This window comes from Mytilus galloprovincialis, chromosome 1 (assembly GCF_965363235.1).
Source record: "Mytilus galloprovincialis chromosome 1, xbMytGall1.hap1.1, whole genome shotgun sequence".
In the NCBI taxonomy this organism is placed as follows: domain Eukaryota; kingdom Metazoa; phylum Mollusca; class Bivalvia; order Mytilida; family Mytilidae; genus Mytilus; species Mytilus galloprovincialis.
Genome location: NC_134838.1, coordinates 47,991,409 through 48,135,587, shown reverse-complemented (window position 1 = coordinate 48,135,587; position 144,179 = coordinate 47,991,409). Strand labels below are relative to the sequence as shown.

At 32.9% G+C, this 144,179-nt stretch overlaps 4 protein-coding genes and 1 long non-coding RNA gene across 9 annotated transcripts; 3 read left to right on the top strand and 2 right to left on the bottom strand.

Annotated features, from left to right (window-relative positions):
* The first annotated feature begins 65,610 nt into the window (after positions 1-65,610).
* On the top strand, positions 65,611-94,429 carry LOC143076557 (uncharacterized). 2 transcript variants are annotated; one of them, XM_076252393.1, is made up of 3 exons: positions 65,611-66,379; positions 92,635-92,980; positions 93,459-94,429. In XM_076252393.1, exons 2-3 carry the CDS (start codon positions 92,845-92,847, stop codon positions 94,214-94,216), a joined length of 894 nt encoding a protein of 297 aa, XP_076108508.1. In that variant the 5' UTR covers positions 65,611-66,379; positions 92,635-92,844; the 3' UTR covers positions 94,217-94,429. The 2 variants fall into 2 exon arrangements, with proteins under 2 accessions (XP_076108508.1, XP_076108501.1); XM_076252386.1 differs by lacking the exon at positions 65,611-66,379 and adding an exon at positions 92,102-92,115 and having other exon boundaries at positions 92,644-92,980.
* LOC143076550 (uncharacterized) lies at positions 82,711-91,811 on the bottom strand. The gene is made up of 3 exons (XR_012978692.1): positions 91,651-91,811; positions 90,444-90,551; positions 82,711-82,869 (listed from the first exon to the last, which is right to left on the bottom strand). It is a non-coding gene; the product is annotated as an uncharacterized LOC143076550 (long non-coding RNA).
* Positions 94,430-100,013: 5,584 nt separating the features above from the next.
* LOC143076540 (THO complex subunit 7 homolog) lies at positions 100,014-113,084 on the bottom strand. The gene is made up of 8 exons (XM_076252370.1): positions 112,938-113,084; positions 110,811-110,931; positions 109,406-109,533; positions 107,379-107,465; positions 105,970-106,027; positions 103,850-103,916; positions 100,806-100,875; positions 100,014-100,348 (listed from the first exon to the last, which is right to left on the bottom strand). The coding sequence occupies exons 1-8, from the start codon at positions 112,969-112,971 to the stop codon at positions 100,302-100,304; spliced, it is 612 nt and encodes a 203-aa protein (XP_076108485.1). The 5' UTR covers positions 112,972-113,084; the 3' UTR covers positions 100,014-100,301.
* Positions 113,085-113,187: 103 nt separating this feature from the next.
* Positions 113,188-137,862, top strand: LOC143076505 (uncharacterized). Its single transcript, XM_076252329.1, has 11 exons — positions 113,188-113,322; positions 113,475-113,543; positions 114,664-114,768; positions 116,824-118,077; positions 118,441-118,520; positions 119,124-119,419; positions 119,818-119,956; positions 129,756-129,889; positions 130,222-131,080; positions 131,662-131,722; positions 133,964-137,862. The coding sequence occupies exons 1-11, from the start codon at positions 113,235-113,237 to the stop codon at positions 134,311-134,313; spliced, it is 3,435 nt and encodes a 1,144-aa protein (XP_076108444.1). The 5' UTR covers positions 113,188-113,234; the 3' UTR covers positions 134,314-137,862.
* Positions 121,294-127,706, top strand: LOC143076516 (uncharacterized). Of its 4 annotated transcripts, XM_076252358.1 has the most exons (4): positions 121,294-121,775; positions 123,313-123,397; positions 123,869-123,930; positions 124,611-127,706. In XM_076252358.1, exon 4 carries the CDS (start codon positions 124,625-124,627, stop codon positions 126,689-126,691), a length of 2,067 nt encoding a protein of 688 aa, XP_076108473.1. In that variant the 5' UTR covers positions 121,294-121,775; positions 123,313-123,397; positions 123,869-123,930; positions 124,611-124,624; the 3' UTR covers positions 126,692-127,706. The 4 variants fall into 4 exon arrangements, with proteins under 4 accessions (XP_076108473.1, XP_076108460.1, XP_076108468.1 ...); XM_076252345.1 differs by lacking the exon at positions 123,869-123,930; XM_076252353.1 differs by lacking the exon at positions 121,294-121,775 and having other exon boundaries at positions 123,038-123,397.
* Positions 137,863-144,179: the final 6,317 nt, after the last annotated feature.

The window sequence follows — 144,179 nt, the reverse complement described above, 5'->3', positions numbered from 1 at the left end:
CGAGTCCATTGTCAAAACAGTCTCGTGTCGTGGGCTTGTGTGTATTGTCAAACATCTTTGTTTATTAATCATGATTTATTGTAATCCAATCATGACGTTGATTTAATCATCTTCTAATTTGATAAATATAGTTCGTGTATTGCAATTATTTTATTTCAACTAAAAAATTATTTCATTTGAAAAATTAATGAAAAATAAACGGAATGAATTATTGCAAGAAAAACGAATCACAAAGAAACACGTTTTTTTCTCTCTTCTTTTCTGCCGTCTCTACTTTGCTTTTTTCCCTTCTTTCCTTCATTGTAAATTTATGAAGGATTTTATTGCGTTAATTTGTTAGATATTGAAAATAGTTAAGTCTTTTATGAGAGAGGGGATTTTGTTCGAAACATTACTTTCATCATTATTTTATGTCAAGTTCATTGATTTATTTATTTTTCAAACTTGAATATTAACCCCCAAAAAACACGTTCGAAATTTGAAGCCTGCTACAAAAATAAGGTGTACGCAATTTCTTATAAAATAGCCTGCTGCACTTAAAGATAAGGTGTACGCATTAATTTTTTTATAGAAAAGTTATGGATTTAAACCTCTTTTTTTTTGGTATTTTTGTTGGGGTTTTTTTTCAGTCGGGAAGAAAAAGGGCTGCAGTTATAATATATGGATACAGAACTATAGATAAACTAATGACAACAAATTCAGATTCTTTTTGAAAAATGTGTGTGGCTCTGAAAAGAACCGTTTTTTGAAGAAGTCTGGTGCTTTTCCTCTAGTCATACATCTCAATGTCTGCTGAAGAATCTTCTGAAATAATGTCGACAACTTCACCAAACAGTTCTTGTCTCAGTTCGGCTACGGATTCTGCTTTCTGGTGAGCGTAGTCGTAGTACATGTTGCGCATTCCATCAACAACTGCTATGCGTAGACGTAGCGAGTATCTGAAAGACTTGTTGTTGTCAGTCTTGGCTCTGTTGTACCTCTTTTGAAGAGCGTCTAAAGAGTAGTTCAATTGGACAATCTGTTCACAGGCTCTCTTGAATCGACGTTCACTCTCAACCAATTTGGTCCTCTTGTTGAGGTTTCTCATTTGTACTTTAGCTTTCATGATTAATAAAGAATATGTAGTAGTTGTTAGCACTATAAGAGTTGAAACAAGTTCTGATGATTCTTTGGAAAGGATTGGTTATATAGCTCTTCTAGTGACACCTGAAATTGAGAAACGTCAGGGTAATGACATCATAGAGTAATTAATTTGAGTTTCTAGTTTAGGCACGAGTCCATTGTCAAAACAGTCTCGTGTCGTGGGCTTGTGTGTATTGTCAAACATCTTTGTTTATTAATCATGATTTATTGTAATCCAATCATGAAGTTGATTAAATCATCTTATAATTTAATAAATATAGTTCGTGTATTGCAATTATTTTATTTCAACTAAAAAATTATTTCATTTGAAAAATTAATGAAAAATAAACGGAATGAATTATTGCAAGAAAAACGAATCACAAAGAAACACGTTTTTTTCTCTCTTCTTTTCTGCCGTCTCTACTTTGCTTTTTTCCCTTCTTTCCTTCATTGTAAATTTATGAAGGATTTTATTGCGTTAATTTGTTAGATATTGAAAATAGTTAAGTCTTTTATGAGAGAGGGGATTTTGTTCGAAACATTACTTTCATCATTATTTTATGTCAAGTTCATTGATTTATTTATTTTTCAAACTTGAAAATTAACCCCCAAAAAACACGTTCGAAATTTGAAGCCTGCTACAAAAATAAGGTGTACGCAATTTCTTATAAAATAGCCTGCTGCACTTAAAGATAAGGTGTACGCATTAATTTTTTTATAGAAAAGTTATGGATTTAAACCTCTTTTTTTTTTTGGTATTTTTGTTGGGGTTTTTTTTTTCAGTCGGGAAGAAAAAGGGCTGCAGTTATAATATATGGATACAGAACTATAGATAAACTAATGACAACAAATTCAGATTCTTTTTGAAAAATGTGTGTGGCTCTGAAAAGAACCGTTTTTTGAAGAAGTCTGGTGCTTTTCCTCTAGTCATACATCTCAATGTCTGCTGAAGAATCTTCTGAAATAATGTCGACAACTTCACCAAACAGTTCTTGTCTCAGTTCGGCTACGGATTCTGCTTTCTGGTGAGCGTAGTCGTAGTACATGTTGCGCATTCCATCAACAACTGCTATGCGTAGACGTAGCGAGTATCTGAAAGACTTGTTGTTGTCAGTCTTGGCTCTGTTGTACCTCTTTTGAAGAGCGTCTAAAGAGTAGTTCAATTGGACAATCTGTTCACAGGTTCTCTTGAATCGACGTTCACTCTCAACCAATTTGGTCCTCTTGTTGAGGTTTCTCATTTGTACTTTAGCTTTCATGATTAATAAAGAATATGTAGTAGTTGTTAGCACTATAAGAGTTGAAACAAGTTCTGATGATTCTTTGGAAAGGATTGGTTATATAGCTCTTCTAGTGACACCTGAAATTGAGAAACGTCAGGGTAATGACATCATAGAGTAATTAATTTGAGTTTCTAGTTTAGGCACGAGTCCATTGTCAAAACAGTCTCGTGTCGTGGGCTTGTGTGTATTGTCAAACATCTTTGTTTATTAATCATGATTTATTGTAATCCAATCATGAAGTTGATTAAATCATCTTATAATTTAATAAATATAGTTCGTGTATTGCAATTATTTTATTTCAACTAAAAAATTATTTCATTTGAAAAATTAATGAAAAATAAACGGAATGAATTATTGCAAGAAAAACGAATCACAAAGAAACACGTTTTTTTCTCTCTTCTTTTCTGCCGTCTCTACTTTGCTTTTTTCCCTTCTTTCCTTCATTGTAAATTTATGAAGGATTTTATTGCGTTAATTTGTTAGATATTGAAAATAGTTAAGTCTTTTATGAGAGAGGGGATTTTGTTCGAAACATTACTTTCATCATTATTTTATGTCAAGTTCATTGATTTATTTATTTTTCAAACTTGAATATTAACCCCCAAAAAACACGTTCGAAATTTGAAGCCTGCTACAAAAATAAGGTGTACGCAATTTCTTATAAAATAGCCTGCTGCACTTAAAGATAAGGTGTACGCATTAATTTTTTTATAGAAAAGTTATGGATTTAAACCTCTTTTTTTTTGGTATTTTTGTTGGGGTTTTTTTTCAGTCGGGAAGAAAAAGGGCTGCAGTTATAATATATGGATACAGAACTATAGATAAACTAATGACAACAAATTCAGATTCTTTTTGAAAAATGTGTGTGGCTCTGAAAAGAACCGTTTTTTGAAGAAGTCTGGTGCTTTTCCTCTAGTCATACATCTCAATGTCTGCTGAAGAATCTTCTGAAATAATGTCGACAACTTCACCAAACAGTTCTTGTCTCAGTTCGGCTACGGATTCTGCTTTCTGGTGAGCGTAGTCGTAGTACATGTTGCGCATTCCATCAACAACTGCTATGCGTAGTCGTAGTACATGTTGCGCATTCCATCAACAACTGCTATGCGTAGACGTAGCGAGTATCTGAAAGACTTGTTGTTGTCAGTCTTGGCTCTGTTGTACCTCTTTTGAAGAGCGTCTAAAGAGTAGTTCAATTGGACAATCTGTTCACAGGCTCTCTTGAATCGACGTTCACTCTCAACCAATTTGGTCCTCTTGTTGAGGTTTCTCATTTGTACTTTAGCTTTCATGATTAATAAAGAATATGTAGTAGTTGTTAGCACTATAAGAGTTGAAACAAGTTCTGATGATTCTTTGGAAAGGATTGGTTATATAGCTCTTCTAGTTCATTGTCAAAACAGTCTCGTGTCGTGGGCTTGTGTGTATTGTCAAACATCTTTGTTTATTAATCATGATTTATTGTAATCCAATCATGAAGTTGATTAAATCATCTTATAATTTAATAAATATAGTTCGTGTATTGCAATTATTTTATTTCAACTAAAAAATTATTTCATTTGAAAAATTAATGAAAAATAAACGGAATGAATTATTGCAAGAAAAACGAATCACAAAGAAACACGTTTTTTTCTCTCTTCTTTTCTGCCGTCTCTACTTTGCTTTTTTCCCTTCTTTCCTTCATTGTAAATTTATGAAGGATTTTATTGCGTTAATTTGTTAGATATTGAAAATAGTTAAGTCTTTTATGAGAGAGGGGATTTTGTTCGAAACATTACTTTCATCATTATTTTATGTCAAGTTCATTGATTTATTTATTTTTCAAACTTGAAAATTAACCCCCAAAAAACACGTTCGAAATTTGAAGCCTGCTACAAAAATAAGGTGTACGCAATTTCTTATAAAATAGCCTGCTGCACTTAAAGATAAGGTGTACGCATTAATTTTTTTATAGAAAAGTTATGGATTTAAACCTCTTTTTTTTTTTGGTATTTTTGTTGGGGTTTTTTTTTCAGTCGGGAAGAAAAAGGGCTGCAGTTATAATATATGGATACAGAACTATAGATAAACTAATGACAACAAATTCAGATTCTTTTTGAAAAATGTGTGTGGCTCTGAAAAGAACCGTTTTTTGAAGAAGTCTGGTGCTTTTCCTCTAGTCATACATCTCAATGTCTGCTGAAGAATCTTCTGAAATAATGTCGACAACTTCACCAAACAGTTCTTGTCTCAGTTCGGCTACGGATTCTGCTTTCTGGTGAGCGTAGTCGTAGTACATGTTGCGCATTCCATCAACAACTGCTATGCGTAGACGTAGCGAGTATCTGAAAGACTTGTTGTTGTCAGTCTTGGCTCTGTTGTACCTCTTTTGAAGAGCGTCTAAAGAGTAATTCAATTGGACAATCTGTTCACAGGTTCTCTTGAATCGACGTTCACTCTCAACCAATTTGGTCCTCTTGTTGAGGTTTCTCATTTGTACTTTAGCTTTCATGATTAATAAAGAATATGTAGTAGTTGTTAGCACTATAAGAGTTGAAACAAGTTCTGATGATTCTTTGGAAAGGATTGGTTATATAGCTCTTCTAGTGACACCTGAAATTGAGAAACGTCAGGGTAATGACATCATAGAGTAATTAATTTGAGTTTCTAGTTTAGGCACGAGTCCATTGTCAAAACAGTCTCGTGTCGTGGGCTTGTGTGTATTGTCAAACATCTTTGTTTATTAATCATGATTTATTGTAATCCAATCATGAAGTTGATTAAATCATCTTATAATTTAATAAATATAGTTCGTGTATTGCAATTATTTTATTTCAACTAAAAAATTATTTCATTTGAAAAATTAATGAAAAATAAACGGAATGAATTATTGCAAGAAAAACGAATCACAAAGAAACACGTTTTTTTCTCTCTTCTTTTCTGCCGTCTCTACTTTGCTTTTTTCCCTTCTTTCCTTCATTGTAAATTTATGAAGGATTTTATTGCGTTAATTTGTTAGATATTGAAAATAGTTAAGTCTTTTATGAGAGAGGGGATTTTGTTCGAAACATTACTTTCATCATTATTTTATGTCAAGTTCATTGATTTATTTATTTTTCAAACTTGAAAATTAACCCCCAAAAAACACGTTCGAAATTTGAAGCCTGCTACAAAAATAAGGTGTACGCAATTTCTTATAAAATAGCCTGCTGCACTTAAAGATAAGGTGTACGCATTAATTTTTTTATAGAAAAGTTATGGATTTAAACCTCTTTTTTTTTTTGGTATTTTTGTTGGGGTTTTTTTTTCAGTCGGGAAGAAAAAGGGCTGCAGTTATAATATATGGATACAGAACTATAGATAAACTAATGACAACAAATTCAGATTCTTTTTGAAAAATGTGTGTGGCTCTGAAAAGAACCGTTTTTTGAAGAAGTCTGGTGCTTTTCCTCTAGTCATACATCTCAATGTCTGCTGAAGAATCTTCTGAAATAATGTCGACAACTTCACCAAACAGTTCTTGTCTCAGTTCGGCTACGGATTCTGCTTTCTGGTGAGCGTAGTCGTAGTACATGTTGCGCATTCCATCAACAACTGCTATGCGTAGACGTAGCGAGTATCTGAAAGACTTGTTGTTGTCAGTCTTGGCTCTGTTGTACCTCTTTTGAAGAGCGTCTAAAGAGTAGTTCAATTGGACAATCTGTTCACAGGCTCTCTTGAATCGACGTTCACTCTCAACCAATTTGGTCCTCTTGTTGAGGTTTCTCATTTGTACTTTAGCTTTCATGATTAATAAAGAATATGTAGTAGTTGTTAGCACTATAAGAGTTGAAACAAGTTCTGATGATTCTTTGGAAAGGATTGGTTATATAGCTCTTCTAGTGACACCTGAAATTGAGAAACGTCAGGGTAATGACATCATAGAGTAATTAATTTGAGTTTCTAGTTTAGGCACGAGTCCATTATCAAAACAGTCTCGTGTCGTGGGCTTGTGTGTATTGTCAAACATCTTTGTTTATTAATCATGATTTATTGTAATCCAATCATGAAGTTGATTAAATCATCTTATAATTTAATAAATATAGTTCGTGTATTGCAATTATTTTATTTCAACTAAAAAATTATTTCATTTGAAAAATTAATGAAAAATAAACGGAATGAATTATTGCAAGAAAAACGAATCACAAAGAAACACGTTTTTTTCTCTCTTCTTTTCTGCCGTCTCTACTTTGCTTTTTTCCCTTCTTTCCTTCATTGTAAATTTATGAAGGATTTTATTGCGTTAATTTGTTAGATATTGAAAATAGTTAAGTCTTTTATGAGAGAGGGGATTTTGTTCGAAACATTACTTTCATCATTATTTTATGTCAAGTTCATTGATTTATTTATTTTTCAAACTTGAAAATTAACCCCCAAAAAACACGTTCGAAATTTGAAGCCTGCTACAAAAATAAGGTGTACGCAATTTCTTATAAAATAGCCTGCTGCACTTAAAGATAAGGTGTACGCATTAATTTTTTTATAGAAAAGTTATGGATTTAAACCTCTTTTTTTTTGGTATTTTTGTTGGGGTTTTTTTTTTTCAGTCGGGAAGAAAAAGGGCTGCAGTTATAATATATGGATACAGAACTATAGATAAACTAATGACAACAAATTCAGATTCTTTTTGAAAAATGTGTGTGGCTCTGAAAAGAACCGTTTTTTGAAGAAGTCTGGTGCTTTTCCTCTAGTCATACATCTCAATGTCTGCTGAAGAATCTTCTGAAATAATGTCGACAACTTCACCAAACAGTTCTTGTCTCAGTTCGGCTACGGATTCTGCTTTCTGGTGAGCGTAGTCGTAGTACATGTTGCGCATTCCATCAACAACTGCTATGCGTAGACGTAGCGAGTATCTGAAAGACTTGTTGTTGTCAGTCTTGGCTCTGTTGTACCTCTTTTGAAGAGCGTCTAAAGAGTAGTTCAATTGGACAATCTGTTCACAGGCTCTCTTGAATCGACGTTCACTCTCAACCAATTTGGTCCTCTTGTTGAGGTTTCTCATTTGTACTTTAGCTTTCATGATTAATAAAGAATATGTAGTAGTTGTTAGCACTATAAGAGTTGAAACAAGTTCTGATGATTCTTTGGAAAGGATTGGTTATATAGCTCTTCTAGTGACACCTGAAATTGAGAAACGTCAGGGTAATGACATCATAGAGTAATTAATTTGAGTTTCTAGTTTAGGCACGAGTCCATTGTCAAAACAGTCTCGTGTCGTGGGCTTGTGTGTATTGTCAAACATCTTTGTTTATTAATCATGATTTATTGTAATCCAATCATGAAGTTGATTAAATCATCTTATAATTTAATAAATATAGTTCGTGTATTGCAATTATTTTATTTCAACTAAAAAATTATTTCATTTGAAAAATTAATGAAAAATAAACGGAATGAATTATTGCAAGAAAAACGAATCACAAAGAAACACGTTTTTTTCTCTCTTCTTTTCTGCCGTCTCTATACTTTGCTTTTTTCCCTTCTTTCCTTCATTGTAAATTTATGAAGGATTTTATTGCGTTAATTTGTTAGATATTGAAAATAGTTAAGTCTTTTATGAGAGAGGGGATTTTGTTCGAAACATTACTTTCATCATTATTTTATGTCAAGTTCATTGATTTATTTATTTTTCAAACTTGAAAATTAACCCCCAAAAAACACGTTCGAAATTTGAAGCCTGCTACAAAAATAAGGTGTACGCAATTTCTTATAAAATAGCCTGCTGCACTTAAAGATAAGGTGTACGCATTAATTTTTTTATAGAAAAGTTATGGATTTAAACCTCTTTTTTTTTTTTGGTATTTTTGTTGGGGTTTTTTTTTCAGTCGGGAAGAAAAAGGGCTGCAGTTATAATATATGGATACAGACTATAGATAAACTAATGACAACAAATTCAGATTCTTTTTGAAAAATGTGTGTGGCTCTGAAAAGAACCGTTTTTTGAAGAAGTCTGGTGCTTTTCCTCTAGTCATACATCTCAATGTCTGCTGAAGAATCTTCTGAAATAGTGTCGACAACTTCACCAAACAGTTCTTGTCTCAGTTCGGCTACGGATTCTGCTTTCTGGTGAGCGTAGTCGTAGTACATGTTGCGCATTCCATCAACAACTGCTATGCGTAGACGTAGCGAGTATCTGAAAGACTTGTTGTTGTCAGTCTTGGCTCTGTTGTACCTCTTTTGAAGAGCGTCTAAAGAGTAGTTCAATTGGACAATCTGTTCACAGGCTCTCTTGAATCGACGTTCACTCTCAACCAATTTGGTCCTCTTGTTGAGGTTTCTCATTTGTACTTTAGCTTTCATGATTAATAAAGAATATGTAGTAGTTGTTAGCACCATAAGAGTTGAAACAAGTTCTGATGATTCTTTGGAAAGGATTGGTTATATAGCTCTTCTAGTGACACCTGAAATTGAGAAACGTCAGGGTAATGACATCATAGAGTAATTAATTTGAGTTTCTAGTTTAGGCACGAGTCCATTGTCAAAACAGTCTCGTGTCGTGGGCTTGTGTGTATTGTCAAACATCTTTGTTTATTAATCATGATTTATTGTAATCCAATCATGAAGTTGATTAAATCATCTTATAATTTAATAAATATAGTTCGTGTATTGCAATTATTTTATTTCAACTAAAAAATTATTTCATTTGAAAAATTAATGAAAAATAAACGGAATGAATTATTGCAAGAAAAACGAATCACAAAGAAACACGTTTTTTTCTCTCTTCTTTTCTGCCGTCTCTACTTTGCTTTTTTCCCTTCTTTCCTTCATTGTAAATTTATGAAGGATTTTATTGCGTTAATTTGTTAGATATTGAAAATAGTTAAGTCTTTTATGAGAGAGGGGATTTTGTTCGAAACATTACTTTCATCATTATTTTATGTCAAGTTCATTGATTTATTTATTTTTCAAACTTGAAAATTAACCCCCAAAAAACACGTTCGAAATTTGAAGCCTGCTACAAAAATAAGGTGTACGCAATTTCTTATAAAATAGCCTGCTGCACTTAAAGATAAGGTGTACGCATTAATTTTTTTATAGAAAAGTTATGGATTTAAACCTCTTTTTTTTTTTTGGTATTTTTGTTGGTTTTTTTTTTTCAGTCGGGAAGAAAAAGGGCTGCAGTTATAATATATGGATACAGAACTATAGATAAACTAATGACAACAAATTCAGATTCTTTTTGAAAAATGTGTGTGGCTCTGAAAAGAACCGTTTTTTGAAGAAGTCTGGTGCTTTTCCTCTAGTCATACATCTCAATGTCTGCTGAAGAATCTTCTGAAATAATGTCGACAACTTCACCAAACAGTTCTTGTCTCAGTTCGGCTACGGATTCTGCTTTCTGGTGAGCGTAGTCGTAGTACATGTTGCGCATTCCATCAACAACTGCTATGCGTAGACGTAGCGAGTATCTGAAAGACTTGTTGTTGTCAGTCTTGGCTCTGTTGTACCTCTTTTGAAGAGCGTCTAAAGAGTAGTTCAATTGGACAATCTGTTCACAGGCTCTCTTGAATCGACGTTCACTCTCAACCAATTTGGTCCTCTTGTTGAGGTTTCTCATTTGTACTTTAGCTTTCATGATTAATAAAGAATATGTAGTAGTTGTTAGCACTATAAGAGTTGAAACAAGTTCTGATGATTCTTTGGAAAGGATTGGTTATATAGCTCTTCTAGTGACACCTGAAATTGAGAAACGTCAGGGTAATGACATCATAGAGTAATTAATTTGAGTTTCTAGTTTAGGCACGAGTCCATTGTCAAAACAGTCTCGTGTCGTGGGCTTGTGTGTATTGTCAAACATCTTTGTTTATTAATCATGATTTATTGTAATCCAATCATGAAGTTGATTAAATCATCTTATAATTTAATAAATATAGTTCGTGTATTGCAATTATTTTATTTCAACTAAAAAATTATTTCATTTGAAAAATTAATGAAAAATAAACGGAATGAATTATTGCAAGAAAAACGAATCACAAAGAAACACGTTTTTTTCTCTCTTCTTTTCTGCCGTCTCTACTTTGCTTTTTTCCCTTCTTTCCTTCATTGTAAATTTATGAAGGATTTTATTGCGTTAATTTGTTAGATATTGAAAATAGTTAAGTCTTTTATGAGAGAGGGGATTTTGTTCGAAACATTACTTTCATCATTATTTTATGTCAAGTTCATTGATTTATTTATTTTTCAAACTTGAAAATTAACCCCCAAAAAACACGTTCGAAATTTGAAGCCTGCTACAAAAATAAGGTGTACGCAATTTCTTATAAAATAGCCTGCTGCACTTAAAGATAAGGTGTACGCATTAATTTTTTTATAGAAAAGTTATGGATTTAAACCTCTCTTTTTTTTTTGGTATTTTTGTTGGGGTTTTTTTTTCAGTCGGGAAGAAAAAGGGCTGCAGTTATAATATATGGATACAGAACTATAAATAAACTAATGACAACAAATTCAGATTCTTTTTGAAAAATGTGTGTGGCTCTGAAAAGAACCGTTTTTTGAAGAAGTCTGGTGCTTTTCCTCTAGTCATACATCTCAATGTCTGCTGAAGAATCTTCTGAAATAGTGTCGACAACTTCACCAAACAGTTCTTGTCTCAGTTCGGCTACGGATTCTGCTTTCTGGTGAGCGTAGTCGTAGTACATGTTGCGCATTCCATCAACAACTGCTATGCGTAGACGTAGCGAGTATCTGAAAGACTTGTTGTTGTCAGTCTTGGCTCTGTTGTACCTCTTTTGAAGAGCGTCTAAAGAGTAGTTCAATTGGACAATCTGTTCACAGGCTCTCTTGAATCGACGTTCACTCTCAACCAATTTGGTCCTCTTGTTGAGGTTTCTCATTTGTACTTTAGCTTTCATGATTAATAAAGAATATGTAGTAGTTGTTAGCACCATAAGAGTTGAAACAAGTTCTGATGATTCTTTGGAAAGGATTGGTTATATAGCTCTTCTAGTGACACCTGAAATTGAGAAACGTCAGGGTAATGACATCATAGAGTAATTAATTTGAGTTTCTAGTTTAGGCACGAGTCCATTGTCAAAACAGTCTCGTGTCGTGGGCTTGTGTGTATTGTCAAACATCTTTGTTTATTAATCATGATTTATTGTAATCCAATCATGAAGTTGATTAAATCATCTTATAATTTAATAAATATAGTTCGTGTATTGCAATTATTTTATTTCAACTAAAAAATTATTTCATTTGAAAAATTAATGAAAAATAAACGGAATGAATTATTGCAAGAAAAACGAATCACAAAGAAACACATTTTTTTCTCTCTTCTTTTCTGTCGTCTCTACTTTGCTTTTTTCCCTTCTTTCCTTCATTGTAAATTTATGAAGGATTTTATTGCGTTAATTTGTTAGATATTGAAAATAGTTAAGTCTTTTATGAGAGAGGGGATTTTGTTCGAAACATTACTTTCATCATTATTTTATGTCAAGTTCATTGATTTATTTATTTTTCAAACTTGAAAATTAACCCCCAAAAAACACGTTCGAAATTTGAAGCCTGCTACAAAAATAAGGTGTACGCAATTTCTTATAAAATAGCCTGCTGCACTTAAAGATAAGGTGTACGCATTAATTTTTTTATAGAAAAGTTATGGATTTAAACCTCTTTTTTTTTTGGTATTCTTGTTGGGGTTTTTTTTTCAGTCGGGAAGAAAAAGGGCTGCAGTTATAATATATGGATACAGAACTATAGATAAACTAATGACAACAAATTCAGATTCTTTTTGAAAAATGTGTGTGGCTCTGAAAAGAACCGTTTTTTGAAGAAGTCTGGTGCTTTTCCTCTAGTCATACATCTCAATGTCTGCTGAAGAATCTTCTGAAATAATGTCGACAACTTCACCAAACAGTTCTTGTCTCAGTTCGGCTACGGATTCTGCTTTCTGGTGAGCGTAGTCGTAGTACATGTTGCGCATTCCATCAACAACTGCTATGCGTAGACGTAGCGAGTATCTGAAAGACTTGTTGTTGTCAGTCTTGGCTCTGTTGTACCTCTTTTGAAGAGCGTCTAAAGAGTAGTTCAATTGGACAATCTGTTCACAGGCTCTCTTGAATCGACGTTCACTCTCAACCAATTTGGTCCTCTTGTTGAGGTTTCTCATTTGTACTTTAGCTTTCATGATTAATAAAGAATATGTAGTAGTTGTTAGCACTATCAGAGTTGAAACAAGTTCTGATGATTCTTTGGAAAGGATTGGTTATATAGCTCTTCTAGTGACACCTGAAATTGAGAAACGTCAGGGTAATGACATCATAGAGTAATTAATTTGAGTTTCTAGTTTAGGCACGAGTCCATTGTCAAAACAGTCTCGTGTCGTGGGCTTGTGTGTATTGTCAAACATCTTTGTTTATTAATCATGATTTATTGTAATCCAATCATGACGTTGATTAAATCATCTTCTAATTTGATAAATATAGTTCGTGTATTGCAATTATTTTATTTCAACTAAAAAATTATTTCATTTGAAAAATTAATGAAAAATAAACGGAATGAATTATTGCAAGAAAAACGAATCACAAAGAAACACGTTTTTTTCTCTCTTCTTTTCTGCCGTCTCTACTTTGCTTTTTTCCCTTCTTTCCTTCATTGTAAATTTATGAAGGATTTTATTGCGTTAATTTGTTAGATATTGAAAATAGTTAAGTCTTTTATGAGAGAGGGGATTTTGTTCGAAACATTACTTTCATCATTATTTTATGTCAAGTTCATTGATTTATTTATTTTTCAAACTTGAAAATTAACCCCCAAAAAACACGTTCGAAATTTGAAGCCTGCTACAAAAATAAGGTGTACGCAATTTCTTATAAAATAGCCTGCTGCACTTAAAGATAAGGTGTACGCATTAATTTTTTTATAGAAAAGTTATGGATTTAAACCTCTTTTTTTTTGGTATTTTTGTTGGGGTTTTTTTTTCAGTCGGGAAGAAAAAGGGCTGCAGTTATAATATATGGATACAGAACTATAGATAAACTAATGACAACAAATTCAGATTCTTTTTGAAAAATGTGTGTGGCTCTGAAAAGAACCGTTTTTTGAAGAAGTCTGGTGCTTTTCCTCTAGTCATACATCTCAATGTCTGCTGAAGAATCTTCTGAAATAATGTCGACAACTTCACCAAACAGTTCTTGTCTCAGTTCGGCTACGGATTCTGCTTTCTGGTGAGCGTAGTCGTAGTACATGTTGCGCATTCCATCAACAACTGCTATGCGTAGACGTAGCGAGTATCTGAAAGACTTGTTGTTGTCAGTCTTGGCTCTGTTGTACCTCTTTTGAAGAGCGTCTAAAGAGTAGTTCAATTGGACAATCTGTTCACAGGCTCTCTTGAATCGACGTTCACTCTCAACCAATTTGGTCCTCTTGTTGAGGTTTCTCATTTGTACTTTAGCTTTCATGATTAATAAAGAATATGTAGTAGTTGTTAGCACTATAAGAGTTGAAACAAGTTCTGATGATTCTTTGGAAAGGATTGGTTATATAGCTCTTCTAGTGACACCTGAAATTGAGAAACGTCAGGGTAATGACATCATAGAGTAATTAATTTGAGTTTCTAGTTTAGGCACGAGTCCATTGTCAAAACAGTCTCGTGTCGTGGGCTTGTGTGTATTGTCAAACATCTTTGTTTATTAATCATGATTTATTGTAATCCAATCATGAAGTTGATTAAATCATCTTATAATTTAATAAATATAGTTCGTGTATTGCAATTATTTTATTTCAACTAAAAAATTATTTCATTTGAAAAATTAATGAAAAATAAACGGAATGAATTATTGCAAGAAAAACGAATCACAAAGAAACACGTTTTTTTCTCTCTTCTTTTCTGTCGTCTCTACTTTGCTTTTTTCCCTTCTTTCCTTCATTGTAAATTTATGAAGGATTTTATTGCGTTAATTTGTTAGATATTGAAAATAGTTAAGTCTTTTATGAGAGAGGGGATTTTGTTCGAAACATTACTTTCATCATTATTTTATGTCAAGTTCATTGATTTATTTATTTTTCAAACTTGAAAATTAACCCCCAAAAAACACGTTCGAAATTTGAAGCCTGCTACAAAAATAAAGTGTACGCAATTTCTTATAAAATAGCCTGCTGCACTTAAAGATAAGGTGTACGCATTAATTTTTTTATAGAAAAGTTATGGATTTAAACCTCTTTTTTTTTTGGGTATTTTTGTTAGGGTTTTTTTTTCAGTCGGGAAGAAAAAGGGCTGCAGTTATAATATATGGATACAGAACTATAGATAAACTAATGACAACAAATTCAGATTCTTTTTGAAAAATGTGTGTGGCTCTGAAAAGAACCGTTTTTTGAAGAAGTCTGGTGCTTTTCCTCTAGTCATACATCTCAATGTCTGCTGAAGAATCTTCTGAAATAATGTCGACAACTTCACCAAACAGTTCTTGTCTCAGTTCGGCTACGGATTCTGCTTTCTGGTGAGCGTAGTCGTAGTACATGTTGCGCATTCCATCAACAACTGCTATGCGTAGACGTAGCGAGTATCTGAAAGACTTGTTGTTGTCAGTCTTGGCTCTGTTGTACCTCTTTTGAAGAGCGTCTAAAGAGTAGTTCAATTGGACAATCTGTTCACAGGCTCTCTTGAATCGACGTTCACTCTCAACCAATTTGGTCCTCTTGTTGAGGTTTCTCATTTGTACTTTAGCTTTCATGATTAATAAAGAATATGTAGTAGTTGTTAGCACTATAAGAGTTGAAACAAGTTCTGATGATTCTTTGGAAAGGATTGGTTATATAGCTCTTCTAGTGACACCTGAAATTGAGAAACGTCAGGGTAATGACATCATAGAGTAATTAATTTGAGTTTCTAGTTTAGGCACGAGTCCATTGTCAAAACAGTCTCGTGTCGTGGGCTTGTGTGTATTGTCAAACATCTTTGTTTATTAATCATGATTTATTGTAATCCAATCATGAAGTTGATTAAATCATCTTATAATTTAATAAATATAGTTCGTGTATTGCAATTATTTTATTTCAACTAAAAAATTATTTCATTTGAAAAATTAATGAAAAATAAACGGAATGAATTATTGCAAGAAAAACGAATCACAAAGAAACACGTTTTTTTCTCTCTTCTTTTCTGCCGTCTCTACTTTGCTTTTTTCCCTTCTTTCCTTCATTGTAAATTTATGAAGGATTTTATTGCGTTAATTTGTTAGATATTGAAAATAGTTAAGTCTTTTATGAGAGAGGGGATTTTGTTCGAAACATTACTTTCATCATTATTTTATGTCAAGTTCATTGATTTATTTATTTTTCAAACTTGAAAATTAACCCCCAAAAAACACGTTCGAAATTTGAAGCCTGCTACAAAAATAAAGTGTACGCAATTTCTTATAAAATAGCCTGCTGCACTTAAAGATAAGGTGTACGCATTAATTTTTTTATAGAAAAGTTATGGATTTAAACCTCTTTTTTTTTTGGGTATTTTTGTTAGGGTTTTTTTTTCAGTCGGGAAGAAAAAGGGCTGCAGTTATAATATATGGATACAGAACTATAGATAAACTAATGACAACAAATTCAGATTCTTTTTGAAAAATGTGTGTGGCTCTGAAAAGAACCGTTTTTTGAAGAAGTCTGGTGCTTTTCCTCTAGTCATACATCTCAATGTCTGCTGAAGAATCTTCTGAAATAATGTCGACAACTTCACCAAACAGTTCTTGTCTCAGTTCGGCTACGGATTCTGCTTTCTGGTGAGCGTAGTCGTAGTACATGTTGCGCATTCCATCAACAACTGCTATGCGTAGACGTAGCGAGTATCTGAAAGACTTGTTGTTGTCAGTCTTGGCTCTGTTGTACCTCTTTTGAAGAGCGTCTAAAGAGTAGTTCAATTGGACAATCTGTTCACAGGCTCTCTTGAATCGACGTTCACTCTCAACCAATTTGGTCCTCTTGTTGAGGTTTCTCATTTGTACTTTAGCTTTCATGATTAATAAAGAATATGTAGTAGTTGTTAGCACTATAAGAGTTGAAACAAGTTCTGATGATTCTTTGGAAAGGATTGGTTATATAGCTCTTCTAGTGACACCTGAAATTGAGAAACGTCAGGGTAATGACATCATAGAGTAATTAATTTGAGTTTCTAGTTTAGGCACGAGTCCATTGTCAAAACAGTCTCGTGTCGTGGGCTTGTGTGTATTGTCAAACATCTTTGTTTATTAATCATGATTTATTGTAATCCAATCATGAAGTTGATTAAATCATCTTATAATTTAATAAATATAGTTCGTGTATTGCAATTATTTTATTTCAACTAAAAAATTATTTCATTTGAAAAATTAATGAAAAATAAACGGAATGAATTATTGCAAGAAAAACGAATCACAAAGAAACACGTTTTTTTCTCTCTTCTTTTCTGCCGTCTCTACTTTGCTTTTTTCCCTTCTTTCCTTCATTGTAAATTTATGAAGGATTTTATTGCGTTAATTTGTTAGATATTGAAAATAGTTAAGTCTTTTATGAGAGAGGGGATTTTGTTCGAAACATTACTTTCATCATTATTTTATGTCAAGTTCATTGATTTATTTATTTTTCAAACTTGAAAATTAACCCCCAAAAAACACGTTCGAAATTTGAAGCCTGCTACAAAAATAAGGTGTACGCAATTTCTTATAAAATAGCCTGCTGCACTTAAAGATAAGGTGTACGCATTAATTTTTTTATAGAAAAGTTATGGATTTAAACCTCTTTTTTTTTTGGTATTTTTGTTAGGGTTTTTTTTTTCAGTCGGGAAGAAAAAGGGCTGCAGTTATAATATATGGATACAGAACTATAGATAAACTAATGACAACAAATTCAGATTCTTTTTGAAAAATGTGTGTGGCTCTGAAAAGAACCGTTTTTTGAAGAAGTCTGGTGCTTTTCCTCTAGTCATACATCTCAATGTCTGCTGAAGAATCTTCTGAAATAATGTCGACAACTTCACCAAACAGTTCTTGTCTCAGTTCGGCTACGGATTCTGCTTTCTGGTGAGCGTAGTCGTAGTACATGTTGCGCATTCCATCAACAACTGCTATGCGTAGACGTAGCGAGTATCTGAAAGACTTGTTGTTGTCAGTCTTGGCTCTGTTGTACCTCTTTTGAAGAGCGTCTAAAGAGTAGTTCAATTGGACAATCTGTTCACAGGCTCTCTTGAATCGACGTTCACTCTCAACCAATTTGGTCCTCTTGTTGAGGTTTCTCATTTGTACTTTAGCTTTCATGATTAATAAAGAATATGTAGTAGTTGTTAGCACTATAAGAGTTGAAACAAGTTCTGATGATTCAAATGGAAGTTTTTAACGACCTTGACTGGCTATACAGCCCTTGCACGGTCGGCCCTGGCTTGCGCCTTTTTGGGCATTAAATAATTTATATTTTTACCATGTGGTAATTTAAATAATTTATAATGATAAGAAAATTTAATAAAAGCAAAAAATTTAAAAAGCAAAATTTTAGATAAATAAATGAATGAAAAAAAGTAAAATATTTAAGATTAAGTAAATAATAAAATAATAAAAAAATAATAAAAGAATATAAAATTGAATATAATAAAATAATATAGAAATAATTTTGTATAAAAATAAAAATAAAATAAAACAAAATAAATAAATAATTATTAAACACGGAGCCACCGGAAGTAGGAACAGGAGGAAAGCTTGGCCAAGTAAACAGCAGTGAACGGCAGCAACGTTGTCCTGGTACACCAGCAGCCAAGTAAAGAGCGGATAATTTTGATATGCCAAATTGTGTATGTGAATTTATATGCCAAATATTATGTATAAACCACAATAAGCCTAAATTAGTGTATGTGAGTTTTGCAAAAATATTTAGTGGGATGTTTTGTATGTAATAGAAAAAAAAAAGAAAGGTAAAAATATAAATAAAATAAAATAAATAAAAAACCAAAGGGTGTATGTAAATTTTGACTGCTTTGTGCTAGCCTACCGTAGTTGCAGGACTTTAGAGTGCTAGTACACTGGAACACTTATCCGCAGGAAGACAGTGCCCCACGCTAATTAAAACTGGATTAGCGCAAACCAGATCTTGCGAAGTACCATTTTTTAAGTCTTAGATTTGACTAGCGGCTTAATGACATGAAAAATTTATATAATGACCAAAAGTAGAAACAAAAATAATTTGGGGTGCCGCGAATTTGGAAAAAAAAAAGCCAAAGGTTATCGTGCGTTCTTGTTTAGTTAGCACAATTTTAATAGTTTAATTAACTTATCCCTACATTCAGTTTATCTAATTTTAAATATGTTAAGTTATTTCAAAGGATTAATTTTTATTATTTTTTTATTTTTTAAAATCATATTAATTTGGATTTTATTTGTCTTAAGTATTGAATTTTTACTGCCGGTTATGGCCTGACTCCATTTTTGAGTCACTGACCGGATAACTCTTGCAGTTTGTTTTGCCCCTTTGATGATGCTGTGGTAAGTCGTCTTGAAGATTCATCTGTACTGCCGGTTATGGCCTGACTCCATTTCTGAGTCACTGACCCCGGATAACTCTTGCAGTGTAGCTGGTCTTCTTAACGATCATTTCTTTAGTACGTACTGTATTTGAAGTGATTTAGTTTTTGACTGCCGGTTACGGCCTGACTCCATTTTTGAGTCACTGACCTGGATAACTCTTGCAGTGTGTTTTGCCTATTTAATGATGTTGTGGTAAGTCGTCTTGAAGAGCCTTCTGTACTGCCGGTTATGGCCTGACTCCATTTCTGAGTCACTGACCCCGGATAACTCTTGCAGTGTAGCTGGTCTTCTTAACGATTTTTGCTTTAATACGTACTGTATTTGAAGTGAAGATTTTAGTTTTTGACTGCCGGTTACGGCCTGACTCCATTTTTGAGTCACTGACCCGGATAACTCTTGCAGTGTCTTTTAATTATTTTATTTCTATGATTGTTTTTTTTTTTATACATATATACTTATATAAATTTATGATAATCAATTTCTGTTAAATATTGTACCAAGCACGACCAGACATATTGTTGTTTGTCTTTAGGAGGATCTAGTAATATTTTGGTATTAATATTTTGTATTTGAACCTTGTCCAAGTTTGATTGCAAATTTTGTCTCGCTTGTGAATGATTAATACAGTTTACTAGTACGTGTTCTATATCCTCTTTTATGCCGCATGTATTGCATATTGGAGAGACATTGTGTATGTACTGGCCTAGTTGCCCAGGTAATAAAGTAGTGCCCAACCTAAGTCTAGTTATTGTTTTTGCATGAAATCGATTACCTTGATAAAAGTTGGGTTTTTTATTTACTGCAGTATTTATTGAACGACTCCATATGGAGCATGTGTTATCCCATCTAGCTTGCCACTTTTTCTTATATAATGCTGTTGCTATTGCAATGAATTCGTTTGCACTAAGACTTAAGTTAAGGTCAATCTTATCATTACTTAGTGCTAATTTAGCTAGTTTGTCAACCTGTTCATTACCTAGGATACCAACATGCGCTGGTATCCATTCTATGGTTACTTCTATATTTTTTTGTTTTAGACGACAAGCCAGTATTTGAATTGGTTCTAGAATATCGGGTCTACTTGATGCATTATTATTTATAGATTGGATTGCACTATATGAATCAGTTAGAATAACAACTTTTTGCCCTGGCTGTTGATTGGAGAATACCCACTTTAATGATTGATATATGGCCGTCATTTCTGTGGTGTAAACGGAAAGATTGTCTGACGTTCGTTTATAGCTTGCAATCAACTTTGATGGGATTAGAAAAGCATATCCAGTTTTACCCGAAGCTGGGTCTTTTGAGCCATCGGTGTAAATTTTTAAATGATTTTTATATGCATTGTCGATGTACTCTAACGCTTTAGTCTTAATGATATGCGGATTTTCTTTTTTACTGAGGCTGTTTTTTATGTTACTGGATGTTTTTGCTTGACCTATAATCCATGGAGGTGGATCTTGAATATTTTTAGTAACCATCTTTATTTTGTCTAGTTCGTTATCTTTAAGTAGATTTTGGACTCTGAATCCGTAAGGTATGTTATGGTCATTCCATTTATGATTATAAATTTGATATTCAATACAGTCATCTACTAATTGATTGGCTGGATTTGATGGATTTTGTTTAGTACGAGCATAATATTTAAGAGATAGGTGGTCCCTTCTTAATTGTAATGGCATTTCGCCAGATTCTGCTAGTATTGTTTCTAACGGGGTCGATTTATGGGCCCCTAACACTATGCGAAGAGCTTTAGCTTGTATTATATCTAATTTAGATTTTACAGTTATAGATGCTGAATTAAACGCTTGACATCCATAGTCAAGTACCGATCTAAGAAGAGATTTGTATAGCATGAGAAGAGAATCAGTACCCATGCCATAATTATTTGCTTGAACATACCTTAGAACGTTTAATATTGCTTTAGATCTTTCTTGTAAATAGTTTACGTGTTTATTCCATGTTAGCTTTCTATCAAATATGAGACCAAGAAACTTGACTTGATTCTGGAATTTGATTGGTTCGTTATCTAGCATTAGGTTAACTGAAAAAACATGACGATCTCCAAATATTACTCCTATCGTTTTGGTTTTAGATATCTTAAAACCCCATTTTTTAGACCATGCACTTATGTTATTAAGGGTTTCTTGCATTTTCTTTGTTAAATGTTTAATATTTCCACCTCGGTACCACATAGCACTGTCGTCAGCAAATTGTGACATTACTGCGGGTTTTTTTGCCAGACCTACTAGATCATTAATCATGATGTTAAATAATGTGGGACTGATGACACTACCTTGCGGGATACCATTGTTAAGATCATATTCGTCTGAGGATTCTTGATTTACTTTAACTTGAATTTTTCTATCTTGCAAAAAGTCTTTTATGAAGTTAAATAATCTCCCATTTATACCGTAATCTTTGCACTTTTTTAATAGACCAAAACGCCATACTAAGTCAAATGCCTTTTCAATATCGAGAAATATGGCTAGTAGAAATTGTTTACGAACTTTAGCTTTTTTAATGTCTGTCTCAAGTCGCAGTAAGTGGTCTAATGTGGAGCGACCTTCACGGAACCCACTTTGTGTTTCATTTATTATATTTTTCTCCGTTAGAAGATGTTTAAGTCTAACATTAACCATGCTTTCCATTAGTTTACAAAAATTTGATGTAAGAGAAATCGGTCTGTAGGATTTAGGGTCAGATTTATTTTTATAAGTTTTAGTATAGGGATTACATTTGCATGTTTCCAGCTGTGGGGAAGTTGACCAGTTACCCACACTTTATTTATTAATTGTAACATAATATCGATCATACTTTCAGGCATATGCTTGAACATTTCATATGTTATACGGTCATCACCGGGCGCAGTTGTCTTTTTAGTCTTAAGCACCTTATAAAGTTCGTTTTTGTTGAATGGTATATTAAATTTTGACCTATTATGTTGCTCATCATCATCCCTATTAATCGGATTTTCTATTTCGGTTTTTAATTTATGAGTTCTGAATTTGGGATCTAGGTTATTGTCACTGGATGCTTCTGCAAAAGTTCCGGCGAGCATGTTTGCTTTATCTACATTAGATACCGCTTGTTTGGTGTCATTAATAAGTGTAGGTAGGGTGGATGATTTTGCCCCTTTAAGACCTTTAACTGTGTTCCAAACTGTTTTTACGTTAGTTTTATAGTTTAGTTTGTCACAGAAATTTTGCCAGTAGTCAGTTTTTGCCTTATCTGTGACACGTTTAAACTCCTTGACTGCAGTTTTATATAATTCATGATTTTCTTCTGATTTTGATTTATCATATACCCTATGTTTATGACGCTTATTTTTTTTGGCATTTGTGCAATCATCGTTCCACCAGGGACAGTTTTTTCTTGTATGTATAGTACCACTGGTTTTTGGGATTGTTTCATCTGCGATTTTAGTCACCACTTCACAAAGATTTTGATTAAAGATTTCAATATCGTCATGTTTTATATTATCTATATTTATTTCGTTACAAAGGGTAGTGAACCTGTGCCAGTCAGCTTTATCGTACACCCACCTTTGTGGAGTGCAGACTTTATTTTTAACCGGTTTTGCATTTAATACGGTGAGTACTGGGAAGTGATCAGAACCTAGTTGCTCATCTAAAACTGACCATTGACTGTCATTGGCTAACGATGCGGAGACTAATGTTAGATCTATTTGTGTTCGGTTGCCTGTTACAGTTTGATATGTTCCTGTACCGTCGTTTAAAATTATCATGTTATTTTTATCTATGACTTTTTCAATTATGTTACCATTGCTATCTGTTGTGCTAGACCCCCACATCGAGGATCTACTATTAAAATCTCCAAGTAGCACTATATTATCTGATAAGTTATGCAAAACTTCTTGATATTCATCAAATTTAATATCTTGACTAGGGGGTCTATACACATTAACTATATTAATCTTATTATTTTGACAGTTTACAGATACGCCTACTACTTCTATGTTATCAGTATTAAAATTAAGTTGTGAAAAATTAACTTGAATCGAAACATAAATTGCTACTCCTCCTCCTATTTGAGGTTTCTTTTTATTTTTACCTTTAGGTTGAATCGGTGTCTTTCTATTTCGAATGATTGGTGGGTGGTAGCCTTGTAGTTTTATGTACCTATTATCTTTAAAACGAGTTTCTTGTACACAAATAATTTCTGGGTTATTATGTGTGTCTAAGTAATGTTTGAGGGAATTAGCGTTCGCATAAAGTGATCGCGCATTCCACTGTAAAATGTGTAGCCCCATTACGGTTAATTAATTATTTAAATTAATTGTTGCTTATATTATCTTTAAATGACGTCAACTGTTATTTCTTTACTAAATTGCTCTCTGACAAATTTTTGAAAGAGTCTCATGATGGGAACAGAGATATCCCCATGTTTGTCCGCTATATGCCGTATCTCTGTGATTAGGTTTTCCCAGTTTTTTAAATCACTTATGTCTTGACTTGATGGTTCAATTATAGTTTTGCGGATATCTGAAATATTTTTTCTATCTTTATTAGGAATATTGGGTGTTTGATCTTCTATTTGTGTATTCTCTGTTTCAATATTTAAATTTTTATCTATGCTCATTTCCGGATTATCTACCGGTGACATAGTGGCTTCATTATCGCTAATTATATCCTTGTCATTGTTAATTACTTTTGATTTAACACTGTCAGCGTATGATTTACCAGGTGTGACATTTGATGTACTAATTATTTTAGGTATGGTTTCACATTTTTGTTGAGCCTTTTGTTTAGCTTGGTCAAATGACATTTTATGACTATACATATTTTCCAACACCTGTTTTTGGAATATATATTTGGGGCATGATTTATCTATTGCCTGATGTTTACCACCACAGTTGTTACATTTTAAATTTTTTCCATTACAGTTTTTGGTTGCATGTTTACCAGCACATTTAATGCACGTATTAATAGATTTTCTGCATTGTTTGGCATAATGTCCTAGACTTGCGCATTTAGTACAGAATTTAGGGTTAGGTTTATATGGCAGTAAATCATACTCTATGTTTTGTCCCTGATTGTTTAAGGGAATAGATTTAAGTATTGAGTCTCTTTCTGATAGCGATACTAATAGATAACCAGCTTTACCTAATTGTTTTACAATTTTTATATCTGCCCCTGTTTGCCTTAGCATATTTTCCTGCTTTTTAATATTAAGAATTTCAGTATCAACAGGTTTAGGTATAACTTTATAGACTCTATTTTTAGTAACCTTATTTTCGTTAATTTCCTTTGTAGCAGCTGCTTGAATAGTTATTTTCTGCTTATGGTCAGTATCAAATTTAGACACTTTTATTTGGAAATTACCCAGTTTAGTCAGGCCAAGTAACTTTCTCCTTATGGTTTCAGATGGTGCGTAAACCAGCACACTGTTTTTAAGTGGTTTTATTTCTATAGCTTGATCATTAACACTTCCTATCATGGTTATTAGCAGATAATGGAGAGAGTTAAGGGTCAGAAGCATGAACTTTTTTCCCTTGATATTATGATTAGTGTTTCACTAGGGGGAAACATTTTTTTGCCCTTATCATTGAGTGACACAGGGCTTTTAGTTTTGGTTTGGCTTGATTCTTGCCTTTTTGGATATTGTATTGGCGAATTGCCTTGACTTTGTTTGTAGATTTTAGAATCAGGTGATTCCCCTTGTTGTGGACTTCTTGAGTCAATTTTCCTTTTGTTGTTTGTCATATTGCTCATAATTAATATATCTTAACTTTAAATTAAATTTATTAAAGCAAAAATAGATTAAACTTTAGCCAATTTAAATATTTAATACTTATTTAGCAAAAATATTAAATTATTTAACTTATTTAGCAAAAATATTAAATTATTTAAACTTATTTAGCAAAAATATTAAATTATTTAAACTTATTTAGCAAAAATAAAGTTTAAAACCTAAAGATTAAAAAAATAAAATTTATAAACTTACAAAGGAATAATAAAAAGATTGAAATTGAACTTAAGTAAAAAAATAAAAATTATTTTAAATGCTAACTAAACAATTGAACAAAAATAAACAACAGACCGTAATCTTCTCCTGTAATTGCTTTGTGATCGACGCGTACGTGTTGTTCTGATGATTCTTTGGAAAGGATTGGTTATATAGCTCTTCTAGTGACACCTGAAATTGAGAAACGTCAGGGTAATGACATCATAGAGTAATTAATTTGAGTTTCTAGTTTAGGCACGAGTCCATTGTCAAAACAGTCTCGTGTCGTGGGCTTGTGTGTATTGTCAAACATCTTTGTTTATTAATCATGATTTATTGTAATCCAATCATGAAGTTGATTAAATCATCTTATAATTTAATAAATATAGTTCGTGTATTGCAATTATTTTATTTCAACTAAAAAATTATTTCATTTGAAAAATTAATGAAAAATAAACGGAATGAATTATTGCAAGAAAAACGAATCACAAAGAAACACGTTTTTTTCTCTCTTCTTTTCTGCCGTCTCTACTTTGCTTTTTTCCCTTCTTTCCTTCATTGTAAATTTATGAAGGATTTTATTGCGTTAATTTGTTAGATATTGAAAATAGTTAAGTCTTTTATGAGAGAGGGGATTTTGTTCGAAACATTACTTTCATCATTATTTTATGTCAAGTTCATTGATTTATTTATTTTTCAAACTTGAAAATTAACCCCCAAAAAACACGTTCGAAATTTGAAGCCTGCTACAAAAATAAGGTGTACGCAATTTCTTATAAAATAGCCTGCTGCACTTAAAGATAAGGTGTACGCATTAATTTTTTTATAGAAAAGTTATGGATTTAAACCTCTTTTTTTTTTTGGTATTTTTGTTGGGTTTTTTTTTTTCAGTCGGGAAGAAAAAGGGCTGCAGTTATAATATATGGATACAGAACTATAGATAAACTAATGACAACAAATTCAGATTCTTTTTGAAAAATGTGTGTGGCTCTGAAAAGAACCGTTTTTTGAAGAAGTCTGGTGCTTTTCCTCTAGTCATACATCTCAATGTCTGCTGAAGAATCTTCTGAAATAATGTCGACAACTTCACCAAACAGTTCTTGTCTCAGTTCGGCTACGGATTCTGCTTTCTGGTGAGCGTAGTCGTAGTACATGTTGCGCATTCCATCAACAACTGCTATGCGTAGACGTAGCGAGTATCTGAAAGACTTGTTGTTGTCAGTCTTGGCTCTGTTGTACCTCTTTTGAAGAGCGTCTAAAGAGTAGTTCAATTGGACAATCTGTTCACAGGTTCTCTTGAATCGACGTTCACTCTCAACCAATTTGGTCCTCTTGTTGAGGTTTCTCATTTGTACTTTAGCTTTCATGATTAATAAAGAATATGTAGTAGTTGTTAGCACTATAAGAGTTGAAACAAGTTCTGATGATTCTTTGGAAAGGATTGGTTATATAGCTCTTCTAGTGACACCTGAAATTGAGAAACGTCAGGGTAATGACATCATAGAGTAATTAATTTGAGTTTCTAGTTTAGGCACGAGTCCATTGTCAAAACAGTCTCGTGTCGTGGGCTTGTGTGTATTGTCAAACATCTTTGTTTATTAATCATGATTTATTGTAATCCAATCATGACGTTGATTAAATCATCTTATAATTTAATAAATATAGTTCGTGTATTGCAATTATTTTATTTCAACTAAAAAATTATTTCATTTGAAAAATTAATGAAAAATAAACGGAATGAATTATTGCAAGAAAAACGAATCACAAAGAAACACGTTTTTTTCTCTCTTCTTTTCTGCCGTCTCTACTTTGCTTTTTTCCCTTCTTTCCTTCATTGTAAATTTATGAAGGATTTTATTGCGTTAATTTGTTAGATATTGAAAATAGTTAAGTCTTTTATGAGAGAGGGGATTTTGTTCGAAACATTACTTTCATCATTATTTTATGTCAAGTTCATTGATTTATTTATTTTTCAAACTTGAAAATTAACCCCCAAAAAACACGTTCGAAATTTGAAGCCTGCTACAAAAATAAGGTGTACGCAATTTCTTATAAAATAGCCTGCTGCACTTAAAGATAAGGTGTACGCATTAATTTTTTTATAGAAAAGTTATGGATTTAAACCTCTTTTTTTTTTTGGTATTTTTGTTGGGGTTTTTTTTTTCAGTCGGGAAGAAAAAGGGCTGCAGTTATAATATATGGATACAGAACTATAGATAAACTAATGACAACAAATTCAGATTCTTTTTGAAAAATGTGTGTGGCTCTGAAAAGAACCGTTTTTTGAAGAAGTCTGGTGCTTTTCCTCTAGTCATACATCTCAATGTCTGCTGAAGAATCTTCTGAAATAATGTCGACAACTTCACCAAACAGTTCTTGTCTCAGTTCGGCTACGGATTCTGCTTTCTGGTGAGCGTAGTCGTAGTACATGTTGCGCATTCCATCAACAACTGCTATGCGTAGACGTAGCGAGTATCTGAAAGACTTGTTGTTGTCAGTCTTGGCTCTGTTGTACCTCTTTTGAAGAGCGTCTAAAGAGTAGTTCAATTGGACAATCTGTTCACAGGTTCTCTTGAATCGACGTTCACTCTCAACCAATTTGGTCCTCTTGTTGAGGTTTCTCATTTGTACTTTAGCTTTCATGATTAATAAAGAATATGTAGTAGTTGTTAGCACTATAAGAGTTGAAACAAGTTCTGATGATTCTTTGGAAAGGATTGGTTATATAGCTCTTCTAGTGACACCTGAAATTGAGAAACGTCAGGGTAATGACATCATAGAGTAATTAATTTGAGTTTCTAGTTTAGGCACGAGTCCATTGTCAAAACAGTCTCGTGTCGTGGGCTTGTGTGTATTGTCAAACATCTTTGTTTATTAATCATGATTTATTGTAATCCAATCATGAAGTTGATTAAATCATCTTATAATTTAATAAATATAGTTCGTGTATTGCAATTATTTTATTTCAACTAAAAAATTATTTCATTTGAAAAATTAATGAAAAATAAACGGAATGAATTATTGCAAGAAAAACGAATCACAAAGAAACACGTTTTTTTCTCTCTTCTTTTCTGCCGTCTCTACTTTGCTTTTTTCCCTTCTTTCCTTCATTGTAAATTTATGAAGGATTTTATTGCGTTAATTTGTTAGATATTGAAAATAGTTAAGTCTTTTATGAGAGAGGGGATTTTGTTCGAAACATTACTTTCATCATTATTTTATGTCAAGTTCATTGATTTATTTATTTTTCAAACTTGAAAATTAACCCCCAAAAAACACGTTCGAAATTTGAAGCCTGCTACAAAAATAAGGTGTACGCAATTTCTTATAAAATAGCCTGCTGCACTTAAAGATAAGGTGTACGCATTAATTTTTTTATAGAAAAGTTATGGATTTAAACCTCTTTTTTTTTTTGGTATTTTTGTTGGGGTTTTTTTTTTCAGTCGGGAAGAAAAAGGGCTGCAGTTATAATATATGGATACAGAACTATAGATAAACTAATGACAACAAATTCAGATTCTTTTTGAAAAATGTGTGTGGCTCTGAAAAGAACCGTTTTTTGAAGAAGTCTGGTGCTTTTCCTCTAGTCATACATCTCAATGTCTGCTGAAGAATCTTCTGAAATAATGTCGACAACTTCACCAAACAGTTCTTGTCTCAGTTCGGCTACGGATTCTGCTTTCTGGTGAGCGTAGTCGTAGTACATGTTGCGCATTCCATCAACAACTGCTATGCGTAGACGTAGCGAGTATCTGAAAGACTTGTTGTTGTCAGTCTTGGCTCTGTTGTACCTCTTTTGAAGAGCGTCTAAAGAGTAGTTCAATTGGACAATCTGTTCACAGGCTCTCTTGAATCGACGTTCACTCTCAACCAATTTGGTCCTCTTGTTGAGGTTTCTCATTTGTACTTTAGCTTTCATGATTAATAAAGAATATGTAGTAGTTGTTAGCACTATAAGAGTTGAAACAAGTTCTGATGATTCTTTGGAAAGGATTGGTTATATAGCTCTTCTAGTGACACCTGAAATTGAGAAACGTCAGGGTAATGACATCATAGAGTAATTAATTTGAGTTTCTAGTTTAGGCACGAGTCCATTGTCAAAACAGTCTCGTGTCGTGGGCTTGTGTGTATTGTCAAACATCTTTGTTTATTAATCATGATTTATTGTAATCCAATCATGAAGTTGATTAAATCATCTTATAATTTAATAAATATAGTTCGTGTATTGCAATTATTTTATTTCAACTAAAAAATTATTTCATTTGAAAAATTAATGAAAAATAAACGGAATGAATTATTGCAAGAAAAACGAATCACAAAGAAACACGTTTTTTTCTCTCTTCTTTTCTGCCGTCTCTACTTTGCTTTTTTCCCTTCTTTCCTTCATTGTAAATTTATGAAGGATTTTATTGCGTTAATTTGTTAGATATTGAAAATAGTTAAGTCTTTTATGAGAGAGGGGATTTTGTTCGAAACATTACTTTCATCATTATTTTATGTCAAGTTCATTGATTTATTTATTTTTCAAACTTGAAAATTAACCCCCAAAAAACACGTTCGAAATTTGAAGCCTGCTACAAAAATAAGGTGTACGCAATTTCTTATAAAATAGCCTGCTGCACTTAAAGATAAGGTGTACGCATTAATTTTTTTATAGAAAAGTTATGGATTTAAACCTCTTTTTTTTTGGGTATTTTTGTTAGGGTTTTTTTTTTCAGTCGGGAAGAAAAAGGGCTGCAGTTATAATATATGGATACAGAACTATAGATAAACTAATGACAACAAATTCAGATTCTTTTTGAAAAATGTGTGTGGCTCTGAAAAGAACCGTTTTTTGAAGAAGTCTGGTGCTTTTCCTCTAGTCATACATCTCAATGTCTGCTGAAGAATCTTCTGAAATAATGTCGACAACTTCACCAAACAGTTCTTGTCTCAGTTCGGCTACGGATTCTGCTTTCTGGTGAGCGTAGTCGTAGTACATGTTGCGCATTCCATCAACAACTGCTATGCGTAGACGTAGCGAGTATCTGAAAGACTTGTTGTTGTCAGTCTTGGCTCTGTTGTACCTCTTTTGAAGAGCGTCTAAAGAGTAGTTCAATTGGACAATCTGTTCACAGGCTCTCTTGAATCGACGTTCACTCTCAACCAATTTGGTCCTCTTGTTGAGGTTTCTCATTTGTACTTTAGCTTTCATGATTAATAAAGAATATGTAGTAGTTGTTAGCACTATAAGAGTTGAAACAAGTTCTGATGATTCTTTGGAAAGGATTGGTTATATAGCTCTTCTAGTGACACCTGAAATTGAGAAACGTCAGGGTAATGACATCATAGAGTAATTAATTTGAGTTTCTAGTTTAGGCACGAGTCCATTGTCAAAACAGTCTCGTGTCGTGGGCTTGTGTGTATTGTCAAACATCTTTGTTTATTAATCATGATTTATTGTAATCCAATCATGAAGTTGATTAAATCATCTTATAATTTAATAAATATAGTTCGTGTATTGCAATTATTTTATTTCAACTAAAAAATTATTTCATTTGAAAAATTAATGAAAAATAAACGGAATGAATTATTGCAAGAAAAACGAATCACAAAGAAACACATTTTTTTCTCTCTTCTTTTCTGTCGTCTCTACTTTGCTTTTTTCCCTTCTTTCCTTCATTGTAAATTTATGAAGGATTTTATTGCGTTAATTTGTTAGATATTGAAAATAGTTAAGTCTTTTTAATATGAGAGAGGGGATTTTGTTCGAAACATTACTTTCATCATTATTTTATGTCAAGTTCATTGATTTATTTATTTTTCAAACTTGAAAATTAACCCCCAAAAAACACGTTCGAAATTTGAAGCCTGCTACAAAAATAAGGTGTACGCAATTTCTTATAAAATAGCCTGCTGCACTTAAAGATAAGGTGTACGCATTAATTTTTTTATAGAAAAGTTATGGATTTAAACCTCTTTTTTTTTTTGGTATTTTTGTTGGGTTTTTTTTTTTCAGTCGGGAAGAAAAAGGGCTGCAGTTATAATATATGGATACAGAACTATAGATAAACTAATGACAACAAATTCAGATTCTTTTTGAAAAATGTGTGTGGCTCTGAAAAGAACCTTTTTTGAAGAAGTCTGGTGCTTTTCCTCTAGTCATACATCTCAATGTCTGCTGAGGAATCTTCTGAAATAATGTCGACAACTTCACCAAACAGTTCTTGTCTCAGTTCGGCTACGGATTCTGCTTTCTGGTGAGCGTAGTCGTAGTACATGTTGCGCATTCCATCAACAACTGCTATGCGTAGACGTAGCGAGTATCTGAAAGACTTGTTGTTGTCAGTCTTGGCTCTGTTGTACCTCTTTTGAAGAGCGTCTAAAGAGTAGTTCAATTGGACAATCTGTTCACAGGCTCTCTTGAATCGACATTCACTCTCAACCAATTTGGTCCTCTTGTTGAGGTTTCTCATTTGTACTTTAGCTTTCATGATTAATAAAGAATATGTAGTAGTTGTTAGCACTATAAGAGTTGAAACAAGTTCTGATGATTCTTTGGAAAGGATTGGTTATATAGCTCTTCTAGTGACACCTGAAATTGAGAAACGTCAGGGTAATGACATCATAGAGTAATTAATTTGAGTTTCTAGTTTAGGCACGAGTCCATTGTCAAAACAGTCTCGTGTCGTGGGCTTGTGTGTATTGTCAAACATCTTTGTTTATTAATCATGATTTATTGTAATCCAATCATGAAGTTGATTAAATCATCTTATAATTTAATAAATATAGTTCGTGTATTGCAATTATTTTATTTCAACTAAAAAATTATTTCATTTGAAAAATTAATGAAAAATAAACGGAATGAATTATTGCAAGAAAAACGAATCACAAAGAAACACGTTTTTTTCTCTCTTCTTTTCTGCCGTCTCTACTTTGCTTTTTTCCCTTCTTTCCTTCATTGTAAATTTATGAAGGATTTTATTGCGTTAATTTGTTAGATATTGAAAATAGTTAAGTCTTTTATGAGAGAGGGGATTTTGTTCGAAACATTACTTTCATCATTATTTTATGTCAAGTTCATTGATTTATTTATTTTTCAAACTTGAAAATTAACCCCCAAAAAACACGTTCGAAATTTGAAGCCTGCTACAAAAATAAGGTGTACGCAATTTCTTATAAAATAGCCTGCTGCACTTAAAGATAAGGTGTACGCATTAATTTTTTTATAGAAAAGTTATGGATTTAAACCTCTTTTTTTTTGTTGGTATTTTTGTTGGTTTTTTTTTTTTCAGTCGGGAAGAAAAAGGGCTGCAGTTATAATATATGGATACAGAACTATAGATAAACTAATGACAACAAATTCAGATTCTTTTTGAAAAATGTGTGTGGCTCTGAAAAGAACCGTTTTTTGAAGAAGTCTGGTGCTTTTCCTCTAGTCATACATCTCAATGTCTGCTGAAGAATCTTCTGAAATAATGTCGACAACTTCACCAAACAGTTCTTGTCTCAGTTCGGCTACGGATTCTGCTTTCTGGTGAGCGTAGTCGTAGTACATGTTGCGCATTCCATCAACAACTGCTATGCGTAGACGTAGCGAGTATCTGAAAGACTTGTTGTTGTCAGTCTTGGCTCTGTTGTACCTCTTTTGAGTAGCGTCTAAAGAGTAGTTCAATTGGACAATCTGTTCACAGGCTCTCTTGAATCGACGTTCACTCTCAACCAATTTGGTCCTCTTGTTGAGGTTTCTCATTTGTACTTTAGCTTTCATGTTTAATAAAGAATATGTAGTAGTTGTTAGCACTATAAGAGTTGAAACAAGTTCTGATGATTCTTTGGAAAGGATTGGTTATATAGCTCTTCTAGTGACACCTGAAATTGAGAAACGTCAGGGTAATGACATCATAGAGTAATTAATTTGAGTTTCTAGTTTAGGCACGAGTCCATTGTCAAAACAGTCTCGTGTCGTGGGCTTGTGTGTATTGTCAAACATCTTTGTTTATTAATCATGATTTATTGTAATCCAATCATGAAGTTGATTAAATCATCTTATAATTTAATAAATATAGTTCGTGTATTGCAATTATTTTATTTCAACTAAAAAATTATTTCATTTGAAAAATTAATGAAAAATAAACGGAATGAATTATTGCAAGAAAAACGAATCACAAAGAAACACGTTTTTTTCTCTCTTCTTTTCTGCCGTCTCTACTTTGCTTTTTTCCCTTCTTTCCTTCATTGTAAATTTATGAAGGATTTTATTGCGTTAATTTGTTAGATATTGAAATCTGCTTTAATAAATATAGTTCGTGTATTGCAATTATTTTATTTCAACTAAAAAATTATTTCATTTGAAAAATTAATGAAAAATAAACGGAATGAATTATTGCAAGAAAAACGAATCACAAAGAAACACATTTTTTTCTCTCTTCTTTTCTGTCGTCTCTACTTTGCTTTTTTCCCTTCTTTCCTTCATTGTAAATTTATGAAGGATTTTATTGCGTTAATTTGTTAGATATTGAAAATAGTTAAGTCTTTTATGAGAGAGGGGATTTTGTTCGAAACATTACTTTCATCATTATTTTATGTCAAGTTCATTGATTTATTTATTTTTCAAACTTGAAAATTAACCCCCAAAAAACACGTTCGAAATTTGAAGCCTGCTACAAAAATAAGGTGTACGCAATTTCTTATAAAATAGCCTGCTGCACTTAAAGATAAGGTGTACGCATTAATTTTTTTATAGAAAAGTTATGGATTTAAACCTCTTTTTTTTTTGGTATTCTTGTTGGGTTTTTTTTTTCAGTCGGGAAGAAAAAGGGCTGCAGTTATAATATATGGATACAGAACTATAGATAAACTAATGACAACAAATTCAGATTCTTTTTGAAAAATGTGTGTGGCTCTGAAAAGAACCGTTTTTTGAAGAAGTCTGGTGCTTTTCCTCTAGTCATACATCTCAATGTCTGCTGAAGAATCTTCTGAAATAATGTCGACAACTTCACCAAACAGTTCTTGTCTCAGTTCGGCTACGGATTCTGCTTTCTGGTGAGCGTAGTCGTAGTACATGTTGCGCATTCCATCAACAACTGCTATGCGTAGACGTAGCGAGTATCTGAAAGACTTGTTGTTGTCAGTCTTGGCTCTGTTGTACCTCTTTTGAAGAGCGTCTAAAGAGTAGTTCAATTGGACAATCTGTTCACAGGCTCTCTTGAATCGACGTTCACTCTCAACCAATTTGGTCCTCTTGTTGAGGTTTCTCATTTGTACTTTAGCTTTCATGATTAATAAAGAATATGTAGTAGTTGTTAGCACTATCAGAGTTGAAACAAGTTCTGATGATTCTTTGGAAAGGATTGGTTATATAGCTCTTCTAGTGACACCTGAAATTGAGAAACGTCAGGGTAATGACATCATAGAGTAATTAATTTGAGTTTCTAGTTTAGGCACGAGTCCATTGTCAAAACAGTCTCGTGTCGTGGGCTTGTGTGTATTGTCAAACATCTTTGTTTATTAATCATGATTTATTGTAATCCAATCATGACGTTGATTAAATCATCTTCTAATTTGATAAATATAGTTCGTGTATTGCAATTATTTTATTTCAACTAAAAAATTATTTCATTTGAAAAATTAATGAAAAATAAACGGAATGAATTATTGCAAGAAAAACGAATCACAAAGAAACACGTTTTTTTCTCTCTTCTTTTCTGCCGTCTCTACTTTGCTTTTTTCCCTTCTTTCCTTCATTGTAAATTTATGAAGGATTTTATTGCGTTAATTTGTTAGATATTGAAAATAGTTAAGTCTTTTATGAGAGAGGGGATTTTGTTCGAAACATTACTTTCATCATTATTTTATGTCAAGTTCATTGATTTATTTATTTTTCAAACTTGAAAATTAACCCCCAAAAAACACGTTCGAAATTTGAAGCCTGCTACAAAAATAAGGTGTACGCAATTTCTTATAAAATAGCCTGCTGCACTTAAAGATAAGGTGTACGCATTAATTTTTTTATAGAAAAGTTATGGATTTAAACCTCTTTTTTTTTGGTATTTTTGTTGGGGTTTTTTTTTCAGTCGGGAAGAAAAAGGGCTGCAGTTATAATATATGGATACAGAACTATAGATAAACTAATGACAACAAATTCAGATTCTTTTTGAAAAATGTGTGTGGCTCTGAAAAGAACCGTTTTTTGAAGAAGTCTGGTGCTTTTCCTCTAGTCATACATCTCAATGTCTGCTGAAGAATCTTCTGAAATAATGTCGACAACTTCACCAAACAGTTCTTGTCTCAGTTCGGCTACGGATTCTGCTTTCTGGTGAGCGTAGTCGTAGTACATGTTGCGCATTCCATCAACAACTGCTATGCGTAGACGTAGCGAGTATCTGAAAGACTTGTTGTTGTCAGTCTTGGCTCTGTTGTACCTCTTTTGAAGAGCGTCTAAAGAGTAGTTCAATTGGACAATCTGTTCACAGGCTCTCTTGAATCGACGTTCACTCTCAACCAATTTGGTCCTCTTGTTGAGGTTTCTCATTTGTACTTTAGCTTTCATGATTAATAAAGAATATGTAGTAGTTGTTAGCACTATAAGAGTTGAAACAAGTTCTGATGATTCTTTGGAAAGGATTGGTTATATAGCTCTTCTAGTGACACCTGAAATTGAGAAACGTCAGGGTAATGACATCATAGAGTAATTAATTTGAGTTTCTAGTTTAGGCACGAGTCCATTGTCAAAACAGTCTCGTGTCGTGGGCTTGTGTGTATTGTCAAACATCTTTGTTTATTAATCATGATTTATTGTAATCCAATCATGAAGTTGATTAAATCATCTTATAATTTAATAAATATAGTTCGTGTATTGCAATTATTTTATTTCAACTAAAAAATTATTTCATTTGAAAAATTAATGAAAAATAAACGGAATGAATTATTGCAAGAAAAACGAATCACAAAGAAACACGTTTTTTTCTCTCTTCTTTTCTGCCGTCTCTACTTTGCTTTTTTCCCTTCTTTCCTTCATTGTAAATTTATGAAGGATTTTATTGCGTTAATTTGTTAGATATTGAAATTAGTTAAGTCTTTTTAATATGAGAGAGGGGATTTTGTTCGAAACATTACTTTCATCATTATTTTATGTCAAGTTCATTGATTTATTTATTTTTCAAACTTGAAAATTAACCCCCAAAAAACACGTTCGAAATTTGAAGCCTGCTACAAAAATAAGGTGTACGCAATTTCTTATAAAATAGCCTGCTGCACTTAAAGATAAGGTGTACGCATTAATTTTTTTATAGAAAAGTTATGGATTTAAACCTCTTTTTTTTTTTGGTATTTTTGTTGGTTTTTTTTTTTTTCAGTCGGGAAGAAAAAGGGCTGCAGTTATAATATATGGATACAGAACTATAGATAAACTAATGACAACAAATTCAGATTCTTTTTGAAAAATGTGTGTGGCTCTGAAAAGAACCGTTTTTTGAAGAAGTCTGGTGCTTTTCCTCTAGTCATACATCTCAATGTCTGTTGAAGAATCTTCTGAAATAATGTCGACAACTTCACCAAACAGTTCTTGTCTCAGTTCGGCTACGGATTCTGCTTTCTGGTGAGCGTAGTCGTAGTACATGTTGCGCATTCCATCAACAACTGCTATGCGTAGACGTAGCGAGTATCTGAAAGACTTGTTGTTGTCAGTCTTGGCTCTGTTGTACCTCTTTTGAAGAGCGTCTAAAGAGTAGTTCAATTGGACAATCTGTTCACAGGCTCTCTTGAATCGACGTTCACTCTCAACCAATTTGGTCCTCTTGTTAAGGTTTCTCATTTGTACTTTAGCTTTCATGATTAATAAAGAATATGTAGTAGTTGTTAGCACTATAAGAGTTGAAACAAGTTCTGATGATTCTTTGGAAAGGATTGGTTATATAGCTCTTCTAGTGACACCTGAAATTGAGAAACGTCAGGGTAATGACATCATAGAGTAATTAATTTGAGTTTCTAGTTTAGGCACGAGTCCATTGTCAAAACAGTCTCGTGTCGTGGGCTTGTGTGTATTGTCAAACATCTTTGTTTATTAATCATGATTTATTGTAATCCAATCATGAAGTTGATTAAATCATCTTATAATTTAATAAATATAGTTCGTGTATTGCAATTATTTTATTTCAACTAAAAAATTATTTCATTTGAAAAATTAATGAAAAATAAACGGAATGAATTATTGCAAGAAAAACGAATCACAAAGAAACACGTTTTTTTCTCTCTTCTTTTCTGTCGTCTCTACTTTGCTTTTTTCCCTTCTTTCCTTCATTGTAAATTTATGAAGGATTTTATTGCGTTAATTTGTTAGATATTGAAAATAGTTAAGTCTTTTATGAGAGAGGGGATTTTGTTCGAAACATTACTTTCATCATTATTTTATGTCAAGTTCATTGATTTATTTATTTTTCAAACTTGAAAATTAACCCCCAAAAAACACGTTCGAAATTTGAAGCCTGCTACAAAAATAAGGTGTACGCAATTTCTTATAAAATAGCCTGCTGCACTTAAAGATAAGGTGTACGCATTAATTTTTTTATAGAAAAGTTATGGATTTAAACCTCTCTTTTTTTGGTATTTTTGTTGGGGTTTTTTTTCAGTCGGGAAGAAAAAGGGCTGCAGTTATAATATATGGATACAGAACTATAGATAAACTAATGACAACAAATTCAGATTCTTTTTGAAAAATGTGTGTGGCTCTGAAAAGAACCGTTTTTTGAAGAAGTCTGGTGCTTTTCCTCTAGTCATACATCTCAATGTCTGCTGAAGAATCTTCTGAAATAATGTCGACAACTTCACCAAACAGTTCTTGTCTCAGTTCGGCTACGGATTCTGCTTTCTGGTGAGCGTAGTCGTAGTACATGTTGCGCATTCCATCAACAACTGCTATGCGTAGACGTAGCGAGTATCTGAAAGACTTGTTGTTGTCAGTCTTGGCTCTGTTGTACCTCTTTTGAAGAGCGTCTAAAGAGTAGTTCAATTGGACAATCTGTTCACAGGCTCTCTTGAATCGACGTTCACTCTCAACCAATTTGGTCCTCTTGTTGAGGTTTCTCATTTGTACTTTAGCTTTCATGATTAATAAAGAATATGTAGTAGTTGTTAGCACTATAAGAGTTGAAACAAGTTCTGATGATTCTTTGGAAAGGATTGGTTATATAGCTCTTCTAGTGACACCTGAAATTGAGAAACGTCAGGGTAATGACATCATAGAGTAATTAATTTGAGTTTCTAGTTTAGGCACGAGTCCATTGTCAAAACAGTCTCGTGTCGTGGGCTTGTGTGTATTGTCAAACATCTTTGTTTATTAATCATGATTTATTGTAATCCAATCATGAAGTTGATTAAATCATCTTATAATTTAATAAATATAGTTCGTGTATTGCAATTATTTTATTTCAACTAAAAAATTATTTCATTTGAAAAATTAATGAAAAATAAACGGAATGAATTACTGCAAGAAAAACGAATCACAAAGAAACACGTTTTTTTCTCTCTTCTTTTCTGTCGTCTCTACTTTGCTTTTTTCCCTTCTTTCCTTCATTGTAAATTTATGAAGGATTTTATTGCGTTAATTTGTTAGATATTGAAAATAGTTAAGTCTTTTATGAGAGAGGGGATTTTGTTCGAAACATTACTTTCATCATTATTTTATGTCAAGTTCATTGATTTATTTATTTTTCAAACTTGAAAATTAACCCCCAAAAAACACGTTCGAAATTTGAAGCCTGCTACAAAAATAAGGTGTACGCAATTTCTTATAAAATAGCCTGCTGCACTTAAAGATAAGGTGTACGCATTAATTTTTTTATAGAAAAGTTATGGATTTAAACCTCTTTTTTTTTGGGTATTTTTGTTAGGGTTTTTTTTTTCAGTCGGGAAGAAAAAGGGCTGCAGTTATAATATATGGATACAGAACTATAGATAAACTAATGACAACAAATTCAGATTCTTTTTGAAAAATGTGTGTGGCTCTGAAAAGAACCGTTTTTTGAAGAAGTCTGGTGCTTTTCCTCTAGTCATACATCTCAATGTCTGCTGAAGAATCTTCTGAAATAATGTCGACAACTTCACCAAACAGTTCTTGTCTCAGTTCGGCTACGGATTCTGCTTTCTGGTGAGCGTAGTCGTAGTACATGTTGCGCATTCCATCAACAACTGCTATGCGTAGACGTAGCGAGTATCTGAAAGACTTGTTGTTGTCAGTCTTGGCTCTGTTGTACCTCTTTTGAAGAGCGTCTAAAGAGTAGTTCAATTGGACAATCTGTTCACAGGCTCTCTTGAATCGACGTTCACTCTCAACCAATTTGGTCCTCTTGTTGAGGTTTCTCATTTGTACTTTAGCTTTCATGATTAATAAAGAATATGTAGTAGTTGTTAGCACTATAAGAGTTGAAACAAGTTCTGATGATTCTTTGGAAAGGATTGGTTATATAGCTCTTCTAGTGACACCTGAAATTGAGAAACGTCAGGGTAATGACATCATAGAGTAATTAATTTGAGTTTCTAGTTTAGGCACGAGTCCATTGTCAAAACAGTCTCGTGTCGTGGGCTTGTGTGTATTGTCAAACATCTTTGTTTATTAATCATGATTTATTGTAATCCAATCATGAAGTTGATTAAATCATCTTATAATTTAATAAATATAGTTCGTGTATTGCAATTATTTTATTTCAACTAAAAAATTATTTCATTTGAAAAATTAATGAAAAATAAACGGAATGAATTATTGCAAGAAAAACGAATCACAAAGAAACACATTTTTTTCTCTCTTCTTTTCTGTCGTCTCTACTTTGCTTTTTTCCCTTCTTTCCTTCATTGTAAATTTATGAAGGATTTTATTGCGTTAATTTGTTAGATATTGAAAATAGTTAAGTCTTTTATGAGAGAGGGGATTTTGTTCGAAACATTACTTTCATCATTATTTTATGTCAAGTTCATTGATTTATTTATTTTTCAAACTTGAAAATTAACCCCCAAAAAACACGTTCGAAATTTGAAGCCTGCTACAAAAATAAGGTGTACGCAATTTCTTATAAAATAGCCTGCTGCACTTAAAGATAAGGTGTACGCATTAATTTTTTTATAGAAAAGTTATGGATTTAAACCTCTTTTTTTTTTGGTATTCTTGTTGGGGTTTTTTTTTCAGTCGAGAAGAAAAAGGGCTGCAGTTATAATATATGGATACAGAACTATAGATAAACTAATGACAACAAATTCAGATTCTTTTTGAAAAATGTGTGTGGCTCTGAAAAGAACCGTTTTTTGAAGAAGTCTGGTGCTTTTCCTCTAGTCATACATCTCAATGTCTGCTGAAGAATCTTCTGAAATAATGTCGACAACTTCACCAAACAGTTCTTGTCTCAGTTCGGCTACGGATTCTGCTTTCTGGTGAGCGTAGTCGTAGTACATGTTGCGCATTCCATCAACAACTGCTATGCGTAGACGTAGCGAGTATCTGAAAGACTTGTTGTTGTCAGTCTTGGCTCTGTTGTACCTCTTTTGAAGAGCGTCTAAAGAGTAGTTCAATTGGACAATCTGTTCACAGGCTCTCTTGAATCGACGTTCACTCTCAACCAATTTGGTCCTCTTGTTGAGGTTTCTCATTTGTACTTTAGCTTTCATGATTAATAAAGAATATGTAGTAGTTGTTAGCACTATAAGAGTTGAAACAAGTTCTGATGATTCTTTGGAAAGGATTGGTTATATAGCTCTTCTAGTGACACCTGAAATTGAGAAACGTCAGGGTAATGACATCATAGAGTAATTAATTTGAGTTTCTAGTTTAGGCACGAGTCCATTGTCAAAACAGTCTCGTGTCGTGGGCTTGTGTGTATTGTCAAACATCTTTGTTTATTAATCATGATTTATTGTAATCCAATCATGAAGTTGATTAAATCATCTTATAATTTAATAAATATAGTTCGTGTATTGCAATTATTTTATTTCAACTAAAAAATTATTTCATTTGAAAAATTAATGAAAAATAAACGGAATGAATTATTGCAAGAAAAACGAATCACAAAGAAACACGTTTTTTTCTCTCTTCTTTTCTGCCGTCTCTACTTTGCTTTTTTCCCTTCTTTCCTTCATTGTAAATTTATGAAGGATTTTATTGCGTTAATTTGTTAGATATTGAAATTAGTTAAGTCTTTTTAATATGAGAGAGGGGATTTTGTTCGAAACATTACTTTCATCATTATTTTATGTCAAGTTCATTGATTTATTTATTTTTCAAACTTGAAAATTAACCCCCAAAAAACACGTTCGAAATTTGAAGCCTGCTACAAAAATAAGGTGTACGCAATTTCTTATAAAATAGCCTGCTGCACTTAAAGATAAGGTGTACGCATTAATTTTTTTATAGAAAAGTTATGGATTTAAACCTCTTTTTTTTTTTGGTATTTTTGTTGGTTTTTTTTTTTTTCAGTCGGGAAGAAAAAGGGCTGCAGTTATAATATATGGATACAGAACTATAGATAAACTAATGACAACAAATTCAGATTCTTTTTGAAAAATGTGTGTGGCTCTGAAAAGAACCGTTTTTTGAAGAAGTCTGGTGCTTTTCCTCTAGTCATACATCTGAATGTCTGCTGAAGAATCTTCTGAAATAATGTCGACAACTTCACCAAACAGTTCTTGTCTCAGTTCGGCTACGGATTCTGCTTTCTGGTGAGCGTAGTCGTAGTACATGTTGCGCATTCCATCAACAACTGCTATGCGTAGACGTAGCGAGTATCTGAAAGACTTGTTGTTGTCAGTCTTGGCTCTGTTGTACCTCTTTTGAAGAGCGTCTAAAGAGTAGTTCAATTGGACAATCTGTTCACAGGCTCTCTTGAATCGACGTTCACTCTCAACCAATTTGGTCCTCTTGTTGAGGTTTCTCATTTGTACTTTAGCTTTCATGATTAATAAAGAATATGTAGTAGTTGTTAGCACTATAAGAGTTGAAACAAGTTCTGATGATTCTTTGGAAAGGATTGGTTATATAGCTCTTCTAGTGACACCTGAAATTGAGAAACGTCAGGGTAATGACATCATAGAGTAATTAATTTGAGTTTCTAGTTTAGGCACGAGTCCATTGTCAAAACAGTCTCGTGTCGTGGGCTTGTGTGTATTGTCAAACATCTTTGTTTATTAATCATGATTTATTGTAATCCAATCATGAAGTTGATTAAATCATCTTATAATTTAATAAATATAGTTCGTGTATTGCAATTATTTTATTTCAACTAAAAAATTATTTCATTTGAAAAATTAATGAAAAATAAACGGAATGAATTATTGCAAGAAAAACGAATCACAAAGAAACACGTTTTTTTCTCTCTTCTTTTCTGCCGTCTCTACTTTGCTTTTTTTCCCTTCTTTCCTTCATTGTAAATTTATGAAGGATTTTATTGCGTTAATTTGTTAGATATTGAAAATAGTTAAGTCTTTTATGAGAGAGGGGATTTTGTTCGAAACATTACTTTCATCATTATTTTATGTCAAGTTCATTGATTTATTTATTTTTCAAACTTGAAAATTAACCCCCAAAAAACACGTTCGAAATTTGAAGCCTGCTACAAAAATAAGGTGTACGCAATTTCTTATAAAATAGCCTGCTGCACTTAAAGATAAGGTGTACGCATTAATTTTTTTATAGAAAAGTTATGGATTTAAACCTCTCTTTTTTTTTTGGTATTTTTGTTGGGGTTTTTTTTTCAGTCGGGAAGAAAAAGGGCTGCAGTTATAATATATGGATACAGAACTATAGATAAACTAATGACAACAAATTCAGATTCTTTTTGAAAAATGTGTGTGGCTCTGAAAAGAACCATTTTTGAAGAAGTCTGGTGCTTTTCCTCTAGTCATACATCTCAATGTCTGCTGAAGAATCTTCTGAAATAATGTCGACAACTTCACCAAACAGTTCTTGTCTCAGTTCGGCTACGGATTCTGCTTTCTGGTGAGCGTAGTCGTAGTACATGTTGCGCATTCCATCAACAACTGCTATGCGTAGACGTAGCGAGTATCTGAAAGACTTGTTGTTGTCAGTCTTGGCTCTGTTGTACCTCTTTTGAAGAGCGTCTAAAGAGTAGTTCAATTGGACAATCTGTTCACAGGCTCTCTTGAATCGACGTTCACTCTCAACCAATTTGGTCCTCTTGTTGAGGTTTCTCATTTGTACTTTAGCTTTCATGATTAATAAAGAATATGTAGTAGTTGTTAGCACTATAAGAGTTGAAACAAGTTCTGATGATTCTTTGGAAAGGATTGGTTATATAGCTCTTCTAGTGACACCTGAAATTGAGAAACGTCAGGGTAATGACATCATACAGTAATTAATTTGAGTTTCTAGTTTAGGCACGAGTCCATTGTCAAAACAGTCTCGTGTCGTGGGCTTGTGTGTATTGTCAAACATCTTTGTTTATTAATCATGATTTATTGTAATCCAATCATGAAGTTGATTAAATCATCTTATAATTTAATAAATATAGTTCGTGTATTGCAATTATTTTATTTCAACTAAAAAATTATTTCATTTGAAAAATTAATGAAAAATAAACGGAATGAATTATTGCAAGAAAAACGAATCACAAAGAAACACGTTTTTTTCTCTCTTCTTTTCTGCCGTCTCTACTTTGCTTTTTTTCCCTTCTTTCCTTCATTGTAAATTTATGAAGGATTTTATTGCGTTAATTTGTTAGATATTGAAAATAGTTAAGTCTTTTATGAGAGAGGGGATTTTGTTCGAAACATTACTTTCATCATTATTTTATGTCAAGTTCATTGATTTATTTATTTTTCAAACTTGAAAATTAACCCCCAAAAAACACGTTCGAAATTTGAAGCCTGCTACAAAAATAAGGTGTACGCAATTTCTTATAAAATAGCCTGCTGCACTTAAAGATAAGGTGTACGCATTAATTTTTTTATAGAAAAGTTATGGATTTAAACCTCTTTTTTTTTTTGGTATTTTTGTTGGGGTTTTTTTTTCAGTCGGGAAGAAAAAGGGCTGCAGTTATAATATATGGATACAGAACTATAGATAAACTAATGACAACAAATTCAGATTCTTTTTGAAAAATGTGTGTGGCTCTGAAAAGAACCGTTTTTTGAAGAAGTCTGGTGCTTTTCCTCTAGTCATACATCTCAATGTCTGCTGAAGAATCTTCTGAAATAATGTCGACAACTTCACCAAACAGTTCTTGTCTCAGTTCGGCTACGGATTCTGCTTTCTGGTGAGCGTAGTCGTAGTACATGTTGCGCATTCCATCAACAACTGCTATGCGTAGACGTAGCGAGTATCTGAAAGACTTGTTGTTGTCAGTCTTGGCTCTGTTGTACCTCTTTTGAAGAGCGTCTAAAGAGTAGTTCAATTGGACAATCTGTTCACAGGCTCTCTTGAATCGACGTTCACTCTCAACCAATTTGGTCCTCTTGTTGAGGTTTCTCATTTGTACTTTAGCTTTCATGATTAATAAAGAATATGTAGTAGTTGTTAGCACTATAAGAGTTGAAACAAGTTCTGATGATTCTTTGGAAAGGATTGGTTATATAGCTCTTCTAGTGACACCTGAAATTGAGAAACGTCAGGGTAATGACATCATACAGTAATTAATTTGAGTTTCTAGTTTAGGCACGAGTCCATTGTCAAAACAGTCTCGTGTCGTGGGCTTGTGTGTATTGTCAAACATCTTTGTTTATTAATCATGATTTATTGTAATCCAATCATGAAGTTGATTAAATCATCTTATAATTTAATAAATATTGTTCGTGTATTGCAATTATTTTATTTCAACTAAAAAATTATTTCATTTGAAAAATTAATGAAAAATAAACGGAATGAATTATTGCAAGAAAAACGAATCACAAAGAAACACGTTTTTTTCTCTCTTCTTTTCTGCCGTCTCTACTTTGCTTTTTTTCCCTTCTTTCCTTCATTGTAAATTTATGAAGGATTTTATTGCGTTAATTTGTTAGATATTGAAAATAGTTAAGTCTTTTATGAGAGAGGGGATTTTGTTCGAAACATTACTTTCATCATTATTTTATGTCAAGTTCATTGATTTATTTATTTTTCAAACTTGAAAATTAACCCCCAAAAAACACGTTCGAAATTTGAAGCCTGCTACAAAAATAAGGTGTACGCAATTTCTTATAAAATAGCCTGCTGCACTTAAAGATAAGGTGTACGCATTAATTTTTTTATAGAAAAGTTATGGATTTAAACCTCTTTTTTTTTTGGTATTTTTGTTGGGTTTTTTTTTCAGTCGGGAAGAAAAAGGGCTGCAGTTATAATATATGGATACAGAACTATAGATAAACTAATGACAACAAATTCAGATTCTTTTTGAAAAATGTGTGTGGCTCTGAAAAGAACTGTTTTTTGAAGAAGTCTGGTGCTTTTCCTCTAGTCATACATCTCAATGTCTGCTGAAGAATCTTCTGAAATAATGTCGACAACTTCACCAAATAGTTCTTGTCTCAGTTCGGCTACGGATTCTGCTTTCTGGTGAGCGTAGTCGTAGTACATGTTGCGCATTCCATCAACAACTGCTATGCGTAGACGTAGCGAGTATCTGAAAGACTTGTTGTTGTCAGTCTTGGCTCTGTTGTACCTCTTTTGAAGAGCGTCTAAAGAGTAGTTCAATTGGACAATCTGTTCACAGGCTCTCTTGAATCGACGTTCACTCTCAACCAATTTGGTCCTCTTGTTGAGGTTTCTCATTTGTACTTTAGCTTTCATGATTAATAAAGAATATGTAGTAGTTGTTAGCACTATAAGAGTTGAAACAAGTTCTGATGATTCTTTGGAAAGGATTGGTTATATAGCTCTTCTAGTGACACCTGAAATTGAGAAACGTCAGGGTAATGACATCATAGAGTAATTAATTTGAGTTTCTAGTTTAGGCACGAGTCCATTGTCAAAACAGTCTCGTGTCGTGGGCTTGTGTGTATTGTCAAACATCTTTGTTTATTAATCATGATTTATTGTAATCCAATCATGAAGTTGATTAAATCATCTTATAATTTAATAAATATAGTTCGTGTATTGCAATTATTTTATTTCAACTAAAAAATTATTTCATTTGAAAAATTAATGAAAAATAAACGGAATGAATTATTGCAAGAAAAACGAATCACAAAGACACGTTTTTTTCTCTCTTCTTTTCTGCCGTCTCTACTTTGCTTTTTTCCCTTCTTTCCTTCATTGTAAATTTAAGAAGGATTTTATTGCGTTAATTTGTTAGATATTGAAAATAGTTAAGTCTTTTATGAGAGAGGGGATTTTGTTCGAAACATTACTTTCATCATTATTTTATGTCAAGTTCATTGATTTATTTATTTTTCAAACTTGAAAATTAACCCCCAAAAAACACGTTCGAAATTTGAAGCCTGCTACAAAAATAAGGTGTACGCAATTTCTTATAAAATAGCCTGCTGCACTTAAAGATAAGGTGTACGCATTAATTTTTTTATAGAAAAGTTATGGATTTAAACCTCTTTTTTTTTTTTTGGTATTTTTGTTGGGGTTTTTTTTTCAGTCGGGAAGAAAAAGGGCTGCAGTTATAATATATGGATACAGAACTATAGATAAACTAATGACAACAAATTCAGATTCTTTTTGAAAAATGTGTGTGGCTCTGAAAAGAACCGTTTTTTGAAGAAGTCTGGTGCTTTTCCTCTAGTCATACATCTCAATGTCTGCTGAAGAATCTTCTGAAATAATGTCGACAACTTCACCAAACAGTTCTTGTCTCAGTTCGGCTACGGATTCTGCTTTCTGGTGAGCGTAGTCGTAGTACATGTTGCGCATTCCATCAACAACTGCTATGCGTAGACGTAGCGAGTATATCTGAAAGACTTGTTGTTGTCAGTCTTGGCTCTGTTGTACCTCTTTTGAAGAGCGTCTAAAGAGTAGTTCAATTGGACAATCTGTTCACAGGCTCTCTTGAATCGACGTTCACTCTCAACCAATTTGGTCCTCTTGTTGAGGTTTCTCATTTGTACTTTAGCTTTCATGATTAATAAAGAATATGTAGTAGTTGTTAGCACTATAAGAGTTGAAACAAGTTCTGATGATTCTTTGGAAAGGATTGGTTATATAGCTCTTCTAGTGACACCTGAAATTGAGAAACGTCAGGGTAATGACATCATAGAGTAATTAATTTGAGTTTCTAGTTTAGGCACGAGTCCATTGTCAAAACAGTCTCGTGTCGTGGGCTTGTGTGTATTGTCAAACATCTTTGTTTATTAATCATGATTTATTGTAATCCAATCATGAAGTTGATTAAATCATCTTATAATTTAATAAATATAGTTCGTGTATTGCAATTATTTTATTTCAACTAAAAAATTATTTCATTTGAAAAATTAATGAAAAATAAACGGAATGAATTATTGCAAGAAAAACGAATCACAAAGAAACACGTTTTTTTCTCTCTTCTTTTCTGCCGTCTCTACTTTGCTTTTTTCCCTTCTTTCCTTCATTGTAAATTTATGAAGGATTTTATTGCGTTAATTTGTTAGATATTGAAAATAGTTAAGTCTTTTATGAGAGAGGGGATTTTGTTCGAAACATTACTTTCATCATTATTTTATGTCAAGTTCATTGATTTATTTATTTTTCAAACTTGAAAATTAACCCCCAAAAAACACGTTCGAAATTTGAAGCCTGCTACAAAAATATGGTGTACGCAATTTCTTATAAAATAGCCTGCTGCACTTAAAGATAAGGTGTACGCATTAATTTTTTTATAGAAAAGTTATGGATTTAAACCTCTTTTTTTTTTGGTATTTTTGTTGGGTTTTTTTTTCAGTCGGGAAGAAAAAGGGCTGCAGTTATAATATATGGATACAGAACTATAGATAAACTAATGACAACAAATTCAGATTCTTTTTGAAAAATGTGTGTGGCTCTGAAAAGAACCGTTTTTTGAAGAAGTCTGGTGCTTTTCCTCTAGTCATACATCTCAATGTCTGCTGAAGAATCTTCTGAAATAATGTCGACAACTTCACCAAACAGTTCTTGTCTCAGTTCGGCTACGGATTCTGCTTTCTGGTGAGCGTAGTCGTAGTACATGTTGCGCATTCCATCAACAACTGCTATGCGTAGACGTAGCGAGTATCTGAAAGACTTGTTGTTGTCAGTCTTGGCTCTGTTGTACCTCTTTTGAAGAGCGTCTAAAGAGTAGTTCAATTGGACAATCTGTTCACAGGCTCTCTTGAATCGACGTTCACTCTCAACCAATTTGGTCCTCTTGTTGAGGTTTCTCATTTGTACTTTAGCTTTCATGATTAATAAAGAATATGTAGTAGTTGTTAGCACTATAAGAGTTGAAACAAGTTCTGATGATTCAAATGGAAGTTTTTAACGACCTTGACTGGCTATACAGCCCTTGCACGGTCGGCCCTGGCTTGCGCCTTTTTGGGCATTAAATAATTTATATTTTTACCATGTGGTAATTTAAATAATTTATAATGATAAGAAAATTTAATAAAAGCAAAAAATTTAAAAAGCAAAATTTTAGATAAATAAATGAATGAAAAAAAGTAAAATATTTAAGATTAAGTAAATAATAAAATAATAAAAAAATAATAAAAGAATATAAAATTGAATATAATAAAATAATATAGAAATAATTTTGTATAAAAATAAAAATAAAATAAAACAAAATAAATAAATAATTATTAAACACGGAGCCACCGGAAGTAGGAACAGGAGGAAAGCTTGGCCAAGTAAACAGCAGTGAACGGCAGCAACGTTGTCCTGGTACACCAGCAGCCAAGTAAAGAGCGGATAATTTTGATATGCCAAATTGTGTATGTGAATTTATATGCCAAATATTATGTATAAACCACAATAAGCCTAAATTAGTGTATGTGAGTTTTGCAAAAATATTTAGTGGGATGTTTTGTATGTAATAGAAAAAAAAAAGAAAGGTAAAAATATAAATAAAATAAAATAAATAAAAAACCAAAGGGTGTATGTAAATTTTGACTGCTTTGTGCTAGCCTACCGTAGTTGCAGGACTTTAGAGTGCTAGTACACTGGAACACTTATCCGCAGGAAGACAGTGCCCCACGCTAATTAAAACTGGATTAGCGCAAACCAGATCTTGCGAAGTACCATTTTTTAAGTCTTAGATTTGACTAGCGGCTTAATGACATGAAAAATTTATATAATGACCAAAAGTAGAAACAAAAATAATTTGGGGTGCCGCGAATTTGGAAAAAAAAAAGCCAAAGGTTATCGTGCGTTCTTGTTTAGTTAGCACAATTTTAATAGTTTAATTAACTTATCCCTACATTCAGTTTATCTAATTTTAAATATGTTAAGTTATTTCAAAGGATTAATTTTTATTATTTTTTTATTTTTTAAAATCATATTAATTTGGATTTTATTTGTCTTAAGTATTTAATTTTTACTGCCGGTTATGGCCTGACTCCATTTTTGAGTCACTGACCGGATAACTCTTGCAGTTTGTTTTGCCCCTTTGATGATGCTGTGGTAAGTCGTCTTGAAGATTCATCTGTACTGCCGGTTATGGCCTGACTCCATTTCTGAGTCACTGACCCCGGATAACTCTTGCAGTGTAGCTGGTCTTCTTAACGATCATTTCTTTAGTACGTACTGTATTTGAAGTGATTTAGTTTTTGACTGCCGGTTACGGCCTGACTCCATTTTTGAGTCACTGACCTGGATAACTCTTGCAGTGTGTTTTGCCTATTTAATGATGTTGTGGTAAGTCGTCTTGAAGAGCCTTCTGTACTGCCGGTTATGGCCTGACTCCATTTCTGAGTCACTGACCCCGGATAACTCTTGCAGTGTAGCTGGTCTTCTTAACGATCTTTGCTTTAATACGTACTGTATTTGAAGTGAAGATTTTAGTTTTTGACTGCCAGTTACGGCCTGACTCCATTTTTGAGTCACTGACCCGGATAACTCTTGCAGTGTCTTTTAATTATTTTATTTCTATGATTGTTTTTTTTTTTATACATATATACTTATATAAATTTATGATAATCAATTTCTGTTAAATATTGTACCAAGCACGACCAGACATATTGTTGTTTGTCTTTAGGAGGATCTAGTAATATTTTGGTATTAATATTTTGTATTTGAACCTTGTCCAAGTTTGATTGCAAATTTTGTCTCGCTTGTGAATGATTAATACAGTTTACTAGTACGTGTTCTATATCCTCTTTTATGCCGCATGTATTGCATATTGGAGAGACATTGTGTATGTACTGGCCTAGTTGCCCAGGTAATAAAGTAGTGCCCAACCTAAGTCTAGTTATTGTTTTTGCATGAAATCGATTACCTTGATAAAAGTTGGGTTTTTTATTTACTGCAGTATTTATTGAACGACTCCATATGGAGCATGTGTTATCCCATCTAGCTTGCCACTTTTTCTTATATAATGCTGTTGTTATTGCAATGAATTCGTTTGCACTAAGACTTAAGTTAAGGTCAATCTTATCATTACTTAGTGCTAATTTAGCTAGTTTGTCAACCTGTTCATTACCTAGGATACCAACATGCGCTGGTATCCATTCTATGGTTACTTCTATATTTTTTTGTTTTAGACGACAAGCCAGTATTTGAATTGGTTCTAGAATATCGGGTCTACTTGATGCATTATTATTTATAGATTGGATTGCACTATATGAATCAGTTAGAATAACAACTTTTTGCCCTGGCTGTTGATTGGAGAATACCCACTTTAATGATTGATATATGGCCGTCATTTCTGTGGTGTAAACGGAAAGATTGTCTGACGTTCGTTTATAGCTTGCAATCAACTTTGATGGGATTAGAAAAGCATATCCAGTTTTACCCGAAGCTGGGTCTTTTGAGCCATCGGTGTAAATTTTTAAATGATTTTTATATGCATTGTCGATGTACTCTAACGCTTTAGTCTTAATGATATGCGGATTTTCTTTTTTACTGAGGCTGTTTTTTATGTTACTGGATGTTTTTGCTTGACCTATAATCCATGGAGGTGGATCTTGAATATTTTTAGTAACCATCTTTATTTTGTCTAGTTCGTTATCTTTAAGTAGATTTTGGACTCTGAATCCGTAAGGTATGTTATGGTCATTCCATTTATGATTATAAATTTGATATTCAATACAGTCATCTACTAATTGATTGGCTGGATTTGATGGATTTTGTTTAGTACGAGCATAATATTTAAGAGATAGGTGGTCCCTTCTTAATTGTAATGGCATTTCGCCAGATTCTGCTAGTATTGTTTCTAACGGGGTCGATTTATGGGCCCCTAACACTATGCGAAGAGCTTTAGCTTGTATTATATCTAATTTAGATTTTACAGTTATAGATGCTGAATTAAACGCTTGACATCCATAGTCAAGTACCGATCTAAGAAGAGATTTGTATAGCATGAGAAGAGAATCAGTACCCATGCCATAATTATTTGCTTGAACATACCTTAGAACGTTTAATATTGCTTTAGATCTTTCTTGTAAATAGTTTACGTGTTTATTCCATGTTAGCTTTCTATCAAATATGAGACCAAGAAACTTGACTTGATTCTGGAATTTGATTGGTTCGTTATCTAGCATTAGGTTAACTGAAAAAACATGACGATCTCCAAATATTACTCCTATCGTTTTGGTTTTAGATATCTTAAAACCCCATTTTTTAGACCATGCACTTATGTTATTAAGGGTTTCTTGCATTTTCTTTGTTAAATGTTTAATATTTCCACCTCGGTACCACATAGCACTGTCGTCAGCAAATTGTGACATTACTGCGGGTTTTTTTGCCAGACCTACTAGATCATTAATCATGATGTTAAATAATGTGGGACTGATGACACTACCTTGCGGGATACCATTGTTAAGATCATATTCGTCTGAGGATTCTTGATTTACTTTAACTTGAATTTTTCTATCTTGCAAAAAGTCTTTTATGAAGTTAAATAATCTCCCATTTATACCGTAATCTTTGCACTTTTTTAATAGACCAAAACGCCATACTAAGTCAAATGCCTTTTCAATATCGAGAAATATGGCTAGTAGAAATTGTTTACGAACTTTAGCTTTTTTAATGTCTGTCTCAAGTCGCAGTAAGTGGTCTAATGTGGAGCGACCTTCACGGAACCCACTTTGTGTTTCATTTATTATATTTTTCTCCGTTAGAAGATGTTTAAGTCTAACATTAACCATGCTTTCCATTAGTTTACAAAAATTTGATGTAAGAGAAATCGGTCTGTAGGATTTAGGGTCAGATTTATTTTTATTAGGTTTTAGTATAGGGATTACATTTGCATGTTTCCAGCTGTGGGGAAGTTGACCAGTTACCCACACTTTATTTATTAATTGTAACATAATATCGATCATACTTTCAGGCATATGCTTGAACATTTCATATGTTATACGGTCATCACCGGGCGCAGTTGTCTTTTTAGTCTTAAGCACCTTATAAAGTTCGTTTTTGTTGAATGGTATATTAAATTTTGACCTATTATGTTGCTCATCATCATCCCTATTAATCGGATTTTCTATTTCGGTTTTTAATTTATGAGTTCTGAATTTGGGATCTAGGTTATTGTCACTGGATGCTTCTGCAAAAGTTCCGGCGAGCATGTTTGCTTTATCTACATTAGATACCGCTTGTTTGGTGTCATTAATAAGTGTAGGTAGGGTGGATGATTTTGCCCCTTTAAGACCTTTAACTGTGTTCCAAACTGTTTTTACGTTAGTTTTATAGTTTAGTTTGTCACAGAAATTTTGCCAGTAGTCAGTTTTTGCCTTATCTGTGACACGTTTAAACTCCTTGACTGCAGTTTTATATAATTCATGATTTTCTTCTGATTTTGATTTATCATATACCCTATGTTTATGACGCTTATTTTTTTTGGCATTTGTGCAATCATCGTTCCACCAGGGACAGTTTTTTCTTGTATGTATAGTACCACTGGTTTTTGGGATTGTTTCATCTGCGATTTTAGTCACCACTTCACAAAGATTTTGATTAAAGATTTCAATATCGTCATGTTTTATATTATCTATATTTATTTCGTTACAAAGGGTAGTGAACCTGTGCCAGTCAGCTTTATCGTACACCCACCTTTGTGGAGTGCAGACTTTATTTTTAACCGGTTTTGCATTTAATACGGTGAGTACTGGGAAGTGATCAGAACCTAGTTGCTCATCTAAAACTGACCATTGACTGTCATTGGCTAACGATGCGGAGACTAATGTTAGATCTATTTGTGTTCGGTTGCCTGTTACAGTTTGATATGTTCCTGTACCGTCGTTTAAAATTATCATGTTATTTTTATCTATGACTTTTTCAATTATGTTACCATTGCTATCTGTTGTGCTAGACCCCCACATCGAGGATCTACTATTAAAATCTCCAAGTAGCACTATATTATCTGATAAGTTATGCAAAACTTCTTGATATTCATCAAATTTAATATCTTGACTAGGGGGTCTATACACATTAACTATATTAATCTTATTATTTTGACAGTTTACAGATACGCCTACTACTTCTATGTTATCAGTATTAAAATTAAGTTGTGAAAAATTAACTTGAATCGAAACATAAATTGCTACTCCTCCTCCTATTTGAGGTTTCTTTTTATTTTTACCTTTAGGTTGAATCGGTGTCTTTCTATTTCGAATGATTGGTGGGTGGTAGCCTTGTAGTTTTATGTACCTATTATCTTTAAAACGAGTTTCTTGTACACAAATAATTTCTGGGTTATTATGTGTGTCTAAGTAATGTTTGAGGGAATTAGCGTTCGCATAAAGTGATCGCGCATTCCACTGTAAAATGTGTAGCCCCATTACGGTTAATTAATTATTTAAATTAATTGTTGCTTATATTATCTTTAAATGACGTCAACTGTTATTTCTTTACTAAATTGCTCTCTGACAAATTTTTGAAAGAGTCTCATGATGGGAACAGAGATATCCCCATGTTTGTCCGCTATATGCCGTATCTCTGTGATTAGGTTTTCCCAGTTTTTTAAATCACTTATGTCTTGACTTGATGGTTCAATTATAGTTTTGCGGATATCTGAAATATTTTTTCTATCTTTATTAGGAATATTGGGTGTTTGATCTTCTATTTGTGTATTCTCTGTTTCAATATTTAAATTTTTATCTATGCTCATTTCCGGATTATCTACCGGTGACATAGTGGCTTCATTATCGCTAATTATATCCTTGTCATTGTTAATTACTTTTGATTTAACACTGTCAGCGTATGATTTACCAGGTGTGACATTTGATGTACTAATTATTTTAGGTATGGTTTCACATTTTTGTTGAGCCTTTTGTTTAGCTTGGTCAAATGACATTTTATGACTATACATATTTTCCAACACCTGTTTTTGGAATATATATTTGGGGCATGATTTATCTATTGCCTGATGTTTACCACCACAGTTGTTACATTTTAAATTTTTTCCATTACAGTTTTTGGTTGCATGTTTACCAGCACATTTAATGCACGTATTAATAGATTTTCTGCATTGTTTGGCATAATGTCCTAGACTTGCGCATTTAGTACAGAATTTAGGGTTAGGTTTATATGGCAGTAAATCATACTCTATGTTTTGTCCCTGATTGTTTAAGGGAATAGATTTAAGTATTGAGTCTCTTTCTGATAGCGATACTAATAGATAACCAGCTTTACCTAATTGTTTTACAATTTTTATATCTGCCCCTGTTTGCCTTAGCATATTTTCCTGCTTTTTAATATTAAGAATTTCAGTATCAACAGGTTTAGGTATAACTTTATAGACTCTATTTTTAGTAACCTTATTTTCGTTAATTTCCTTTGTAGCAGCTGCTTGAATAGTTATTTTCTGCTTATGGTCAGTATCAAATTTAGACACTTTTATTTGGAAATTACCCAGTTTAGTCAGGCCAAGTAACTTTCTCCTTATGGTTTCAGATGGTGCGTAAACCAGCACACTGTTTTTAAGTGGTTTTATTTCTATAGCTTGATCATTAACACTTCCTATCATGGTTATTAGCAGATAATGGAGAGAGTTAAGGGTCAGAAGCATGAACTTTTTTTCCCTTGATGTTATGATTAGTGTTTCACTAGGGGGAAACATTTTTTTGCCCTTATCATTGAGTGACACAGGGCTTTTAGTTTTGGTTTGGCTTGATTCTTGCCTTTTTGGATATTGTATTGGCGAATTGCCTTGACTTTGTTTGTAGATTTTGGAATCAGGTGATTCCCCTTGTTGTGGACTTCTTGAGTCAATTTTCCTTTTGTTGTTTGTCATATTGCTCATAATTAATATATCTTAACTTTAAATTAAATTTATTAAAGCAAAAATAGATTAAACTTTAGCCAATTTAAATATTTAATACTTATTTAGCAAAAATATTAAATTATTTAACTTATTTAGCAAAAATATTAAATTATTTAAACTTATTTAGCAAAAATATTAAATTATTTAAACTTATTTAGCAAAAATAAAGTTTAAAACCTAAAGATTAAAAGGAATAATAAAAAGATTGAAATTGAACTTAAGTAAAAAAATAAAAATTATTTTAAATGCTAACTAAACAATTGAACAAAAATAAACAACAGACCGTAATCTTCTCCTGTAATTGCTTTGTGATCGACGCGTACGTGTTGTTCTGATGATTCTTTGGAAAGGATTGGTTATATAGCTCTTCTAGTGACACCTGAAATTGAGAAACGTCAGGGTAATGACATCATAGAGTAATTAATTTGAGTTTCTAGTTTAGGCACGAGTCCATTGTCAAAACAGTCTCGTGTCGTGGGCTTGTGTGTATTGTCAAACATCTTTGTTTATTAATCATGATTTATTGTAATCCAATCATGAAGTTGATTAAATCATCTTATAATTTAATAAATATAGTTCGTGTATTGCAATTATTTTATTTCAACTAAAAAATTATTTCATTTGAAAAATTAATGAAAAATAAACGGAATGAATTATTGCAAGAAAAACGAATCACAAAGAAACACGTTTTTTTCTCTCTTCTTTTCTGCCGTCTCTACTTTGCTTTTTTCCCTTCTTTCCTTCATTGTAAATTTATGAAGGATTTTATTGCGTTAATTTGTTAGATATTGAAAATAGTTAAGTCTTTTATGAGAGAGGGGATTTTGTTCGAAACATTACTTTCATCATTATTTTATGTCAAGTTCATTGATTTATTTATTTTTCAAACTTGAAAATTAACCCCCAAAAAACACGTTCGAAATTTGAAGCCTGCTACAAAAATAAGGTGTACGCAATTTCTTATAAAATAGCCTGCTGCACTTAAAGATAAGGTGTACGCATTAATTTTTTTATAGAAAAGTTATGGATTTAAACCTCTTTTTTTTTTTGGTATTTTTGTTGGGGTTTTTTTTTCAGTCGGGAAGAAAAAGGGCTGCAGTTATAATATATGGATACAGAACTATAGATAAACTAATGACAACAAATTCAGATTCTTTTTGAAAAATGTGTGTGGCTCTGAAAAGAACCGTTTTTTGAAGAAGTCTGGTGCTTTTCCTCTAGTCATACATCTCAATGTCTGCTGAAGAATCTTCTGAAATAATGTCGACAACTTCACCAAACAGTTCTTGTCTCAGTTCGGCTACGGATTCTGCTTTCTGGTGAGCGTAGTCGTAGTACATGTTGCGCATTCCATCAACAACTGCTATGCGTAGACGTAGCGAGTATCTGAAAGACTTGTTGTTGTCAGTCTTGGCTCTGTTGTACCTCTTTCGAAGAGCGTCTAAAGAGTAGTTCAATTGGACAATCTGTTCACAGGCTCTCTTGAATCGACGTTCACTCTCAACCAATTTGGTCCTCTTGTTGAGGTTTCTCATTTGTACTTTAGCTTTCATGATTAATAAAGAATATGTAGTAGTTGTTAGCACTATAAGAGTTGAAACAAGTTCTGATGATTCTTTGGAAAGGATTGGTTATATAGCTCTTCTAGTGACACCTGAAATTGAGAAACGTCAGGGTAATGACATCATAGAGTAATTAATTTGAGTTTCTAGTTTAGGCACGAGTCCATTGTCAAAACTGTCTCGTGTCATGGGCTTGTGTGTATTGTCAAACATCTTTGTTTATTAATCATGATTTATTGTAATCCAATCATGAAGTTGATTAAATCATCTTATAATTTAATAAATATAGTTCGTGTATTGCAATTATTTTATTTCAACTAAAAAATTATTTCATTTGAAAAATTAATGAAAAATAAACGGAATGAATTATTGCAAGAAAAACGAATCACAAAGAAACACGTTTTTTTCTCTCTTCTTTTCTGCCGTCTCTACTTTGCTTTTTTCCCTTCTTTCCTTCATTGTAAATTTATGAAGGATTTTATTGCGTTAATTTGTTAGATATTGAAAATAGTTAAGTCTTTTATGAGAGAGGGGATTTTGTTCGAAACATTACTTTCATCATTATTTTATGTCAAGTTCATTGATTTATTTATTTTTCAAACTTGAAAATTAACCCCCAAAAAACACGTTCGAAATTTGAAGCCTGCTACAAAAATAAGGTGTACGCAATTTCTTATAAAATAGCCTGCTGCACTTCAAGATAAGGTGTACGCATTAATTTTTTTATAGAAAAGTTATGGATTTAAACCTCTTTTTTTTTTTGGTATTTTTGTTGGGTTTTTTTTTCAGTCGGGAAGAAAAAGGGCTGCAGTTATAATATATGGATACAGAACTATAGATAAACTAATGACAACAAATTCAGATTCTTTTTGAAAAATGTGTGTGGCTCTGAAAAGAACCGTTTTTTGAAGAAGTCTGGTGCTTTTCCTCTAGTCATACATCTCAATGTCTGCTGAAGAATCTTCTGAAATAATGTCGACAACTTCACCAAACAGTTCTTGTCTCAGTTCGGCTACGGATTCTGCTTTCTGGTGAGCGTAGTCGTAGTACATGTTGCGCATTCCATCAACAACTGCTATGCGTAGACGTAGCGAGTATCTGAAAGACTTGTTGTTGTCAGTCTTGGCTCTGTTGTACCTCTTTCGAAGAGCGTCTAAAGAGTAGTTCAATTGGACAATCTGTTCACAGGCTCTCTTGAATCGACGTTCACTCTCAACCAATTTGGTCCTCTTGTTGAGGTTTCTCATTTGTACTTTAGCTTTCATGATTAATAAAGAATATGTAGTAGTTGTTAGCACTATAAGAGTTGAAACAAGTTCTGATGATTCTTTGGAAAGGATTGGTTATATAGCTCTTCTAGTGACACCTGAAATTGAGAAACGTCAGGGTAATGACATCATAGAGTAATTAATTTGAGTTTCTAGTTTAGGCACGAGTCCATTGTCAAAACTGTCTCGTGTCATGGGCTTGTGTGTATTGTCAAACATCTTTGTTTATTAATCATGATTTATTGTAATCCAATCATGAAGTTGATTAAATCATCTTATAATTTAATAAATATAGTTCGTGTATTGCAATTATTTTATTTCAACTAAAAAATTATTTCATTTGAAAAATTAATGAAAAATAAACGGAATGAATTATTGCAAGAAAAACGAATCACAAAGAAACACGTTTTTTTCTCTCTTCTTTTCTGCCGTCTCTACTTTGCTTTTTTCCCTTCTTTCCTTCATTGTAAATTTATGAAGGATTTTATTGCGTTAATTTGTTAGATATTGAAAATAGTTAAGTCTTTTATGAGAGAGGGGATTTTGTTCGAAACATTACTTTCATCATTATTTTATGTCAAGTTCATTGATTTATTTATTTTTCAAACTTGAAAATTAACCCCCAAAAAACACGTTCGAAATTTGAAGCCTGCTACAAAAATAAGGTGTACGCAATTTCTTATAAAATAGCCTGCTGCACTTCAAGATAAGGTGTACGCATTAATTTTTTTATAGAAAAGTTATGGATTTAAACCTCTTTTTTTTTTTGGTATTTTTGTTGGGTTTTTTTTTCAGTCGGGAAGAAAAAGGGCTGCAGTTATAATATATGGATACAGAACTATAGATAAACTAATGACAACAAATTCAGATTCTTTTTGAAAAATGTGTGTGGCTCTGAAAAGAACCGTTTTTTGAAGAAGTCTGGTGCTTTTCCTCTAGTCATACATCTCAATGTCTGCTGAAGAATCTTCTGAAATAATGTCGACAACTTCACCAAACAGTTCTTGTCTCAGTTCGGCTACGGATTCTGCTTTCTGGTGAGCGTAGTCGTAGTACATGTTGCGCATTCCATCAACAACTGCTATGCGTAGACGTAGCGAGTATCTGAAAGACTTGTTGTTGTCAGTCTTGGCTCTGTTGTACCTCTTTTGAAGAGCGTCTAAAGAGTAGTTCAATTGGACAATCTGTTCACAGGCTCTCTTGAATCGACGTTCACTCTCAACCAATTTGGTCCTCTTGTTGAGGTTTCTCATTTGTACTTTAGCTTTCATGATTAATAAAGAATATGTAGTAGTTGTTAGCACTATAAGAGTTGAAACAAGTTCTGATGATTCTTTGGAAAGGATTGGTTATATAGCTCTTCTAGTGACACCTGAAATTGAGAAACGTCAGGGTAATGACATCATAGAGTAATTAATTTGAGTTTCTAGTTTAGGCACGAGTCCATTGTCAAAACAGTCTCGTGTCATGGGCTTGTGTGTATTGTCAAACATCTTTGTTTATTAATCATGATTTATTGTAATCCAATCATGAAGTTGATTAAATCATCTTATAATTTAATAAATATAGTTCGTGTATTGCAATTATTTTATTTCAACTAAAAAATTATTTCATTTGAAAAATTAATGAAAAATAAACGGAATGAATTATTGCAAGAAAAACGAATCACAAAGAAACACGTTTTTTTCTCTCTTCTTTTCTGCCGTCTCTACTTTGCTTTTTTCCCTTCTTTCCTTCATTGTAAATTTATGAAGGATTTTTTGCGTTAATTTGTTAGATATTGAAAATAGTTAAGTCTTTTATGAGAGAGGGGATTTTGTTCGAAACATTACTTTCATCATTATTTTATGTCAAGTTCATTGATTTATTTATTTTTCAAACTTGAAAATTAACCCCCAAAAAACACGTTCGAAATTTGAAGCCTGCTACAAAAATAAGGTGTACGCAATTTCTTGTAAAATAGCCTGCTGCACTTCAAGATAAGGTGTACGCATTAATTTTTTTATAGAAAAGTTATGGATTTAAACCTCTTTTTTTTTTTGGTATTTTTGTTGGGGTTTTTTTTTTTCAGTCGGGAAGAAAAAGGGCTGCAGTTATAATATATGGATACAGAACTATAGATAAACTAATGACAACAAATTCAGATTCTTTTTGAAAAATGTGTGTGGCTCTGAAAAGAACCGTTTTTTGAAGAAGTCTGGTGCTTTTCCTCTAGTCATACATCTCAATGTCTGCTGAAGAATCTTCTGAAATAATGTCGACAACTTCACCAAACAGTTCTTGTCTCAGTTCGGCTACGGATTCTGCTTTCTGGTGAGCGTAGTCGTAGTACATGTTGCGCATTCCATCAACAACTGCTATGCGTAGACGTAGCGAGTATCTGAAAGACTTGTTGTTGTCAGTCTTGGCTCTGTTGTACCTCTTTTGAAGAGCGTCTAAAGAGTAGTTCAATTGGACAATCTGTTCACAGGCTCTCTTGAATCGACGTTCACTCTCAACCAATTTGGTCCTCTTGTTGAGGTTTCTCATTTGTACTTTAGCTTTCATGATTAATAAAGAATATGTAGTAGTTGTTAGCACTATAAGAGTTGAAACAAGTTCTGATGATTCTTTGGAAAGGATTGGTTATATAGCTCTTCTAGTGACACCTGAAATTGAGAAACGTCAGGGTAATGACATCATAGAGTAATTAATTTGAGTTTCTAGTTTAGGCACGAGTCCATTGTCAAAACAGTCTCGTGTCATGGGCTTGTGTGTATTGTCAAACATCTTTGTTTATTAATCATGATTTATTGTAATCCAATCATGAAGTTGATTAAATCATCTTATAATTTAATAAATATAGTTCGTGTATTGCAATTATTTTATTTCAACTAAAAAATTATTTCATTTGAAAAATTAATGAAAAATAAACGGAATGAATTATTGCAAGAAAAACGAATCACAAAGAAACACGTTTTTTTCTCTCTTCTTTTCTGCCGTCTCTACTTTGCTTTTTTCCCTTCTTTCCTTCATTGTAAATTTATGAAGGATTTTATTGCGTTAATTTGTTAGATATTGAAAATAGTTAAGTCTTTTATGAGAGAGGGGATTTTGTTCGAAACATTACTTTCATCATTATTTTATGTCAAGTTCATTGATTTATTTATTTTTCAAACTTGAAAATTAACCCCCAAAAAACACGTTCGAAATTTGAAGCCTGCTACAAAAATAAGGTGTACGCAATTTCTTATAAAATAGCCTGCTGCACTTCAAGATAAGGTGTACGCATTAATTTTTTTATAGAAAAGTTATGGATTTAAACCTCTTTTTTTTTTTGGTATTTTTGTTGGGTTTTTTTTTCAGTCGGGAAGAAAAAGGGCTGCAGTTATAATATATGGATACAGAACTATAGATAAACTAATGACAACAAATTCAGATTCTTTTTGAAAAATGTGTGTGGCTCTGAAAAGAACCGTTTTTTGAAGAAGTCTGGTGCTTTTCCTCTAGTCATACATCTCAATGTCTGCTGAAGAATCTTCTGAAATAATGTCGACAACTTCACCAAACAGTTCTTGTCTCAGTTCGGCTACGGATTCTGCTTTCTGGTGAGCGTAGTCGTAGTACATGTTGCGCATTCCATCAACAACTGCTATGCGTAGACGTAGCGAGTATCTGAAAGACTTGTTGTTGTCAGTCTTGGCTCTGTTGTACCTCTTTTGAAGAGCGTCTAAAGAGTAGTTCAATTGGACAATCTGTTCACAGGCTCTCTTGAATCGACGTTCACTCTCAACCAATTTGGTCCTCTTGTTGAGGTTTCTCATTTGTACTTTAGCTTTCATGATTAATAAAGAATATGTAGTAGTTGTTAGCACTATAAGAGTTGAAACAAGTTCTGATGATTCTTTGGAAAGGATTGGTTATATAGCTCTTCTAGTGACACCTGAAATTGAGAAACGTCAGGGTAATGACATCATAGAGTAATTAATTTGAGTTTCTAGTTTAGGCACGAGTCCATTGTCAAAACAGTCTCGTGTCATGGGCTTGTGTGTATTGTCAAACATCTTTGTTTATTAATCATGATTTATTGTAATCCAATCATGAAGTTGATTAAATCATCTTATAATTTAATAAATATAGTTCGTGTATTGCAATTATTTTATTTCAACTAAAAAATTATTTCATTTGAAAAATTAATGAAAAATAAACGGAATGAATTATTGCAAGAAAAACGAATCACAAAGAAACACGTTTTTTTCTCTCTTCTTTTCTGCCGTCTCTACTTTGCTTTTTTCCCTTCTTTCCTTCATTGTAAATTTATGAAGGATTTTATTGCGTTAATTTGTTAGATATTGAAAATAGTTAAGTCTTTTATGAGAGAGGGGATTTTGTTCGAAACATTACTTTCATCATTATTTTATGTCAAGTTCATTGATTTATTTATTTTTCAAACTTGAAAATTAACCCCCAAAAAACACGTTCGAAATTTGAAGCCTGCTACAAAAATAAGGTGTACGCAATTTCTTATAAAATAGCCTGCTGCACTTCAAGATAAGGTGTACGCATTAATTTTTTTATAGAAAAGTTATGGATTTAAACCTCTTTTTTTTTTTGGTATTTTTGTTGGGTTTTTTTTTCAGTCGGGAAGAAAAAGGGCTGCAGTTATAATATATGGATACAGAACTATAGATAAACTAATGACAACAAATTCAGATTCTTTTTGAAAAATGTGTGTGGCTCTGAAAAGAACCGTTTTTTGAAGAAGTCTGGTGCTTTTCCTCTAGTCATACATCTCAATGTCTGCTGAAGAATCTTCTGAAATAATGTCGACAACTTCACCAAACAGTTCTTGTCTCAGTTCGGCTACGGATTCTGCTTTCTGGTGAGCGTAGTCGTAGTACATGTTGCGCATTCCATCAACAACTGCTATGCGTAGACGTAGCGAGTATCTGAAAGACTTGTTGTTGTCAGTCTTGGCTCTGTTGTACCTCTTTTGAAGAGCGTCTAAAGAGTAGTTCAATTGGACAATCTGTTCACAGGCTCTCTTGAATCGACGTTCACTCTCAACCAATTTGGTCCTCTTGTTGAGGTTTCTCATTTGTACTTTAGCTTTCATGATTAATAAAGAATATGTAGTAGTTGTTAGCACTATAAGAGTTGAAACAAGTTCTGATGATTCTTTGGAAAGGATTGGTTATATAGCTCTTCTAGTGACACCTGAAATTGAGAAACGTCAGGGTAATGACATCATAGAGTAATTAATTTGAGTTTCTAGTTTAGGCACGAGTCCATTGTCAAAACAGTCTCGTGTCATGGGCTTGTGTGTATTGTCAAACATCTTTGTTTATTAATCATGATTTATTGTAATCCAATCATGAAGTTGATTAAATCATCTTATAATTTAATAAATATAGTTCGTGTATTGCAATTATTTTATTTCAACTAAAAAATTATTTCATTTGAAAAATTAATGAAAAATAAACGGAATGAATTATTGCAAGAAAAACGAATCACAAAGAAACACGTTTTTTTCTCTCTTCTTTTCTGCCGTCTCTACTTTGCTTTTTTCCCTTCTTTCCTTCATTGTAAATTTATGAAGGATTTTTTGCGTTAATTTGTTAGATATTGAAAATAGTTAAGTCTTTTATGAGAGAGGGGATTTTGTTCGAAACATTACTTTCATCATTATTTTATGTCAAGTTCATTGATTTATTTATTTTTCAAACTTGAAAATTAACCCCCAAAAAACACGTTCGAAATTTGAAGCCTGCTACAAAAATAAGGTGTACGCAATTTCTTGTAAAATAGCCTGCTGCACTTCAAGATAAGGTGTACGCATTAATTTTTTTATAGAAAAGTTATGGATTTAAACCTCTTTTTTTTTTGGTATTTTTGTTGGGGTTTTTTTTTTCAGTCGGGAAGAAAAAGGGCTGCAGTTATAATATATGGATACAGAACTATAGATAAACTAATGACAACAAATTCAGATTCTTTTTGAAAAATGTGTGTGGCTCTGAAAAGAACCGTTTTTTGAAGAAGTCTGGTGCTTTTCCTCTAGTCATACATCTCAATGTCTGCTGAAGAATCTTCTGAAATAATGTCGACAACTTCACCAAACAGTTCTTGTCTCAGTTCGGCTACGGATTCTGCTTTCTGGTGAGCGTAGTCGTAGTACATGTTGCGCATTCCATCAACAACTGCTATGCGTAGACGTAGCGAGTATCTGAAAGACTTGTTGTTGTCAGTCTTGGCTCTGTTGTACCTCTTTTGAAGAGCGTCTAAAGAGTAGTTCAATTGGACAATCTGTTCACAGGCTCTCTTGAATCGACGTTCACTCTCAACCAATTTGGTCCTCTTGTTGAGGTTTCTCATTTGTACTTTAGCTTTCATGATTAATAAAGAATATGTAGTAGTTGTTAGCACTATAAGAGTTGAAACAAGTTCTGATGATTCTTTGGAAAGGATTGGTTATATAGCTCTTCTAGTGACACCTGAAATTGAGAAACGTCAGGGTAATGACATCATAGAGTAATTAATTTGAGTTTCTAGTTTAGTCACGGATTCTGCTTTCTGGTGAGCGTAGTCGTAGTGCATGTTGCGCATTCCATCAATTACTGCTATGCGTAGACGTAGCGAGTATCTAAAAGACTTGTTGTCAGTCTTGACTCTGCTGTACCTCTTTTGAAGTGCGTCTAAAGAGTAGTTCAATTGGACAATCTCAACCAATTTATACCTCTTGTTTAGGTTTCTCATTTGTTCTTTAGCTTTCATGATTTATAAAGAATATGTAGTAGTTGTTAGCACTATAAGAGTTGAAACAAGTTCTGATGATTCTTTGGAAAGGATTGGTTATATAGCTCGTCTTACTGACACCTAAAATTGAGAAACGTCAGGGTAATGACATCATAGAGTAATTAATTTGAGTTTCTAGTTTAGGCACGAGTCCATTGTCAAAACAGTCTCGTGTCGTGGGCTTGTGTGTATTGTCAAACATCTTTGTTTATTAATCATGATTTATTGTAATCCAATCATGAAGTTGATTAAATCATCTTATAATTTAATAAATATAGTTCGTGTATTGCAATTATTTTATTTCAACTAAAAAATTATTTCATTTGAAAAATTAATGAAAAATAAACGGAATGAATTATTGCAAGAAAAACGAATCACAACGAAACAACACTCAACCTGTCAGACTGTCTTGCAGAAGTACGATACGGTTTCGGAAGCGTATTGAAGATAAAATGTCAGCAATGTAAAACCGTCAATTGTGTTTACACGGGAAAACAACACAGAGATGAAAATAAAGAAAACAAAGGCTTTGGAATGTGGGATATTAATACCTATATTAATCTATAAATACGCAGACATAAAAGAGAGCAACTGACATACCTTATCGCTTGTTATAAATTTATTTCTTCAATGAATACTCATCAAATAATTATATAAGGTTATAGAGATGTGTTTCTAAGACAAGCACTTGTGACCATCCAAAAGAGCTTGCGGTTATCCGATATTCAGTACTTCAGTACTTTGATTTGATGAATACTGTGACAACCATTCCTACCTTATCTGGGGTGAAACTACTTTGCAAGGTATTTTGATGTTCATTTTTTCAGGGCATGCTACGATGATTGGAGAAAATACTGGTAAATGTTTAGACTTTGGTGTAAAATCAACGGATTGCAGGAAGTGCCTTTTTACAGATAAACAATCAGACCATGACTGTCGGAAGAACTACGCAGGAAGTGCACGATCTATGGAATCGGCAATAGCAGTAGATCTAGTTTCTAATTTAATGGAAATGGGTTACAGAGTGAAATCAATAACCATGGATGAGGATTCAACTACTATATCACGACTTCATAAGTCGGTTGATCCAAATATAGTCAAACAGTCTGACAAAAATCACATTAAGAAAAACCTTTCAAACTCTTTGTATGAAATAAAGAAAGGCCATAAGGAGTTAAGCACCAGTATAATCAGTTACTTTGTGAGATGTGCCTCGTATGCCATCTCTCAAAACCAAGGTCATTCTGACGAATTGAATCAAAGCTTGCTTGCAATTGTCCCTCATGCATACGGTGATCACGATAGTTGTAAATCAGAGTGGTGCGGGTTTCTAAAAAACCCAGAGACATACAAACATAACGGTTTGCCAGGTGGGTTCGACATGTCAGGAGAACAGCTCCGAGATGACTTACTGAAGCTATTCAAACGATTTGCAGACAGATCGGATAGACTAATACACATTGGTACCTCTCAGGCGAATGAGTCACTGAATCATATAATTGCAACAAAAGCACCCAAAGCCAAACATTTTGGCGGATCACAGTCCCTGAATTTCAGAGTAGCTGCCGGTGTGGCACAACTTAATTGTGGACCAAAATGGTAGGCACTTAAAGTTAACCATCGAGGGACGTTAACTACCGAGGGTAGTAATGAATATTCATCTTTACCGGATGATTGACAGCGATGTAAATAAAAACATGAGAGTGATTACCGTGTGTCAACGTCATATCAAATTAATTCAATTTAATTGTTAGAAATACTGTTTTCTGCTGAAAGTTAAAAAATAAATAAAATTGAATGGAATGGAATGGAATTGAGCTATGTACAATACAGTAAATATTAGCAATTAGAATTAGACGGTAGACAAGCATATTTTGCCTATTGATTCTTTTTTGCATGCCTATTTGGTTATATTATAATGCACTAATTGTTTTGATACTGTTTAATGTTTAAATAAGACCCATATGTGAACCATTTATTCACTTTTAATATAAAGATCAGATTCACACAGGATCATACAGTTCGAGCTAACTATTTTATGTACGAGAGCTATTACTAATGTAACGGTGATGCTGAGATAATCTCCCTTTGCTAGAATATGGGATGACGCAAAATGAACTATATCACTGTGCAAGAACGGAATAGCAAAGTGAATATATAAATCAAACTGTATTGGGATGATTTGGTAAACGTTTATCCAACTTACTGGATATTTTATGAAAGATTTTGCCATTTGTATAGAGGAATTATACCTTTTCAAATAAACTTGGGAGAATAATACACTAATTATAGAATTTTTAGCTACTTAAACGAACTAATCTTGTCAAATATACATCAAATTCATAGTCTTTGAATGTAAATTTGTTGCGTGTAATTGTTAAATATTTACTGCGATGAGTGTCATTATAGCCTGAAATGAGATTTTGATGACAACAATTAAGAAAAAATCCTGATTACTTCAAACGCAATACTTCAAAATGCGAGTCTTAATTATTGTCGCAATAATAAAAACCTCGCATTAATTTCTGAATTTACAGACATCTGTACCGTCAGCGTACCGTGATCTGTTAAAGGTTTTTTTTAATAGTTAATTCCGGTGTCACTTTGTCTCTTTTAGAGAGTTGTCTCATTGGCAATCATGCTATATCTTCTTTTTTTTATATAATAAAACAAAAACCTGAACGACTTTACATTATAAATTAAAATGCATCCTAGTCGTGATGGAGACAGAGTCAAATGAACAAATGGACTAGATGAAACTGAACGAAAAAAAGAAAGAAAACACCAATTTGATCTGATAGGGGTGAATTCTATTCTTTATTAATTCAAACTCAAGTTTGGTTTGGAACCGTATCTATTGCGATTATTACCCAAGGACAGATATTACATATCTAAACTTCGATGCTCGAATTTGAAGTTACCTATTGAGACGGGTAGATGGGCGGGGATCGCGAGGGAAAATAGAATATGTACATTATGTAATGAGGGAATAGGGGATGAGTTTCATATATTGTTTACCTGTAAAAATGCTGATGTTTCTGCTCTTAGATCAAAGTTTGTACCAAATTACTATGTAATGAATCCAAGCAAGAAGAAATTCACTAGCTTGTTGTCTATATGTAACGTACAAGTTCAAAGGAAATTATCAATTTTCGTGAAGAAAATCATAAAATACTTAATCTAATTATACCAATTGTCTTTTAAAATATACTATGTATTTGTGTTTCGTTTGTCCTGTCTCGCTATGTATTATCTTAATATGGTTGTATATATTATTGTCCTCTTGTACACAAGTATGTGTCTGAGGTTATGAATAAAATCTTGAAATCTTGATACGAGAAAAGATTATATTTGCTTCGGCTTTTTCCATTTGCGCCAATCTGCACTTAATTAGCGCCTATTTTTTTTTATTTCTTTGCGCCAAATTTATTTTCTTCATTTGCAAAAATTAACAGGTAAACACAAGTCATGAGGCATATAAGATGTATAGAATTTATTTATATAATAACAAAAATATTCCTTCTGGCCTTTTGCCACCTGCCACTTGCTCACACGTGACGAGGAGGAGGAGGGGGATTGAAAGCAGGATAAGTTTATTGCAAGTGTACATCACACTTAAAGTAGCACTTTATAAAATAAGATTGTAACAGTTTGACATAAAAAGCACATTTGCATATGCACAAATCTTTTTTAACTGAGTATTGTCATGCAACACTTCTGTTGAACTGCAACCTTGTGATATCTTCCCTACAATAAAGCATCCCCTTTTTTATCAAAATTTTTATAAGTTAAAGCCTGTTTTTTTCTTTATGGCATCGGTTCCATATATGAAAGTAAATGTTCGGGTACCAGAAGTGTGATTAAATGATGATACCCATGAGCTCAACATGTGTCTATACACACATTTATCTATATTGTAGCTTGTGTTCATTGAATTGCTGCGTTTGGTTAAACAAGTTTAATTTTATCATCTAAATTTATCAGACCTAACCTTTCGAATCAATTTGGCGCAAATTAAAAAATATGCTTTTTCAAAATTGGCGTAATTGTCATACGTACATTCACCGATCACATATTACTGGTTAGATTAAAAAATAATATATTATTTAGATTAAGAAGTACTTTAAGAAATTGATTGATTGTTGTTTGCCATCAGTACAGCCGCAAATATTTCAGACAAGTTCAGGGAGAAAACTAAATAATGAATACAATTGGGAATGTTACTGGTCAAATAAATGTCATCAGTCATTCAGAGTGAAGTATAGATACAAAATTTTGGACTGTCGATTGAAAATAGTTTGTTTTGATAACAACCGCTGGTAGGTATAGACAAATACGGTTGATAGACGGTATATAGGAGCACTAAATTCTATGTTAACCACCGACAGTAGGTATAAAGAAATACTATTGAAAGACGGTATATAAAGGAGCACTATATTTTACGTTAACCACCGACGGTAGGTATAAAGAAATACTGTTAATAGACGGTATATAGGAGCACTATATTGTATGTTAACCACCGACGGTAGGTAAATTCAGATACTTTTGACAGACGGTATATATGAGCACTATATACGGACCATATAACACGTTATATTGACCATCGACGGTAGGTATAAATGAAAACTGTTGATAGACGGTTTATAGGAGCACTTTATTGTATGTTAACCACCGTATGTATGTATAGACACATAATTTTAATAGACAGCACTATATTTTACGTTAACCACCGACGGTAGGTATAGACAATACTTTTGATATACGGTATATAGGAGTACTGTATTGCTTGTTAACCACCGATGGTAGGTATAAACAGGTACTGTTGATATACGGTATATAGGAGTACTATATGTCATGTTAACCACCGACGGTAGGTATAGACTAAATACTGTTGATAGACAGTATATAGGAGGACTATATTGCATGTTAACCACCGACGATAGGTATAGACAAATACTGTTGATATACGGTATATAGGTGCACTGTATTGCATGTTAACCACCGACGGTGGGTATAGAAACAGGTTAGAAACATAGTGTTGATAGACGGTATATAGGAGCACTATATTGCATATTAACCACCTATGGTAGGTTTAGAAAAATACTGATAATAGACGGTATATAGGTGCACTGTATTATATGTTAACCACCGACGGTAGGTAGAGAAAAATAGTATTGATAGACGGTATATAGGAGTACTGTAATGCTTGTTAACCACCGATGGTAGGTATAGACAGGTACTGTTGATATACGGTATATAGGAGTACTGTATTGCATGTTTACCACCGACGGTAGGTACAGACAAATACTGTTGATAGACGATATACAGGAGTACTGTATGGCATGTTTACCACCAACGGTAGGTATAGACAAATACTGTTGATAGACAGTATATAGGAGGACTATATTGCATGTTAACCACCGACGGTAGGTATAGACAAATACTGTTGATGACGGTATATAGGAGCACTATATTGTATGTTAACTACCAACAGTAGGTATAGACTAAAACTCTTGATAGACGGTATATAGGGGCACTATATTGTATGTTAACCACCGACGGTAGGTATAGACAAATACTGTTGATAGACAGTATAAAGGTGCACTATATTGTATGTTACCTTCCGACAGTAGGTATAGACAAATACTGTTGATAGACGGTATATAGGAACAAAATATTGTATGTTAACTGCCGACAGTATGTATAGACAAATACTGGTGATAGACTGTATATAGGAGCACTATATTGTATGTTAACTACCGACAGTAGGTATAGACTAAAACTCTTGATAGACGGTATATAGGAGCACTATATTGTATGTTAACCACCGACGGTAGGTATAGACAAATACTGTTGATAGACTGTATATAGGAGCACTATATTGTATGTTAACTACCGACAGTAGGTATAGACTAATACTGTTGATAGACGGTATATAGGAGCACTACATTGTACATTAACTACCAACAGTAGGTATAGACTAAAACTCTTGATAGACGGTATATAGGAGCACTATATTGTATGTTAACCACCGACAGTAGGTATAGACAATTACTGTTGATAGACGGTATATAGGAGCACTATATTGAATGTTAACTACCGACAGTAGGTATAGACTAATACTGTTGATAGACGGTATATAGGAGTACTACATTGTACGTTAACTACCAACAGTAGCTATAGACTAAAACTCTTGATAGACGGTATATAGGAGCACTATATTGTATGTTAACCACCGACGGTAGGTATAAACAAATACTGTTGATAGACGGTATATAGGAGCACTATATTGTATTTTAACTACCGACAGTAGGTATAGACACATACTGTTGATAGACGGTATATAGGAGCACTATATTGTATGTTAACTACCAACAGTAGGTATTGACTAAAACTCTTGATAGACGGTATATATAATAGCACTATATCGTATGTTAATCATCGACGGTAGGTATAGACAAATACTGTTGATAGACGGTATATAGGAGCACTATATTGTATGTTAACTACCGACAGTAGGTATAGACAAATACTGGTGATAGACGGTATATAGGAGCACTATATTGTATGTTAACTACCGACAGTAGGTATAGACAAATACTATTGATAGACTGTATATAGGAGCACTATATTGTATGTTAACTACCGACGGTAGGTATAGTCAAATACTGGTGATAGACGGTATATAGGAGCGCTATATTGTACGTTAACTACCAACAGTAGGTATAGACAAATACTGTTGATAGACGGTATATAGGAGCACTATATTGTATGTTAACTACAGACAGTAGGTATAGACACATACTGTTGATAGACGGTATACAGGAGCACTATATTGTATGTTAACTACCGACAGTAGGTATAGACAAAAACTGTTGATAGACGTTACATAGGAGCACTATATTGTATGTTAACCACCGACGGTAGGTATAGACAAATTCTGTTGATATACGGTGAATAGGAGTACTGTATTGCATGTTAGCCACCGACAGTAGGTATAGATAAATACTGTTGGTAGACGGTATATAGGAGCACTATATCGCATGTTAACTACCGACGGTAGGTTTAGAAAAAAAAAATAATAGACGGTATATAGGAGCATTTTATTGCATGTTAATCATCGACGGTAGGTATAGATAAATTCTGTTGATAGACGGTATATAGGAGCACTATATTGCATGTTAATCACCGACGGTAGGTATAGACAACTGTCAATAGACTGTGTAATGGAGCACTGTATTGTATGTTAACCACCGACGGTAGGTACAGACAAATACTGTTGATATACGGTGTATAGGAGCACTGTACTGTATGTTAACTACCGACAGTAGGTATAGACAAATACTGTTGATAGACGGTATATAGGAGCTCTATATTGTATGTTAACTACCGACGGTAGGTATAGACACATACTGTTGATAGACGGTATATAGGAGCACTATATTGTATGTTAACTACCGACAGTAGGTATTAGACAAATACTGTTGATAGACGGTATATAGGAGCACTATATTGTTTGTTAACTACCAACAGTAGGTATAGACAAATACTGTTGATAGACGGTATATACACATGTAGGAGCACTATATTGTATGTTAACTACCGACAGTAGGTATAGACAAATACTGTTGATAGACGGTATATAGGAACACTATATTGTATGTTAACTACCAACAGTAGGTAAAGACTAAAACTTTTGATGGACTGTATTTGTAATAGCACTATATTGTATGTTAATCACCGATGGTAGGTATAGACAAATACTATTGATAGACGGTATATAGGTGCACTATATTGTATGTTAACTACCTACAGTAGGTATAGACAAATACTGTTGATAGACTGTATATAGGAGCACTATATTGTATGTTAACTACCGACAGTAGGTATAGACTAATACTGTTGATAGACGGTATATAGGAGCACTACATTGTACATTAACTACCAACAGTAGGTATAGACTAAAACTCTTGATAGACGGTATATAGGAGCACTATATTGTATGTTAACCACCGACAGTAGGTATAGACAATTACTGTTGATAGACGGTATATAGGAGCACTATATTGTATGTTAACTACCGACAGTAGGTATAGACTAATACTGTTGATAAACGGTATATAGGAGTACTACATTGTACGTTAACTACCAACAGTAGGTATAGACTAAAACTCTTGATAGACGGTATATAGGAGCACTATATTGTATGTTAACCACCGACAGTAGGTATAGACAATTACTGTTGATAGACGGTATATAGGAGCACTATATTGTATTTTAACTACCGACAGTAGGTATAGACACATACTGTTGATAGACGGTATATAGGAGCACTATATTGTATGTTAACTACCAACAGTAGGTATTGACTAAAACTCTTGATAGACGGTATATATAATAGCACTATATCGTATGTTAATCATCGACGGTAGGTATAGACAAATACTGTTGATAGACGGTATATAGGAGCACTATATTGTATGTTAACTACCGACAGTAGGTATAGACAAATACTGGTGATAGACGGTATATAGGAGCACTATATTGTATGTTAACTACCGACAGTAGGTATAGACAAATACTATTGATAGACTGTATATAGGAGCACTATATTGTATGTTAACTACCGACGGTAGGTATAGTCAAATACTGGTGATAGACGGTATATAGGAGCGCTATATTGTACGTTAACTACCAACAGTAGGTATAGACAAATACTGTTGATAGACGGTATATAGGAGCACTATATTGTATGTTAACTACCTACAGTAAGTATAGACAAATACTATTGATAGACGGTATATAGGCGCACTATATTGTATGTTAACTACAGACAGTAGGTATAGACACATACTGTTGATAGACGGTATATAGGAGCACTATATTGTATGTTAACTACCGACAGTAGGTATAGACAAAAACTGTTGATAGACGTTACATAGGAGCACTATATTGTATGTTATCCACCGACGGTAGGTATAGACAAATACTGTTGATATACGGTGAATAGGAGTACTGTATTGCATGTTAGCCACCGACAGTAGGTATAGATAAATACTGTTGGTAGACGGTATATAGGAGCACTATATCGCATGTTAACTACCGACGGTAGGTTTAGAAAAAAAAATAATAGACGGTATATAGGAGCATTTTATTGCATGTTAATCATCGACGGTAGGTATAGATAAATTCTGTTAATAGACGGTATATAGGAGCACTATATTGCATGTTAATCACCGACGGTAGGTATAGACAACTGTCAATAGACTGTGTAATGGAGCACTGTATTGTATGTTAACCACCGACGGTAGGTACAGACAAATACTGTTGATATACGGTGTATAGGAGCACTGTACTGTATGTTAACTACCGACAGTAGGTATAGACAAATACTGTTGATAGACGGTATATAGGAGCTCTATATTGTATGTTAACTACCGACGGTAGGTATAGACACATACTGTTGATAGACGGTATATAGGAGCACTATATTGTATGTTAACTACCGACAGTAGGTATTAGACTAATACTGTTGATAGACGGTATATAGGAGCACTATATTGTTTGTTAACTACCAACAGTAGGTATAGACAAATACTGTTGATAGACGGTATATACACATGTAGGAGCACTATATTGTATGTTAACTACCGACAGTAGGTATAGACAAATACTGTTGATAGACGGTATATAGGAACACTATATTGTATGTTAACTACCAACAGTAGGTAAAGACTAAAACTTTTGATGGACTGTATTTGTAATAGCACTATATTGTATGTTAATCACCGATGGTAGGTATAGACAAATACTGTTGATAGACGGTATATAGGAGCACTATATTGTATGTTAACTACCTACAGTAGGTATAGACAAATACTGTTGATAGACGGTATATAGGAGCACTATATTGTATGTTAACTACCGACAGTAGTTATAGACACATACTGTTGATAGACGGTATATAGGAGCACTATATTGTATGTTAACTACCGACATTAGGTATAGACAAATACTGTTGATAGACGTTATATAGGAGCACTATATTGTATGTTAACCACCGACGGTAGGTATAGACAAATACTGTTGATATACGGTGAATAGGAGTACTGTATTGCATGTTAACCACCGACGGTAGATATAGATAAATACTGTTGGTAGACGGAATATAGGAGCACTATATCGCATGTTAACTACCGACGGTAGGTTTAGAAAAAAAATAATAATAGACGGTATATAGGAGCATTTTATTGCATGTTAATCACCGACGGTAGGTATAGATAAATTATGTTGATAGACGGTATATAGGAGCACTATATTGCATGTTAATCACCGACGGTAGGTATAGACAACTGTCAATAGACTGTGTAATGGAGCACTATATTGTATGTTAACCACCGACGGTAGGTATAGACAAATACTGTTGATATACGGTGTATAGGAGCACTATACTGTATGTTAACTATCGACAGAAGGTATAGACAAATACTGTTGCTAGACGGTATATAGGAGCACTATATTGTATGTTAACCACCGACGTTAGTTATAGATAAATACTGTTGATAGACGGTATATAGGAGCACTATATTGTATGTTAACTACCGACAGTAGTTATAGACACATACTGTTGATAGACGGTATATAGGAGCACTATATTGTATGTTAACTACCGACAGTAGGTATAGACAAATACTGTTGATAGACGTTATATAGGAGCACTATATTGTATGTTAACCACCGACGGTAGGTATAGACAAATACTGTTGATATACGGTGAATAGGAGTACTGTATTGCATGTTAACCACCGACGGTAGATATAGATAAATACTGTTGGTAGACGGAATATAGGAGCACTATATCGCATGTTAACTACCGACGGTAGGTTTAGAAAAAAAATAATAATAGACGGTATATAGGAGCATTTTATTGCATGTTAATCACGGACGGTAGGTATAGATAAATTATGTTGATAGACGGTATATAGGAGCACTATATTGCATGTTAATCACCGACGGTAGGTATAGACAACTGTCAATAGACTGTGTAATGGAGCACTATATTGTATGTTAACCACCGACGGTAGGTATAGACAAATACTGTTGATATACGGTGTATAGGAGCACTATACTGTATGTTAACTATCGACAGAAGGTATAGACAAATACTGTTGCTAGACGGTATATAGGAGCACTATATTGTATGTTAACCACTGACGGTAGGTATAGACAAATACTGTTGATAAACGGTAAATAGGAGTACTGTATTGCATGTTAACCACCGACGTTAGTTATAGATAAATACTGTTGGTAGACGATATATAGGAGCACTGTATTGTTATTGGTTGCTGTCTTTGATATTAATTTTACGTTTATCGTTTCAGCATTAATTGGGCTGTTAGTTTTCGTTTTTCGTCACATCTAGTCAGGAATGGGTTTTAATAGCATTTTACATGAATACATATGTGTAACTCATGGCTGATTCACATTCGTTTGTCTTTGGTGGATAAGTTTCCCATTGGCAATATTACCACATATCTTCTGAATTTTCATTGCATCAGCTAAACATGTAAAATTCGTATATAAAAAATATATACATATAGATAATACATATATAATATAAAAAAGTAGATGTTGTATGATTGTCAATGAGACAACAGTAGTGTTTGTGGGACAGAATGACCCCCATTAAGGTGGACGTCGGACGCTGACGCCATATTCGAAAGTTGGCGCAGACGCCGACGCCATAATTGGGCCTTAAAGCGGACGCCATAGTCGACCCTGAAATTAAGACGCAAACTTCGGGTTGGACCATGTTACTCGGACATCGAGACGCCGACGCCATATTTGGGCTTAAATCCTGGACGCTATATCTTAATGTTTGACCAGGCTACCCTCCAGGGTGAATACTTTTAGTGACCCTAGAAAGAGTTTTTCAAGACTTGAGACCTGCTATACATCCATGTAGGTGTTTTAAGATTTTTTTTTCTTTCTTTTTTCATTATTTTTTTTTTGTATCATTATTTTTCATTTAACCAAATAGAGCTACGAGTTTACTGTCATTCTGAATCGTGTCAGTGGATGAAAAGTTGTTGATAATGTCCTTCATCTCGAGTCCCGACATCTCAATTTGACGTAATAAATGCAATACAGGCCGCATGTATCTGAATCATCGGGTTGGATTTGATTGCAAACCACACAGTATTTCGGTCCATTGACGATGAGTACATTTCTGAAATAGCGTTGGTACTTTTCCGGTAATCGTCCTAAGGAGTCGAAAAATTCTGATGGACCCGATGCGGGGAAATGAAATGCAACCCAATGACTCCCCTTTTGATCACAGTTGTCCGTATTGACCACAAACCTTCTACGCCTGTCGCTCACATATCTAGACAAGTCTTCTGCACAGCAAACGGTCACGGGCAATCCACTCAAAGCATCCTCTACATCTTTCCCGGTCATCGTTAAGGGCAATGCCGTTTTTGTTCCCACAACCTTGCTGACGTTGGGCTTCTCATCCACGTAGGTGAGCAAACACTAAGTACTCTGCAATCCTGACAGGCGATGAGATCTTTCCGTGTTTCAGCATCCTCTGACGAAATATGTGTTGTCTCGTCGGCAATATCTTCGTCTGATGAGACCGAACTATCGTCTTCAAAAGTATTCGAGAGACGGTCGTCATCCCTCTGTCCGTCTGGTGTCTCTCCTTGACCGACCTGCAAGACCTCTGTGTGCAACCTGGAGGCTTCTGGGGTTCTAGCTTTTAGGTCAACAAGAAAGTACCCGAAAGGTGTCCTCTTTGCCTCTTCAAATTTCCGGAGAAAGAAGTCCCCTCGAGAAGGATACATCTGTCGGCCAAGAGTCACGATGGGCTGTCGATCAATGGGGTTATTAAAGAGAATGAGATAATGACAGTTTCGTCTCTGGGTGGGGTCTTTGCCAAAGTATAAATTCTGATTAAAAACGACGACCGATAAATTCCTATGGTGACACCCTTCCGTAAACAAATCATTTATTCTGGAGTCTTTGTCCGATGTCGACATGAGGTCATCTAATTGGATCATGTTTCGAATGTTGGGATCGAAAAAATCGTCCCTTTCGAGATCAAAAGGAATTCCACGAATGAATTCAACGCGTGGAAGCACTGCATGTTCGTTGTATTTCCTCGTAAAGAGGTTGCCACCTTTTATACAACCAAACGATCCTGTCTGGACTAGGACTTCACAGTTTTTTTATGTGTTGAAACAAATAAAATAAAATAAGTTTTATCGCAGGAGGTTGGACCGGACACAATCATGGTGAAAGGGTGTCTATACACGAAAACCTTCTGCTGCTGCTTTTGCTGCTGCTGCTTCTTTTTCTGCTGCTGCTGTTACTGCTTTTGCTGCAAATATGGCGTCGGCGTTCACACCCAAGTCCAAATATAGCGTCAGCGTCCGACGTCCACCTTTATGGGTTCATTCTGTCCCACAAACACTACTGACAACTCTCCACAAGAGACCAAAATGGCACAGAAATTAACAACTATAGGTCACCGTACGGCCTTCAACAATGAGCACAGCCCATACCGCATAGTCACCTATAACAAGTCCCGAAATGACAATGTGAAACAATTTAAACGAAAAAACTAACGACCTAATTTATATACAAAAAATGAACGAAAAAGAAATATGTAACATATAAACAAACGACAACCACTGAATTACAGTCTCCTAACTTGGGACAGGCACATACATACATACAGAATGTGGCGGGGTTAAACATGTTAGCGGGATCCCAAACCTCCAAAAACCTGGGACTTTGGTGTAACAGTACAACATAAGAACGAACTATAAAAATCAGTTGAAAAAGGCTTACTCATCAGATGGAAAAAAATACAAATATATAAGATCCATACAATACATACAGACCATATATCGAAACCAATATATACTAAGCATTCAGCCAATCAAACAAAATGCATCTTAGAACAAAAGATCATTTTCACACTGTATATGGGTTACAGATCTTAAAACAGAGTTTTTTTGGACACTGTATATGGGTCAGAGATATAGTTTGTATACAGACTGTATCTAAAAATTAGACCCATAGATAAAGCATACAGAAAATGCATACAGACTGTATATAAGAGCCACAGGCAGTGCACACCCTTTATCTTGCAGTAACAGGCAAAACATACAGACTTTTATTTCAACTTGGAACAACTTACAATGCATACATACTGTGTCTCCGATCCATAGACAGTGTTAACCGACTAAATCTAAGATATACCGACAATAGAAGTATCTTAGACTCATAGTCAAAGCATATAAACAATGTACAAAGACTAAGAACGACGTACAATACATAAACTTAATTTAATTTACAACAAAGAAAATGCATACAGACTGTATCTGGGAAGCACAGACAATGCATTGACTGTGTGTAATCAAAGAACCTTTGGGAGCACGCTCACATACTTCACAGCCCGACATTGTCACTAAGCAAACAAAATTTCAACAGATTATTTAGTTCAAACACGCATGAAATTCTGTTGTGTAATTTCAGAAGATATGCAGAAGTATATTTAGGCCGAAATTCTAAGTTCAGAAGGCATAGTTCCTAATTCCTAAAACAAGAGTACACACGTTGAAATTTTTCGCCTTATTTATGTTGATAGACCTAAATATAAAGTTTTACTACAATTATCACATAAACTTATTAATAACATGGCCAAAGAAAATGAGATCAAGGTCATATGACCAAAATGAGGAATACATTTACACCTTACAATCATTCAATACAAATCAGGTCAAGGTCAGATGACACTTGGCACAAAAACTAAACACTGAACAATGAACCTCGAAAATGAGGTCAAGGTCAAATGAGACTTGCGAGGCTGACATCATAAGATATTTCCAGACACCAAATAAAGTTGACCTATTGCATATAGTATTAGAAAAAACGAACAAAACTCAAAAGCTTAACTTTGACCATTGAACCAAGGAAATGAGGTCAAGATCAGATGACACCTGTCAGTTGGACATGTACACCTTACAATCCTTCCATACACCAAATATACAAGACATATTTCATATAATATCTGAGATATAGACTTGACCACCAAAAACTTAACCCTTTTCATTGATCCATGAAATGATGGCGAGGTCAAGTGAAAACTGTCTGATGGGCATGCTGACCAAGGTACGCAAATACTAAACATAGTTACCCATAATATGAGAGAAATTACAAAAACTTTTAACTTTTTTTCAAGTAGTCACTGAACCATGAAAATGAGTTCAAGGACAATGGACATGTGACAGACGGAAACTTCCAAACTTAAGGCATCTGTATTTAAAGTATGGAGCATCCAGGTCGTTCGCCGTCTAAAATATAAAGCTTTTAAGAAGTGAACTAACGCTGTCGCCGCCGCATCACCATTCCTATGTCGAGCTTTCTGCGACAAAAGTCGCAGGCTCGACAAAAACAAGAATGTGTCCATCGTACACCGTTCCCCATTTGCCCTATCATTTTCTTTGTTCAGTGGACCGTGAAATAGGGGAAAAAACCTTCTTTGGCATTAAGCTTAGAAAAAAACATATTATTGGAAACATATGTACTAAGTTTCAAGTTTATTGGACCTGACCTTCAACAAAAACTACCTTGACTAAAACATTTAACCTGAAGCGAGAAAACGGACGAAGGAGCAGACGCATAGACCGGAAAACTAATGCCCATTTACTATCGTAGGTGGGGCATAAAAAAATTAATCATGATTTTCTGCCAATATGCACATTTACATAGCATGTCCTAACTATCTAAAAAATTCATGAAACTCTGTTGTGGTCTTTAGGCAGATTTTATGACAAACTGTTGTAGGAGTATATAGGAAATCAATGAATTGATAATTTCATAATTTCCTCATTATCTACAAAGATTTATAAAACTCTGTTATGTGGTTTCAGAGGAGTTGCAATAACGAGAACAGGACTGACAGACCGATGGATCAAAAACATTGTACCATAAAGAAATTTGTTTGGTTTGGTATAATAAAGGGTCTGCTAAATAATGTAAGGCTGAGATAAATTAGTCATTTGGTCACACCAGTTTTTTGGCGAGGTTCGTTTTGTTCAGTCTGTGATGTTCTTTGTTGTGTTTTGCATTCTGTTGTTTGTTTTTTAATCTTTCTCTTTTTTTTTGCCGTGGTTTTGTCAGTTTATTATTGACTTATGTGTTTGAATAAGCCTTTAGTATCTTTCGCCTCTCTCTTCGGTCAATTTGATTATGTGGGACATACAGATTTAGACCCAAACTTGTCTCTGATTGTTTCGTGATTATTGCAGATGTAAATCATACTATAAAATTGAGTATGGAAATGGGGAATGTGTCAAGGAGACAACAACCCGACCATAGAGCAGACAACAGCCGAGGGCCACCGATAGATCTTCAATGTAGCGAGAAACTCCCGCACACGGAGGTGTCCGTCAGCTGGCCCCTAAACAAATATGTATACTAGTTCAGTGATAATGGACGTCATACTAAGCTCCGAATTATACACAAGAAACTAACATTATAAATCATACAAGACTAACAAAGGTCAGAGGCTCCTAACTTGGGACAGGCGCAAAATTGCGGCGGGATTAAACATGTTTTTTGAGATCTCAACCCTCCCCTATACCTGTAGCCAATGTAGAAAAAAACAAACGCGAAACAATACGCACAGTAAAACTCAGTTTAAGAGAAGTCCGAGTCCGATGTCAGAATATGAAACAAAAGAAAATAAACAAAATGACAATAATACATAAATAACAACAGACTACTAGCAGTTATTGACATGCCAGAACCAGACCTTAATTAAACTGATTGAAAGATTATGTCTTCATCATATGAATATCAGGCACAATCCCTCCTGTTAGGGGTTTAGTATTATACCGTCATGAAATATACAACCCTCTTATTTACAATATCATTTGATCAACACCTATTTACAAGGGTCTATTTGATATGATTTTTCTCATTGTTGAAGGCTGTATGGTTGCATATAACTGCTTACATCCACTTTATTTAAACTTGAGTGGATACATGTAGGCGTCTCATTGGCAATCATACCACATCTCCGTATTTTTACAGTATTGTATCAGTACTGTTACCTAATAACAGGACAAAACAAGACAGCAATTTGACAAAACTAAAGACATACATACTTGATTTTACTTTTCTAAAGATATAAACAAAATTTTCATAGTTCGTATCTGAACATGTACACAGCCATGGGAATTTTAAGGGACTATATTTCAGTGTGCATATATTTAGTAGCTAATCTGGCTACTTCCTGTTTATCAGACCGGTACCTTAGAAAAGAATTGTGACAATATATCCAATCTTTTCAAAAACCAAAGACTAACGTTACTAGGAGCAGCAGTTAGTTGTCATAGATACTCTAGATAGAAAGATAATCTGCCACTTTTATAAAAGGGACTACACATAGTTTTTGAAAGGGTATAATCGGTTTGTGCCGAAATTACTTTCTTTAGTCCAGAAACTCATTTGTGCTAAATGGTAATCTCCACCCACATTTAGGACTGGCAGTTATTTGTAGTTTTTATCAACAGCTTGCACTTTTTCTAAATTATATTTGCTTCTTTTAAGACTGACCAAAACTGTTTTTTTACCATTGTGGTTTGATTAAGGTAGTGTATATCAAACAGCTGTTGGAAATATTTTGGACAACCCTCTTATTTACAACATCATTTGATCAACACCTAGTGGTCTTTGGTGGTATCTCGCATAACATTAATAAGGTCTTTTTTAAAAGGCAACTTGAAATTATTGGTCCCATATTTATGTGCTATAGCAAATGTATGGGCTGCTGATCTGCATATATGATAGCAATATATTCTTATGTTTTCAATGACCCCTTATTTCTTCACTCCACTTTATAAGATAGAAATAAATGTTATTCCATATTTTATTGTTTTTTTCAAAGGTATCATAATTTAGACATAAAGACAAAACTAAGCACAGTGAAAAAAGTCTACTCTGTCCTGTAAAGTTTGAGATGTTTTTGTTGTTCAATCTTTGTCACTTGTATGGAAACACTAAATCTTGATAACCTACAACAGAAATATTATCACTTTTATTTCAATTCAATTGTTGCAGTTATCATGCATGTAATAGAGAAAATGATAAATTAGACCAGATCTCCACATTAATAATATCAAAACTAGAGGCTTCAATGAGCCTGTGTCACTCACATGATACTTTTATTTATAATTGATGCATGATACAGAAATTGTCCATACCAACCGTCAGTGTTTACCATACAATACAGTACTTCTATACACTGTCTGTATACAGTATTTGTCGGATTTTGTCCATACCTATCGTCGATGTTTGACATAAAATACAATACTCCTATATACCGTATATCAACAGTATTTGTCTATACCTACCGTCGGTGGTTAACATACAATACAGTCCTCCTATATACCGTCTATCAACAGTATTTGTCTATACCAACCGTCAGTGGTTAACATACGATATAGTACTCCTTTGCACCGTCCATCAACAGTATTTGTCTATACCTACCGTCGGTGGTTAACATGCAATAAAGTGCTCCTATATACCGTCTATCAACAGTATTTGTCTATTCCTACCGTCGGTGGTTAACAGACAATATAGTGCTCCGATAAACTGTCTATCAACAGTATTTGTCTATACCTACTGTCGGTAGTTAACATACAATATAGTGCTCCTATATACTGTCTATCAACAGTATTTGTCTATACCTACCGTCGGTAGTTAACATACAATATAGTGCTCCTATATACCATCTATCAACAGTATTTGTCTATACCTACCGTCGGTGGTTAACATACAATATAGTGCTCCTATATACCGTCTATCAACAGTATTTGTCTATACCTACTGTCGGTAGTTAACATACAATATAGTGCTCCCATATACCGTTTATCAACAGTATTTGTCTATACCTACCGTCGCTGGTTAACATACAATATAGTGCTCTTTGATACCGTCTATCAACAGTATCTGTCTATACCTACTGTCGGTAGTTGCTCCTATATACCGTCTATCACCAGTATTTGTCTATACCTACCGTCGGTGGTTAACATACAATATAGTGCTCCTAAATACCGTCTATCACCAGCATTTGTCTATACCTACCGTCGGTAGTTAACATACAATATAGTGCTCCTATATACCGTGTATCAACAGTATGTGTCTATACCTACTGTCGGTAGTTAACATACAATATAGTGCTCCTATATACCATCTATCAACAGTATATGTCTATACCTACCGTCGGTGGTTTATATACAATATAGTGCTCCCATAAACCGTGTATCAACAGTATTTGTATATACCTACTGTCGGTAGTTAACATACAATATAGTGCTCCTATATACCGTTTATCAACAGTATTTGTCTATACCTACCGTCGCTGGTTAACATACAATATAGTGCTCTTTGATACCGTCTATCAACAGTATTTGTCTATACCTACTGTCGGTAGTGGCTCCTATATACCGTCTATCACCAGTATTTGTCTATACCTACCGTCGGTGGTTAACATAAGATATAGTGCTCCTATATACTGTCTATCAACAGTATTTGTCTATACCTACTGTCGGTAGTTAACATACAATATAGTGCTCCTATATACCGTCTATCGCCAGTATTTGTCTATACCTACCGTCGGTGATTAACATACGATATAGTGCTATTACATATACCGTCTATCAAGAGTTTTGGTCTTTACCTACTGTTGGTAGTTAACCTACAATATAGTGCTCTTATATACCGTTTATCAACAGTATTTGTCTATACCTATCGTCGCTGGTTAACATACAATATAGTGCTCTTTGATACCATCTATCAACAGTATTTGTCTATACCTACTGTCGGTAGTGGCTCCTATATACCGTCTATCAACAGTATTTGTCTATACCTACCGTCGGTGGTTAACATAAGATATAGTGCTCCTATATACCGTCTATCAACAGTATTTGTCTATACCTACTGTCGGTAGTTAACATACAATATAGTGCTCCTATTTACCGTCTATCGCCAGTATTTGTCTATACCTACCGTCGGTGATTAACATACGATATAGTGCTATTACATATACCGTCTATCAAGAGTTTTAGTCTTTACCTACTGTTGGTAGTTAACCTACAATATAGTGCTCCTATATACCGTCTATCAACAGTATTTGTCTATACCTACCGTCGGTAGTTAGCATACAATATAGTGCTCCAATATACCGTCTATCAACAGTATTTGTCTATACCTACCGTCGGTTGTTAACATACAATATAGTGCTCCTATATACCGTCTATCAAGAGTTTTAGTCTATACCTACTGTCGGTAGTTAACATACAATATAGTGCTCCTATATACCGTCTATCAACAGTATTTGTCTATACCTACCGTCGATGATTAACATACGATATAGTGCTATTATATATACCGTCTATCAAGAGTTTTAGTCAATACCTACTGTTGGTAGTTAACATACAATATAGTGCTCCTATATACCGTCTATCAACAGTATTTGTCTATACCTACCGTCGGTAGTTAACATACAATATAGTGCTCCTATATACCGTCTATCAACAGTATTTGTCTATACCTACTGTCGGTAGTTAACATACAATATAGTGCTCCTATTTACCGTCTATCGCCAGTATTTGTCTATACCTACCGTCGGTGATTAACATACGATATAGTGCTATTACATATACCGTCTATCAAGAGTTTTAGTCTTTACCTACTGTTGGTAGTTAACATACAATATAGTGCTCCTATATACCGTCTATCAACAGTATTTGTCTATACCTACCGTCGGTAGTTAGCATACAATATAGTGCTCCAATATACCGTCTATCAACAGTATTTGTCTATACCTACCGTCGGTTGTTAACATACAATATAGTGCTCCTATATACCGTCTATCAAGAGTTTTAGTCTATACCTACTGTCGGTAGTTAACATACAATATAGTGCTCCTATATACCGTCTATCACCAGTATTTGTCTATACCTACTGTCGGTAGTTAACATACAATATAGTGCTCCTATATACCGTCTATCAACAGTATTTGTCTATACCTACCGTCGATGATTAACATACGATATAGTGCTATTATATATACCGTCTATCAAGAGTTTTAGTCAATACCTACTGTTGGTAGTTAACATACAATATAGTGCTCCTATATACCGTCTATCAACAGTATGTGTCTATACCTACTGTCGGTAGTTAAAATACAATATAGTGCTCCTATATACCGTCTATCAACAGTATTTGTTTATACCTACCGTCGGTGGTTAACATACAATATAGTGCTCCTATATACCGTCTATCAAGAGCTTTAGTCTATAGCTACTGTTGGTAGTTAACGTACAATGTAGTACTCCTATATACCGTCTATCAACAGTATTTGTCTATACCTACCGTCGGTAGTTAACATACAATATAGTGCTCCTATATACCGTCTATCAACAGTATTTGTCTATACCTACCGTCGGTAGTTAACATACAATATAGTGCTCCTATATACCGTCTATCAACAGTATTTGTCTATACCTACCGTCGGTAGTTGACATACAATATAGTGCTCCTATATACCGTCTATCAACAGTATTTGTCTTTACCTACCGTCGGTGGTTAACATACAATATAGTGCTCCTATATACCGTCTATCAACAGAATTTGTCTATACCTACCGTCGGTGGTTAACATACAATATAGTGCTCCCATAAACCGTCTATCAACAGTATTTGTCTATACCTACTGTCGGTAGTTAACATACAATATAGTGCTCCTATATACCATCTATCAACAGTATATGTCTATACCTACTGTCGGTGGTTAACATACAATATAGTGCTCCAATATACCGTCTATCAACAGTATTTGTCTATACCTACCGTCGGTAGTTAACATACAATATAGTGCTCCTATATACCGTGTATCAACAGTATGTGTCTATACCTACTGTCGGTAGTTAACATATAATATAGTGCTCCTATATACTGTCTATCAACAGTATTTGTCTATACCTACCGTTGGTAGCTAACATACAATTTAGTGCTCCTATATACTATCTATCAACAGTATTTGTCTATACCTACCGTCGATGGTTAACATACAATATAGTGCTCCCATAAACCGTATATCAACAGTATTTGTCTATACCTACTGTCGGCAGTTAACATACAATATAGTGCTCCTATATACCGTTTATCAACAGTATTTGTCTATACCTACCGTCGCTGGTTAACATACAATATAGTGCTCTTTGATACCGTCTATCAATAGTATTTGTCTATACCTACTGTCGGTAGTGGCTCCTATATACCGTCTATCACCAGTATTTGTCTATACCTACCGTCAGTGGTTAACATAAGATATAGTGCTCCTATATACCGTCTATCAACAGTATTTGGCTATACCTACCGTCAGTGGTTAACATACAATATAGTGCTCCTATATACCGTCTATCATCAGTATTTGTCTATACCTACCGTCGGTGGTTAACATATAATATACATGTAGTGCTCCCATATACCGTCTATCAACAGTATTTGTCTATACCTACTGTCGGTAGTTAACATACAATATAGTGCTCCTATATACCATTTATCAACAGTATATGTCTATACCTACCGTCGGTGGTTAACATACAATATAATGCTCCCATATACCGTCTATCAACAGTATTTGTCTATACCTACTGTCAGTAGTTAACATACAATATAGTGCTTCTATATACCGTCTATCAACAGTATTTGTCTATACCTACCGTCGGTGGTTAACATACAATATAGTGCTCCTATATACCGTCTATCAACAGTATTTGTCTATACCTACCGTCGGTGGTTAACATACAATATAGTGCTCCCATATACCGTCTATCAACAGTATTTGTCTATAGCTAGTGTCGGTAGTTAACATACAATATAGTGCTCCTATATACCGGGCCAAAAATAAAATATTGTTTGTTTCCCCTCACACGACCGACCCGGTAAAATCACTGCGACCCGAAAAATTTTATTGGCCATTCTTGTCCACTATTTTTTTTTTTTTTTTTGCTATGTTGGTTATTGGTGATACCTTTCCGATGCTGTAGTCAACGAGCGTTTTGAATCAAGGCATTTTTGCAATAAAGCGCCTACAAGATTCGGAATCAAGGAAACAAACAAAATGTTTGCCACACGATTTGTTTGCAAGGGTGATCTTTTTTGAAAATAAAAAAAACCTGAGGCATCTTTCAACCCGCTGAGTGCATCTTGATTTGCTTTGTGTCTAACCTCTGTTCCTGTTTGAAGGATAAAATCTTAACGACTTTGAGTAAAAATGGTCTGAATCGTGCTTTAAAATCTATCTACTTTGTCTTTGAACAGGTTGGGCACGAGTCAGGAAATGTGGGATACATGTATTCCCTGTTTTCAGGAAACGTCCCTGTTTTCTGGTGTAAAAAAAAAAAAGTTTAAATGGGATTTCCTTTTTCAATTTGTGGCATGAAAATTACAAAAGGGCACGTTTTAATGTTATAAACTGCATCAGTAGAATTCGTAAATACTTACTAAAAGTATTTTAGGAAATACAAAACATGAATATAAAGTGAAGCCTTGTTTCTTCTAGAACTCGAAAAAACATACAAATCTTTGTTTAGGAATCAATTGACTAAGCTGCATGATCCAGGTGTAACTCAACATCACTAAATTATGTTCACTTCTATTGAAAAATTTTATTCATTGAATTTCAATTCCCAAGATTATTAATTAACATACATGTATCTTTTTGTCATCTCATAATTGATGATCAAGGTATGAATTGGTGAACAAAGGAATTGTTTTGTTGTGAGTTATGCATCAAATTAGACTTGAAATAAGCTTGATTTTTTAACTAGAAAAACACTTGCTATCATTAAGCATTGTTATCACAAGTAGAATGTGCGCTTTTGTAGATTTCATTACATTAAATGAATAGGAAAATAAGGTGGTCCCTGTATACTGTTTTTTTTTTTTAACATCAGAAAACTGGGGTGTACACTGAATTAGAATACAGGGAATACCCCACTTTTCTTGACTTGAGCCTTACCTGTTGAATTTTATACAAATTCAATATAGAAAACCATATCAAGGAATAAAATAAAATAATTTGCCTACCTACCTACCCATACCCTAACAACCTCAGTCGGGTGAGGGGAAACACAGATATTTTTAATGTTGGCCCCGTCTATCAACAGTATTTGTCTATACCTACCGTCGGTGGTTAACATACAATATAGTGCTCCCATATACCGTCTATCAACAGTATTTGTCTATTATAGCTAGTGTCGGTAGTTAACATACAATATAGTGCTCCTATATACCGTCTATCAACAGTATTTGTCTATACCTACCGTCGGTGGTTAACATACAATTTAGTGCTCCTATATACCGTCTATCACCAGTATTTGTCTATACCTACCGTCGGTGGTTAACATGGAATATAGTGCTCCTATATACCGTCTATCAACAGTATTTGTTTATACCTACTGGCGGAGGTTAACATAGAATATAGTGCTCCTATATACCAAGAGGGATAACGGATCTGCATCTAGAATTTATCATGCTGCCCTTTTTTTGGATTTTTAAAATTCTTGTTATCCCTCAATTTTTACATTCATCCCAAATAATACAACAGTAGTCAATTAGGGGCAGAACACCCATTGTATTATGTTTTCTTGCAGTTATATAAAAAAAATGTATTTAAGAAAGATGGTATATTCTGGATGATATATTAGCACAACCTTGGTCAATTTGATTTCTCCAGTTACTTAGTGGGCTGTCAATTTTGAAACTAATATTTTTTCACATGAAGAATTTTGTAATACTTTAATTTATTATCAAGTTTGGTTGAAAAGTCTGAATAGTTTCTGCTTTGTTCCAGTAATCAAACATTTTGTTTCATTTGCATCTATGAACATGTTATTCATTTTACACCACTCTTCAACCCTGTATAAATCTTCTTGAACATCATCATTTATATTTTCTAGATGTTTCCCCCTGATTTATGAATAGTGGTGTCATCAGCATATACAACGATATAGGTCTGTTTCACAATTTTTAATGCATAAGGGAAGGTCATTTATAAATAGCACAAACACTAGAGGACAAGGTATAGAACATTGGGGAACACCAAATTTTACATGTTGTTGTTCAGAGTTAACATTACAAATGTATACCTTTTGTTATTCAGGTACGACTTAAAAAAACTAACAGTAGTCTCACTAAATCCATACATGTCGAGCTTTAAACAAAGAAAGTCATATTCTACCAAATCAAAAGCTTTTTTTTTTAAATCTTAATAAAATTGCTAGGTTTAAATTACCATCTTTCATTTCTTGCAACCATGTGTCAATGATATTAAATAAATGTCAAGCTCAATCCAGTATATATTCCAAGGTATGGACAAATGATAATGCTATTAAAAATACCAAATCATAACCAGTGCTTTTCTCTTTTTCTATTTACAGTATATGACTAGGTAATAATGATTACTTTTTTCAACTATTTTCATACTTTTTTGTTTCCTCTGCTTTTGTATCAAGGGCATAATTGTTTATGGCAAACTAAGCATCTGCATAATCAAACTATTCCTAACTATACTCTACCTCAAATTCTGGAAACTGCAAAATTTTTGTCATAGCAGTCTTATGGTAGCTGAACTATTTCTATTTTTTGTAAATCAGGATTAATAAGTCTTTTGTCACATTCTGGGGCTATAGAAAAAAAAAACATTACAGAATTATCAAAATTATGTGTGTATAATGTTTGTGTACAGTCATTCAACTAAAAAAGGACAAAAAATATTTTTTTGTGTATAAATAAATAATTGTGATTTTAATGTGTTAATATTATAAAAAAAACTTCAAAAGATTAAATTTAAATTATAATCTAAACATGAAAGAGCACATATAAATCAACCTTTTACTCAGATTTATATCTAAAACCAGTTATAACTAGCTATAATATCTTTGACTTCACAAATATCATCATCTAATTTTACAAATCAGTATTTATTTGGTGGCACTTCCTGCACACTAAGTATGTTATGCCTTAGGTTTAATTTTGATGCAATCACATTTCAGAAGGTACATGTCTTGAACTGTTTTAATGAATAAATTACAGTTTTAAACTCAGTTTAGGCTGACCTGAGGTCAATAGTCTTAAACAATGTCATCAAACTATCAGTTTTACTGTAATATATTGATATTGTGACATTTATGGGAAAGAGCATATGAGTTAGTCATATTGGTCAATACAATGGAAAGTTTATAGCTGAGACTACTATAACACTACATGTATGTGTTATACTAGTAGTCTCAGTTTATAACTATGTTAATGTCAATTATATACATGACATAATAATTAAATCATTTAAAAAACTATTCCAAAGATTTCTCTCAAATCATGTTTACATTTTTTTAGAGAAGAGTCTGTCTGAAATATATTCAGGGGTAGCCCAAATAATTATGACTTCTTAAAAAGCTATATTATGGGGGAAAAGGGGGGGGGGGGGGGTGCGTCAAAGCAAAAAAAAAAAAACCAACCAAACAAAATAAAATAATAGCCTGTCAAGACGTCCTTATATCATAAAAATTTGGTCTAATTTTGGGATAATACATTTATCTTTGATGTCGGGGAGGGGATAAGTTTTGACGATTAATTATTCTTGAAACTAACTATAATTATTTCTTATTGTTACTTTGTTAAGCGAGCGAGATGTGTGGTTCTCGAGTTATTTAAAAAAAAAGGGGGGGGGGTTGTTACTATTTCAAATTTACCCAGTTTGGAGACAATAAATATTTAAAATCTAACCATAAACTCCAATGTTCCTGCTTTTTTTAGCAGAACAAACACGATAGCATTCTCGTATCTGTTGTAATCAATAGTTAACTCATTTCTTCTTCCAGGTTATTTCTTAATCAATTATGATTATCAGCTGTCTGTTTATGTTAAACTGGTCCGTAATTCCATCGTAGTGTATCGATAACTGAACACAACCAGGATCCAGTTTATTAAACGTATATAATATACAAGGTTCCTGAGTCAGTAACCGTAACTATCACCGTGCTTTGTGCGCATGCGCAAGAAACACTAACAACAAGGATAAAACAGGGTATACAGTTCCGTAATTTCGTATATTTTTCTTATCTTCATACTAAAGAGCTCCAAAAGTAGGCGTGCTTATGTGCACTGGGCGGGTCTAAAAACCGACTCTCGGTGGTTAACGTCTCTCGATGGTTAACTTTAAGTGCCTACCGACGAAAATACATAGTTGACGTAAGTACTTGAATTTATCCTGCAATTAGCCAACTGTTGTACAAATAACAGGTATACAAATAAATTTTTGCTTTATTTGTACTTGTACAAATAAAGTTCCATGTTACCCCACATCCATGTTGATTGAACTTGAGCAAGCTGTAATATGAATATTTCTGTTTCCTAACCAGTTCATTTTGGGGTCCTTTTCGCTGTCCTCGTTTCAAAAATGTCGATTTCTTTGAGAAATTAGAGACAATCATTTAGATTTTAATAACCACATTTGCAAGTGTTAGGAGTAATTTCAGGATAAACACAATATATGTAAATTGTCGGAAAATATAAAATGGAAATATAAAATTTATTTCTGTAAGGTAGAATAAATATATTTGTGTCGATTTAATTGATTAAACATTTGACATCTTTCGAAATAAGTACACAATATTAATGAAGTGAAAAATAGCGTTTTATTGTTACAATATTGTAATTTTATGATCATCAATTTTTTAAATCAAATAAGCTTATAAATTTAAAATTTAGTGTATGTAGGTAAACGAAAACCATGGACTTTCACCTGGAAAAGTAACTATAACAAAAACAATCAAAATAGACGAGAAGGCTAAAAGAGATGCAGAAAACAAAAAGTTACCGGCTATCAAAAGGAAGAGAAAAAACAAAAAATCCGATTCGTTTGTTAACACTTTGACCAAAGAGACCAAAGAAGGTATAACCTATCAATCACAGATTACCATGGGACCAGATGGGGATCATGCAGACATTGAAACAATTCCAGACCCAAGTGATTTAGAACTACCAAAAACAGTCGACTTTGATAATAACGAGGAACTTTCTGTTGTGGTTTTCGACATTGAAACCACTGGATTTGGTAAGTTAAAAATATTCACACCACGATGTTTATTATTTAAATAACTTAAAAGTAAATCGGACTTAAACATCTTAAGTAATTTGAAATATACCAGAAATTAACATCTATATGTACGGCTTCAACAACGACAAGCAAAGTACATACCCCATATTCAGCTGTAAAATGGCCCGAAAACCTTTCATGATAAAATTTACAGGCAACCACTCATAAGCCCAAATCAATAAATGTAAGACGTTGTATTCTTTTGTTGTATATTTTCTTTGAAAAACACCGGTTCATCAAATGGTTGTCAAACTGACCCGATTACTATCGATTTATTGAAAAGAAACAATCATACGTTATAGCAATCAACATAATTATGATCATAAATGAAAAATACAAAATACGGAATTCAATAAAGTGAGACGCAATTGTTATTTATAAAAATAAAATGTTAATAATTGTAAAATATATATATATATATATTTATTTATTACAGGATACGATTCCGAGATAGTTCAATTGTCAGCAGTGTGTAACAAAGGAGAGTTTGACAAATATATTATTCCGACAAAACCGATTCACCCCAAAGCTACTGAAGTCACCCATCTTTTTAGTACTGGAACACGTCTGTATTATAAAGGTCAGCAACTTATGACAGAGCCGAAGGAGAATGTGTTTAATAGTTTTATTGATTGGCTTCCTAAAAATGCATTACTGGTTGCACATAATTGCAAACAGTTTGATGCAAAAATTCTTGTAACACAGATGCAGCCTTTGGCTTCAACAATTTTAGAAAACCTCAAAGACCGACTTTTAGGATTTTCAGACACACTACCATTATTTCGTGTTAAATTCCCGAAAAGAAAGTCATACTCTCAGAGCTCTCTTGCCAAAGACATACTTAAAACAACATACAATGCTCACAATGCGCTTGATGATGTAAAAATATTAAAGCAGTTGATAGAGGTAGACACAACAAAAGAACAACTAATTGAGAATAGTTTCGAGGTTAATGAAATAGAACGCCAATTGCAAATGTTTAATGCAAAAAAACACTTACTTGTCTCTTATAATGGGGTTATAAGGGAAAAGGTAATGTCAAAAGCCCTGTGCGATAGGGCAGCCGGAAGTGGGCTTAGTTTTGAACATATAAAGTCTTCTTTTAGAAGAGGTGGACAAGACATCGTTCGTAGTATTTTTGCCGAAAAGACTTCAAATGGGAAACCAAGGATCAGTAATCAGAAGAAATTATAAATCGTGTTAGCCAATATTTATCTAATTGACCATATTCATTAAATTATATTTTTATACATGATTGCGTGTTATTTACTTGATACGTTTATTTTTCATAAATTTCAGGAAATGAAAGACAACTGAAATGAGTCAATGTAAAACAGCGTAATATTATGTATTCCGTAACGTCACATATTTCTGTCAATTTCTAAGCGTATCGGTCATCTTTGAAGCAATTTAACTAAAAAACAAGGATGATGACATATGTTTTTTTATGTATTTATGGGTTCGGTATACATTCCTGGATGTTATGTTAGTTTTTAGGCTTTCTCCGTATATGAGAAAATAGACATCCATTGACAAATCCAAAAAAGTAAGTAGAAAAAAAGGCTTTTTCCCTATATGTCTTTGTAAATTTGGCGCCAAAATTGGCATTTACTAATCAAAATTACCAAAAAACAAGAATGGTGACCCCCATTTTTTATTTCATATTTCGATGTAACTCGATTCAAAGAACAAGTGTGCCAAAAAAAATTGAAATCGGGAGATACGGTATCGTGTTACCTTAATTTGAGTTTCTAGGTTAGGCACAACGGTGCTTTGCTTTTGTGCCAATTGACATTTCATTTGAGTAAAACAAATCTTTCATTTGCGCCACAAACAATATTTTATTTGCGCCAAAATAAAACCTTCAATTGCGCCAATGTTACAGGTAAATAGTATTAAACATAAATTTAAATAATTTGAAAATAAAAGTTTTTGTTTGCAAAATTAAATAAATATTCCTCAGAAATCAGTCGACATTAATCCACACATTCAAGTGATGTTAAAATCTTAATAAAACACAGTTCTGTTATAAATAAACGTGATCAGAACACCTAATATGAAACATGAAAGAAAACAGTTTACACTGGAGTTATTCTAAGCATGATACACTATTGTAAAGTAATACGTCTAACCTGGCAACTTGTAAGCGATGGCCCTTGTGTATTCATGTCTGGAAAATTCCTCCTCTCAAGGTCATGCCATATTGATAAAAATATAGTTCGTTTTTCATGAACTGCAATCCATTTCAGTTGTAATACTGGCTTTGCAACATTTTATTTATTTGGGGTACCGATAAACGACTTGGTCTCCATTTTTTCAGAACGTATGATCTGATAATAAACTAAAAGTGTGGTCATCAAATATTACACATTTAATTCTCCTGTTTTATGTCTGAATTGAAAATGTCCATCTTGACACATCGACATGTGAACACTATATAATTATAAACCTTAGTGACTCTCAACTCAGAAATGAGTGTGGCATTGAACTCACCCCATTATCCATGGTTTTTTTTTGGAAAAAAAAGTTTGTTTCCAGTTTTTGGAGAAAAAAATAATTTGTTTTTGATTCTGAGAAAAAAAAAATTGTTTGTTTCACCCTCAGCTGCCACTATATGTAATGTTAAAATTGAAAGAAAAAAAATGTTTTCGACTTGTCGCGAAAAAAATTGTCCAGAAAAAAACCCATAGCCCCCCCCCCCCCCCCAGAAAATCAAATGGTTGCTGCCTTACCTGAATTACCTGTAAAATGGCGCAAATGAAGTTTTTATTTTTTTGGCGCAAATGAAATATAACCTTGTGGCCCAAATGAAAGATTGTAATTTTCAAAAATTGGTGCAAATGCAATGCGCCCAGGCACAAGTCTTGTGTGGAGGCCTTGGGTATACTGTCAAACATTTCAGTAAGTGTTCGGTAAACAGGAAGTTGTTGAGTGATGAAAATTCACCACACAGTATAGCTGACTTATATTATCCCTGAAACAATATTTATGACAGACTGACTGATGGACTGACTAACAGACAGACAGATTGAGGTAAACAGTAGACCCCCACATTTTTTAGACTCCTTATGGTTTTTTAAAGATGTTGACCTCAGGATGTCTCATTGACAAGACATTTCTTTTACTTAGATGCATTGTGACTTTCTTCATCAATTTGTTTTACTTAGATGCATGGTGACACCCTTCATCATTTTAAGTTAGTTTAGCTACGGTCTCAAGTTGTCTCTGTTGGTGTTTTTCTTTGATAAAAAACTCCACATTGAAAAGATTTTTGAAAATGTGAGCAACATTAATGTTAAACAACAAACACTTAATGATATTAAACAAAATAGAAACTAACTGCACATCGAGAAATAAGCAATAAAAAGAGTGCTCATTGATGCACAAAACATTGACTATGTTCCCTAACATAAATCCAGATGAATATAAAGGTGTAACAAATGTATATTACGCAACTAATAAATTGCTTCGCTGAGCGCAGTCTGATACGACAGCAGAGTTCGAACCCTGAACAGTTGGGTCAAACTTGGACACAATATTCAAGTATGATACTGTATGAATTTGGATTGTGATTAAATATTTTGAAATAATAAAGGTTTCTGATACAATAAATTTGGTCAAAGACCTTTCAAATCTATTGCGCTATTGAAGATTTCTTCTTGAAACTTATAAAAAAAAATTTGTTTTGAAAAAATATGAATCCGTTATAAAAATTGAGGAAACCTCCCCCTACCCTGGAGCAATAACCCCAAACCCCAAAACTCAATCCCAGCCTTCTTTTGTGGTATTGCACCTTCTTATAAATAATTCATAGATATCCATTCACTTAAACTAAAGTTATTGTCCAGGAACCAATGTGTCTTCAGACGACATCATACCATTATACTATCCCCCAAAAGTATTTGGGGTCGTATAAAAACAAAACAATCCAAATAATATTTTTGCTATTAGGGAGCTACCATTTGAGTTTTTTAAATTTTACGCTTTTCAGTCCGTCACTTTTTTTTTATTAGTTTAACCGGCTTTTTTTTTTACAGAAATTTACAGAAACTGTAATAATATCTGTACTCAATATGAATTAATGTGCCATGAAAACAAGCTCAAGGTCGATGAGAATCAATGTACCTGTGAAAAGAAGTTAAGGTCAATTTGAATCAATGAACCATGCAAACGAGCTTAAAAATGCATACACACTTTTAAACAGTAAAAGTTGACAAAACAAAGGTAAATAAGAAACTGAAAAGATAATCATAAAAACATAGCTCTGATAAAAAACAAGAGTGCACACACTGATATGTCTTTCCTTCTTTACTTACCAGATATTTTATTGATAGTCCTGAATATAAAGCTTTATCATATACTTAGACTAAATAACATATGATTTTTACCGTATGATAATAGCATTAAATTAAAGTATTTTCCATATTTTTCGAATTGGTGCTTAGCGGGCTGATATGAAAAGTTTATCACATGCTTCGATTGTTATCACATGCCTTTCCGTAACGTTATCACATGGCATTCCGGTGATACTCGGCAAATTCCGGAAAATTCACCTCAGTGCTACGCTTTCAGTGAAAAACATTACAAAGTAGTGTACAAAACAATTATTTGAATACTGAAAAGTATATTGTGTAAAATAATTAAATTAAATAAAAAAAAAAAAAAATAAATAAATAAATGCATTTTTTAAGTTTTTCTGAAACATAATTTAGAAAGTTACTTAAAAAAAAGTTGACTTTTCCAAACAATGTTCATTATGTATCGATTCGTTCATGTTAGAATGTGTTTTTTTTTTCTCTGTTGATGCATATGATAGAAAGATTTCATATTGACTGTATCAAATTTTGGGTCCGACGTCCGTGAACTTTTTACTCTTTCAACTTCTTTCCGGGAACCACGTAGAAGGATCAATATATGAATCTGTTATTTTTCTCTACTGTTGAAGCATATGATAAAAAGATCATAACATGTCATTTTTCATATCGCATGTATTATCAGCCCTCGGTCAATATCAGCCCTCGAGCCATGCGGCTCTTGGGCTGATATTGAACCTAGGGCTGATAATACATGCGATATGAAAAATGCCATGTAATAATCTGATATTACAGCCTTTACAACAACTATCACATAAACATAATATGATCCAAGAAAATTATGTCAAGGTCATATTAACCTTACAAGAAATACATGTACACCTTAGAATCATTCAATACAACAAATATAGTTGACCTATTGCTTATCATGCTTATAGTTTCTAAGAAACAGACTTAACAAAAAAAAGGTCATAATGAACCTTGAAAATGAGGTTAAGGTCAAATGAACCATGCATGCCAGGCAGACATGTATAGCTTATAATCCTCCCATTCAACAAAAAAAGTTGACCCAATACTTATAGTTTAAGAAAAACAGACAAATACACAAAAACTTAACACTGAGCAATGAACCATGAAAATGAGGTCAAGGTCAAATTAAACCTGATAGGCTGACATGTACATCATAAAATATTTTCATACACCAAATATAGTTGACCTATTGCATATAGTATGAGAAAAAAGCCCAAAACTCAAAAAACTTTACTTTGACCACTGTCAAATAACACTGCCTGTTGGACATGTACATCTTACAATCATTCCATATGCCAAATATAGTAGACCTATTGATTATAGTATCTGACATATGGACGTGACCCAAAAAACTACACCTTGTTCACTAATCCATGAAATGAGGTCCAGGTCAAGTGAAAACTGTCTGACAGGCATGTCGACCTTGCATCCTATTACTCATAATAAGAGTGAAATGAACATTACAAACAAGAATGTGTCCCCAATACACGGATGCCCCACTCACACTATCATTTTCTATGTTTAGTGAACCGTGAAATTGGGGTAAAAACTCTTATTTGGCATTAAAATTAGAAAGATCATATCATAAGGAACATGTGTACTAAGTGTCAAGTTGATTGGACGTCAACTTCATCAAAAACTACCTTGATCAAAAACTTTAACCTGAAGCGGGACAAATGGACGTTCAGACAGACAAACTATCGTAGGTGGGGCATAAAAATGTTACCTTTTTTTTTTAAGTAGTCACAGAACCATGACAATGAAGTCAAGGACAATGGACATGTGACAGAAGGAAACTTCCCAACATAAGGCATTTATATACAAAGTATAAGGCATCCAGGTTTTCAACCTTCTAAAATATAAAGCTTTTAAGAAGTTAGTTAACGCTGCAGATGCTGCTGCCTGATCACTATCCCTATGTTGATCTTTCTGCAACAAAAGTCGCAGGCTCAGCAAAAACCAGTAAACATATAAATAAGGCCGTTAGTTTTCTCATTTGAATTGTTTTACATTGTCTTATCGGGGCTTTTTAAAGCTGACTATGCGGATTGTCTTTGCTCATTGTTGAAGGCCGTTCGGTGACCTATAGTTGTTAATGTCTGTGTCATTTTGGTATCTTGTGGACAGTTGTCTCATTGGCAATCATAAGACATCTTCTTTTTTATATGGTCAGGCAAACTCTTACAGATGGACAGCCACACCTTATAACAAGAATGTGTCCCTAGTACACAGAAGCCCCATCCGCACTATCATTTTCTATGTTCAGTTGGCCTTGAAAATGGGGTAAAACTCTAATTTGGCATTAAAATTAGAAAGATCATATCATAGGGAACATGTGTACTAAGTTTCAATTGATTGGACTTTAATTTCATCAAAAACTACCTTGACCAAAAATTTTAATCTGAAGCGGGACAAACGAACGAACAGACGGACAGATGCACAGACCAGAAAACATAATGCCATAAATTGGACATAAAAATCCTATAGACACTGTCTGATTTCCATGTCACTCATCATACCTGTGTATTGACTTGTAAACATGAAAATGAGCTCATAATACATAGTTGTCTCATTGGCAATCATACCACATCTTCTTATTTTTATAACAAGGACAACTGAATACGTCTGAGAGAGAGGAACACATTACAATGATTCAATACATTATATATATTTGAATTATGAATTGTATTTCAAAAAATGGTATCAATGAATAAAGATTGTTTCACAGAACAAATAAATCATAATTGAGGAATGATATTTCTTTGTGAGAGTTCTCTACAATATATAAAGTCCTTTGTTTAACTGTCAAATGATTAACATCACTGTCATCTAAGCTGTCATAATAACATTGATAAATGTCATCTTATCATATGTTATACAGTTGACACAATGGACTGGTCCTCAGAAAAAATAAGTTCAGATATCATGTCATATTTTCAGCTTGTATCCATAATGTCATCCTTGAGATCATCAATTTCATCAGCTGAAAAATATTTTCAATAATATAAACATAAATTTAAATTCATTTTTTACTAAATAAAAATTGTACTTAAGTTATTGTGGACAATTTATTCAGTTAAATCTCAAATACCATACATCAACTTCTACTTGTCATTTTTTTGTTTTATTTTGTTGTTGTATCAATGACGTCCACACCACTTCTGCTTGTATTTATTTTTTTATATTCAAATACAATATCTATCTTGTTCTATTACAATAGTTGTCTTTTGTTTTCTAACAAAAAGTATCACCAGCCCACTAGCCAGGTGAGCTAAAAGAGCATGTTTAGTTTTTATTTGTTGTGAACAGTGACAAAACAATGAATTGAGCATTGATAAAAATGAAGCCAAACAAAAAAAATGGCAATTCATATACAAAAGGACTACAACAGTTACTAGAATAAAGTATATATATTTATTTCAAGTATAAATAAAAGTTACCATCTAATATCTGCTGTAACTCATGAATGGCTGCTATTAACACATGGAATTGTTTTCTTCTCATACCAAGCTGCAAAATTTCAAGTAAATATTGATATCAAAAGAGACACAAATATTTAAATTTAAGCAAATTTTTGTATTGATGATTGATGAGTCTTTTGAAGTCTGAAGTACGAAATTTTAATCCTGGTATCTATGATCAGGAACATATATATTGACAGGACTTGACACTACCTGATTGTAGTCGCTTTTATTGTTGTGCCATCGTAAATTAAGATACAATACGGAAACAGACATATGTTTAAAACAGACTCACTATTATCCTAAAAATTTCTAATAATATCAACAAAATGTCATTCAAACTAGTTTTATAGTGATGCTAGTGTATCAAACTTGTATTCTGTCACTACAAATTTGTTAAAATCGCAAGCAGTTCATCACAGAACTGTGCAGAATGCAAACAAGGTAATAAAAAAATGGCGGCAATTGCCGTGATGATTTACAAATTCCAAAACTATTATAAAACACTTCACATCAAATAAATCAAACTTATTTTAGTAATTTTATATGACAAAATATATCTTCTAAATGATAAAAACTTGTATTTATTTACAATTATAGAGTTATGTGGTTTACTTCTTGAGCATTTCAACAGTTTTTCAGTCAGACGCTACCAAAATCCATAAATCTCGGGAAGTCTCAGGGAGTCTGAGATTTTTTCAATTTTATACTGAAAAGCGTATCAAATTCATTTCCCGTTAGGTATACTGTTTCCAGCTATGATTGGTTAATTGAGAGTAAACTCACAACAGGCTACCTTTCCTTACAATACTATACTATTTATCTAAGTAAGTAAATTCAATAACTTCACCCTTTAACATAAGGACCACAAGGGATCAGGGTTATATTCCTTTAAGCACATCTTTAGGTAGTATTCTACAACTTTGTAAAGTTTCATCAATAGATAAAATGTAGAATGGAAATGGTGAATATGTCAAAGAGACAACTCAACTAAAGAGCAGACAACAGTCGAAGAGACTGTAACAGTATATTGCAATATAAGAGGTTAAATAGAAAAAAAAGGAGACAAGATAATATGGTTAAAAAAAACCAACAATATTAAACAAAACATTATACAGATAACCTAACAAATGAGCAATAGAAATCCCATCGAACATAGACGGCAGATGCTCCAGAAGACTAAGCAATTCCTGCTCTGTTCGGAAACAAACTTGGTGATAAAATGTATTAAAGGACAGGAAACTTTTAAGGGTCAGTGTTGGAATTTTAAGGATTTATATCCTGATAATTTTGTACTTGGAAAAAAGAAAGCTAAATGAATGAAGTACAAAAATTGTCCAAGTTTTTGACTCCACAAATTTTATTTAAATTTCTCTGAATTCTATTAATTGAAAGGAAAAGCTTGCTTTTAATCTTTGAAATTTGATCTCTCTTTTTAAGAACTTAACTTTTCATTGAAATTGGAATTCTTGGGTTAATAATTGCATTAGATGTATGTTTCATTATGATACTTTATTCTGATTGGCTAACTGCACATCACATGTTATTCCGTAAGCAATTGCATTGCTCAATAAAACTTTTCATTCATGATAATATGTGGTCCCACAATAAAGTGGACAGGTGAATTAAATAAAACAATAATAAAATTTGTGTTTTCATGATCATTGCTAAAAAAATTCGTAAGGGTTCCACGGAACCCAGTGTCTCGCCTACTTTTGCTGTTAATCGCAGACTCAACAAAAATGAGGAAAGACATCAATAAAAATTTCCCTCTCGATACTGTCTTTTGATTGAAAGATTAAGAAGCTTCCAAGTTTGGTAAAAAATCCAGGATAGTTTATGAATGTAATAAATGTTTTATAAACTTTAACTGCAGACTGTATGTAATGTTAACTGGAAGAAAAACTAAGTCCATTTATAAGTAAAATACGGAAAAAGTGAATTTTTTTTTTCACAAAATTTACTTCTGAATAATATCTTATGATCAGAAACAAGCTTTTGTCTAAGTTTGGTAGAAATCCAGGATAGTTTAAGAACATTATAAAAATTTTAAAAACTTTAACCACAGAGTGAATGTTTTGTTTCTGGCAAAAAAACTAAGTCCATTTATAAGTAAAATACGGAAAAGTGGAAATTTATTTTTACAAAATTTTCTTCTTGACACTACCTTATGATCATAAAAAAGCTTCTGTCCAAGTTTGGTACAAATTAAGGATAGTTTATGAAAGTTATTAAAATTTTAAAAACTTTAACCACAGAGTGAATGTAATGTTTCCTCGCAGAAAAACTAAGTCCATTTATAAGTAAAATACGGAAAAGTGGAAATTTATTTTTTGCAAAATTTTCTTCTTGATACTATCTTATGATCATAAACAAGCTTCTGTCCAAGTTGGGTACAAATCAAGGATAGTTTATGAAAGTAATTAAATTTTAAAAACTTTAACCACAGAGTGAATGTAATGTTTCCTCGCAGAAAAACTAAGTCCATTTATAAGTAAAATACGGAAAAAATGGAATTTTATTTTCACAAAACTTACTTCTGGATACTTTCTTATGATCATAAACAAGCTTCTGTCTAAGTTTGGTAGAAATTCAGTATAGTTTAAGAAAGTTATTAAAATTTTAAAAACTTTAACCACAGAGTGAATATTTGTGGACGCCGCCGACGACGACGACGACGCCGACGACGACGGAATGTAGGATCGCTTAGTCTCGCTTTTTCGACTAAAGTCGAAGGCTCGACAAAAAATGTAATTATAAGTATTGAATACTTCTTTTTGTAACTTCATAGGGATGTAAAAGAAATGACCGTGCGCACATTTTTAGTATGAAGCGCTTCCTTCATACAAAATGTACTTCGGTCAATGCTTTTACACCCCAATGAAGTTACAAAAAGAAGCATTCAATTCTTAAATAATATGTAATATTAACAATAATTCAAAATCTTCATGAGTTTTATACACAATTTTCTTTTTTTTTCATTTAGTTTGTACTTATACTGTACTACAATGTTAAAATATCACCTTCTGCTCAAGACTCTTCTTCTTTTCTTCCAAACTGGTCACCTCCTTGTCTATAACTTGAAGCTGCCTAAAATAATAAAATACAAATTATAGAACAATAAATCACACTCTTATAGTTGAAACAGTAATGGTTTGAAGAGTTATTGAAATCTCCCCCCCCCCCCTGGTGGTCCTTGAGGGAAATAAACTGGTTATCACTATCATTTCTATTGCAAAATACTAAAATTGTGCCAGTCATTTGCAATTTTTTGTGGTCAAATCCCTCTAGGACCACTGCTTTTCGAGAACTCTGGGTTTGAACTGACCTTATCACAACATAAAACAAACTCTCTACAAATAAAACACAAAGTTACTTCATGATATATAATACTTATTGGTTCAATTCATCAATGTAATTTGTTTAAAACATGTATATAAATAAAATTATTAACAATTATTAAACATGGTTACTGAAAATCACATTCATTATCTGACACAAGCAACAAAATCAACAAATGGAAGTTTTTAACGACCTTGACTGGCTATACAGCCCTTGCACGGTTGGTAACAAATTCAAGCCAGATAATCATTTTAAGTAGAACAGTTGGATGGACAATTATCCTCATTGGATACTATTTTTTTTTATCTTTTGCCACATAATCAGCCTAGATAATTTTTTCAAACAGATGAACAACTGCACATTTATCGCCCTCATTACCACAAGCCACAACATTAGGCTGGATGTTTCTTGTAAATTGACAAATATTTGAGTTACTTTATGTCTTAAACCCATTAGTGTACTTAGTGACCACTTCAGCTTTCTCTTTTTTTAAAACACATAGCATCTAATTAACCTTCTGTTTTCACATTAGTTTATAATAAAGAAAATCAAAAATTGCATGAACTATAATTTCTCATCTTATACATGTTATATGCAGCCTCATGTAATATAATATTACTGTTTATTAACTAACGTTCATATGAGAAATAACAAATACCAATAAAATGTAGGACTCAAATCTATGGCAGATTCCTAATCTATGGAAATGTGATGTCATGGGATCCCAAATCTATGGCAGATTTTTTACAATCCTAATCTATGGCGAGTTTTGTAACTTCCTAATCTAAGGCGGATTTTTGTTGTTTCTAAATCTATGGCAAATTTTGTGCAAATGGAAAACAATGCAGTACATATAAGCAGGAACATATATATATATGGATATACTGTTCCCAGATATAAGACCATTGACATGACGTCTTAAACAAGTGGAAATGTAAAACATGTGTAGAAATATTTGTGTAATAAACATTACATAATGGTCAACAAAATTTGTGATGGTAACAAAAATAAACTGTAAAAATTAATGATAAATTCATATATCTCAATACAGACTTCAAGATCGAAATGATGTACCCTGTTAAAATAAAAAAATATATATAATCATGGTACCTATTTTATTCATTTAATAAACCAACTATTAAGTTCCTTAACAAACAGGAAGCCAGTTTTTTTTTTTTATAAAAATAAAATAAAAGGCACAACAGCTCGGTATTGCGCATAGCACATTATTTCATCGCTAAAAATACATTTTTTTTATTTGGCGACAATTTAAATGAAATAGGTATCTGTTAATTTTTTTCTTTCACTTAATAAACTTTGGCAGCTATAGACACTAAAATATGCAGTAATAAAAAAAAAGCAATGCCCTAGCTTGTTCATCACGGGTTTTGCCCGGTACAGCACATTATGTTCCACTTCTTAATAATAGGTCACATCGTCCTTTAAACCATCTGCAAATTGTCGAGTGAAATACCTCCATCTGGAATCGTGTTTAAATCTATGAGCTGCGCAATCAATTGTGGCAGCGTAAATATAATATTGCATTATTTTATTGTGATGCAATTTAAAGATCTGCCATAGATTTGGATAAAACAAAAATCTGCCATAGATTTGAGTTGTTTGGCGTTAGTAACGTCACATTTTCTGCCATAGATTGGGAACCCGCCATAGATTTGAGTCCTACATATATATACATTTGTATATATAAAATGAGAACTCTTTAAAAGTATCCTAAGCTTTTGACTAGTCAAGAAAGTCTACTTCATAGAAACTTTCCAATCTTATATGACATTAATCTTACTTTGTTGTTTCTTGTCTATCTGGATGTTGCTGTATTACTTTTGCCAGTGCATCATACTCTAAAATGGAAATAAATTACTGGCTTCTCGCTTAACTTTCTAATACATATTCTATTATGACGTTCTTTGCTTTGTAAACAACACCGTGATAAAATTCTCAATATATCTATACTTCAGGCAGACTCAGAGATATACATAACAATGGATGTTATAATATCCATCCCACGTAAATCCACATGTATTGGAACCTACTTGCAAACGCTATGCCGATTTTATTGTTTTAAAAATTGCAATTGAAAAAAAGACTTCAGAACTGTTATTCTTATTCCAATGCATAACAAAAATGCACAAGAGCTCGGAGGAATCAACAATGAAAATAAAAATCAGTGAAAGTCCATTAATGCTTTTAGCGCAATAAAGTCATTTCAAAACATGACGTCATATAAATGAAAACGCTCAAGCTGAAGATTTTTACTGTGTTTTTCCATTACATGAATCATGAAAATTCATTTAAAACATTAAAATGGATTTTTGAGGTAAGTGTTGTTTTATATATATTCTATCGCATTATTTGCATATTTACTGATTTCAGCACGTCAACATGGCGGCTCTTTAGTTACAAAATGTCAACTTTGTATTTGACAGTAGCTGATGAGATAAACATGTAAATTAAAAATGGCAAATGTTGGGTTTGAGAATGAACAGAATTAAGCACATGCAAGCTACTGATTAGAATGTTTCAGCTTTATCCAACCAGGAGTTAAACAGAACAGCCACACACGGCAAACCCACCCTCACTTAAGTTTTTTTAATGACCGTATTTGTCCTATTAGAATCAAAATAATTCATGGAAGCCATAGACTTGTTATAACCTTCTATGCAGCCAAGAAATAACAAAATAATTTGAGAGAGGTTTTAATATAGCTATTATACATAATCTCAACAAATTTAAAATGGTTTCTTGGGTGCACACGTCTTTTCAACTCTAAATTATACTTAAAAGTTGAAGTAAATTTACAAAAATGGTATGTTTCTTTTATCATCAAATGTAAAATTTGTTGTTATTACATTTTATGTTATTTTTTATACATCTTTTAACTGTAGTATTGTTAGGAAATACTTAAGATCATGGAAAGAAACTTTTAAATTTGTGCAAGTATTTGGACTAAATTGCATCTACTTCAAAAGATTCTTTGGAAATCACATCTAATGCAAGCTTGGCCTTTATTATCAATATAATAAAACAAGTAATGTATAGAAACCTAAAGATATGGTGTACTTGTATATGCATCAATAGCACACCAATTGTAATCAGCAAACAGATATGTAATGGATGTTGCAGAGTTATCACAAATTGTAGGCAAGTGCTTGTCATACACTTATAAAACCCGAATTTGAAATGAAAACATACCTTGTCTGTTTTTCCTAATTCGTTTTGCTTGCTGTAATTCATTTTTACACTCTGAAATCTTTTCTGTAGCCTCACTGATTTTTTGTTCTGAAAAAAACAAGAGTGCACACGCTGAAATGTCTCGCCTTCTATACTAATCATTGATATTATGTTGATAGTCCTAAGTATAAAGCTAAGCTTTATTACAACTGTCACATAAACTTAACATTAACCAAGATAACTAAACAAAGACCAATGAACCTTGAAAATGAGGTCAAGGTCAGATGAACCATGCCAGGCAGACATGTACAGCTAACAATGCTTCTATACAACATATATAGTTGACCCATTACTTATAGTTTAAGAAAAATAGACCAAAACACAAACACTAAACACTGTGCAATGAACCGTGAAAATGAGGTCACGGTCAAATAAAACCTGCGCGACTGACATAAAGATCATAAAATATTTCCATACACCAAATATAGTTGACCTATGGCATATAGTATTAGATAAAAAGACCAAAACTCAAAAACTTAACTTTGACCACTGAACCATGAAAATGAGGTCAAGGTCACATGACATCTGCCCATTAGACATGTACACCTTACAATCATTCCATACAACAAATATAGTAGACCTATTGCATATAGTATGAGAAAAACAGACCAAAACACAAAAAAATAACTATAACAACTGAACCATGAAAATGAGGTCAAGGTCAGATGACACCTGCCAGTTGGACATGTACACCTTACAGTCCTTCCATACACTGAATATACTAGCCCTATTGCTTATAGTATCTGAGATATGGACTTGACCACCAAAACTTAACCTTGTTCACTGATCCATGAAACGAGGTCGAGGTCAAGTGAAAACTGTCTGACAGACATGAGGACCTTGCAAGGTACGCACATATCAAATATAGTTATCCTATTACTTATAATAAGAGAATTCAACATTACAAAAAATTTGAATTTTTTTTTCAAGTGGTCATTGAACCATGAAAATGAGGTCAAGGACATTGGACATGTAACTGACGGAAACTTGGTAACATGAAGCATCTATATACAAAGTATGAAGCATCCAGTTCTTCCACCTTCTAAAATATAAAGCTTTTAAGAAGTGAGCTAACGCCGCCGCCGGATCACTATCCCTTTGTCGAGCTTTCTGCAACAAAAGTTGCAGGCTCGACAAAAAAGTGTACAGAGCCCATTTCAATTATTTTCCAGCAGATCAGCTAATCTTTTGTGCGATTTAAAAAAACCCAGCCTTTTTCATCAACCCCCTAAAAATAAAATGAAGAAAAGTTTTTTTAAATGGGAACTAGGGCATGTTTTCTATTCAATTCATATCAATAGAAGAAAGTTTTATAGGATCTTTAAATCACCAATAATCTGAAGTTTCAAACAATTCCTCTATTAGTTTTCAGAGAAGATATTCAGCCAACCATAATAAAAAAATGTTAACAAGAATGTGTCCATAGTACACAGATGCCCCAATGGCACTATAATTTTCTGTGTTCAGTGGACCGTGAAATTGGGGTCAGAACTCTAATTTGGCATTAAAATTAGAAAGATCATATCATAAGGAAGATAAGGTATATACTAAGTTTCAAGTTGATTGGACTTCAACTTCATCAAAAACTACCAAAAACTTGAACCTGAAGCAGAACAGACAAACGAACGAATGAACAGACAAATGGATGCAGACCAGAAAACATATTGGGCAAAATAAATGGGGCATAAAAAAAATATATAACATAACAAAAATTCTTTATTAAAGTTATAACAAAATGCTAATAGTTACAGAAATCTTACTTAAAATACTTATTCTTCGGGTATAGAATCATCCCATCTTACACTGTACTATAAATTGTTGTATGCCTAATAGACAATATCTATATTATATATGCAGCTACAATTGCACTATTATTATTTTTTTCATTTTAGGATTCTGATACAAATTTGTATTAAATACAAATTGAAAACTTGTGTAACCGGCTTGTCACCATCTGACCATGTTTCTTTACTATTTTTATATCTTACCAATTTCTTTACTTAATTTTTCATAATTTGATTGCTCCTTCAAATTCATCTTGAAAACATTCAAACATTTTCCTGCAGCACAGTCACACAGAGCTAGGTCTTTCATCATTCTCTCATACTGGGCATGACTGAAAAAGGAACATGTATTTCATTAAAAGAAAATAGTTTGGGTATTTGTTATTTGTAAGAACTTATACATTTGTACATCCCCCAATCAGCTTCACATAAAGGTAAAATAAATTTAATAAAAACATTGGGAGCAACTGTTCCAAAAAAAAAAACAGTTGCCTACCATTCATCTTTTTAAAAAAAATCAGAAAACATAATAAAAAATATAAATACTATGTATTATTCTTACATTATATATTTTGATTTTTTTCAATTTGAAAAAAAAACATTTGATATAAATTAAGTCATTCATGATTCATGACCATTCATTACAGAACAGAGTCAAACAGAAGAAACTTTTTATCATGTTTATGAATATAAATTCATATAACACAGGCCACATGTGCTACTAATACTGTTGTATTTTTTTCCAATTGACCAGTTTGGTAATTTGCTCAAAACTACAATTTGATTTAACATTTTTCTCAGACTACAAAAGCTGAGATATCAATTACAGCCAAGGTACATTATATTAATTACAAGCATATACATGTAACTCATTGTCAGAAATCCATATTGTCATACAAAGTGAATATCATTTGGCAAAAAATGATGCAAAATTTCATTTTCTGTAAACTTCTTCAAAAAACACCCCAGATTTTTTCTACGTCTTTGTGTTGCTTCAGTTTTTTTTAAAATGAATCTTTAATGCAGTATGTATGTCTTGTCATTGTTTTGATTTTTGGCTATCTTTTCTCTCTTTCCTCTCTTTCTACAAATCTAATACCATAAATAAACAAATGAGAAAAAGCGCTGACTTATGATTATGGTAACTGTGTATCATGGCCATTCATGCACATTTGTGTTTTCTGCTCATTGGTGCGGTTGTTGTCTCTTTGACACTTTCTTCATTTCCATTCTCAGTTTTAGTATACAGGGGCTGTTCTTTCTCACAAACATACTGCATACCACATTGCCACCATAAGAGATACAGTGTTTGTGGTTTTGCAAGTTACATTGCATGTCATCCTATTGGGGCACAGGGGTAGGTGTTCAAAGTCTTGATAAACAGTATTTTCAAGGTGGCATTAACTTATCATACAATTGTAAATTTGGAAATTGTCAACATTTTGGAAAATGCCTGTCCATGTTAAAACTATGATATTTATTGATTATTGCATTTACTAAATACAATATAATAAGTTCTCCAACATATTAGGACATTAGACAAAGCTGTATCAATGAAAATCTAAAAAAAAAAAAAGAATTAAGCAAGTTTACAAAAACTATAGATTACTTTTCTTCCTTGGTCTCTGATTCACTTGCCCAATGGAAAAATGTTTTTAATAAGCTGGCAATTCTCTTATCGTCACCACCTCCATCACCTTCTATTAATAACCTCCTCCGAAAAATATCATCTACAACAAATGTTTTTAGTTTAATAATTTACTATTAGCATAATTAATTTATGGTTTGATTTCTGTATTTGACTAAATAAAATTGAACTGGATTTGAGAAAACATGAATACATCTATTTTAGTTATTATATTACTCAAGATAATTGATTAAACACAGATACATTTGTATATTTAATTAGATAATTGGATTAGTTATTGTTAAGTGATAAAATAAGTGTCAAAGTGATTGACAAGGGGTGTGTATCATAATAATCCAATCAACTTATTATTCAATTTAATCATTTCAAAACAAGACTGTAACCATATCCCTTGGCCTTTGCTTATGTCATTTTGTGCACATCATTACCATTAAAGTGCAATTTAGTTATAATTTTTTTTAGAGTTATGATATATAAAAGGTATATAAATGAAAGCAAATACAACAAAATATCTTTTAATATATATATAATTGAAGTACATGATTTATGAAGTATGGATGAAATGACTATTACTACATAGGCGAATCGACAAAGGCCAAACCTGCTCCATTGGCATGTTTCCAGTAAAATTATGCATTTTGAGAAATTGTGTTTCAAAAAATTCTGAATTTTATATAAAAGGTATATAACAGGTTGGGAACAAACCCTATATATGGTGTTTATACCTTTATAGAGGGATAAAATGGTCCCTCTATAGAGGGAATTTTTTGTTAAGACTGGATTTAAAGCAAAATAAGGCATATTGGCAGTCTCTACTTATTATGACAGTAACCTGCAACAGTTAATGCACCAATTGATGTACTTAGTTTAATATGCACATACCCAGTTTACATGGTTTACTGCTAAACTGACTGTATATACAATCTATTGTACACCATGATTGAAAGCTGTGATGATCAGGTAAATTCTACTAAGTTATACCTCACTGAACAGAATGTCTTTATTAGTTACCCCACCAGGACGCAGTGTGTCAGTGTAAGATCACCCTGATGTGTCGTTGCTTGATATGCTAAAGGTCGAGTTTGAATCCCAGCACATACACTGGATTTTTTCTATGTGAATTTTGATAGATAGCCTTTTCCGTATAATTGTATATTTAATTATAAGTTTTATAGTGGATTTGACAATCCCGCCAAAATGTTACAGAACAAAGGAAAGCATGCACAACAAAAAAACTCAAACTGGGGTGATCTGGTAGGGGTGATACGGCTCAGATCACCACTGTTAATAGAACAAAGAAGCTGGGATGTATATAGCTAGATTTAACATAAATTTTAAAGGTCACTGTCCCCTTGTTGTAGATCAGGCCTTGAAGGCATAAAACTTTGCTCAGTGCTTGGAGCACAAAAATCATGCTCGAAAACTGAAATCCAGCAATTTGATTGGTTGATTTTTCGAGTCTGAGTACAAAAATCATGCTCGAAAGTTTTATGACCGTGAGGCCAGGAGTTCAGATAGGTATACAATAGCTTTCAAGTTCTGTCAGCAGAAAACTGGGCATCCCAATTTTGGTAAAGTGCAATTATTGATGCATATAATGCTTTATATTATAGCCAATATAAAGTTCTAGAAAATGCCAATCTGCCCTATTTTGCTTTAAATCCAGTCTTAACAAAAATACAGAAGGATTATCTCTCTAGAAAGGTATGAACACCATATACAGTGGGTTTGTTCCCAATCTGTATAAATCAAAGCAAATACAACAAATTATCTTTTAATATATAATTGAAGAATGGATGAAACGACTACTATTACATAGCCGAATCAACAAAGGCCGAACAGGCTCCATTGGCATGGCCGAACGACTTGTTTCAAATAAAATAACTTGTAAAATTTTGCATTTTGAGAAATTATGTTTCAGAAAATAAAAAAAAGATTTCGAAAATGGGCCACATAATCCTTATTTGAGGGAATTATAATAATTTACATCTAAGTTCTATCTGGCATTGAACAAATTTAAGTCAATCAATCAATCTAAATTCATAAACATTATAAAACATGAAAAGCATGCCGCACGAGAAGACTAACCATCACTCACTGCCATTTTCGTCGCTTGTAGCATCAAATTTGAATAAAATACATGAAATTTGTGGCACGTTTTCGTTTAATTTGTTAATTTCTATATTTCATATTTTAATTCGGAGTTATTTTTCGATCTTCGTAGAAAAATAGGAACTTTTGAATTGTTAAAATCGTCATTTAACAAACTATATTTTCGTTGGCGTAAGCGGAAGACCAAGACCAACGACGGAGTTTCCCGATCTTTGACGTCACAAAACATCGGTGATAGTCGGACTGGCAGAAAGCAACAAGAAAAACTGCAAAATGGCGACCCTGGACAGTAGTCCGTCGCATTTTGCGGGTCAACCATGGTCCGAATGGGCCAATACTGTGCCTTCCCCACCATATAGTGGTGAGAATAGAATATCATCGTTTGAATGATTCATGTATTGTCCAAAAGCTATTACAAATTTCTGAATGTTCAAAACTTTTCCATAACCAGTGTCGTTTCTACTTTCAAAATTTTCCTGACAAATGTCAAAATAAATTCTTATATATTTTCAGATTCAGGTGGTGAAAGCTCTGAATCTAAAGCTACTGACGACAGTGATAGTATGAAACTGAATGTTGAAGGTAATAGCATTGGTAACAAAAGATAAGTTGAACTTATTTTATACACATTGATTTGAATGTGTAGTTTGACATGGAGAATCGTTTATAAATCTTTTACATGAAGTTCAATACCAATATTTATGAAAAAGAGAACAATAAACAAAAAATATGTCCAAGCTTGTTTTAAATGTTCACTCTACATTGGTTATAACCTAGCATAAAAATGATTCATCAAAATGACAAATGGTTTTGACTCTTTATTTTTGAAGCCTTTTTATGACCATGTTATCCTTATTGTTTCTGAGTAATATATTCACCATTGATATCTATACCTTTTGCTTTTAAATTCCTTGTAGATGCCGAGCTTACATGATCTTTCAAAAGCTAAAGCAGAAATTGTGTTATTTTTGGTACTCAGACATCACACAATACTGCATGAACAATGGATCTAGTATACAAAACTAATTTGATCAGAAAAATACAAAACCAAAGTAAATCACTTTTAAATCAATGTAAATGCTTTTTCTTTTTTATTTGTTTCATTATAGCAATTTGAGAAAAATCACCTGTTTTATCTAAACTGGTCTCCAATCGAAATTTACAGAACACACTCAAATGCTTCTTAATCTTTCAAATTCAATCGTTTTGTCAATCTTTTTGCTTAATTATTATCCTCTAAATATCTCAACAAGTCAGCAGAATTAAGTTTTTGTAGTCGACTTACAATTCAAAGCTCTTATTTCCTGATATAAAATTGGGTAAGACATAAGAATGTTTTAGGGTTGGATGTCAAAAATATAGTTGGAAAGGAGGAAGAAACAGATATTTTATTTTTAAATTTTGTCTTGTTAATCATTTACTGATAATTAATTACCAAATGAAACTAAATTTTAATTTTTTGTAGTTATTGTACAAAGGTATGAAGAAATTCATGACACGTCACAGAGTGCATTGTTTGGTCAATGGAATATCTTATCCAGTTCTTTGCATAGATTTATAAAGTAATATTATTTTTTTTCTTCTTTCTTACAGATAGTGCATTGTTTGATTAATGGAGTGTGTAAACTACAAGACAATTTTTATCTGTCCAGTACATTGTTTAAAGTTATAAAGTAATATAGTTTTGTTTTCTTTCTAACAGATAGTGCATTGTTTGGAGTGTGTCCTTCTCAAGATGAGTTTTTTCTTGTCCAGTGCGAGAAGTGTAATAAAGTATTAAAGCCACAAGCGCTTAACATACATCTACGTAAGTAAAGATCACCATCATATCAATTGGTTATTCAAAGTTGATTGACTGGTTAACCTTTGAGCCTTTCAAGACCACCATCACAATACATGTCATTTAGATGATTCCAAGCATCAAGCAAAATAACCAATAAATCAGTAATGAATCTTTACGATTTTCAATTTAGAGAGTTCGGACATGAAACTTGACATGCTTATTCACTTTAACCAGAGCATGTAGAGTAAAATAAAAAAAATACATTAAACATCGTTATCAAAATCTTCTTTCAACTTACATGTATGTACAAAATGCGTAAACATTTTAAAGAAAAATCTGCAGATCGGTTTTGTCTTGCCTGATATAAAATTCTCAGTATGCAAGTTATAGAAATGGTAACTTTGTAACAACTCTGAAACTATCTTATAAAGCTATATATATAAAGAGATAGCAGACCTGAAACTTTCTTAATTGTATACAATTGTTCTAAATGTTCTGTATGTCATATATGTCCATTGCCCTTGACCTTATTTTTTTATGTCCCATTTATGGGCATAATGTTTTTTGGTCAGTTGGTTTATTTGTCTGTCCTACTTGAGGTTAAAGTATTTGTTCAAGGACAGCTTTTGATGAATTTGAAGTTCAATCAACTTGAAACTTGGAACACATGTTCCCTAGGATATGATCTTTTAAATTTTTTACCCCAATTTCACGGTCCACTAAACAAAAAATGGTAGTGTGGGCGAACCTCATTTCATGGATCAGTGATAAAAGTTGTAAGTTTTATGGTCAAGTCCACTATAAGCAATACAATGTAGATTTACTATATTTGTATGATTGTCAAGTTTTCATGTTCATCCATTTGTCCATGTCATCTTGCAAAGTTCATCTGATCTTTCATTTTCAATGGTCATATGTCAGATGCAAGTTTGTGTTGTTAGCTAACACATGGTCTGTCTAGTCAGGTTCATATGACCTTCACCTCATTTTCATGGTTTATTTGCCAATAAGATATTAATGTTTAGTGTGAACTGTAATACATTTATGGAGTTATGAAAGTGTAAATGTCTAGTAAGGTTCAACTGACCTTGAACTCACTTGTAAAAGTGGTTGATTTAACAAGAATATTTACTTAATTCAGTGATTGAAAGACCAATTTACTAGTTTTGAACTTGAAAATGTCAGAAAATACTTTGGCTCATTACAAATGTTACCTTGCAACCCTAGGTTTGACTATGAATTTTTTACAGAAACAAGTTTAAGGATGCAATTAAAAGTACAAAATTTAGTATTTACATGTAAACTAGACATTAAAAAGTGTCCATATTGAAAATCAAGAATTGTTGTTCATTCCTATTAACTTTGATATTGAAAGCCAGAGGATTTAAATTTTTATGCCCCATCCTTGGCGGAGGGGATTAAGTTTTACCCTTGTCTGTCTGTATGTCCGTCCGAACATTCCAAAATGGGTTTTCATTTTCTAACTTTAGTTTGCCTAAACCAAATGTTATGAAACTTATACACAATGCTTATTACCACAAAACACAGGTCATGTTTGAAATTTGGTGGCGTCACTTTGACCTTTCTAGATTTATGTCCTTTTACAAATAGAAAATTGCTGGATTTTTTTCGTTTCCGTTCTCTAACTTTATTGTCTCAACCAAATGTTATGAAACTTTTAAACCATGCTCATTACCACAAAACACAGATCAAGTTTGTATTTTGGTGGGGTCACTTTAACTATTTTAGAGTTAGGCTCCAAATGGAAAAATTGCTGAAACTTAGTTTCCATTCTCTAACCTAAGTTTGCCTCAATCAAATTTATAAAACTTAAAACACTGCCTGTTGCCACAAAAAAAACAGATGAAGGTAAAATTTGGGTAGCGTCACTTTTACAGGTCTGCAGTTGTGTCCCTCTGAGTTTATAATGTTTAAAACTTAGATTATTTCTTTTGTACAGTGCATTATGAGTCACATTAATGGGCCTTGGAAAATTTGCATATTTCATTTGTTTACATTTGAAAATTCATATGTTTTAACATTAATTTATGATTATAAGTGTTATATTTAATTGTTCAGGTAACAGACATTGTGAATCCAGTGCAATGCCAGGACTGACAAAAGCAAAGACTTTACAACCAAATTGCTCACTAAAGGCCTCACCAGCAAAGTCTGGCTCAGTGAAAAAAGGATTGTCTGTTCCAACCAAAGCCAGTATGAAAGAAATACCTCCATCTATAAGTAATGCAAGGAAATTGGGAGCTGAACTTAATGCAAGACTCAAAGGCCCAGAAAAGAGTAAACGCAATCATACAATGCCAGTAGTTAAAGTAGAAAGAATGAATGTGAACAAAATGGATGTTAAAAAAGTGACACCATCTCAGGTGGCTAAAGCTGTATCACCATTAACTAATGGGAATTCAGTTAGTGAACAAAAAATGAGAAAAACACCAACTCCACCTCCTCTCAAAGCAGAGTTATCTGCTAAAATCAAGACTGAAAATCTAAATCCCCCACTATTGACTGCAATAACGACTGTCACAACGAAAACAAAAACTGTGCCTCCAAATTTCAAGTCAACTTTTACTTCAAGACCAATATCTCCTCCAAAGTCAACTACACATGTATTGTTCTTAACAAATACGACTCCCTCTGTTTCCATAGCAACACCTACATTAACAACGGCCACAACCACCTGTGTTACGACGACCATGACAACTACTCACATGGCACCTCAAGTGTCAGCAACAATTAATTTCAGTAATATGAGCTTTGCAAAGCCATGTAAAACTGATCTTGATATAAAGAATCTTCAGAACTTGGAGGCTGATGATGACGATCATGACTACGAAAGAGAACTGGTCAAAGATCTAGATCTAAATCCAGTGAAAATAGAAGATCGAAGTTCTGATGAGGGATATTCATCTAGTCTTTATAGTGTTAGTGACACTTGCTTGAAAAATGATTTTCAGAGGGCTGCCCTTTTGAAGGGACAGACCTTGTCTAGCTTAAGTGATACAAAATTACATAGTATTAGTACTGCAAATGTTGGCAATAGGACTAAAATGCCTGTTGAAAATTCAAGTTTGAAAAGTCACTTATTAAGTGATAGAAAGCCAATCAACATGAACAGTCGCAGTGTGACTAGTCTCAATAGTTTTAGTAATACAAGTCTTAATAGTTACAGTAGTACAAGTTTAAACAGTTATAGTGGTCACAGTTTAAACAGCAGTGCTACTAGCAGTAATACCAGTATTGGAGGTACGAGTGGCAGCAGCAAGAAAAAGTACCCACGATCAACTATCAAGTCTGATAAATGTATACCATGTAAAGGTAAATAGTCATATAATCTATTACCTTTTGTTGTAGATTCAATGTCAGTGGGATACTCAATTTCATCATGTTTGTGTAAAAAGTCAAACAAAATAAAAAGATTTTAACAAAGAGAAAAACAAAGGATATAGAGTATCCATCAATGACACAAAATCAGGTCATGCACAGAAAAGAAAAACCACAAATAAACAAAGGAAGAGCGCTTTTATTGTGTAATGCACACATTCAACATCTTTATATGTTAATAAAAAAAAGTGACACCAAAAACAATTAATTAAAAGCATCTTTTGTAGTGAACTGAAAGTAAGTTTCAGTCTAGTTGAATAACATGTATTTATGAAAGTTTATTTTTTATTTTTGTAGATCGAGAATATGATCCAAATAAACACTGTGGTGTGATTGGAGAAGATAGTAAACCCTGTACAAGGTCACTCACTTGCAAGGTACATAACTCTGCATTCATGATATTGAACAGGTCTGAAAATATGGCTTGCTTTTCAAAAGCAAGTTATAAACTCATAGTTTTTCATGCTGAAATTTAAGGTTCCCATTGAAGGAATTTAACAGAAAAAGCAGCTGCTTAATTTTTCAATGAGGTAGTTCACCTTTCAAGAATTTAAATACCCTGACAAAAACACCAACGGATTCTCACAAAAGGTTTATTTTCTAGGCAATAATTGTTCAGTCATGTAAGTTGTAATGGAAAGAGAATGGGGAAGATGTACTGAGCATTATTTCAGATAAATCTGTATTGTTTTACATTATTTAATTTAAACTTGCACCTAGGGGAGAGCTAAGAAAATTTTGTTTACGAAAGATTTTAATTTATCACCAAAAAAACCGAACAAAACATAACAAACACAATATCTGAATTTAGACTTCAGACTGATATAAGATTTGAATTCTTTTTGAAAATTTATGTGATGATAATATTTTTTTAGAAAGAAGCACATTAGCAAAATGTGAATGTTCCTTGCTTAATGTACAAAATTTAAAAAAAAACGCATTTAATTCTATATCATGTATATTGACACTTCTGCTTTCAGACTCATGCTATTTCAAAGAGAAGACAAGTTGCTGGAAGAAGAAAACCTTTTGATGACTTACTAAAGGAGCATCGAGCTGCTAAAGAACTGTTGCTGAAACAGAAAGAAGAAATGAAACAAGCTGCTGCTTTAGGTCTGCCTGTACCAACAGCATTGCAAGCTGGAACCCCAACAGTCCCAGATTTACCCATTAAACACAATCAGGTGAAGGTAGAAAAGGAGAATACTTCTGGACATATGGACTCGCATATTGCCATTTTCAAGCCAGTAAAACCAAACAGTTTACATTCTCATAGGTAAGTAAATATAATGGTCCTTTAATAGCCTTATGTATACAAGGATCTTGTGCTGTAAAATTTTTATTATTCATGATGAGACTTTTTGACAAAAACAAAAAAAAAGAGTGACAAATAGTTTGAAAATTTGCATTAAAATGTATGTTTCTCCTTTTGACCTTTTAGAAAAAAAATCATCTTTCAAATCACAAATATAGTAATGTTGTCTCCAGCTCAGTTTCATGTCAAAAAGAAAGTGATAGTCACAAGTAAGTTCTCTTACTTTGTTTATATCAAGATGGCAGAGCACATTGTGATGTTTAACTCCTTCTTTTAACTGACTGAGTTTTACGTTATTTCTCATAATCTGTTGTCTTACAAAAGAGTCGTAATACAGGTTTATATATAATTCATTTCAGATCAAGTTTGTCTAGTTTACATTCATTTTCCACTCCAAGTCCACGAGATGATTTGAAACCTCCAGATTTCCCTGACAGAGTAGAAGAAGATGATGCTCAGGAGAGTATGTATCTACCCTATCATCCAAGACCTGCTGCTGTGAGTATTACCATACCATTAACATTGTTTAATTAAAATTCAGAAATTATTGAATGCATTCATTTAAAATCATTATTGCAATTTTTTAAGAAAGGACATAAATGCAAGATTAGTTTTTATACGACCGCAAAATTTGAAAAATTTTTCGTCGTATATTGCTATCACGTTGGCGTCGTCGTCGTCGTCGTCCGAATACTTTTAGTTTTCGCAATCTAACTTTAGTAAAAGTGAATAGAAATCTATGAAATTTTAACACAAGGTTTATGACCACAAAAGGAAGGTTGGGATTGATTTTGGGAGTTTTGGTCCCAACGTTTTAGGAATAAGGGGCCAAAAAGGGCCCAAATAAGCATTTTCTTGGTTTTCGCACTATAACTTTAGTTTAAGTAAATAGAAATCTATGAAATTTTGACACAAGGTTCAAGACCACAAAAGAAAGGTTGGGATTGATTTTGGGAGTTTTGGTTCCAACAGTTTAGGAATTAGGGGCCAAAAAAGGGCCCAAATAAGCATTATTCTTGGTTTTCGCACAATAACTTTAGTATAAGTGAATAGAAATCTATGAAATTTAAACACAAGGTTTATGACCATAAAAGGAAGGTTGGTATTGATTTTGGGAGTTTTGGTCCCAACAGTTTAGGAATAAAGGGCCCAAAGGGTCCAAATTAAACTTTGTTTGATTTCATCAAAAATTGAATAATTGGGGTTCTTTGGTATGCCGAATCTAACTGTGTATGCAGATTCTTAATTTTTGGTCCCGTTTTCAAATTGGTCTACATTAAGGTCCAAAGGGTCCAAAATTAAACTTAGTTTGATTTTAACAAAAATTGAATCCTGGGGGTTGTTTGATATGCTGAATTTAGAAATGTACTTAGATTTTTAATTATTGGCCTAGTTTTCAAGTTGGTCCAAATGGGGGTCCAAAATTAAACTTTGTTCATCAAAAATTGAATAAATGGGTTCTTTGATATGCCAAATCTAACTGTGTATGTAGATTCTTAATTTTTGGTCCAGTTTTCAAATTGGTCTACATTAAGGTCCAAAGGGTCCAAAATTAAATTAAGTTTGATTTTAACAAAAATTAAATTCTTGGGCTTATTTGATATGCTTTATCTAAATATGTACTTTGATTTTTGATTATTGGCCCAGTTTTCAAGTTGGTCCAAATCAGGATTCCATATCAAGTATTGTGCAATAGCAAGAAATTTTCAATTGCACAGTATTGCACAATAGCAAGAAATATCTAATTGCACAATATTGTGCAATAGCAATTAATTTTCAATTGGAGTTATCTTTCTTTGTATAGAATAGAAGTTGATAATATATGTTGGAAAGGACAAGGTACACTAAGGGCCGTATTTGGCCCCCTTTTTTGTCAATTTTTTTTCATCATGAAATAAACGAAATTATAATCGAAAATAATTTGCATATATCTGTTCTTTAGAAGCTCATGCGGATTTTAATTTTTGGTAAAGCAGAAATCTGATTTTGGGTTGCTTAAAGTTACCTAATTACACCAAAAGGTAGCAAAATGTTGATTTTTGGACTGAAATTCTTCGTTTTTAAAGGCCTCCGCCAACGTGAGCCACAGAAAAGAATGGTGATAAGGATAGCATTCAAACAGAATTTTCAGATAATGAAGAGAAACTTTTGGCTCACGTTGGCGGAGGCCTTCAAATATGAATAAAACTATCCCCTAAAAAAACAACAACTTCGCCGTAATAGTAAAATCGGAGCGAAATCGGAGAAAGGGCTGAAAAACTCCGCATTCAGCTGTGATTACCAGACACCACCAACTACATCAAGAATATTTCCAAAGGTGAGGTTTTTAGTTTTGAGATTTGGCAATCATTCTTCAAATTGTATTTTTTTTCTTTTTATCAATCTAGATTTTGTTTATCCAATTTGGATCAACAAACAAATGGTGAAAACGTGTCATCGGCATTTGGCACACACAATAAACAGCCATTTTCATGTGTATCTGAGACCGGTTGAGTCATGATATAAATTAAAGCTACAAAGAGTTTGAATGATTAAATAATTTTTCGTTTCAAGTAAAAAATATGTGAAAATTGGGAACAAAATATCGGTCCGGTTGCAGACGACTTTGAGAAATTGACTACCGCCGAAAACAACATTTTTTGCTTATCCTTAACCGGAGATTTTTCTAATGAGTTAACATGAAAATTTAACAATTTTTGCAAGTAAAATAATTTCCAATTTCCGTATGAATTCGACTACAAATAGAATTAACCGAGAACATAACAAATAAAAAAAAAACAATAGTGATAAGTATGTCGTTTTACACTGTATTTGTTATGATGACAACGTAGTCTAATGGGAACACCGTTGCCTTTTGTCAGGGCGTCCTACGTTCGAATCTCATTACTACCATTATTATTTTTTTTTCATTTTTTTTTTTACTTGTATCATTTTATCATTTTATTTTCTTTCAAAAAAGAAAGAAAAGCAGAAAAATGCTCGAGTTCATGATATAATAGCCAGCATTTTAGTCTGATTTCTAAACATAAAGTTTTAGTCACTTCAAATGGTATGCAACAGATTTTTATTCTAAGTTTGAGCCTCATTCAATTTTTTTTGCCCTTGGAATCATTTTTTCAATATGGGACGACATCTAAAGATCAATGAAGTATAGCAAACTTATATCAAATAACTTGGGGAATGATAAAATGGCTGCTATTTTTGTTTCTTTGACTTCGATTTAACATGTATCCCTATTGGTCAATCATTTTTCCCAAATTAAGTTAAGGGAGTTGGGGAGGGGGGGGGGGGAATCAGTGGAAAAACTATGTGAATTTTTATCCTACATTGAACTTTTGATTTCGTCCCTGAGAGAAGTTGAATAGAAGTAATTTGAAGAAATAATATTACAGCCGATTTCATTGAGTGTGTAGCCAAAGGTAACAGTGGCGGATCCAGGGGCTAGGGCGGGGGGTCTGGGGGTTTGAATCCCCTTTTTTGGACGATCAATGCATTTGAAAAGAGTACACCTGACCTAATAATGACTGAATGGTTCAGCTAACAAGCAAGCTTACCAAAGATATTACCTTTGTCTACACACTCAACGAAATCGGCTATAAAGGGAGTTCATATATAAATTGTGGATATAACATAGTTGTTTCAGACATACACGAAATATTTTAAGGTTTAACTTCTATCAACAGATAACAGTAACATGTTTTTAAAGATAGATTTTCCGGCCCTTGGTTTTTAAAGTAAAAATGAAAAAATAAATATATATACATATATCATAACATAATTAAACGTTACACAAATGCTCTGACGACCTGATGCACAAGGTTTCATATAATATATATTTTTCTGTCTTATTACAGATATAGAATTGACATCCTGATTATGTAAACCATGGACACCACATAATGAAATTCATGGACGTTCGTATGCCTGTTTTCGAAAATGGTATAGTTATTTTGTTAAACATGTATAATATATAGATATAGGAAGATGAGGTATGAGTGCGAATGAGACAACTCTCCATCCAAGTAACAATTTATAAAAGTGAACCATTATAGATCAAGGTACGGACTGCGACACGGATCCTTGGCTCACAGCGAACAGCAAGCTATAAAGGACCCCAAAAATTACTATTAGACTTAATACTTAATCACTTTTGTTTGAAAAAAATTTCTCTCATATTTCAATTTGGCTCTTATAAATTCGATATCAGCAGCATGACTGTTGTAGTCTTCGGTCACTTTTTTATCAATTGTATTATAATTCAGAATGTGAAATACATGTCTGTAGCCGATGCCTCCTTACTATATATTTTACAAAATAAGATAATGTAGCCTTTTAAGGCTGTTTAATAAAGATAAATAATTTTGCAGCCGCTCATTATATATTAGACATATATTTCGATATCTATTTCAGGTACATCCATAAGGGGTTACAGTATTTACATTGATAAGAATGAAGAAACATATTAAGGAATGGTAAATATATACAACACTATTTTTTTTATTTTTTTATACATATTTAACAAAACTGGTTGCAAGGGTCTTCTCGGCACAAGACCAAACAATAAGCACAAGTGTCCGCTGGATTGAAATGATTCGGCATTGAAGGTGATCTGCTATTGAAAAGATGAACAAAAATAATGATATAAGGGAAACTTAATGTTGGGTTAATGTCAATAAGAGCCACCATTCAAACATCCCAATGTTCTAAGACTGTTACTGCATGTTTAAATATATGCTGCATGAATATGCATCTCGTATGGCATACTAGACACTATACAATTAGTCTTATACAGCATATCACACCCGGTCTAAAAGAGGAACTATATTGCATTCGCCTTGTCCATCTGTTAAATATTCAAACTACCGCGACTGTATAATAGCATAACGTTCTCGTCATTATACTAAGTACTTGTGTATAGATACATTTGATTTCTGTTGATATGGGTATATTACGGAAAATATTGTTCCGAGCCGGGTCAAAAGAGGTATGAACAACTTCCACCCTCTTTTTTGAAACTGGCTTAATCTGCTCCTGTTTTTTGCATTATGGTTCACAGGAAGATAAATAATACAACTAAAAATAAAGGTTAAATTAGAGTAAACGATTTTTGATTAGATAATTAAAATAATTTCTCCTTCATTTTCATTTTTAGGTAATGCTGTGAGGATGCCTACCCCACGAAATTTCAGTTGCATTATATGTATGAAAACGCATTTAAAAGAGACAAACCGACGAGCAATATTTAATTCTGGATTACGGAACTATGTAGAGTCAATTTTAAAAAGACATGTGTACGAACATGACGCAATTTGCTTAAAATGTAGAACAAGAATTCAACGAGAAATTCAGGCTAACAAATTAGTTAACAATGTGACTGTTGCAGAAAAAAATAAAAGCAATGAAAAAAAACAAGCAAGCTCTGGAGGCGTCCTTAGTCCAAAAACCATACAACTTCCAATATGTTCTACCACAAAATCACACCGTATGTGTATTGTTTGTAAGAAGCAGAATTCAAATAGGCATAAACTTATTGTTGTTCCCAATGAAGCCAAGACACAAACATTTATAGACAAGGGTATCTTTATTTCCACGAACAGTAGGTGTTGTTCTGATCACCTTGTTGGTAAATACTTCAAGCAAGAGGCTCTGAAAGCATTAAAGCATACTTCTTCGTCGACATTCTTCAACCGTACGGATGTAAACAACTTGTTGGATAGAACCAGGTCAATGCTAAAAGATGTTGGAAAACTTAATTTTGATGTCCAGATAGCTATGTCAGATGACGATTTTGTTAATCTCACTGGACTCACCAAACAACAGTTTGACGTTGTCGCCACACATGTTACAGACTTAAGAAACTCTGAAGTACGCTCAATAAGAACATGTCTTGCTATTCTCCTTGTAAAATTACGCACTGGATTATCGAACACAATCTTGGGAACTCTTTTCAGCCTTAAGTCGTACAATATACGGCGAGCCGTACACTCAGCTCGAGAATCTCTAATTAAAAATTTTGTTCCATCATTTTTAGGATTCAACCATATGAGTCATTCCGTTTTTGCTCAGAGTCATACAACTCCAACTGCCAAAACATTGTTTACAGGAAACAATGAAGACACAGCTGTTCTGATCCTAGATGGGACATACATATACATACAGAAAAGTTCATACCACAAGTTCCAGAAGAAAACCTACAGTATGCACAAAAATCGACCTTTAGTCAAGCCCATGATTATAGTTGGATCTGATGGCTATATTTTGAGTGTCTTGGGGCCATATTATGCCAATGGCCACAACAACGATGCCTCAATTACCAAGCATTTATTTAAAACCAATGCTGAAGATATAAAGAAATGGATAAAGGACGATGACGTATTAGTAGTCGACAGAGGTTTCAGAGATGCTCAAGCTTTCCTTGAGAGTTTGAACTTGAAAGTAGAGATGCCTTGTTTCATCAAAAAGGGACAAAAACAACACACTACCGAGGAGGCAAATTCTTCACGACTTATAACAAAAGTTCGGTGGGTAGTTGAAAGCGCCAATGGACGCATTAAACAGTGGCGCTTTCTCGACAAAGTCGTTTCAAACCACTTCGTTCCCTATATTGGAGATTTTGTCAGAATTGTTTCTGCATTTATTAATTGCTTCCGGGCTCCACTGATTAATGATTTTTGCAATGAAGAGATTGGCCAAACTATGCTGGATAAAGCACAGCTTGGTAACCAGGTACAGAAGTATGTCGAGGACAATAATTTAATTCGCAAAAAGGCTATTTATTCTGAAGTAAATGGCACGGAAAACGTTTTAGATTTTCCTAAACTTACTCTCCAACAAATCAGAGATATTACTATGGGAGTATATCAACTGAAGCAAGCCCCAAGATATACAGAAAGCCATCTCTCTGATGACAATTACATGCTCCAGACTTGCCGTGACCGTCCTAATCTATTACGAGTAAAACTAACATCCAGACATTCGTCCTCAAGAGTGTACAGCCTATGGATTGAATTTAGTGGAGATGAAGTCACTGGTTGGTATTGCACCTGTAAAGTTGGCGCCCGGGTGGTTGGTTGTTGTGCGCATATTGCATCTACAATGTGGTACCTTGGTTATAGCAGGTGGGAACTAGAGACACCAAGCACGTGTAAATATGCAGACTCAATTTTGAATGCAAAAGATGTGCCACTTGAAACAGATTCCGATTCTGATAGTGACGGTTTCATTGAGGAGTGAATCTCTGACACTCATATTTATTGACAGACGTTAAGATGTAAATGCATAGAAAAAGTGAATTTATTTAACAGGGGTGGGGTTTTTTCATTGTTGTATTAACAAAGGATTTTTTTTTTTGGAGATCAGCATCCGATTAAAATTGTTCTTGTCTTGCGGAATTCTTTTAGATTTTAATGTTGAATACGTTTTTTTCTCGCTGATCGTACATACTCTACTGTTAATTATCTGCTCACTAATTAAGAATAAGAATGTGTTTGTACACATTTTTAGTCACATGTCAGATATATAAAAAAAGAAGATGTGTTATGATTGCCAATGAGGTTAGATCCACGTGAGTTTTAGTCATAGCTTAGGTATCAGTCTTTTTGCTCTTACTGAACATACTCTACATTAAACAATATTTAAATCTAAATAATGAACTACAATTATACTGAAATAGAAGATAGTTTGGTACACCTTGTCAGCAAATCTGGTTAAAGTTTTTCCTCCTTGGAGCTGATTGACGTGTGATAATCACGTGTGATGCTATGTGTCTTTAATAAACAAGACTTTGGTCACTTTGGAGATTAACCTGTTTATGTGGTATTACGTACATATATACAAAAAGAAATGTGTTGATATATGATTATGCACTATGATAAGTTTATCTAATTACCTTCACTTTTAATACAGACATCCGACAGTTTTGATTCAGACCAATGGCGTACATTTTGTTGTCCATATAACACTATATCTTAAGATGCTTTTTACACGTTTCTGCGTAATATATACTTAACCTAGTAAGTTATACCTATTTGGCGGTTTATACTCTATATTCAGATTGTTGTCTCTTTGACATGCACATTCCCGATTTCAATTTCATCTATATGCAGTGGAACTTTTTACAAAGGATGATTTTCATTGGTTCCACGAACATTTACAGAACATTGTGTAATTTTGTCAAAGAAAACTGCCTGTTATTTCATTATTTATATAATTGTTTGATCATAATTGAATAAATCAATAGTTCTAGTGATGCATTCTGTTTTTTTTTTTAACTTAACTGCTATTGTACAAGGACTTAACATAATACTTATGATATAATGATGAGAAGGCCTTGAGGGTCATAATAACTTTGATTTTTTTTAAATTTTTTTTTAACTTTTTCGTAAGACTTTATTATTTGTTGGTTGTTTTTTTTTTGTTTTTTTTGGGGGGGGGGGGGCGGGGGTGGGGGGGGGGGGTTGGATTTTTTTTTTCGTTTAGTAAACACCAAGCTTCTTCCATCCATAGTTGGATAGTGATAAATGTACAAAATATCAAAACCGTATAGATGACAAATTAACATGAGAAATGTACAATATCAGCGTAAATCATATAGAGAAAGGTCGTTGCTACGCAAAGGATACGGTTGCTAGGTAGTTTCTTAGCATTAAAAAGCTAACAAAATGTAAGTTATTTACAACTATCATGTAACCACCTAACAATAGATACCTAGCTTTGGTCAACACATGAGGGGTTGCATCAACCTTGAAGAGAAATTAAAGGCTGTGGTTGGTTAGTATACAGTGCTGTTGCTAAGGGTCATTCTGGTGGCTAAGATATGATTAATACTCGTATTTAATAATTCAGATAAATGAGACATTATAGTTAGAGATTTCTATATATGTATTGTACAATGATACATTTTTATTCATATAAAAAAAGACACATTTTTAACGAATATGGTTAAAAAAGCGCATAAATAGCAGATTTTAAATCTGTTGCTAGGCAACCAACAAATGATAATTACAAAAAAAAATTGTCATTTTTTTAAGCTTCTATATTTAGTCTATTAAAATTATAAAATTCAATTCATTTGGAGAGGGGGCCAAAAATGGCCCTTATTGTACCTTGTCCTTTGCCAGACATGACTATGATGTCATTTGCTATTTTTATTTGCCAATAACTTTATGTAAATAACTTCATTGGAAATTTGCCAATATAAAATGTTGCTGATGAAGCTTTTTTTCCTTATCTTATCTAAAATGTTTTTAGATAATGTATGTTGGACATTTGCCAGACATGACTATGATGTCATTTTCTATTTTTATTTGCCAATAACTTTATGTAAATAACTTCATTGGAAATTTGCCAATATAAAATGTTGCTGATGAAGTTTTTTTTATTGTTTTATACAATAAACAATGTATATTCACTTCTACAACCAACCAATCTTTACCATTCAGTGATAACAAGCACTTTATTTTACATTTTAATATTTTATGATGTATTTAAAAGAGTAGTTATTGTTGCAAACTCCATTAGAAATTTGAATTGATATCAGTTTTGGAAAAAGGGAAACGGGGATGTGAAAAAAAAGGGGGGGGGGGTTTAAATTTTTCTCATTTCAGATTTCATAAATAAAAAGAAAATTTCTTCAAACATTTTTTTGAGAGGATTAATATTCAACAGCATAGTGAATTGCTCAAAGGCAAAAAAAATATTTTAAGTTCATTAGACCACATTCATTCTGTGTCAGAAACCTATGCTGTGTCAACTATTTAATTTTAGATTTAAAAAGTTTGAAGAAGAAATCTTTAATTGATTTGTAAAATCTTGACATTTGTTTTGTGTAAAAAAAAAAACATGTAATGTCAAAAATTTGATCACAATCCAAATTCAGAGCTGTATCACGCTTGAATGTTTTGTCCATACTTGCCCCAACTGTTCAGGGTTCGACCTCTGCGGTCGTATAAAGCTGCACCCTGTGGAGCACCTGGTTGTGATTTAATGAAATGCTGCTTATCTGCAGATATGTGCATCAAATATCAGAATGCTAGTTCTTATTGTTGCTAAAATCACCAAGTCAGTGTTAACCTAGCAATAATATCTGAATTTACAGAAGTTATAAATGAGTTTTATGCGCTTGTTTTTCCACACCGAAGGAATTTTATTTTAAAATTTTCTCATTTGAGCTTTCTCTTTCTATGACCCATGATTGAAATAAAAATGGTGAATTTGAACAACTACATCTAAGTATTTTTAAACTTAAAGATACATTCTTCTTTGTCTTTGTTCTATATTTTCTGCTATTTATTTTTAGATGTGTACATTTGGTGCTAGATCTCATAGTAATAATGGAGGGAAAAGGTGTTACTCATTCAGTAGAAGGACAGACATGTTCCGTGTTGCATTCCTTAGTGCTCTGGAGAAACATCTCAATCCTCCTCCTTCCAAGTAAGTAACAAACACAGCATGACACAGCTGTTTATTTTTAAACAATGGAGTAAAATTATAGAAACAATGACTTAAGCATGCAGAGTCAACTGAAAAAATATTATTTACAAAAATGTAATGAATCAGAAAAAAAGTTATTTTTAATCCATTATCCTTTAATTTTTTAGACAATTAGACAGGATAAATGTTTTTAGGACTGAAGTCAAAATGAAAGGAATTTATTAAATTTTGCTACATGTACATGTTACTATGCTCATCATTAGAAATATTATAAAAGATATTCAAAAAAACTCATCTGTTTTGTCTAACAGTTTAACAATTTAATGTTACAGGAAAAGATGTGTTGAATCAAATCTACCTAAGGATACTCAGGGTTCCATGAATGCCAAGGATCCCTATGATTTTCAAACAACATTACCGGTAGATGCTTCCGGGTTCCCACAAGTGCAGCATTTTAACACAGTATTAAATACTACAGACAGTTCTAGTGCTAAACACAAGTCAAGGTCATCCAGTGGTAGCAAACATAATAAACAAAAGGATAACTCGGGTTCAAGAAGCCCTGGACATGCAACAAATAGTGCTATTATTAATGCCATTGGAAATAGTGCCAAACGTAAACGCAGCAGCAGCGGGATATTAACTTCTGCAGCATCACTACCAAACAGTGTTCAAACTGTATCCTCCAATTCAACGATGCACACAGTTAGTGCTCCCACTTTTATGGGAAATATCACAATCAATAGTCAGACCAACACGCCCTTAATTGCAATACCCAATGTGAATCTTTCAAGTACAACTCTAAGTCATTTGAACAATTCCAAACAACCAAAGAACAATCAGTTGTTTAAGGATATCGGACTTGTCCTCACGGGATTAGATGGATCAATAGTGAATGGTCAATATCTTAATCTCACTGCCGCCCCACAGACGATTGACGATAAAATGTTGCAACAACACAACATTGTCAATAAAAACAAGATCATGAACCTTGAGCAGTTCAAAAATTTGCAAAAGAGTAATTTAATACCAGTGACTCAGTTCTTTGTAGATGGTGGTGGTGTCCCAGGATCAACAGTTCTGGCCCCGGTTACCTTTGCGCCTATGTCGAACAGTTCAGTAGTTTCAATAGCAAGCAATGTCTCACAACCTCAGACCACACCAATGTTAGCTTCACATACGCTTAAACCAGTAAGTATACTTATAAGTCACGTAAGTAGCAAACATTCTTTGCCTTTTTTTAGCATTTTTTAAATAAGTAAGATATCAAATATATAAAATTTGGATTTACAAATTTTCTATAAGGTTGTATGTAGACTTTTCCAAAACTGTGAAATAAAGTATCCAAGAAAATATAAGTTTATCTCAATCCACAAAAATAAAAAAAATAATGAACCGTATTCATGACTAGCAGGACTTCTTCAGCACTAATTTTTCTGTAACATATCAGTTGTTGTAACTGCTGTAAAGTTACCATGTCAAAATAAGTTACACATTTTTTCAAAAAAATAATTTGGAATAAGCAGTTGTAATACAATATGTTAGTTGCTGTGTAATAATATAACAAATAGCATGAAGAATATAAGAAAAATAATTGTTTAGGAACAAACTATTCCTTGCCATATCAGGAATTGTATTTAAATGATATAATACTGGTAATGAAATGCATTTGTGTTGATATATATTCATTGATATTCAGACATTGTCATTTTCTTCTTCATAGCTTACATCTTATTGAATAAACCTAACTAAGATAACATTTTTAATTTCAGGGAGCTGTTAGCAGTCATGTAACATTAACATCGGTCCCAAATGGTGTTTTATCATCTACAGGTATGCCACATTGCCTAGACTCTGTCACTGCTAAAATGTGTTATGCTAGCATAAAAAAGGAAGCAAATATATGTTATTGGTTTGAAAATAAGATAATTTATGGTCAGGCCAAATTCATGCTTAATTCATCATATGTTTAAGGTGAAAATGAAAATTTTGCTTGCTTATTTTTAGTTTCAATGATTTTTTTGAATTGGATACTGAGATGCCAAAAAAAAAAATGGTACAGAATGTACTCCACATCAGGGCTCTCAGGTCATAAAACTTTACTCAGTACTTGGAGCACAAAATTTGTGCTTGAAACACCGAAATTCAGTAATGTGATTTCTTTAAATCTGAGTCTGATTGATTACAATAATTGTACTCAAAATTTTAATGACTGCAAGGTCAGATCTAATATTGATCAGTTGTAGTACACAAAAAAAAAACATGATAAAAGATTTATTAGTATTAAAGTGGCAAATTTGAAAGACCTTTTGTTGCACACTATTGTCAAGCCACAACTGGGGATTTGGAAATTTTCAGCTGGAGTTTGGCCCTCATAACTGTTGACTTTTTATCAACTTACGGATTAATTTTTTGTGTTTTTTTAAATTGCATATTTCTTTCTTATTTAAGGAATGACTTATATTTTTATGGCCCCTTGTCTGTCATTCTGCAACAAACCATTATACAGAGATTTTTTCTAAAAGCCTTCAGATATTGGGCTGATTTTTGGTATATGAGTTACTCATGATGAGTTACAGATCAAGTTAAAGTTTTGTTCCGCTTGGCTAATTTTGGCCAAAATTAAACATTGTTGAAAATCACAGTTATATGGACATTTTTCTATACGCCTCCAGATTTTGAGCTGATTTTTTATATGTGAGACTACCATCATGTTTGTGTCCACATATGTTATTGAAATTGCAGATTTTTTCAACTTTTTGAGACAGAGCCATTTGTGTCGCTTTGACACATCTAGTTTTTGTCTATGACGAAATAACATCAAAAATGTGGTGCACACTGAATAACCTGCGTTGAATTTGGCTACATACTTCATGTACTTTGTCTTCTTTAATTTCCTGCTGGAGTATTTTGGGATAACATACGGTTTGCATTTTGTCAAATTATAAAAATTTAGAATTGTCCAAGACAAACGTACTTATATAGGGTATTCCATTGCCTTGGATAGAAAACAAACCATAAATATCATATTTGAGTTTATTTCATTTGTCTTTGAGGTTCAGTAACTGTTCTATGTTTTCAACAGCATCAAATTAAACATGAAAGTCGTTGCTTTATATACAACTTTATAATCCATTGTCAGTATTTCACTTTTAATCATCCAGGCGCGTGTCTTAAACTAGCTAGTTGATCACCATCTTTTATTGTTGTATATACAGTCTAATCCGAAACACCTTCATTGATTACTCATTGTTACCTATTTACCTTTTGACAAAATCAATAACAGGAAATGGTGACTTCCGTTTTCTTCTGACTTTTCTGATATCAATTTCGAGTTTCTCAGAATTTTTCTCTATCCGTATCAATTTGAAAACAAAAATGTCTACTGAATTTTTTCGAGGTTGACATTTTTAAAAAGCGGAAGATTTCAAATTTTAACGCGAGGGACGGAAGAGGTTTGAAAAGTGGGAGATTTTGACTCCAGCGGGAAGAATCACAAGTGTGACATGATAACATCACACAAGGATTTGAACTGAGGCAGTTTCAAATATTTTTACTCTGTGAAATGTTTGTTAAAGATTTAGAAATTTCTTACAAAAGAGGCAAAATTGCTCAAAGAGTACATTCAAAACTCATATGTTGAAGAAACTGACAATGACAATGCCATTGCAAATTCAAATAAGGGAGAGAAAAAAACACTACATAGAAAACTAATGCCCAAACAACATGAATAGCATATTGTATGTATTTCTCCAAAAAATATGTTTGGTACAAGATAATGATTTTTAAAACAAACTTTTTACAGAATGTTTACTTCATATGATAACTTTTTAACTAAATAAGTAATCAACGGATGTTATTGACAACTCTAAACCTGAACACATTTTTTTACTATTAATGTTGTAGCTGTACTTGTCTGCATATTTGGGTTAAGAATTCGAGAAATTTATGTACCAATCTGTGTAAACTGATTAGATAATTTGACATATAAAAATCAACTGTCATTGGTAGGTTAATTGTTTTAGTTATACTTTTTTTGTTGCCTTTAGTAATTTGATTGTGTTCTAATTTCAGACAAATCCAACCCAAGACCACAAGGTGTGGTGCATCATAAACCCAAGTCAATCCATCCTCAGCATGGCATTCTCACTAACGCTGTCATAGCCTCATCAAACAGTCAGCAGGTCTGTGGGGGACAGATCTTCACCACACAGCTTGCTCTTAAGCCATTGAATATTGCCAAGTCTGGTGCTACGGGGGAACTGTCCATGCAGCCAGTGTCCTTGACATTCCCACTGACCGGTCTACGCGTACCGGGTCAGCAGCATTCGACACAGACATTTTACATTACTAGTACCAACGATTCCCAGCAACATGATAACATTCAACAACATCAAGTGTCAAACTCTCCATCTTTGTCATAGCAAATGAATTGGTATTACTTATTTATTTATTTATTGCACATATCTTGGGAGGGTTGGAATAAGACGTGGGAAACTCTATGACAACATGCTCAATGACATGACATCATATTATTTGTGATAGTTTTCAATATTGATCTAATATTTAGATTTGTCTTGAACAAGGTGTAAAATGTACAGAAACTGTATTTTTGTGTTTGCATTGTACATGTGTATAATACACATTCTATTAATGTCATATCAACTTCATTTATAATTCTAGAAAAAATTTCTATGACAAATATGAATATTTGTAAATTTTATATGAAAAGGCATATAAAATCCTTTTCATATTTTGAACCTCATAAACTTAGCTTGTGCCATGTGACTAAATTGCAATCTATATATATAAATGTAGATTATAATGAAAACAAGATATACTCTTTCTCTCTTGCCAAAACTAAAACTCATTTTTAAGATTGCATCTGTTGATGTTAGAATAAATATTGCTCTGGTTGTCTATTTATTTTTGTATTTTTTGGTATCCACTTTAGGGAACTCTACCAGCACAAAACATAAGAGGTGTTGATTCAGCAGCTCTTTATTTATTGTATTTTTTTTGCGAAATCACAGCATATATGATGACTTCTGGATAATCTGTCTCATACTATGACAGAGTTTCTTTTTCATTTAGCAAGAATATAGGGTCTTCAATTCAAATTTCAATATTCAGAGTTAATGTGTTCAAAAATTTCCTCTTATGGTTTCTGCAAGATTATAGTATTGTGGAAGTAGGAATAACTCCATCTTCACCTAGACCACCAAAGTTTATATTTAAATAACTCATTTGACAGACTATTTTTAAGGGTGATATAAGTTTGACTTTTCTTTAGAATTTAACCAGATGTTAATGGGTTTTTTTTTGTATAATTTTTCAAAAATTTGATGAAGTGAGTGAGAAAAATAAATTAAACTTTACATTTCTTGAAACAATTTTTTTTATTAAAAAAAGTTAAATGGTGCAGTATCTAGCTTAATTTGAAAAAGTGTTTTTTGCTTAATTAGGAAAAATATGTTTTATTTTCTTGCAATGGCATTGTCATACATACTTATATAAAGTCGTAATTATCAACTTAATAACTGTGATATTTTTAGACCTAATGGAATGTGCTGTACTTAGTTGTCATCATTGTCTTTATTTTAACAAAATTGATGATGTATATTAGAGCCATACCATTAAAATGAATATGTGGTGAAGAGTTGAGGGGAGGGGATATAGGTCTGGGTTATATATGGTAGTATGCAAATTATTCAAAGAAAGAGTTAGGGTTGCTTCATGATTTTGGAAATCTCTCTCTACAATCCCACATCCATTTTAATTGAATAGCTCTTGCTCTACTTATAACCAAGCATTCCCATAAGTTGTGTTAAAGACAAAGTAATTGCACATTCTAAAAATTAGTATTAAGGAAAGTTTAAAAGAAATATGAGTTTAGATTTTTAAATTAAAAACAGGAACTTGGATGGTATTCAACTTTGATAAAGCTGAAATATTTATAATTGAAAATTTGAAAGAATTATCATTGTGTTGTAAGGATATAACATGTGTATATGCATATATATAGAAAATGTATACTTGTATTATTTAAAGGAGATTATTTGAACAAGAATGTGCCATTAAAAATCTTTTCAAATCCCTAGAATAAATATTAAACAACAAAAAAAGTAAAATCACAGTTTACATTATTCAAGAGCAAACACAATTTTGTCTGGAGTTTGTTTATATTTTTACCGAAACCAATTTACTCACAAAACAAATGAATATCCATTATGTGTAAACATTAATGATTTGTTAGTGAATTGTTCTAGTTAACAATATTAATGCATTTAACTATTTCTGCTTAAAACAAAAAAATATTTTGCAAGGAAAATATTATACTGGGGAGGAGGGTGTATATAACTTAAGGTTGTTCTCAGATTAAGGTTGTAAAAAGTCGGCAAGATGCATATCTTGCTGATAGAAAATACTTTTAATGTTAACTAAACTGGCAACTATTGTTATTCATCTCCTCAAAATAAAACACTTGAATTTCATTGAATATTTACAAAGTTAAGTTTTTAAAAAAGATAGTAATAATATTCTATAAATCCTTTAGTTATTTTTGATGGATTATTTTTGTATGAATGCAATTCATGAAGCTTTCATTCACAGAACTAATAAAAAAATAATTCCACCCATGTATAACATTAACATATTGAATCTCATTGAAGTGATCTCTTTACTTTAGACATTATTTTATACCATCCACTTTTTCATTCAGAATTGAACATTTACTAGTGTCAGCAAATGATTGTGCTGTCTTTGAATGCTATTTGCTTCAACTTTTGCAAAAATGATAGATAAGCAACATTGTGGATTTTATTATTCATATTAAAATTTTTTACTGTTTTTGTAGTAATCTAGATAATTTTTAGCTTTTATATTTCCTACTTCAAACTTTGACCAATAAGGGTTAATTGTTTTTTTCAACACTCAGATTTTAAATCAACCAAGATCAACTAAACAGATTTAGAAATGCTGATAATAGACACTTGACCTTTCAACAAGTGTGAAACATATATGTGCATACCAAAGACATTCATCTAGTCACTTTTGCTCACTTTGCTGATCTTTTATAATCATCATTTTAAAGTCTTTCAGTTAAATCATATTCACATTCTGAAAATATTTATCAAAAGGTCAAAATTTGGTAGGATAACATTTTTTATAAAAAAAAAATATTGATACAATAGCGATTATTGTGACAGAAATTATTTTTCATGTTCATGTTCACAGCTTGGTAACTTATGGAGCACATTACTTGTAAAATAGAGTCCATTCTTTGTCATCTCTAATGTGATCAGACACACAGAAATAGTTTGAGATGTCAATTCAAAACCTTCTTCAAATTTATCAACTCGTACAGGGATTTTACTTTTGAGATTACACAAATATTGAGATAAAGTTTTGAGATAATGAGAGTCGACTGATTTTTAAAAGCACAAGTTTACTGCTTTATTGTCCTTATTATACTAGATGTTAGCATACAAAACAACTCCCTCAATTTACATACAGCAGGGTTAAAGCTTAAAAGCAAAACCCCACACTAATCTATGATCACGTTATCTCTAGGAGAAGGATGAAAGAAAATTTTTAATATATGTACTTAAATGTAATAATAAACGGACAGGGATCCTTAATGTTTGATATTAAGAATGTTACTGGTATTTATTGTCAATGATACAGTGTAGTAAAAATAATTATAAATAGCATTGTGCATGCTAAGAGTTAAATAATCATAAATGCAAATCAAGTCCTGTTCTGACAGGCAGTGGCTAAAATCTACCTCGGTGATAAAAAAATTGTAATAGTCACTAAAAAAAAGAAGTTCTGTGATATATTATGAGTAGGCTGCATGTTACTTAGGCCTTAGCCTTCACAAGATGCTGTTGATATTTTTTTGTTAAGCTTATAATATATTTGTACATATAAATTATTAAAATTGCCAATTCATATGTTGAGTTCAACTTTTGTGTATAAAGAAAAACGTAATATTAAAGGAAGATTATAAGATATAACCTGGATTTGTAAAGTATGCAGTCGTAAACATTTTTTGTATATTTGAATTATTGTATTTTATTCTTCCTTTTTCATCAATTATTTTCATCTCAGAGGGACCAATACTGCTTTGACTTTCTGAAAATTGTGAAATTTAAATCTGTATGTACTTACAGTTCTAGTTACAAAACTTAATTCTAGTAACTTGAAATTTGTGTTTTTATGTCAATAAAATAAAAGGCACAGTGATAATAGACAAACAAATGTGTTAAAATAGCTTACATATACATGTATGTAATAATTAACAAAATTCTGGGATTTGTTTGTTTGTTTGAACATTTTATAAGGGAGGGGAAAAGAGGGGGGGCTTTCTGGTTTATTGTGTTATATACAATACAGTTACTTGATATTTTTAGTAGACATTACTTACTGATATTTCCTCACTGTCGACAATTTACAAATGTTTGTATGTTAGATTTTGTATTATTTTCAGAAAATTAGATATAAATTGCATTTGTTCTTAATATATTTATTTATTGCTTTGAATATTTACGTGTAAAGCAGATTTGTTGTTTTAAGGATTTGTCTGTTTTCACATGTGCAGTTTATATTTGGGAAAAAAGAGAATATGTCATCCAATAATGTTTATTGGTAACTTCTGTAACTTTTGAAAAAGGTATAATATAATATTTGGCACAATCCTAGAAACATGATATTTTTTCTTCCTTTCTATAGCTTTACCACACTTTAACAAATTCTCTTTTTATACAGTTCATATCAGCTGTCTATCACGTGCACAATAAATACAACATGTAGAGATGGTTGTTGTATTTGAGAAAACTAAGCTGAAGTAGTAGATTCATTGTCTTTTAAATGAGGAAATTATTATTTTGTCAAAGATTGTACTTGGGTACAAATTTTAGAATGATTATTTTGCATGATGTTCATTATATTTTATTCTAAATGGTATACTGCCTAGAAGTAAGAACTTGTTTTTCCAAAGATGAGTTCATTTCCTTTACAAAGCTGAGGGTCTTGCTACACTGAAATGCAAGCTTCCTATCAAATTCTCCTTATGACAGAAAACAGTTGAATTCAGATGATATATGCTTTCTTTTTTTTTACGCTAGACTAAGATTTCATACAATCTATAGGCCTAGTGTTATGTTTTTGGTTAAAATTTAAGCTTTTTGGTGTAGTTTCGTACCATTTTAATGCAGATTTCCATTATGAGGAAATGTTGTCTTCTTTTAAAACCTACTATCAATTATTAAACACAACAACTCTTCTCAGATGCTGTTTTGTTAATATTTAAGAAAAATGTTCTGATTTAATGTATGTTTCTCGTTTCTCGTTTTGTTTATATAGATTAGACCGTTGGTTTTCCCGTTTGAATGGTTTTACACTAGTAATTTTGGGGCCCTTTATAGCTTGTTGTTCGGTGTGAGCTAAGGCTCCGTGTTGAAGGCCGTACTTTAACCTATAATGGTTTACTTTTTAAATTGTTATTTGTATGGAGAGTTGTCTCATTGGCACTCACACCACATCTTCCTATATCTATTTGTTAAGTTGTATGGAATAAGAGAGTAAGTGAGTAATAACATTTTCACAGCATGCATGAGGCTCTTCAAGGGAAATTTGCTTAATGCTTTAAATAACACACTTCATTTGTTATATAAATATTTTTGAATGAATGAAAGTGTAGATATCAAAGTTTGAGAAATATATCACACATTATGCAAGAATCTGTTTCACAAATGATTTAAGACAAGTTACAGGCAACATTATTTTTTTCTAAATGATAAGCAAAAAAAATATGTTTCTTTTGCACAGCATCAGGTGTGATCACCCTTAAAAATGTTGTCACAGTTTATACTCCAGAGAATGACAATTTAGCTTTTGTCATGATTAACTAGCAGCTGTCAAACATATAAGAACAAATAAACATAAAATATACCAGTTAGAAATCCTACAAACCAACATCTACTTAAAAAGTTATTGTTGTATCTTTTGAGCATGTACTTATAGAAGTTTCATGTACCCAGTAGTTTATCTGATAACTGTGCTAAAAAAAATAAGCACAAAAGCGTACACCAAAACATTGTGATTGGTTTAAAATGTTGTATATCAATGGAAATTCAAAGAATGACGTAACGTTATTTTCATTTTGGTGTACGAACAATGAGATTACCCACAGTCCTTTAGATTCTGAAAAGATGAATTACTCGTCTTGTAAGAAGTTGAAAAAACATTCTCATTTGATTCATTCCTTGTCACAATTTTCATTCCTTTTACACATTTTCATACAGATTTTATAGCCTGTTTATTGCTTAGGGAGAAGGAAAAATAGGTATACTTGTAAATTTCTTGCCAAAAATGAAATAAGTAAGATTGTGACGATAAAGCTAAATAGTGTCTTGTTAAATACTTGTAAAAAACTCTTTTATTAAGTAATGATATTGGCACATCAAACAGGTACCTATTATAACTTGATCCTCTTTTCTGGTGCAGTTTATATCATGTTTGATTTTATCAATAACTTAATTTGGCATAGGGGTGAAATAGCTTTATAAGACAAGTCATGATACATAGGTCCCATATTAGATATAGAAAAACAGACAATCCAAGTGTTTAAATTTGAGTTCAAGTTCAAAATCCAAAATCCAAAATGAAATCAATCTATTTTGTTTCAGATAACATATTAGTGATAGACACATTACTCATTTGGTAGATAGAAAAGTATGCATGTCATGTTAATAAATAGAACATTTTGTCATTATTGTAAAGTTAATTTAACATTTTTTGTCATAACTGTATAATTAATTTAACATTTTTTGTCATAACTGTATAGTTAATTTAATATTTTTTTGTCATAACTGTAAAGTTAATTGAAGATTTTTGTACTTAAGAAATGTGTAAATATCAATTGTTTATTATGTACATTGATTGTTATATAAGATTTATATACACTAAGTGATACAATAAACCAGCTAACGTTGGTGAATAACTTATTAGGTGTTATTTCTTTCTTACAAAACTACTAAAGGAGACTCCCAAATCAAATGGTCTAGATTGCTGGGTGTTCTAACAGCTAAATAAAACCATTTATGGAGTTAATGGATTCTAAGTATCCAACTGGTCTAGACTAATATACAAGTATTAATTGCCCTGGTTTATCTGTCATAGCAAAGAAGCCTTCATGTTGTCAGGGTCAGGAGACAGTTTACATTCCCACTTAATCTTGAACATACAATGTACCTACATAGCTTACATAGTTTGCATAGTTCACTTAAAGAATATGGCTCTCAGTTAAACATGGATGTGAATGCTCAATTCCCTCATAACCTGGGACAGTGGTGTTACAACTATCAAAATTATTTGAGAAAAGCTTGAATTATCAGATACATGTATGTAATGATCAAAATAATATTCTAAGAATACTCACATTAACTGAGGGCAGATTCAAAGCACAATTTCAACTAATAAATAAACAAAAGTTAGCAAATGAAGAATATAAAACAGCATGCCACTCAAAGCTTTGCTTATTGAGGTTATTAAAATCAAGATGAAGCAAGTGATCCAGTCACACAGTGCAAGTATGTGAATTATAATACAGTCAACTCTATGTCAAATCACTAGGGATCCAAAAATTAATTTGAATCGAGCAATAAATTCAAGATATAAGGAGTAAATATGTATACTTATAACTGTTGAAGCGCCAAACACTCTTTTCAAGTTATCCAGAATTTCGACTTAAATGTGATTAATATAACAAGAGTTAATTACTAATACAAGAAGAATATATATGTACAGGTTTATAACAAGTTAAGTTACATTGTTGCACCTGGGTCTATCTTCTGTCTGAAAAATACTAATGACAACATGTTTTAAAAACAATCATAAAAACAGGTACACCAATTTTAAACTATTTGTTATCGAGTAATTTAGTAAAAGTTAAATTACACATTGATAAAAGTTATCTCTTAAGAAGACTACATATGAATGGGCAATTCTTGGATTAAACTACATGTACATTATAAAAGCAAACCAGTAGTTACAGAATGCACCAAGTTGGTATTAACAGTGAACTGTGAACATATGTTCAGGTACCTAAACTATTGATATATTGCATAAAACTTAAGCTTATCAATTCTATATGTTAAGGGTTACAGATTACTTTTGGGTAGATTAAAATATAACCGAAAGCTTACAAGTTTAACAGTGGCTTGAGTAACATCATTTTAACATTTGGCTTCCAAGTTACTGACAAGTCAAATAATACCATAGTAACACGTGGATAACAAGTTACTGACGTGTCAAATGAAATGTTTACAGTTAGTATATAGTATATGGGTTCAATCACATGTTAACACTTGATTTACAAGATACTGACGAGACAAATAACAAAGATTTTTCAAGTTACTGATGTGTCAAATAACATGTTAACAGTTAAATTAAAATTTACTGGTGAGTAAAACTACATCATATGAACGCTTACCAAACATTGGTATAAGTTACTAAGGCTAAAAACATGTTTACAATTTACTGTTTGGACCAAATAACATCATTTTAATAGCCAGTTTAGAAGTTACCGATGGATTAAATAACATAATGCCAACAGTTGATTGCAAGACTGCTGATGAGTCAAATAACTTAAAGATAACAGTTAGATGAGTTGAATAACACATTGTAAGGCCAACTAAAATTAATTAGTAGATTTTCATCCAAATTTTTGAAAAAAATGGGGCGGGTGGGAGGATTTTATTTTTTAAATTTTATTTCATATGAAACCTTCTTGTCACGTGTTATTCATATATGCAAGTGTAATAATAAGCTTATATCATCTAAATACATCCATAAGGAATCGTGTATAAGACAATAATAATCAAAACCAAGGAGTAACCAAAGACTCATAAAACCAAAAGACATTTACACCAACAGTTACAAATAATAAGTAGGAAACAACACGAACTCCATTAAAAACCAGGAGTGAAATCAGGTGCTCAGGAAGGGTAAGCATTTCCTGCACCGTATACGGCACCCGTCATGTTATTTCTTGGTTCAGTTCGGTAATGATGGAAGGTGGTTATGACTGAGGAAGAATATCACTGATATATGTTTGTCATAATGGCCAATCAGCTCATGATGGCGACCATAAAATTGCTTGAGTGATGACCTTAATTTGATTGATTCATAGCCCTGTCTTAGCAACTTTTCAGAAAGCAGTATTCCTCGTTCAACACAATCAACGTACTTTGAGCTAGCTCTAGAGTAACGTTTCAATTGAGACACATATACTCCATATGCTGCTGCTACTTTTTTCAAATTCGTAAATCTATATCTCTGATTGGCAACCACTGTTCTACATGTAATTGCCACTTTAGAAACCTATTTTATAGTAAACAGCAGAAATGTGGAGAAATAGCGCTCTCTTCAGTTGGACTACCGACATCAACTGTATTTTGCTTTCTAAGCAATGTTTTGTTGTCCTAATAAAATGAAGCAAATGCATTGGTATGCAACACGAGTACAACAAGTACAGAATAAAATTAAAACTCAAACAGTGTTGAAATAATAGGGTTGGTCCTAAATAGGCAAGATGCAAAGATAATTACAATGTAGAACATAAAGTTTTTTAATGACTCTATCGTGGGTATTGGGACAGAGGATGTTTACTGTTTTTTTTATACAAAAAACGAAAGGCATGGCTAAATCTAAATCTAAGAGCTTGCTTAGTTGCTATAAATTAATAAATTAAAAATGCATATGTTTGTCGATTTTCTGAACTCAATATACGGTCACCAATCTAAAAAGTTCATGCTTGTGTCAATTTCATTTTTCCAGTCAAATGTGTTCCACGATTCTTACGCTTTTGGATTTCATTCACAGTCCAAATTTCTTGACACAAAGTCATTGTATAAATAAAATAAATTCAATGTTTTACTCACAAACATTTGTGTCATTTGTGACATACGGCGATTTGCGTTATTGGACACAGCGTATTACTCGTAACCCGTATATTTCACGCCCTTCTCGTAAATAATCTCTATTCTCGGTAGATGATGTTGTCATGATAGATTAGCAGAATATATCGATTTAATCATTCAGTAAGAATACTCTAAGAAATACGAAAACCGAAATTTGAAACAGGAAGTTTTACATGAAACGAAATTATCGAGGGTTACCGGTAACGGAAATGAACAAAATCCGGAAATCGTAATTTTTCAAAAATAAAAAAAATCGGGGCGGGAAGATTTCAGAGGGGCGGGCGGGGATGAAAATCTATCAATTA

Coding starts and splice junctions, on each gene's coding strand:
- LOC143076557 (XM_076252393.1), top strand. CDS start 92,845: ATGGGACCAGATGGGGATCATGCAGACATTGAAACAATTCCAGACCCA. Junction 92,981..93,458: donor CATTGAAACCACTGGATTTG/GTAAGTTAAAAA, acceptor TATTTATTACAG/GATACGATTCCGAGATAGTT.
- LOC143076540 (XM_076252370.1), bottom strand. CDS start 112,971: ATGCTACAAGCGACGAAAATGGCAGTGAGTGATG. Junction 109,534..110,810: donor TCAGAGACCAAGGAAGAAAA/GTAATCTATAGT, acceptor TTCCTTTTTCAG/TCATGCCCAGTATGAGAGAA. Junction 100,876..103,849: donor AGAAGAGTCTTGAGCAGAAG/GTGATATTTTAA, acceptor GAAATTTTGCAG/CTTGGTATGAGAAGAAAACA.
- LOC143076505 (XM_076252329.1), top strand. CDS start 113,235: ATGGCGACCCTGGACAGTAGTCCGTCGCATTTTGCGGGTCAACCATGG. Junction 129,890..130,221: donor CTCAATCCTCCTCCTTCCAA/GTAAGTAACAAA, acceptor TTAATGTTACAG/GAAAAGATGTGTTGAATCAA. Junction 131,723..133,963: donor TGGTGTTTTATCATCTACAG/GTATGCCACATT, acceptor TTCTAATTTCAG/ACAAATCCAACCCAAGACCA.
- LOC143076516 (XM_076252345.1), top strand. CDS start 123,358: ATGAAATTCATGGACGTTCGTATGCCTGTTTTCGAAAATG. Junction 123,398..124,610: donor TATGCCTGTTTTCGAAAATG/GTATAGTTATTT, acceptor TTTCATTTTTAG/GTAATGCTGTGAGGATGCCT.